Source organism: Theropithecus gelada, chromosome 11 (assembly GCF_003255815.1).
Source record: "Theropithecus gelada isolate Dixy chromosome 11, Tgel_1.0, whole genome shotgun sequence".
Taxonomy (NCBI): domain Eukaryota; kingdom Metazoa; phylum Chordata; class Mammalia; order Primates; family Cercopithecidae; genus Theropithecus; species Theropithecus gelada.
Genome location: NC_037679.1, coordinates 110238820 through 110382998, shown reverse-complemented (window position 1 = coordinate 110382998; position 144179 = coordinate 110238820). Strand labels below are relative to the sequence as shown.

Sequence of the window (144179 nt, the reverse complement as noted above, 5' to 3'; positions counted from 1 at the left end):
TGCACTAACCTCTTAAAAGTTGCCCCTGAGCTGGTGCCTTAACTGAGCCTATTCCTCATCTTATCAAGCTGTCTATATACAAGTTATGAGGAACACACATCAATTTCTTGTGAATGAGCCCAGTGGTGCACCTCCTTTGCCAAAAAATGGATCTCTGGGCCCAAAGCAATGTTGTGTGGGAAACCATGTCAATGGAAAAGGCTTTCTGTAAAGGCTTGGAATATAAGGCCAGGATTGCACTGCAGGCAGGAAAAACAAACTCACTATATTTGTTTTCTATTAAAGCTGTGACAAATTATCACAATTTACTGGCTTAAAACAACACAAATTAATTATCTCACAGTTCTATAGATCAGAAGTCCAATATGGATCTCACTGGTCTAGGATCAAGTCAATAGGATACATTCCTTTCTGCATTTCTCTACAAGAAGAATCTGTTTCCTTGCTGTTTCTGGCTTCTAGAAGCTTCCCACATTCTTTGACTCATGATCCCCTTATCTATCAAGGTTGAGCTGAGTCCTCACATTGGTATCTCTCTTCTGATTCTGTCTTCCAAGTTTAAGGACCCTAATAATTAGCTATTAAGCAACCTGAAAAATCCAGGATACTCTTCTCTCTCTCTCTTTTTTTTTTTTTTTTTTTTGAGATGAAGTCTTGCTCTGTCACCCAGGCTGGAGTGCAGTGGTGCTATCTTGGCTCACTGCAAGCTCCGCCTCCCAGGTTCCAGTCATTCTCCTGCCTCAGGAGTGAATCCAGTGAATCCCAGTCGAGTAGCTGGGATTACAGGCACACGCCACCATGCCCGGCTAGTTTTTGTATTTTTAGTAGAGATGGGGTTTCACCATGTTGGCCAGACTGGTCTTGAACTCCTGACCTCAGGTGATCCACCCATCTCAGCCTCCCAAAGTGCCGGGATTACGGGTTGAGCTACCACGCCTGGTCAACTGTTCTCATCTTAAGGTCAGCTGATTAGTAAGCTTAATTTCATCTGCAACCTTAATTCTCCTTTGCCACAGGACCTAACTTGTTCACAGGTTTTGGGGATTGGATGTAGATATGTTTGGGGAAGAGAGGAGCATTGTTCTGTCTGCCATATCCATGTCCGGAATAATGTTTTTGGTCTTAGTCACTAATACAGGCCAAAAATTGTCCAGTATTTACAAATTCACATTATTTGACCTATTATTGCTTCTGGTAAGGATGAACTGCCCCCTCCAAGAGAGAAGAGGATCAATGTAATTGACCTGGCACTATGTGGGCTGGCCATTCCCTCCAAAAAATGGTGCCAATTCAGGGCTAAGTATTACTCACTTCTGATAGCAAATTGTGCATTCCACACTGCCAGTAGCTAGATTAGCCTTCATTAAGAGAAAGGCCGTGTTGTTGAATTCATTTTTAGACTCCATCTCTGCCTCATAGCCACTCAGGTTACAGACCCACTAGAGAAGTACTGGGTACGAAGAGCAGTGCTGTATAACTACAGGACAGGGCCACTTGTTCACCTTGGTATTTACAGTCCGTGCTGAGGTGATGCTTTCTAGTGAGCACGAGAAACAAAGGTTTACTCACCTTATGCCCCTCCTCAAAGACCTACCTCCCAATGTGTTGTCCTTATTCTTTTAGGATTATTCCTCCGCAACCTCTGATCTGCTGGACAAGTCCAGGAACCAACCACTAGCCAGGAGTGTCTGAATGCCTGTAACTCAATTCACCTTGTCTCTAGACAAGGTGGACAACCAGGTGAACTGCTGATGTTTCTGCCCAATATGAGAAGTTTCTGTTAACACATTCTTCGAGGACCACTTCTAAGTGGTGCTGTAATGGAAAAGCAATTCATTTCTAGATTAGCGCCTATATAACTTGCCAACCCATCTGTGAAACAGGACAAAGTTATTCTTTCCTCCTTATTAATTGCTCATAAGGAAGCCCCATAAAGTCATAGATATAGATTACAGGAGAGGCATTGGTACATCGGGTGTAAGTGCCTTGGAAGTCTGAGCCCAATGTATTTCATGTGCTCAGGTCCAGTTCTGAAGGTACATCTTCCGTGCTACAACGGTTTGCTGCTGTGTCCACTTGACATTATGATGTCTGAGGTACACAGACACTCAATTCATGAAGGATAACTCTGGTCCCATCCTCATTTTTTATACCGTGATCAGCCACTCAGTCTCTCTCAAGGTTCTACAACGCACTGGGAGCTCCAGAGCCCTAGAGGCCTGCACCAAGACTCTCCTCCTGGACCATCCTTCTTTACAGTGATTGTTACTTCTAGGACTATTGGAACTGCTGGGTCATTTGGTCCAAATGGTAGGGTGGCTTGTGCTGCAGCCTGCACCTATGACAGAGGCCATTTTTATACTGTGCTCAATTATAAACTGGCAGTTTTCCAAATCACCCTGCTAAATAAGTAACATATACTGCCTTCCAAATGCAAATGGGTCTACTAGTACTGGGTCTTTTAATGACAAGAGATGCAAGATGCAGCCTTCTTAGTGATAAGAGGTACAAGTCCTTTATCAAGAGATTTCCCAACATGCTCCAGACCACTGGGCTCCTGAGCATTTCACTGAGGTATAAGGCCCTGAATCTTTCTGGGGTTTTTCTTTTCTCCCCTTTGTCATACATGTTTCATGAAAGCATCTGGGTTATTTGCCTCCTCTTACTCATGAGTTCCAGTTAGCATGATGTCATCAACATAGATGAACAATGTGACAATCTAAAGAATGTCAAAATTATATGGGTCCCTGTATTAGTACAAAAAGCAGTTGAGTTGTATAACCCTGTGCAAGAGAGTGAGGGGTACATACTGATGGGGATCTAACAGGAAACATTCACCAAATCAATAATTGCATAGCAAGCACCACAGGCTATGTTGATCTACTGCAGTAAAAAGTTATAACCCAGATACTGTGTTGGGGTTTCCAAGTTTATAGTGATTCTGTTTTTAAATAATTTGTCAAATACAAATATTTTTTTAAATAATTTGTATTGCAAAGGCCAGACAGGTAAATTGAGCAGAGATAGGAAAGAAACTGCTATTCCTCAGTGCTTCAAGTATTTAACAAAAATGCTAATCTCTACAATCCCCTCTGGAATGCAATATTGCTTCGAGATGCACTGTGTGGTCCAAGGGATGGGGGCAGGTACAGGAACTCCCATATGATCCTTCCTGTCATGATAGTCCTTACTCCACAAATCAGAGAACCACTGATAGAATTCTGTTGGCAGCTAAGTCCATCTATCCCAATTATACCTTATGGGAATGGGAAATGACCACAGGTTGGATCCGTGGACCCACAGGACCAGTTATGAGACAGTCTTGGACTGAAAATCCATTTATCAACCGCCTTCCATAAGCCCCCATTCTACCTGAGTGTCCATGATGGCATATCACATAAGATCACAAATCTAATATTTTTGAAAAATTTTTGTACTCCTTTTTTACTGTCCAGTTCAGAGGAGAATTTACTAGATGTACATGTGATGGTGCTATGGTGTGTTTCTTAAAGGGATTTGACCGCCCCTTCAATCAATGAGATAGAGATCTACAAATTGACTTGGATTTGTAAACTGAATGAGGGATGTCAATTTTCCATGGTAGCAACTAAGTTCTCCTTGCCACTGTCTATATTTTTATTTTTTATACACAAAATGAGCAATACATTACCTGTTCCTCTATCTCACTCTTAGGCATAGCATGACCTATTGACCACTGCCACAGAATCCTGCAGGTAAAGGAACCTCGATTGTCACAATGTGCTACCTTTACTTCCAATTCTGTAATAAAATTCATTTTGTCTCTGATGTTTAAGTACTATCATCTGACCCCTGGCATAATGAAATCCCAACCTCCCTACAGATAATATCGATCTTGGTTCCGTGGCATATCTGACTGTCAACCACAGCCTGCAGACAGCACACAACAACCAACAAGCATCTCAAAGATTTTGGTGTCTTGTTCTCAGGGCATTCCTTATTGCCTTCATGAAGGGAGAGTCCTCCCTGTTACTTCTCTGAAACCCTCCCAGGGACCATAGTCAAGTAGTGAGGCTTACCTAACAACACTAGTCTAACATTCCTACCTCCCTGAGTCTTCTTGGGGAAGTTCTAGCCTCTCTACTTTATTCATCATAGGTCATCATGACCAAGCTGCAATAAATCATTCCAACAAAATACCGAAACCAGTCCGCAAGTGAACCCACCACAACATTGAATCCTGAGTCACTTTTGAATGCCCACCATGTCAATGGGTTTTTTCAAATTCGGTTTTCATTGTACATTCCCATGCCAACACATAAAATCCACTCTCATATATATATTCTCCCAATTCCTATTGGCATATAACAAATTCTATAATTTCTTTCTATTGTAGGCTTTGTCTGTCTCAAATAGGGATTTCGATTCCCCACTGAGTCTGTGTTGAGACTCTATCCTGATATTGGGCTACAGGCGTTGAGTGGTGTTGGTGGCACATCTTGAGAAGAGCAGGCATCATCTCGCATGGCATCTTCTGAGCTGAGGCTATTGAGTGGTATTCAGGTGCTATGGTCTGAATATTTGTCTCCCCTCCATATTCATATGTTGAAATCTAATCACCAATGTGATTTCAGAAGCAGGGCTTCTGGGAGGTTACTAGGTCATGAGGTTAGAACCTTGGTAAGTGGGATTAGTGCCCTTATAGTAAAGGCCCCACAGATTGTCTTCTCTCTTCCATCATGTGAGGACACAGCTAGATGCCACCATTTTTGAACCAGAAAGAGGGCTCTCACCAGACCCCCAACTATGCTGTCACCTTGATCTTGGATTTCCCAGCCTCCTCAGAACTGTGAAAAATAAATTTCTAGTGTCTATAAGCCATCCAGTCTATTGTATTTTGTTATCACAGCCTGAACAGACTGAGACATCAGGTAAATGGAGGCTGTTCTCCTCTAACAAAGGGAGAAAGAGCTTCTTCTGCTACCCAGGAGCATTTGGAGGAATTTCAGGGCTTTCTATTCTTAGACTTGTCTACTCAAATGTCAAGGGTCCTACTTTCTCCCTATCAGGCATTCAGTGTTGACACAGGACACGTGGAATGGCTCTGCATTTAGTCTTCTTTGCAGCTCTACTTTGTAATGAGATCCCAGGCCTGATTTCTAGCACAGTCTGCCATATGGCTATATGAGATAAAAATCTCCTTTAAACCTGCCTGTGGCTTTAACAATATGCTTTAACTTGGCAAGGAGGGGCCCTAAGCCTTTTCCCAATTAACTATAAAAGTAAGCTTTTTAAAGCCATTTTATTGAAGTATTGATATGCATATTTATTGTGTACTAATTCAATGAGTTTGGAGACAAGCATACATCCATGAAACCATCACCACCATCAATGCCATAGACATATCCATCAACATGCAAAAGTAAACTTTAACAACTGTGATATTATTGCATGCTAGGGATCCTAATGCCTTGAAACCAGTGGCCAATTCAACTTCAAACTACTATTTGAGAGTCTGATTGCTAGAATCACTCCTCATAAAGTTATCTTAGCCTATCCCAGAGACTGAGGCAAAACATACATGTTGGTGTTTCATTTTGTTTTATGGCGGTAAGGCAGGATAGTCCTAGGAAAGTAGGACTGAAGGAAAATAAAAGTGAAGTAGGATATGAAACAAAGCAAAGATACGGTGAGCTGGTTACAATGTCTAACAAAACAAACAAACGAAAACTCACAGCTTATTGTCAGGACTAAATAGTCTCTGCTCAGAACTTGTCAAAAAGAGAAAGCTCTTCATCTGTTGTATTCCTCTCTGTCTCCCATCTTCAGCTAGCTACAATCCCATTGGTGTTAACTCCTCTCTACTTCTAGTTATGTTACCTGGACCCTCTGAGAAGCTGCTGGGAAAGCCAGTCTCCATGCACACTTGGTTCTTACTATTATACATGCTGTATTAGTCCATTTTACTGCTGCTGATAAAGACATACCCAAGACTGGGCAATTTACAAAAGAAAGTTTATTGTACTTACAGTTCCACATGGCTGGAGAGGCCTCAAAATCATGGCAGAAGGCAAGGAAGAGCAAGTCACGTCTTACATGGATGGCAGCAGGCAAAGAGAGAGCATGTGCAGAGAAATTCCCATTTTTAAAACCATCAGATCTCATGAGACACATTCACTATCACGAGACCAGTACAGGAAAGACCCACTCACATGATTCAATTGTTTCCCACCTGGGCCCTCCCACAACATGTGGGAATTATGGGAGCTACAAGATGAGATTTGGGTGGGGACACAGAGCCAAACCATACCATTCCACCCCTGCCCCTCTCAAATCTCATGTCCTCACATTTCAAAACAAATCATGCCATTCCAATAGTCCCCCAAAGTTTCAACTCATTTCAGCATTAACTCAAAAGTCCACAGTTGAAAGTCTCATCTGAGACAAAGCAAGTCACTTCCACCTATGAGCCCATAAAATCAAAAGCAAGCTAGTTACTTCCTAGATACAATGGGGTACAGGTATTGGGTAAATACAGCTGTTCCATAAGGGAAAAATTGGCCAAAACAAAGGGGTTACAGGCCCCACGTAAGTCTGAAATCCAGCAGAGCAGTCAAATATTAAAACTCCCAAATGGTCTCCTTTGACTCCATGTCTCACATCCAGGTCACACTGATGCAAGAGGTGGGCTCCTATGGCCCTGAGCAGCTCCACCCCTGTGGCTCTGCAAGGTATAGTGCCACTCCTGGTTGCCCACTGGTGTTGAATGTGTGTGGCTTTTCCAGGCACTTGGTGCAAGCTGTCAGTGGATCTACCATTCTAGGGTATGGAGTTCAGTGACCCTCTTCTCACAGCTCCACCAGGCAGTGCCCCAGTAGGGACTCTGTGTGGGGGTTCTGACCCCACTGTGGATTTCCCTTCTGCACTGCCCTAGCAGAGGTTCTCCATGAGAGCCCTACCCCTTGAGCAAACTTCTTCCTGGGAATCCAGGCATTTCCATACATCCTCTGAAATCTAGGTGGAGGTTCCTAAACCTCAATTCTTGACTTCTGTGCACCCACAGGCTTAAGCTGCCAAGGTTTGGGGCTTCTACCCGCTGAAGCAACAGCCCAAGCTATAACATGGCCTCTTTTTGTCACAGCTGGAGTGGCTGGGATGCAGGACACTAAGACCCTAGACTGCACACAGCAGAAGGACCCTGGACCCGGGTCACTAAACCATTTCTTCCTCCAAAACCTCTGGGCCTGTGATGGGAGAGGCTGCTGCAAAGGTCTCTGACATGCCCATTGTCTTGGTGATTAACATTTGGCTCCTCATTAGTTATACAAATTTCTACAGCTGGCTTGAATTTCTCTCAGAAAATGGGATTTTCCTTTCTATTGCATTGTCAGGCTGCAAATTTTCTAAACTTTTATATTCTGTTTCCCTTTTAAAACTAAATGCCTTTAGCAGCACCCAAGTCACCTCTTGAATGTTTTGCTGCTTAGAAATTTATTCTGCCAGATACCCTAAATCATCTCTCTTAAGTTCAAAGTTCCACAAATCTCTAGGGTGGGTGAAAAATGCCACCAGTCTCTTTGTTAAAATATAACAAGAGTCACCTTTGCTCCAGTTCCCAAAAAGTTCATCATTTCCATCTGAAACCACCTCAGCCTGGACTTTATTGTCCATATTGCTCTTAGCATTTTGGTCAAAGCCATTCAACAAGTCTCTAGGAAGTTCCAAACTTTCCCACACTTTCCTCTCTTCTTCCAAGCTCTCCAAACTGTTTCAACCTCTGCTTGTTACCCAGTTCCAAAGTTGCTTCCACATTTTTGGGTATCCTTTCAGCAGCACCCCACTCTACTGGTATCGATTTACTGTTTTAGTCCATTTTCATGCTGCTAATAAGGACACACCCAAGACTGAGAAATTTACAGAAGAAAGGGGTCTAATTGGACTTACAGTTCCACATGGCTGGGGAAGTCTCACAATCATGGTGGAAGGCAAGGAGGAGCAAGTTACATCTTACATGGATGACAGCAGGCAAAGAGAGTTTCCTCAGAGGAACTCCCATTTTTAAAACCATCAGATCTCGTGAGATCCATCCACTATCACAAGAACAGCACATGAAAGACCCACCTCTGTGATTCAATTATCTCCCACCTGGGACCTCCCACAACACGTTGGAATTATGGGAGCTACAAGATGATATTTGGGTAGCAACACAGAGTCAAACCATATCATGTGCTATGAAGTTTGGTACTATTAAAAGATGAGATGACTCTGGCTGTGATAGAGGATTCATGGTCCTGGTGAAGGATGTTGTTAGGGCCTCTCTGCCCAGTAAGACAGGCAAATAAGTGAGGTCTAGGTTGGGGTATCAGTGGAACTAAGTTGACCTGGGCTGATGCATAAGTTGGGTCTAGAATCATATCAATTATAACAGCTTCCTATGGCTTCTCTTCAAGTCTATCCTTGTGGTAAGAACTGTTCTTTTCTAAAAATATCAATCCTCTACAAATTTTTCTAAAATATCAAAACCTCTACATTCTTTACTGCCTACTCAGGACTTTTTCGTAATCTATCTACTGCTCCCAAATCATTATTTAATCGACTATGTCCCTCCTTTCTTATCTTTGGATGCAAGATATGGTATTTCTTCTACCTAGAATCCCTCACCTTAACCAATCTGCCTATATCTGGTAGACTCCAACTTATTGATCAAGGCCCCTAGCAAATGATGTCTTTTCAATAAAACTTTCTAGGACACCATGGTAGAAAAAAATCATTTTCACTTCTGTGGTTCCCACTAACTTTGCATTAAGGACTTAGGCCTTAAGACCCAAGTCCAAGAAATATCCATTCAGAAGATGAAGCTGTGATGTAGTGGAAAGAGCACAGGACTTGAGTGTTCTAGATCGGAATCTGTATTAGTTTGCCAAGGGTGCCATAACAGAGTGCCATAAATGGGGTGGGTTAAACAGCAGAAATTAATTGTCTCACAGTTCTGGAGGCTAGAAGTCCGAGATCAAGGTATCATCAGGGTTGGTTCCTTCCGAGGCTGTAAGGAGGGATCTGTCCCATGCCTCTTCCCTAGCTTCTGGTGGTTTTCTGAAGCTTTAGTGTCCCTTGGTGTGTAGAAGCATCACCCTGATCGCTGCCTTCATCTTCACATGGCGTTTTTTCCTGTGGTGTGTTTGTCTCCAAATTTCCCCTTTTTATAAGGATACCAGTCATATTGCATTAGGGGACTATTTTCCTCTAGTATGACCTCATCTTAACTAATTACTTCCACAATGTATTTCCCCATAAGATCCCATTCTGGGGTATTGCAGGTTAGGACTTTAATATATCAATTTAAAAAGGTGGGGGTAGGGAGTGGGGAAGTGGGAGGGGGGAACACAATTCAACCCATAACAGAATGTAACTTGGGGAAAATCTCATAAATTTTCTGAGCCTCTTTCCTCTAATCAGATAAACAGGAATAATAATACTGAAAAAAAAAAAACAAACCTAGATTAAATGAAGATCAATAGCAATGTTGTGTGAAGCTTGTCCAACCCACCTTATTTGGTTGCTGTTACTGTTCTGTTTGGTTTTGTTTTAGGCTTTTAGCAGCCTGAAGCCATAGTTTTTAGTTTCTGTCTCTAGCGATAAGTAGAAAAGAAGGATGAGGAAGGGGCTTTACTGGTCCAACCAGAAACAGAAACTAAGAACCCATGACTGTATTCTCTCCCTTGGACACCTCTGTCAGAATAGCAGAGGGAGAAGGGATCAGAACAAATGAAATTTGTGTAAATATTAGATAGGAATATCTTCATTTGGACAAGTTGCTGTTTTAGAGCAGGATCTAGGGATGAAAGGTTAGCCAAAAGTATAGAATACAGCAAGAGAACAGAAGTATAGACTATAGGAAGAATATAGAGTAATGAGTGCTTCAGGGGAGACAGCAAAAGCTATAGCAAGAAAGAAAATATGAGTAGATTACATGATCTTTCTGAACCTCAATTTCCACATATAAAAAAATACCTACCTTCTACAGGCATAAGGAAAGCACCTTGAGTAGTAAACTAGCTATAGCTGGAAATATATTAGCAAATGCAGATTCTCACCATTGATTTGAATGAATGCATTGTTTTATTTTATGCGCATCTTCCTTTCTACTTTTTCCTTTTTCTTATCTTTCATTATTCAAGTACTGAATTCAAGTTTTCTACCTGTATTCACAGATGCTTTACTCTACTCCAAAATAATTTTGTTTTCTTAAAAATAGTTTTTTGTAAAAAAAAAAAATTCTCATGCAAGTAGGGGACAAAAGTCTTTAGGATCAAATTCACTCTCAGAAAACACTGGCATTGAAAATACTTTATATCCATTAATTGAAACTGTTGAAAAATTGTATATTGAAATCCCCCCAAAAAGATTTTTTATTATTCAGTGTTTAAATGAAGCTGTCCATCTCATTACACAATAAATAAGGAGGTTATAGTGGTTTTGCCTACTCGCAGCTACTAGTATTTTTAGATTTCCTAGTCTCCATTTACATATTAAGAAGAACCCCCACCACACACACACACACACACACACACACACACACACACACACACTCTCTCTCTCTCTCTCTCTCTCTGAACAGAAAGCATGGGGAAAAGAGGAAAGGAGAAAGAGAGATTCTTCAATCAGCCCTCCAGTGGATCACAACTCAATATCTCTTCTTAATTTCTGCTTTGGATCTTCAAGTCTCTCAACTCCATCAAACACTCAATTTTGTTTATTTTAACTATAATTTATAGCCTTACATTGTATTAGTTGCTATGAGTAAGACGAGAGGAAAGTCAAAAGTAGATTATAGTAAGAATCTCTTATAATCAGAGGTTAAAAACATAGATGTACATAAATAATAATAATGTAAGACAGAATATGCCATAAAGAGAAATCAATTACAATGTATATTCAGCTGAGAAAGAAATCGCATATTGTGAGTGGGAGTCAAGGGGGACCTGGAGGAACTTCATGAAGGAACAGTATTAGAAAAGGGTTTTTAGCAATTAGGAATTTTTTTAAATGACACAGAGACAATAAAGAAGTCAAGCGTGACTAAAGTTGAGCATATTTGTGGAGGAGTAAAGAGAGACAAATTTATGTGGTTGAAATATATAAAAATGCTATTCTTGTAGGTCAAAATTGTATGTTGGCGCTAAATTGTAGATGATCTTGAATGTCAGAAAAAGTCTGGACTTATGCTCTTAACAACTGTGAGACCTTTGAGAGAACAGCATGTATGTGTCATATTTTAAAGAAGATTCACTTGCTAATTTTGAGCTTGGCCTGAAAATAAGAAGTGCAGTTGGGAAACTCTTGAAATACTGGATACCAACTAAGTCCCCAAACCTCTACTAGACTTCATGCCACTGAATGAAGATCTCTTTCCTGCATTTACTTCCTGTCCCTTGTACATTTCTATTCATCTAACATCCTTCACCAATTCCTTTGACCTCACTTGCTATCTCTGCCTAATCATCAGGATTCCTACCTCTGCACCTGGATGGGCAAAGCCTAGCTCAACAGGGTCATGGGGTCAGCCAGGCTAAATTTGCAGTAACAGCTGTCATGACCTTTATTTTATTTACCATAATATTTGTTTGTATGTCTTGCTCTCTCTCTTTCCTCCTTTGACCATGCTTTTCTGAAGGCCATGCTTAATGCCTTATCTATGTGCTGGGGCCTAGCAGGGCACCTGGCACCTACTAGGTGCTCAATAAATATTAATTCAGTAAAATTCCCACCATAGCAACTCAGGAAAAAAAAAAAGTGGTTGCTTTATTAAAATCTTCTCTGATCTCTTGCTTAACCTCCTGATAACATGTAGTTAGTAAGCCTATGGCCTAGGTTTTCTGGGATAGCCCCAATCTAAGACAGTTTATAATTACCTAAAATAATCTCTATTATGTTGTTTCAAAGAGCCACATTTAGCACATCTTTTTAATTTTCCTTAGGGCTTGTCATGCGCAATTCATTCTGGACACATATAAGTGCTCAAAAGATACATTTATTGATTGAGTAGATAAACATTTCAGAAATTTTAATTACCAATCAACTAAATAAGTACAGGTAAATCACATTTTACAAATCATGTGTCCAGCTTTGGTGACAAAACCAACTCCTATATTTATAGTTCATGCTAGATAAATGAGTACTTGAGTATATCCTGTTATGTTTCTTTCAATATTACTATAATTTGAATGTAACCAGTTCTTAAGACCAGTCTAAGTCCTATTTCCAAACCTCTCAACAAATCAGACTCCAAAAACTTCATAAAGAGGTATTTTTACTGAGGGTTTCCTGAAAAGACAAGGAAGTTGTTTACCTCACATATTACCAAGTAGGAATTTATTTAAAATTCACTAAATATTTCTCTTTGACTCTGTAGGAGTACTCTAAGATCTACTCCTTAGAGCAAATTCTTGCTCTCTTTTTTGCTCCATGCTCTGCCTTCTCATGCAAAGTTCATTGCCATTTTGACTTTTCTCACTCCATTCTCTGGCCACTTCTAGCTTCCTTGTGAGAAATGAGAAAGTTCTTCCACAAAGATTATAAAAAGTCACAATTTCTTACTGTAAGATTGCTAATATATACATATTTATATATACACTAATATATATAGTGCATGTCATTCCTTATTTGGAGATGCTTCCTTAACTATCCCTGGGCAACTTCCTTTTCTTTCTTTGTTCTGTTCCCCTTACCCAATTAAAACAGTTTTAAACTAATAGCCAATCGGGTAATGTGTAAAATGTGAGGTCCTATTCCAGCCAATGGAAATTGGACACAGCAGTAGGGTAGACACGTCAGATTATAAATAACTCTGTCTCCTTTGTTTGGTGTGCTCTCGTGGCTGGTCACCTATTGAGTAGCACCCTTTCTGCAGAAAGTAAAGCTCACCTTGCTGAGAGATCATTTGTTCCTGTGCTAATTTTTTCTTTTCTTTTTTTTTTTATGACACCAAAAACTTCATTCCCAACATCCTACTCTTCCATTAGAAATTTAGGAACAGCTTTCCCTGTTCTTAAGTAAGTTGGCCACTGTCAGTTTATCCAATATTCCTTTCCAAAACTATGAATAGCTGAGAAGCAAAGGATACTTCCCCCTGGGGTCAATGGGAGTAAATATAGGAATTTCAAATAAATATTTAATATTTTCCCTGTATTGTCTCCTACCAACAGATTTAATGCTTCTTTTGCATTTTCCTTAGAGCTGCTCATGCACAATCCTGGCCACATATGGGTGCTCAATAAATATGCATTTATTGACTTCTTAGGAAAATGTTTCAGAAATTTTCATCACTGGTCACCCAGAGTATTTAATAATTTTAATCTAACACATAACTCTCGGACCCCTACTATGTGTGACAGTGTACTAAGGGAGCCACACAGCTTTGGATGGAATGAGGGTGCGACCAGAATCCAAAAGAAGTTCTATTGAATCAGCCTGTTCATGCCGCCAACCAAATAAAACTTGAAAATTGACCTGATGAGGTGAGCCAAATGTCTCTTCAGGCTCATAATTTTCCAAGGCTCATTATACAATTTCACATTAGCATTTTCAGCTCTTTCGATCACAAAGTAATAGACCAAAAACAAACTAAGAATATAAGCAATATCTAGATCATGGTAGGAAGATTCATCCCCCTCTCAGCTAATTGACTAAACCAGAAAGCCTAATTAGTGTTACAATCACTTCCTACAGGAAAGCATTCACTGTACATTAGAACAACCTAATGTTAACTAACATTGTACATTAAACCTAGATCATGTTCACTTGCAAGGAAATCATTTTTTTAATAGAAAGGATTCAGTTTTAATGTTGTGTAATGGGCCATTTATTAGTATACAAGAAGGTCAGAAGAACTAATTAGAGACTATTTGAGCAAGTGTAAGTGATATGGTTTTCCCAGGTTGCCAATTGGGATTCTAAATCCCAGAGCAGTATACTGAGATGCAGATATAGTATCAGATTTTACATGCCTGTGGGATTATTTGAGTGCCCCAAAGCTCAATTTAAATACCAGGTTGTGAAAATGTGCTTCAGTAAAGCAAGTTTAAGTCACATTTGTCCTTTTGATTTTTATGGGATCTGAGCAGCTAAAAGCCTGTGTGGGTTAAAGAAAAAATTAGCTCTGTGGCATTCCTTTTTCATTTTATGTACTTCGGTATAAACACTGAAAAGCAGTATCTTTTCTCTTTTTCACACCATCCAACATTCATGACAGTAATTATCTGGATTGCTTAATTCCTGCACTCTTCCTGTTTGCATGTAACACACTTTACCAAAATTTCCTCAATGTGAGACCATCCTAATGGTTTCTTTTTTCAGCAGTTGTGAAGCAAGCTGTCTAAGGAGAGGGAGTAATTTTGGAATTTGATAGCAAGGCCCCTGAGGATATGAAAACTACTTCAAAATGCATTGTACAACTGCCTCAGGCAAGTAAGGTATACCCAAGCTATGAACATCTGGCTTGCAACTATTATTTACATAATGAATTCATTCTACCCCACCCTCACTATTTATCTCAAGATCCTCAGCTCTCTCCCTCAGGGATTGTTCCAGAATACAGCTGAGAGGTTCCTAAGCCAGTCTGAGCCAGCCGGGAGCCAGCCTGGTCTCCTCTTCCATACCTCACTCTTCAAGGAGGTCAGGCATAAGCTTTGACCCTCACTCTGTCTTTTATGATTCACACTTTCCTTGTTTCCATCTAAAGTTATTTTTTTCTCAATGTATAGATTTGTCTTTTAAGCAATAATATATAGATATCATTTAAGCAACAGCAAAAACTCCTTTTCTTCTCTTTTAAACAATTCCTTCCAGGTTACCTCTTAACTTTTCTTTGTTTACATTTGAACCAAAATTACAAATCATATCAACATAGAAAAACATTAAAGTCAGACTTAAATCATATAAAAACAGAAAATAATAAAAGTCAGACTTAAAGTCAAATTATATAAAAGAATTGTGTTTAAGTAAATTTTAAAACAAAGAACCGGAGCTAAAATTCTCCCTCCAATTAATCTATAAAGGCAATGAAATCTACAAATCTACGAAGGCAGTAGAACAGCACAATCGTCTGATTCTGAAGTTAAGATAGAGTTACAAAGAAAAAAAAATATCCAAGGTAATTGTCAATCAGAAGAACAAAGAGTGGGAGATTTGTCCGACCTGACACTCAACATTTTTATTAAATCTATAATAGTTAGGACAGTGTGGCATTTGCTTGAGAGTGGATAAGCCGAATAATGGAAAAGAATGCAGAATCCTAAAATAATCCCACACAAATAATTTGAAACAGAAATTAAAAGTCACTGGGGAGAATAACATTTATTCAGTGAGTGGGCCTGGGACAAATGGTTATCTATAAGGGAATAAATAAATTTGATTCTTAACCTATATCATACCCTAAAATCAGTTACCAGTTTTATAAATATATATTATTCTTTATATATATATACACTATATATATTACTATTATATATAATATATATACGTGTGGGTGTGTATATATATATTTTTTTAGACAGTGTCTTCCTCTGTCGCCCAGGCTGGAGTACAGTGATGTGATTGTAGCTATTGCAGCCTTGACTTCCCAGGCTCAAGTGATCCTCCTACCTCAGCCTCTCAAGTAGCTGGGACTACAGATGCACCTGGTTAATTTTTAAATTTTTTGCAGAGATAGAACTCTTACTATGTTGCCCAGGCTGGTCTTGAACTCCTGGGCTCAAGTGATTCTCCCACCTCATCTTGCAAAGTGTTGGGATTATAGGCGTGAGTCACCGTACCTGGCGACTAGTTGTATATTTAAGGCAAATATAAAAGGTAAAACTCTAGAAATTATAGAATAAAATATAGGATATCTTTACAACTGCAGAATGCAGAAAAATTTCCTAAACAATAGTAAAACCTGCACATGGTAAAGTAAAAGGTATATCAGTACATTAAAACTAAAACTTTGTGTTCATCACAAGACATGAGGAGTTAAAAAGACAAGCCTCAGAATGAAAAAAAAATTTGCTATACATATTTTTTGACACAGGATTCATATGTAGAATAAATAAAATAAGACAACCAAATAGAAAAATAAAAGTGTGAATGGACATTTTATAGCAAAGGCAAAAAATGGTCCTGTGTATATGAAAGGATACTTATCACAGATCAGAAAAACACAAATTGAAGCTACAGAGTAAAACAATTGACTTCCATAAAAATTAAAATGATGATTGCTAGCAAGGCTGTGGAGAAACAGGAACGCTTTTACCCTGTTGGTGGGAATGTCAATTAGTTCAACCATTGTGGAAGACAGTGTGGGGATTCCCCAAAGACCTAGAACCAGAAATAGCATTTGACCCAGCCATCCCATTACTGAGTATCTACCCAAAGGAGTATAAATCATTTTAGTATAAAGGTACATGCACACACATGTTCATTGCAGCACTACTCACAATAGCAAAGACATGGAATCAACCCAAATGCCCATCAACGATAGACTGGATAAAGCAAATGTGGTACATATACACCATGAAATACTATGCAGCCATAAAAAGGAATGAGATCATGTCCTTTACAGGGACATGGGTGGAACTGGAAGCCATTATTCTCAGCAAACTAATGCAGAAACAGAAAACCAAACACCACATGTTCTCACTTATAAGTGGGAGCTGAACAATGAGAACACATAAACACCGAGAGTAACAATACACACCGGGGCCTGTCAGGGCGGTGGGTGGTGCAGGGAGAGAGAGCATCAGGAAAAATAGCTAATGGATTCTGGGCTTAATACCTAGGTGATGGGTTGATAGGTGCAGCAAACCACCATGACACATATTTACCTATGAAACAAACCTGCACATCCTGCACATGTGCCCTGAAACTTAAACAACGTTTTAAAAAATTAAAATGATTACAAATTTTACTAAAACTCAATGAAAAACAAGGTGAAGGTCTCTATCACACTTCTGGTGATAATATAAATTGTTACAGCCACTTGAAAAAAAGTCTATCTTGGTATGACTAAGGAAAATTCAACATAGGCATATCCCATGTTTCAGCAATTTCATTTCTAAATGTATACCATAGGGAAACTCTAACTATGAGGGAAGATGTCCTGTGCAAAGTTGTTCTTGAGAGCCTAAACAGGAAATGATCTAATTTCCATCAACAGGTCAACAAACAAACTGTGGAGTATTTACATAATAAAATAAGACATAGGAGTGGAAGTTAGTGAGTGAAACGATTACACGCATCAACATATGCATGTCATGGGATATATTACTGAGGAAGTATACATTGCTTGGGAAGGTGAGGAACGAGCAGAATTCAATAAAGGTGGAGCGGCAGAGGCCTTCTAAGGCACTCACAGCATTTTATTTCTAATCCTATGTGATGGGGCTCATGGGTATTCATTTTATTATTCTTTAAACTATACAGATGGGTTGTACACACTTTTGTATGCATGATACAGTTTACAATAATCAAACACCTTTTTAAAGAATCAGAGTAGTAAAACTTCAAAACCCTTGAAAGTTCCCAGAGGTCCTCTTCAAAATCTTTGTTCAGACTCTTCTAGTAGAGGGTCATTTGAATAGCTACCTCTCTGCAGTATTCCTTCAACTGAAATGAGGTGTAGAGTAGAAACATAGAGGCTACTCATTGGCAAGATCAAATCCAGAGATTTTAGAAGCAAAAACATGCTCCTTCAAAGTCATTACCATGTAAATTTTGCTCACTAGTATATCTCTAACATCTGGCCTAGTAGATGACACATAGTAGGTGCTCAATAAATATTTGATGAATGAATGAATGAATGTACACACGATCTACTATAGCAGATTGGATCCATGAAGGACTCTTAAATTCTATTTAAGCATACCAAGGAGTACTGAGAATAATACTCTTCAATTATATTAGTTAATACTGATATGCCATCTAAGCTGATATAACAAAGAGATCCCCCCCCCCCCAAAAAAAACTGTAGTACTTCAAATAAGATAGAAATGTGTATTTCACACATGTACCAGTACAAAAATAGGAGTCAGGGGACCTAGAGTAGATATGCCACTCAGCTTTTGGAGGTCTCAGGGACTGAGGTCCGTTCTCTCTTGTTTCAACATCCTCCATAACAGGAGTTGGCAAATATCTGTAATATTTTAAAATAGTAAATATGTTAGGCTTTGCTGGCCACTTATGGTATCTGTGGTATGTTCTTCTTTTTTCACAACTCTTCAAAATTATTTTTAAAAATAATAGTAGCTCAAAGATCATATGAAATGGGACCTTTGGCCCAAGGACCATGCCCCCTGTCTCAGGGTACTACTGCCTGTGTCTTCAGGATTGAGGACTGAGACTGGATTACCAGCAGTTCGTCAGTATTTCAGCACGGGGGAAAGGGGAATGAGAGGAGGTAAAGACAAGCAATTTCCTCTAAGATCGTGAGTGGGAAGTCACACACATCACTTCTAATCACATTAAGTTGGCAAGGATTTAGTCATATGATCGTAAGCAACTGCAAGAGAGACTGGAAAACCTAATCTCTAGCTAGGCAGCCATACGCCCTGTTAAACTCAGGTTAAAGTTTCTATTCCTGTAGAAAATAGAGTAAAATAAGATCACAGATAGAGATGTAGCCTCCTCTAGACACATCTATTCAGTTTTGTTCCCTTCACTCTTTCCTTGAAGATAACCTCTATCCTGAATTTGCTATTTACCATGCCCATTCGTTTGTATTTTTCTATGACAATTATCGATTTTTTTTTAGTTTTAACCTTGAAATGCATGTTATCATACTAGATGTTATCATTTTACAAATTCTTTCTATTCAATCTTGTGTTTTTGAGATTCTTTTCCTTGTTAATACATGTAGCTCACTCAATTTGCCTGCTGCATAGTGTTCATTAGGTAAATGGAACACAGCTGCTTATCAGTTCTGTTTGTGAAAATTAGGTTACTTCCCACTTTTCTCCAAGGTCCAGAGCTCAGAGAAAAGGTAATAGCGAAACTCCAGGATGGAGATGATTATGCCCCGAGGAAAGGTCTAGATTATGAAAATTAAGAAAACAGCAGACTTGGACAAAGGAAAACTTGTTTTTAATTTCCTTCATTGGCAGGTCTTCTTCCTCTTAAATGTTTGTTTTCTGCAAAGTCTTGTCCTTTTTTTTTATTTTGTTTGACAGTCTCTCCTTATGTAATATCATCTGCTCCAATGAATCAAAGTAGATAGCCAGCTACTGAAGCAATTCAGGTTCAGGTCTGCCTTCCCTACTCAGACCTCCTTTGTTCCTCCTTTCCTCCCTTTTCTCAAAACCAACTCTCACCACCATTTGCCCGTGAAGAGAAATTCAGCTCTCTCCACACCTCAACTCCAACCTCTACTTTTAATTCTATGCCTTGTTTTTTTTAGAGTGAAGCATCTCTAAAACCTCAGCAAAAAATTTTTTTAAAAACTATACACGGAGGCTTAAGTTCTTGACAAAGGCTTTCTGTCCCACCGGTCTGCGTGTGTGTTGTTATTTGTGGCAGGATTTTGGTTTTGTGTCTTGTCTTTTTGTTCTTTACGGGGGTTGGGTGGTGAGAGAGGGAGAAGTTGGAAGAGAGTGGGCATGTTTCTAGTGATAAATGTGAAGAAGGTATCTATGGCATCATCCTGTGTGTGTGTCCGAATACTTCCTTTGTGTGTCTCCTCTAAGCATGAATAAGCACTGATGGATTTAAATATTTGTGCTTTTCAGCCACGTTCAACACATTGAATCTTGGACTTAAATATAGTTGACAGAGGTAGCACTAATTGTCTCAGATATTAATGCAGATTTATGTAAAAATAGCCAAATTAACACTGGTCTAGCACTTATTATTTTTAATTTGCACATAATTGTACATATTTATCGGGTACGGAGTGATATTTCAACATATGTATACAATGTGTAATGATCAAATCAGATTAATTAGCGTATCCATCACCTCAAACATTTATCATTTCTTTGTGTTGGGAACATTCAAAAACCACTCTCCTAATTACTTGAAAATATATAATCCATTGTTGTTAACTGTAAGTCTCCCTATAGTACTGTAGAACACTAGCCCTTATTCCTCCTATCTACTTGTACTTTTGTATCCATTAACGAACCTCTGGCTATTCCCTGAGCCCTTAACCTTCCCAGTTTTCTACTCTCTCATAAAAGTAGGAGGCTTCCCAGCCTTCCACTCTCTACTTCTATGAGAGTAGAAGCCACTTTTCTACTCTCTACCTGTATGAGATAACTTTTCTGACTTCCACATACAAGTGAGAACATGGGGTATTTATCTTTTCTGGCACTGATTTTAATGGGACAAGAGTCTAGTTCTAAAGAGAAACAAGTTAATGTAAACACCTGCCTTTAGGAACTGTTTTTCTTCAACCCCTTTCACAGACTGATCTGTCTCACAGAAAGTTGTTCCAAAAAAAGAAAAAAAGGAAGAAATGTCTTAAAATATAATGTGCAACTTAAATGCTAAGGCAACAAAAATCTTTTTTTTTTCCTGTTTTTGAAAAACAAATTAGAGAACAAAAAAAGGTTGGATTCTTCTCATTGAATCATAACTTAGCTTGTAAACAATCTAGAAGTCCTTGTCACCACCCCCATTTTTGTTTTTTTCTTTTTTTTTTCAGATCATCTGCATAAGACTGCAATCCACAAAGCACTTTATCCTCTCCTGGGTTTCCTACACCACCTTGGTCAAACGGACTTCCTGCAGGTTTGACTTGGAATTTGCCAGAAACCCATCAGAAAGCGTTAGGCTGGGACACTGCTGCCCATCCCACATACCACACCCACATCCTAAATCCAAAGACTCCACTGCTTTTATTATTTGGGAAACAAAGCGGGATACATAATAATACGAAACAAAGACTAATGCTTCAGGGACCTAAAAAATCAGCCCAGAGGATATAGAAATGTGAGACACTGGATCCAGTCAAATGGCATAATGCTTCTATCACTATCTCTCTCTCCCCAGCATACACACACACTTTGCTTGCTTTGAAAACTTAACGTTCTTAATTAATTGTAAACCAAAGGGGAAGAAAGGCCTCCAGAATGTCTGAAATAACTTTTTAGTATAATACATTTACACACTATTGACAAAAACAGGCAAGATTGAGATGCCCTGAATAATATTCAGCTATATAGACAGATACATTGGGAAAAAAAATGTTTACAGAGCTTTCTAGGTCAAGAGGGGGCTATTAAGTGGATGTGACTGATAGCTGATCACTAAGTAGATAATATTAGCAGTATGTTGAATTTATATGGAACTTCCTATTTAATATCATTTGTGGTAATTTATTAATAATTAAATATAAAGTGTACCTTGGTTTCCTTTCTCCATAAAATGCATGTTAAATTCATCCCAGATGTTCATCCACATTTGCCAACATACCTTCATCAATTCGCATAGCAGAATAGTTTTGTTAGCAAAAGGGAAAGGGAGAAAAATATTTAAATTTTATTGTCAACCCAGTGCCAAGACATACTACATACATTGCAACATTGAATCCCCTTCATACTCATATGAGTATTATATTACTATTTTCAATTTATAAATGAGAAGTCAGAGATTTAGAAAAGCCAAATAACATTTTTAATGTTTCACAACTAGGAAGTGGGAGAATCAGTACTTGAATTGTAGCCCATCTGGCTTCAAATCCCAGCAAGCTTTCTTTCCTCTGTGTTAAAACCCTCCCTAGTGAATGTCTTATGCAACTGTGAAGAGGTAGAACGGGAAAAATTTTTTCCTATTCCCCAAATCTAACTCTGAGGATTATTTTTAATGGAGAAAAGTGACATCAGGTGGGGCATGGTGGCTCACGCCTGTAATCCTAGCACTTTGGGAGGCCAAGACGGGTAACTCACCTGAGGTCAGGAGTTCGAGACCAGCGTGACCAACATGGTGAAACCCCATCTCTACTAAAAATACAAAATTAGCCAGACATGGCAGTGGGTGCCTGTAATCCCAGCTACTCAGGAGGCTGAGGCAGGAGAATCGCTTGAACCCGGGAGGTAGAGATTGCAGTGAGCTGAGATCGCATCATTGCACTCCAGCCTGGGCAACAAGAGTAAAACTCCGTCTCAAATAAAAAGTAAAAATAAAAATAAAACTGACATCAAGCCTCATACCAAAGGCTGCTAGTAGTGAAGGCCTTTGTGGAAACTTCTTGGAATACCAGTCCTTGTAGGTCATTAAGCAACATGGCTTTGCCTCCTACTACTAAGTCATTCGCAGGAAATGCCTTTCACTAAAACGCTGTTGATTGCAAGTGACTTCCAAATCCAAATCAGCATTTTAGGTCTGTTTAATAGATCAATACAGTAATTCAGCCCTGGGTCCCTGAAATCATTTGTTTGGACCTGATGTCTATGTAGTCAGATTGAAGTATATATATTAGCATGTGCAGGGAATTACACAAATAACTTGCAATGAAAAATGTTAAACCAATTTGTGTGAAGGAGGGAGTACTCAACTCATTTCCAAGTGACTGGGATTACATGGGTCATTATAAAGGCAACATCTTCAACAAGCATCAAAAAGAAAAATAAACCTTTTGGCCAAAAACAAACAAACAAAAACACTCCATCATGTAGAGATGCTTTGGAGTTCAACTGAGCAGAGGTTACAAAGAAACTAGTAAAGAAAACCTAATATAAGTTGAAAAGCTTTTTTATTTTTGTTTCTTTTTAAAAAATCACTTCCACTCGACAGTGAAAGACTTTCCCAAGGGAAATAGTAGAGGACCTGTTGCTTGATTCTCTTAAACTCAGTGGACAAAACACCAGAGGGGAACAATTTTGCCTTCACTCCCAGAGGCACAGGGTCTATGTGAAACTAATAATAATTTTCCATTTCTAATTTTGATGACACAAAAACCAGAGTTATGTGCTTATTTGATCGAGTGTTGGATTGGATTTGAGCAGCAACATTTCATAGCAACTGAAGTCTGCTCATTATGTTTGCTGGGACGCCAGCCAAAATATCGTTACAATAGTCCAAAGGGAGTAAAATAAAAAGTTTTAACATGGATCCTTCCATCAGGAACAGAGAATTGGCAGTAAAAGAAAAATTTCATTACAGTTGAGGTGTGACTCATTTGTCAGGTATTGAAGTAAAAGAGGATTCTCCATAAGAGACACAAAAAAGATACCTTTCAAAATAGCATAAAAGGAAGTTCTTTGCTGATCAATGAATGACGTGAATGTGTCCATTGATACAATGCTGTTTACAGTGAAGTCATGTACACACTCATTTATTCAATCACTCAACCAACAGTTGTTTTTTACCACAAAATACTTTTTAAGTTTTATTTTGTTTTTAATTGATGCCTAATAATCCTACATATCTATGGGGTACAATGCGATGTTTCAATTTATGTATACATTGCATAATCATCAAATCAGGATAATCAGCATATCTATCACCTCAGCATTTGTCATTTCTTTGTAGTAAGAACATTCAAAATTCTCTTTTCTAGCTATTTTTTATATATACAGTACATTACTGTTAACTATAGTCACCCCACTGTGCAATAGAATACCAGAACTGATTCCTTCTATCTAACCCTAACTTTGTACTTGTTGATCAACTTCTTCCAATCTCCCCTCTCCTTCACCCTTCCCAGTGATTACAGGGAACCACTGTCCTACTCTACTTCTATGAGATCAACTATTTTAGATTCCATGTATGAGTGACATTGTGTATATTTGTCTTTCCGTGTCTGGCTTATTTCACTTAACAAAATGGCCTCCAAGTTCATCTGTGTTTTCACAAATGATAGGATTTCATTCATTTTTATGTCTGAATAGCATTTCATTGTGTATATATACCACTTTTTAAAAATCCATTCATCCATTGTTGAACGCTTAGCTACAACTACCATGTGATCCAACAAGCCCACTTCTAGGTGTACATCCAAAGGAAATGAAATCAGTATGAGAGATATCTTCATTCCCATGTTTATTGCAGCACTATTCACAATAGCTAAGATATGAAATCAACCAAAGTGTCTATCACTAAGTACTCTGCCAGATGCTGCCAGTACAAAGAGGAGTAAGACTCAGTCCATGTATGAAAAACAGAAAGAGAAAGCAGGAAAAGGAGATGTATATTGATAATTATACTGTAATATTATGAAGCACAGAGTGTTAGGGCAACACGGAGGAACAATATCTTACCTGCCACCCACTGAGACGTGAGGACGTCCTCCTGGAGAACAAGACACCTGAAATAGATCTTGAAACATGAAAATAAAATTTGCCTGACTAGAGAGGGTAATATTTATGAAATCATAGAGAGCAGGAGTTAAAAGAAAGAAACGAACACCAGAGTTATATTAAGAACTACGGGTCACTGAGTGCGGATGAAGTAGAAAGAAAATTGAAGGATGAGGAACAGGCAGAGGCAGATTGTGGTGGGCAGTATGAGCCTTCTCAAGGGGTGTGGGCTTTATTCTGCAGACTGAGATGCTCATAGAAGACAATGACAGCTGAGTAGAGAAGAGATTATGATGACACAAAAGTGGAGACAAGGTGATCAGTAGAGAATCTCTTATTATAATCATAGCAAGAAATAATGATGACCTGAATGAGGAACAGTATGGGTAGCGTAAGGAAGGGACAAGGGAACACTTCCCCTTTGCCCTTTGAAGGGTCGCTGAAGATCAACCGACAAAAGACTGATTAATAGGAGAAAAGACATACACATTTACTTGATCACAGTTGTATGTGACACAGGAACCTTCAGAGTGAAGACCCAAAGACACAAAGGAAATTGTCCATTTTTATGCTTAGATTCAACCAAGTATGAGCAGTCATGTAGAAATATGACTGGACAAAAAGAGTACGACCTAGTGCAATAGACTGGATGGGAAACAGGCCTGTCTTTCTGGAATCTTCGTGGCCTCTCTGAGCATGCATTCCTTCCTTCTAGGTATGGGGCGGAATCTATCCTGAAATGAGAGTTTTAGACCTACAGTCAAACAAAGCTTGTCAGATAATTTCCTTTTGGCCAGTTTTTGCACAGAAAGGTGGGGAGGGGAGAAGAGGGAAGTTAGAGTGATATTTTGAAGTTTTATGGCTGGTTTTGGGGAAAAGACATTCTGGTTTCTATGGCCCACCTTGGGAAGAGGGATTCTAGTTTCTATGGCTGGCCTCAGGGGATAAAGAAGGGATAGAGACAGGAGGGCAGGAGAAGATCCGAGAGAAACTTGTGCTTTTTTTTTTTTTTTTTTTTGCTTCAGATGGAATCTTGCTCTGTCGCCAGACTGGAGTGCAGTGGTGTGATCTCGGCTCACTGCAACCTCTGCCTCCCGGGTTCAAGAGATTATCCTGCCTCGGCTTCCCAAGTAGCTGGGATTACAGGCATGCGCCACCACACCCAGCTAATTTTCGTATTTCTAGTAGAGCCGGGGTTTCACCATGTTGGCCAGGTAGTCTCGATCTCCTGGCCTCAGGATCTGCCCACCTCGGCCTCCCGAAATGCTGGGATTATAGGCCCAGCCCAAAACTTGTGCTTTTGAAGCTGCTTCTGAGGCCTTCATCTGGAGCTATCATTTTCTGATCCCCAAGGTAGAAAAGAGAAGGCAGTGTGAAAAATATTTAAAGATAAAGTGGGTAGAGCCTGATGATTGGATGTGGAGGATGGTGAGGGAGAAGGACAAGTATCTGAAACCTCAGACTTTTAAATGAGAAAGGGGAAGAGGGTAACAAAAGACAATAACACTTGGTCATAGGGCCAGAATGTAAGAAGCTCAAAGAAACAGTGATAAAGATGGCACTGAGAGACAGATCTGAGTAATCCTTGGTAAATTATGTCATTTCCCTGGGCAAATGACCTCATTTTTACTTGGAGTACTTGGTTAGATGCCTTCTAATAACATATCCAGGTCTATATTTGTTTTCTAGTTTTCATTTTTTACTAGATAACATATATCTCTATGCTATATATAAAAGTGCCTGAGTACATTTTGGTTGATTGAATTTCAATCTAAATCTGCTAGTACTGAACTGTACCATACCTACTTTAAAGTCAGTTTCCAAGTCTGTTCTATAATGCTCTTTTAGGCCCATCATTTACTTCTCTTCATTTTTCTATCAATGTCTTCTAAATAATGAGGCACAACTGAAAGTTTCTGTTTCATCTGATCATCCTGAAGCACAATTCTGATATGAATGAGCATCTTCATTATATAAATCTCAATTTTCAGTTCAAACCAATAGTTTATAAGGCATTCCATTTTCTGCTATTCGGAATCTCTGACTCAATCAGAGTTTACCTGTAAATATGAGTTAAGAAAATGATAAAAATCAAAACATAATTTTGATAGTTATTTGGACAGATAGAACAATGTCAACAGGGCCTTTCTATTCTAATTGTTAGTAATCTGCCCTGACATATATATATGTTTTTTCCTTTAACAAATATTCATTGAGCACTATTTTGGAGCCCTTGTAAATGCTTTTGTTGGGAAAAAAAATAGCAAGAATTTCTGCCATTATAGAACTTAATCCTAGTATGGGAAAATATTCAATTAAACGTGTGTGTGTGTGTGTGTGTGTGTGTGTAGAAAGATAGATTAGAAAGATAGGTTAAAACTTGGGCAGAGTAAAGGATATTGGACTGAGGGGTTTCCTGGGATGTGGGACTTTCAGTGTTAAAACTGGGAAAGTCTCAGGCAAACTAGGACAAGTTGGTCATCCTACAGTGTGGAGGAGGGAAGTGGCAAACAATTTTAAAGAGGAAGCTCAGTGTCAGCTTAATTGAGACTATATTATCTGAGCAAGTCATGATGGAGGTGAGGAAGCTGGACATGTGGCTATCTGGGAGAAAAGCATTCTAGCTAGGGAAGAGCCAGAGAAAACACCTAATGTGAGACAACACTTAGTGTGAATATGTTAGGTCAGTGCGAAAGTAATTGTGCAAAACCACAATTACTTTTGCACCAATTTAATACATAGAAAGTACATATTAAGAAGGATTATGTCTATAAGGCAGCAAAATAAAAAGAGTGAGGTATGAGTCAGAACAGCATTCAAATCTAGGCTCTTCTACTTCCCAAGACTCATATTGGATTTCTGCAAACTCCTTAAGGGCACAATTATGCATTGTGAGAAATAATAAAAATAACAAGTTTGGATAGTCAGTGAATGGAAAGGGATTTAATAAAATTATATTTGTACCAAATCAACGAACCAGAAGAACTTTGGAACTAAAATTCATCACACTTCTTCTTCAATATCCTTTGAGTCATTTAGACTTTGTCAATATAAATAAACCCAACAAGAAACCAATCAGTATAATTTTTTCATAAATATTTCTGGTACTTAGTTTCTGCCTTGTCTTAATGATAAAATATGTGCATGAAGAATCCTGAAACAATCAATAAATATTTGGCATGACCTTAATAACCCCAGTCTTAATCTGTACCAAGACAAAGTCAGCATTTCACAAGAAAAATATAATCTTGCATTTTCTCAACATTTTAATTCTTATTGACAGCTTCTCTGGATAATTCACACCACAGAAAATCCTGAGCTGAGAAGGACTTTCTTTGAATTGGTTAGAGCTATTTCAGTAAAGCATGCAATTGTATTAAATTTTAGATTCATTTTGCACGTTGTGGACAGAGTGTACCTGTTCAGCTAGAGTGAATACTTCAAATAAAACCAGATTTACAAAGTCCACATCTTTCCTCTTTGGTTATTTTCTACTCAAGGATACATTTTGGCCTAACATGTACCAATTCACAGCAGAAGTCCCTTTCTTTTCACTTTTTACCACATCCTAAGCAATTCCTCCAAGGACTTCCTCAGCATTATCTGCAGATGGGAAAAGCAATTCACAATGCAATAAAATTTATAGCTCATAAAATTATGAATAAGCCAAACGTTAAAAAAGAAAAGTTAAACTAGGTTTAAAATGATTTTTATAATATCAACCACATGAATTGACACAGAAAATGAATTGCAAATGTAAGGGAATGCAACAACTAAATGCTCTGTGCTCTCTCGGTGCTAAATGGAGACTGTTGGCAGAGCACAAAGAGATTCAGGAAACAGTCAATGATTTCTCTCAGTAGAGGTGGCCAAAGTAAGGCCCAAAGTATATTTTTTAAAGTACATTAACCAGGTATGACTACATGTACATAAGCCCCAAAGAAGGAGGTACCTGGAAACGAGATGATGAAATCATGTGTCAACTCAAATCATTACTGTGGTTTTTATGTAAGAAAAATAAAAATACGGCAAATAAAGAATTAAGCAAGCAAACCTTTTTTTTCTCTCAGTAGCAGAAGTTTCATTTTTAAAAGAAATATTAGAATACCTAGCAATGTTAGAACAGACTCGATTTTCCATTTCCTTTAGCTACTTATGAACACCTTTGGCCACAACGACATCGGAATCTAGAAGGGTAAGTAATGAAAACGTATTATAAATATCTAATCCAAAATGTGGGGGTCTCTCACAAGGTTTATTGTTGGTGGCCTTTCATTTCTTACTATACACATTTTTCCTGGATGACCTCACTTATTTCATTGGCTGTAATGATTATACATTCCCAAATGAACATTATTATCACTCACATTCTTTGCCCCAGGATGTATTTTTAACATGATCTGAATCTTTTTCAGTAACTTTAACCAGCATGCCTAAATTCAAGCTAAATATCCAACCCTAACCTGCTTTCTCCTCTGTATTCTCCATCCCAGTTAAACATTATTCACCCAAATGAGTGTGGGATGGCACAGGAGGCAGAGACAGGGGGAATGTGCAGTCACTGTCTATACATCCCTCTGGGTCCAGTATTCCCAGCCCGATCCACATAATTAGCATATTTAGACAATGATACCTATGACATGTTTGTTGAGTTCACCTTTTTCTCTCTATTTCCAGTATTACTTTCTCTCAGTTCTATTCCCAGCCTTTCCTCTACTTTGCTGTCTATAACTGGGAGGCTGTCCTCTGCAAACTGTTTCTGAAACTCTTACCACTTCCTTCTACTTAACTTTGATCAATGGGGTACACATGCAAAATTGGAGGCTTGGAGAAAGGGGTGGGGTCAGGTTATTTCAAGCCAAACTTTGACCCAAATATACCACGTTTCTTAGGTTCGGGTCATTTTTCTGAATGGAATTCACTTTTTTACCTTTTCCATATAACAAATTCCCACTTTCTTCATGTCCAGCTCAAGTATCACCTGATTGTCTCCTCATCTCAGGGGAATTAATCAACTTCTCCCTCTTCCTGAGCACTTTAAAAATACCTTGAGTGTAGTACTGAACATACCAATGAAATTTATCCCTCACCAAAGACATCGATGTCTTGGTTATTATTATATCAAATAAGTACATTTTAATTCTTGTCAACTTCATGTTTGACTATTCAGTTCTTCCTAAGTCTACCTGGCAATACCACTCCTGCCATTCTCATTTCTTCCTAGACTCCCACATAAGCATGCTTTTTCTGTCCTAAATATTGAAATCCTCCAAGAAGCCTTGCTTTCCCCTTATCTGATTCTTCCCACCCTCCTTGAGTGACCTCAACCACTCTTATGGCTCCCTCTACCATCAGTAAACAGATGATTCCTATTTAATCTGTATCTCTGGCCCAGGCTGGTCTCCCCAACTTCAGATATGAACAGTCTGGGCATCTCTTTCTCTGTGTCCCATAGACTTCCCAAAGCAATATAACAACACTTGGTTCATTTTTTCCCTCACCCCCCACCCAATCTCCTACCAGCCACCGTCTTCACTCATCTGTGTCTCAGGGAATGGCACTGTGAAATTTCTCCAGCCAGAAATCTGGGAATCAAGACTGATTTTCCCTTCCCTAGCACAGATACTAAATCAGTCAGAAATTTTTGTAAATCTTCCCTCCTTAATGACTCATTAATCTGTACCCTGTTTCCTATCTCCGTTATAATGCCTGCTAATAGGCTCCTATCACTTATCACTAAGATTAGTTCCATACTACCTGGTTACTATGACCTCCTGTCCATTCTTCTCATTGCTGCTAGAAAAATGTTCCCTTTGCTCTCTAGAATGTAGTTCTGACCCCATTAATCCTCAGCTGAAAACTTTTAATGGCTTCCCACTGAGCTGAGAATGAAATCTAAACTCTTCATCATGACCGGCAAGGCTCTCCACAATTTTGTCCCATCTAAATCATTTCTCACCACTCCTTCTCTTCACATTATGCTCTAGAACTAGCTAAAAGTATCTACAGTTCTCCATTTCTATTTGCTTTCACATATCATTGCCTTTGGCCCTTTCTCCCCTCTTCCTGGAATGTGCTTTACCTTCCTGTCCCAGACAACCCTTTGTTCTTCACTGAGATTTCATGCAGACATCAATTCCTCCAGAAAGTTTTTATCGTACAGTCTCATGAAGGTGCACCTCATTCGCTATCCCACAGTGCCCATGCATTCCTCTCTGAGAACAATTTTCACTATTTTCTAATTGTATTTATATGTACTTATTTCTCTTTCAACCCTAAGACTATGAATTCCTTGAAGGCAAAATCCATGTCTTTTTCTTTGGGACCCCCTATTTAGTACATTTTTTAGCATAGAGCAGGTGTAAAATAAGTATTTCCTGAATGAATGAAGTAATCTCGTCATACTTATATGTATACATATGGCATATCTAAAACATATAACATACTTACTTAAATAGAATGCAAGTTAATCAGGCCTTATTCACCTTAGAAACCAAACCATTGAGCAGAGTGTCTGACATAGCAGGTGCCCCAAATATGTTGAATTTTGTTGGCTACAAATGGTTTCCATCAAAATGATTTGGTGCCTGAGTTTATTGGATAATCATGGTAACCCTATGCTCTCTTGTCCTATGCCAAACTATTAAGACAGTCTGTGCCTTCTGAGGACCTAGACTGGGCTGAGTGAGCATGATGAAAAGCTTAAAAGTGGTACAAAGCTTGGTCTTTGTTCTCTTAGAATTTTACAATCTAAATATTTGCATTCATGCATATGTAAATTTGCTGTCAGAGTCCATCATATGGATGGAACAGACAGGACCTTACTAGACCTATAAAATGGTTCACCACTCTTCCTGGCCCCCATAGATCCAGAGCCAACGTTGTTCCCATTCATAGATGCTGTTTTACAATACACAAAGTTTTCTAAAATCCATGTCAAGAGCTGGGAAATGAGTCAGAAAAAGACATCTCACTCTATGAGATAACTTACTCTAATTTCCTCATTAGTGAAAACGACATCATAAAGAATATCTGCCAACAATCTGATATAAAAATGTACATGCATCACGGAAAATAATTGCTGTTCAATTACTACTGAATTATAAAGCCGTCGTCGTACAGGTGCAATAATGCAAGAGCCTTGAAAAGTATGAAAAATTGCTTAGCTCAGGTAATTACATGTGTGTGAATAAAGTCCCCAGAATAAAATGTGCAGAGTTTGAAGAAACAATGAAACCAGAACCAAAGAGCTATTTATAACTATATATTTTTAAATGTTCTGTTTTGTTTTCTTCTGTATACATTTTGAAACACCAGGGATAATTTTTGAACTATGGGGTGCAGGAAGAGAGAAAGATGGAGTAGCTCTTCCTTTGCTTTCCTCTGTGTTCATCTCTCAAACTGGATCCACAGGGAGGGTACTACGAAGATAGAAATCTAGCCATAACCATGGTAATTGCATATTTCAAAATGGTTAAATCTTGCTTATGCCCTGTGCATAGTTTACATATAATGAAAAGTAAAATTTATAGGAAGATGATTCTATTACTACTGTGAAAAAGATTTATTTCTTGTAAGTTTCCAGGGTCTTTAGAAAGGGAACTTAGACTCAGAGAACTAGAAAGTGTTTTAAATATCATTTAATCCAAAGCCCTTAGTCACTGTGTAAGAAACTGAGGTCCTAAGAAGTTAATTGTGCAAATTTGTGTAGATAGTGGAAGAACTAAGTCTAAAATCATTTCTATAGTATTATGGATTTGATTAGGCATACACTCTATTGGTCCAAGTCAATTTCTAATTTTTAAGATACTCAAACTTCAAAGCTCTAGGACAGATTTTTATCCAATTACAATGTTGAAGAAAAAAATGGGATTAGCCGCCAAGGGGCATGAATTTTATTGCAAGACAAGCTATTAATTAGTTAAGTTAGCTAATTTACCTCTCAGATCTTCAGCTGTATAACAATGTAACATAAAAGACTTGGCCAAAATGCCCTCTTTCGAGTCAAATGTTGTATAAGTTTGAAATTAGGGGAGAATTGGTCTAAAATGATGAACTATAAAAATCAGATATCACCATCCTAACTCTTTATCCACCTCACCAATCCTGCCCTTTCACAGTAAGATGCCTTCTGAAAGGTAGCCATTTCCTCAAAACATGTCTACTAACTCATATTCTAAGCAAATGATAGGTTTAAAAGTGGGGGCCTTAACATTCATTGACAATTTAATTTCCTCCTCCCCATCTTCCCTAAAGTTTTTGCAGTCAAAACTCAAATCTCAGATGAATGACAAAGAATTAGTTTTATCTTGACATTGACTAACAGTACGTGATCCATATGCTTATGTTTTACTTATAATGAAAATATAATCTTGCATTAAAATAGTAGCCAAATTCTTTAGTTCACTCCAAGAAATAAAAAAGACACTCAAATAAATTACATTTGATTTTAAATTTAAATTTAATTTAGTTTAATTCAATAGCTTCTCGGCCTTTGGGCTAAGAACAAGTGTAGAAATTAAAAGTAAATTTTGATAAGTATTTTGCAATGAATTTCAAAACAACTAAAACCTGTCCATTTTCCTATTTTAATAAAAACTTTAATTTTTTTCTCCAATTCATTGCTATTCTACAGTTTATGTTTAGCAGTCTATATTCTTTCCTAGGTACTTCACAAAGGAATAGCACAGTGCCCCAATACATTTTCATGAAATCCAAATGGTATTCAGGAGAGGGTGATTAAATAGTAATGTTCTAAGCTGCTTTTGGCTTGGGAATGTTTAACGTTGTTACATAAAATGTCATTGTGTTCTTTCTGCACAGTGGGGGATTTGTTTCACCTCCACTCAAAGGAAAAAGTGACTTCCTATGAAAAACAGAGATGGGGGGGGAGAGAGAGAGACAGAGAGAAAGAGAGACAGAAAGAGAGAGAAAATGAATTTGATTACCTTCTTTCATCAACTATTGGATATGCCCCAGGTGCCTCAAACTCAAAATGTCAAATGGTAAAGTCCTGTTCCTTTGTCCTGGTCTGTTCCCTTGCATGAATAGCACCACCGTCCACCAGGATGCCTACGCTAGAAACCTGCACAGCATTTTTGATGCTCTCGCTTCTGTCATTAAGATTCTACCTCGAGGCCGGGCGCGGTGGCTCACGCCTATAATCCCAGTACTCAGGGAGGTCGAGGCGGGCGGATCACGAGGTCAGGAGATCGAGACCATCCTGGCTAACACGGTGAAACCCCATCTCTACTAAAAACACAAAAAATTAGTCGGGCGTGGTGGCGGACGCCTGTAGTCCCAGCTACTCAGGAGGCTGAGGCAGGAGAATGGCGTAAACCCGGGAGGCGGAGCTTGCAGTGAGCCGAGATAGCGCCACTGCACTCCAGCCTGGGCGACAGAGGGAGACCCCGTCTCAAAAAAAAAAATTCTACCTCGATTTTTCTATCAAATTCTACCAAATTTTCTGCCAAATCCTGGTACTTCTGTTTCTGTACATGTTGCCTAGATGATGACAGCAGTAGAGTGGTGGTAGTAGTAAAATAAATAGCTAAGAATTATCAAATCTCACCAGTACCTCTTAATTGGCACCCAGACCCGAACAGGCAAAATGGCTTTGCATCAAAGACTTTAGCTCTTTATACCTTGCTTTATTGTAGAAATTCACTCTATGTAGACAGGTCCAGGAATGACTTCGAGAATGAGTTAAAATTCCATCTTATAAAGCTATGTATGATCTGGATTTTCTTGCTCTTCAGTCTTATTTCTCCCCCAACTCCTCCAGGTCCCTGACCCAGGACTTCCAAATCCGCTCCTGCCTTAAATCATAAAAAGCTTTTTTTCAGTAACAAGCTCATTATCACTGAGAGCATACCCTCTGTTAATAACAATCCTAGCCTTATATATATCTTCCCCCAGCTAAATTCTATTCCTCCTTTAGATCCCAAGCACAAGTATTATTTCCATGGAAAGGTTTATGTGGACTTTCTCAGGTTGAGATGCAAGCCTTGCTATATGCCTCCGTGACATTTCCTTCTTCCTTCTTCATAGCATATAGCTCACTGGACTGTAGTTCTTGCTAATTGTTGGTACCCCTCACAAGATTGTAAGATCCATAAAACCAAGATAGGTATTTTGTCATCATAGCATTTTGGTGCTTGGCTTCTATTAGGTGCTCAATAAATATTTTTTAGTAGTCAGATACAGTCTGCTTGCTGCGTAGTAATGCTTTTACTTCATTCATAACATCCTGACAATGTCTAAACCTATACTATTCATTCATTCATTCTTCAGAAAATCAACCAGGCATTCATTCATTCAAAATATTTTAATACATAGGTTGCAAGTGGATTTTACCCAGTTATTAGAGTCAAGATCCTGGTAGCCAATTGGGAGGAAAATATAGTAAGCAGTACTTCTTGTAGAACTCTGTCCGAATGAAAGTAATTTATGTCTGGGTATGTCACACGGCACAGCAATGTAAGCCACTGGACATGCACTGAAATAACTAGTACATTCCAGGCACTGTGCTAGGCTTATAAAGATAAATATGAAACTGCCCCCTGTTATCAAAAAAACTCATGGTAAGCAAGAAAAGGGTCATTCAAACTAATTAATATAATATATATGTATTAGAAGAGAGAAATATAAGCAGTGTTTTAAGAGCCCAGAGAGCCTATCTTTGAGAATCAAATAAACATTTACTGAGACGTGATATTTATGCTGAAGTTTAAAGAATGAAGAGAAGTTCCCAAAGTGAATGGAAAATGAAAGTGTCCCAAGAATGAGACATAGCATGTGAAAAAACAAGACAAGGTAAAAGAACATGGCATAGTCCTGGGACTGTGAGCATGTTATCCAGCTCCATGGCAGAACAGCAAGGGAAGACTCTTATCACAAGGCAGGAACTTGATCATAAAGGGCCTTTTGTGCCAGCAAAGAATTTCTAACTTGATCTCATAGTTTAAAGGGATTATTTACAGACTTTAAGCAAGGGAGCATATTGAACAAGTTTAGATTAAACAAACAAAAAAAAATCTCTGGAGGTTTAGTGAGGATTAAATAGAAAAGTGTTTCCCAATATCTTGAAAATTGAAATTATTTTAAGGGATATGTGGTTTGGGCATTAGATAATGTAGAATCCTGCTGTAAAAAAAGGTGGTTGTTTATGTACTATCTTTCAATCTTTTTATTATATAAAGGAAAAAGCATATGTTGAGTGGAGGTGGCGGCATCAGGTCACTTAAATTTAAGTCCCTGCTCTACTACTTGTAATTGATCTTGAATAAGTTATTCCTATTCTGTGCCTCAGTTTCCATAATGGTAAGATGGGGCTCATAAAAATGGTATCTTCCTCATAAGATAGTTTCAAAGATAAATTAATTCATTCTTAGAACAGCCTGGCCAAAAAAAAAAAAGTTAGTAAATGTTAATAATTATTTTTAAGTAGTATTATTATCTTTATCGTTACCTTCCATTTATGACAAGTAATTTCATTTATGGTAGTAACTTAAAGTTTCCTTGTTAAGGAGGTGAAAGATTTCTATAAGTAGAACTATAAAACACTGCTAAAAGGCATCACAGATGACACAAACAAATGAAAAATCATTCTATGCTCATGGTTTGAAAGAATCAACATTGTTAAAATAGCCATACTGCCCAAAGCAATCTACAGATGCAATGCTATTCCTATCAAACTATCAGCATCATTTTTCACAGACATAAAAAAAAAACTATTCTAAAATTCACATTGAACCAAAAAAGAGACCAAATATCCAAAGCAATCCTAAGCAAAAAGAACAAAGCTGGAGGCACCACATTACCTGACTTCAAACTATACTATAAGCCTGCAGTAACAAAAACAGCATGGCACTAGTTTTTATATCATGGTATTAGTATAAAAACAGATATATAGACCAATGGAACAGAATAAAGAGCCCAGAAATGAAGCTACACGGCTACATTCACCTTTGTTGATGTCCAATGAAGTCAACAAAAATAAGCAATTGGGAAACAACACCCTATTCAACAAATGGTGCTGGGATAACTGGCTGGCCATATGAAGAAGAATGAAACTAGACCCCTATAATTCACTATATTAAAAATTAACTCAAGATGGATTAAATATTTAAATTTAAGACCTCAAACTATAAGAATCTTGGAAGAAAACCTAGGAAACACTATTGTAGGCATCAGCCTTGGGAAATAATTTATGACTAAGTCCTCAAAAGCAATTGCAACAAAAATAAAAATTGACAGTTGGGACCCAATTAAACTAAAGAGCTTCTGCACAGCAAAATAAACTGTAAACAGACAACCTACAGAATAGGAGAAAATATTCTCAAACTACACATCTGACAAAGGTCTAGTATCCAGAATCTATAAGGAACTTAAGCAACAGAACAAGCAGAAAACAAACAACCCCATTAAAGATGGGCCAATATGGCCAGGTAGGCAAAAAGACATGAACAGATACTTCTCAAAAGAAAACATACAAGTACCCCCCCCAAAAAAAACATTAAAAATGCTCATCACTAATCATCAGATAAATGTAAATCAAAACCACAATGAGATATCTCACACGAGTCAGAATGGCTATTACTAAAACGTCAAAAAAACAACAGATGCTGATGAAGCTGTAGAGAAAAGGGAATGCTTATACACTGCTGGTGGGAATGTAAATTCATTCAGCCATTGTGGAGAGCAGTTTGGAGATTCTTCAAAGAATTTAGAACAACTATTCAATCCAGCAATCCCATTACCGGGCATATATCCAAAAGAAACCAAATCTCTCTACCAAAAAGACACATGCCCTCACATGTTCATCACAACACTATCCACAATAGTAAAGACATGGAATCAATCTAGGTGCCCATCAATAGTAGAGTGAATAAAGAAAATGTGGTACATATATACCATGGAATACTATGAAAACACGATAAAGAATGAGAGCTTGGGAGGCTGAGGCAGGTGGATCACTTGAGGTCAGGAGTTCGAGACCAGCCTGGCCAACATGGTGAAACCCTGTCTCTACTAAAAATACAAAAATTAGCCAGGCATCGTGGCGCATGCCTATAATCCAAGCTACTAGGGAGGCTGAGGCAGGAGAACTACTTGAGCCCAGGAGGCGGAGGTTGCAGTGAGCCGAGATCGCACCACTGCATTCCAGCCCCGGTGACAGAGTAAGACTCCGTCTGGGGAGAGAGGGGGGAAGAATGAGAGCATGTCCTTTGCAATAACATGGATATAGCTAGGGGCCATTATCCCAAGCAAATTAACACAGAAACAGAAAACCATATACTGTGTGTTCTCACTTGTAAGTGGGAGCTAAACACTAGGTACTCATGGATATAAAGATAGCAATGATAGAAACTGGGGACTACTGGGGAGTGGGAGGGAGAAGGCAAGTATTGAAAAACTATTGGGTACTAAGCTCACTGCCAGGGTGATGGGCTCATTTGTACCACAAACCTCAGCATCATGCAATATGGCCAGATAGCAAAGTTGTAGATTGTCCCCTGCATCTAAAATAAAAGTTGAAAATAAAAGTTTCCTTGTTAAATAAAATTACTTGATTTTTCAAAGTAAGCCATTTTACATAACACTATTAAGAAAATAATAAGAAATAAGTCAAAAAAAAGAAAACAATATAACATATGGCAAAAATCAGGCAAGTCAGAGGGACAAGAAGTAGGCAGCTAGGGCAAACTGATGAAAATGATGTACAAGTGACTAAGGTACGAGAGAGACGGAAGCAATGCCTGAGACAGCAGTGCAAAGGAGACATGCTATAGGACTCAAACTACAGCAGAGCAGAAGGCAAAGATAAAGGATGGATTTGTAAAATATTAAGAATGTTGAATTGAGAGCACTGCCCCTCCCCACCACCACCAAGTATAAAATAGCCTAGCACATGTTAGGGACCCAATAAATATTTTCCTAAAAAGGTAAATATAATAGGTAAAGAAGTGAAGAAAGAGCCTAGGACATCTCAGTGTTTTTACCTTGAATATGTGGATAAGTGGTGATGCCATGAACCATTAAGAGAAGGAAAAAGAGGAGTAGAATCTGGCAAGAAGAAGATGAGTTAAGCTTGGAACATGATGAGTTTGAATTTTCAATTAGAAAGCTAGATGGAAGTGTGTACCCATCTACCAAAAACTCAAGAAGAGGTCTCAGTTCCACACATCAATATGAAAGCTACCGGTGTTGTATCTAAATCCTTCTTTTTCCTTTACGATCAAATGGGGAAAAAAGAAAGAATGAACAGAATGAACAATAGGGATGGTATGAACAGTGTCAATATTCGTGTTCTCCAGAGAAACAACCAATAGAATATGCTTGTACGTATATATCAATGGATTTTAAGGAATTGGCTCATGTGATTGTGGAGGCTTGGCAAGTCCAAAATCTGACGTGAGTGTGATAGCATGGAGATTCAGGGAAGAATGGCAGTTGAGTCCAAAGGCAGTCTGCTAGGAAACCAGGTAGAACCGATGTTGCAAAGGAAGTTCGCAGTCTGCTGGATAACTCCCTCTTGCTGAAAGCGGGGGTATGGTCAGCCTCAGCCTCTTGTTCTGTTTCGGCCTTCAATCAATTAGATGACGTAATCTAGTTTACTCAAAGTCCACTCACTTAAATGCAAATTTCATCCAAAAACACACAGAATCATCCAGAATAATATTTGATCAAATACTTGGGGCCTACTGCCCAGCCAGGTTGATACATAAAATTAACCATTATGGTGTCCATGTAATGACTCATTCCCACTTTACTCACTTTATACTGATTTATCTTGCATGTAGAATTCAACAAAATAGCAAGGTTTGTAATGGTCATTGTATAGTGTGGAGGGAAAAACAGCAGAAAAATACCCTTCATTCTTAGTTATCCCAAGAAAAAGGAAAAAACACAGTATATTAGAGAAGAATTGAATATCTTATATATTCTTGGGACTATATGAGTTATTTTCTGCTAGGGGCTTGCATTAGTCCATTTTCACACTGCTACAAAAAACTACCTGAGACTGGGTAATTTATGGAGAAAAGAGATTTAATTGACCCACAGGTCTGCAGGCTTAACAGGAAGCATGAATGGGAGGCCTCAGGAAACTTACAATCATGGCAGAAGGTGAAGGGGAAGCAAGCACATCTTCCCATCACAGAGGAGGAGAGAGAGAGAGAGAGAAGGGGGAAGTGCCACACACTTTTAAAGCCTCAGATCTCATAGGAACTCACACACTGTCACAAGAAAGCCACGGGGAAACCACCTCCTTGATCCAATCACCTCCCAGCAGGTCCCTCCCCAAGCACTGGGGATTACAATTCAACATAAAATTTGGATGGGAACAAAGAGCCAAACCATATCAGGGCTAAAGTAATTCTCTTTCACACTGGACAGAAGCATCAAGGTATAGATATCATACAACTGCCAGAGCCTCTTTATAATGGAAGAGTAGAGGTTTACACAGAGAATGTCTTTTTTTAGAAAGCAAAAAGTAAAGCCCAATATGTTATCTTTTCATTTCTGCTTTACACCTGGAACAATGAAGCAAAAATTTCACTCCAAGTCTTTGATGTGCCATTTTTAACAATTAAATTATAGGGAATCCAATCCTCATGTTCTTGACAATGCTTTCAAACCAGGTACCAAACCCCATAGTCAATGGAATTAAATGAAATCGATAGGCCTAAAAGAATAAATATCTTCAAATGACCTTTGTGTATACCATTTACAGAGAATTATTGAGCTAGAAAAGCTCTTCCCTACTGTTTAGAAGACCTATGAAAAGTTACTCTGAAAATACATACACAAATGGAAAAGCATTGCAGCAACCCACTGTACAAACATTTTAAAAGGCACCACCATTTTCTCAGAACTTATCATCATATTGGAGGTAGCTTATAGAGATTCTTTCTAATCCTGAATATTTAAAAATAGCCTCCTTAGAAGCAGGGTTTGCATTCCTAGTGTGTTCCCTAAACAATCCTCACAAGATCTGATTTACACATGCTCTGGGTCCTCAGAAAAAAACATGGGTGTCATCAATTCATGAAATGAGCATCTGACTCATTTTCTCTATTAAATAAGACGCATTTGCCAACACGTACAAGTGTGGTCAACATTATTACTCCCTCTGTTTCATTTGTGACTTTGTCTTTCCAATGAAGGATTCTAGTGATAAGTATAGTCTTTGCCTTCCAAAAACAATATAGGCTTTCCAATTTAAAAAATTTCTGAAGTTTATATTGTAATTTTGCTTTATATGTCAAGAAACTGAAACACTTTCTCATACTTTTAGCCAGTGATATTGCTTCAGAAAAATCAGCCTAGGGATATAATCAGGGAATGGGGAAAGCTTTATGCACAAATATTCATTTCAGCACTATTTATAAAGGTTTTTTTTTCTTTCAACTGTGGGTTCATGGTCAAATGTTTGACAAAGGCTGGCTTATAACTGATCTGAAACAAATATAACTAACGAACGATGGAAGAATAGTTAAGCAAACTATGTCTCCATTAATGTAACCATAAAAACTATGTTTACAAAGAGTTCATAATGGCATGTTAAAATGCTTTTTAACAGTACCTACAAATGGGGTAGAAAATGTATTGTACAATAATTGTACACAATTATACAATTTAAATATTTTAAATCTACTAATAAAGAAAACGAGCCATGGGGAGAAAACATCCAACAAAATGCTCCAAAAACTTCCATGGTTTTTCTTCTATTTTTAGATATTTTCCAAATTGTATCCACTTTACGTTACATACATTACCTCTGTAAAGGAGAAAAATATTACTTTATACCAGAGAGAAGAAGCAGGGACAGAGAACAAGCCTGGGTTGGAGTGGGGGAGGGGGTTGCATAAAACTAAAGTATGCATAAGTCTTACTCAAGGGCCCAAGTTTATTGATAAAGACGATGACATTCAATATTCCCTGCCAAGTATTATTCTCAAGTGGAATTACTACTTGTCCTTTGAGCTCACTCTGAACTTTGTACTGAGAACTAGTAGGGATGTGACAAATAAAAAGGGGGTGGTTTCCCATTGCTTCAACTCTATTCCGCATAATCCAGGCCTTCTAACGTCTGTCTCTTGTGCAAACTGGAATTTGGAAGTGGTTCCATGACATTTCTTTATGGCTCATTGCTTAGAGTAGCTAGAAAATGCAGGAATGTAGAAGCAAGTAATAACAAAGGCATTTCCATGTGCAATTCTTGACATTTCATAAGCCCTTTTTTATACCAAGCCTCAGAAATGATCTTCTGAGACAGACTTTACTGTTTGTATTTTGCAGTTAATGTAATAGGCTCATAGACAGGAAGAAATTTGCCTTAAGTGATAAAGGGGCAGGAGTATAACTTAGTTCTCCTAACTCCCACTTAAATGAATATCCTATTTGCACACTATTATGTCCCTATTGAAGTCAGATTTTTCCCCCTTACAGATAATTAAAATAAACTTTATTTCTGAGTAGGTGGCTCTCTTGGAGGTTTACCAAATATCCCCTCCAAAGAAGGCAAATGCTGTTGCTCTTACTGACTCAAGTGTCCCCAGACCACAGGTTACCACCACCTGGAGCCTGATCTTGAGCCAGTAGACAGAGAGGAGCCAAACAATTCAGATGGGATCATCATCAGGCCGTGGGAAACAGCAGTGCTACTCTGCTTAGGAAGGAGCCCTTTGTCAGGGGCTAAAGAAATCAGTCAGTGGCTAGAGAACAGCTTGCCCTTGCATCTAGGGGTAAACAAAAAAGTAAAGTATCATTTAGGGTTCTTTGTAAGCCACAGAAGCCAAATAGGCCTAACTAAATCAAACCAAAATTAATGGGAATCCTTTGAGCCTTCTACAGAAGGAAAAAGTAACCATGCTTCCAGAAGGAAAAAGTAACCATGCTTCCAGAAGAAAAAGAACCATGGAGGTGCTGAGTTCTCCATCAGGGCCTCACGGGCAGTCCCTTTTGGGTACTGCTGATATGAGGTGACTGTGTCCCCACCAAAGTCTCATCTTGAATTGTAACTCCCATAATTCCCAAGTATTGTGGGAGGGGCCTGGTGGGAGGTATTTTAACCATGGAGGCAGTTTCCCCCATACTGTTCGCATGCTAGTGAATAAGTCTTACAAGAGCTGACGGTTTTATAAGCGGTTTCCCTTTTTGCTTGGCTGTGATTTTTCTCTCTTGCCTGCTGCCATGTAAGATATGCCTTTTGCCTTCCCTCATGATTGTGAGGCCACCTCAGCCATGTGGAACAGTGAGTCCATTAAACCTCTTTCCTTTATAATTACCCAATCTTGGATATGTCTTTATTAGCAGCGTGAAAACAGACTAATACACTGCCATCTGAATAACTCAGCTGCCACCATGCCCACTCTGGAGTCATTCTGCTCAGGATTAAAATTCCACAGGAGAAAAGTAAAAGGACTATCTTAGATCGTGTGTTGACCCCCTTGGCCAGAAGAAAAGGGATATCCTGATCAACAGTCCCACCACGATCTCAGGTAATAGATAGGAGTCATTCTCCAAAGGAAGGTGAACACATGTCAGAGTGTTGCCCTGGACAGTCCCAGTTTATAACTGTTTTAGGAGTAACTATAAATAGCATCACTTTTCACCTGCACAAAACTGTTTTGTCCAAGTTTGGATCATAAATTGCATGATCAATTCACACAAAGGAAATTTGGGGCATTGTTACCAAGGTAGCAATGCTGAGCAGAGACAAATAGCTACCATTACTATGAGGCTCTTAGGAGGGGTCAAAACAGAGTATTTTTCTCCCAGTCTCTCAGAACCAAAAGATGAGAACCAGAGTCAAAAGTCCCTATTGGTCTTTAGGTTTTGACTCCAGCATGAAAATAACATTCCTATACTCAAGTGTTGAATTATTACGACTTTGACCCAATAATTCTGGTCCCTTGTCTTTGTATGTCCTTGCAGCTAAACCACTAAATGTTAAGGTGTTCTCCTTCACTGCTGCTTTTTTAGCTTAATTGGCCCTCCTGCTTTCCAAAATAGAATGCTAACACTCATTCACCCAGTTGGAGGGTCAGGGTGATACCAGATCCAATATTCCCCAAAGCCTGCGTAGGCTGGTTGCTGTATCCCTGACTACTGATTAATAATAAAGGAGTCAAATAGCACCTTTTGATTCTGATTTCCTCTGAGAGGCTGTCCTACAAGCATGGGGTCAACTTAAAGGAAGCGGGGTTTTGTTTAATATTTTCTCCTTTCATTAGTGCACTTAAATTACTTTCTTGTAAACTCTGCTTGTTACCTAAATGTACTAGCACTTTTGTTACCTAATTAAGTTTCTTATCAGAATTCCAACCAAAAATAACAAGAAATGTAATAATGATAAGATATCGTGCTCCCTCAAAACAGATTTCCTTTTGTGCTTTATCTCTTGGTACTGTTCTGGCTTGTTTAATTAAAGTATCAGAAATTATTAGACTCAAATTATTTCTTGATCTAGTGCTCAAATTCTCCTGAAAAACTGCTTCTTCTGCCTCAATATTTAAACCTTTATCAGTATGAGGCAGATGAGTTTCCACATGTTTGCAAATGGATTCATGTAATTCAATATAATTTTGGAGGACGATCCTAATTTAGCCGCTAAGTAATTAAGCAAACAAATCAGATTTGGCTACACTGAGCTACCGTGAACGTTTAAATACTCATGTCTCCTCTCCTGTGCTCTTGGATCATCAAAATGAAAAATGTTCATGTGCAAAAAACAAATCTTATGAAATTCTAGCGTGGAGATGTGAAATTCAAAGCAACCTTCTTATTTTTTCATCGGAGGGATAGGGCTCAAAATATCACGAAGTTCAAATCACTAATATAAGTTGTGTTCAAGGAGGGTAGTCATGTCTGTTACAGACTTTATCATAACTGATGAGAAAGTACGCTTACATCACAGCATTGAGAAGGAGAAAACTGTAAGACATATTGGCGATTTCTGTTCCTCATACTCTGTGAAAAAAATTCAGGTTGGAATCTGCTTGCTTCTGGTGGAGCTGTGTGAGAGGTTCACATTCTTTGAAGTCGTCTGCAACATGATCCCCTTTTGCACTATCAAGCTTGGCTATCACAATTGCCAGGCAGCCATCTTAAACTTGTGTTTTATTGGAACTTCAATACTTACCCCTGTGTTTGTTGGATGGCTCACTGATGTCTATTTAGGAAGAAACAAACTGGTGTATATTTGCTTGTTTCTACATTTTCTAGGTGAGTGTCCTCTGCTGACTGGAATGTTTTGTGACTTAATTGAGTAGATTTTTGTTAGAATTTTTAGTTTATATTATTTTCACTCTGCTCTTAGCACAAAATGTGATAAATGAAGTAAGAATGTGGTTTCAATGTATTTCATTCTCTGTACTATTTGAAGAATGCTAGTAAGTCTGTGTGTGTGTGTGTGTGTGTGTGTGTGTTAGAGAATGCTTTGATGCCTACATCATTGCACTTATATTTTACAGTAATTACTCCTTTACATATATATCCTACTCCTTAGAATGCCCTCCCTTCCCAAAACCTTTTTACCTCAAGTCCAAATTCATGACAAATTCCCTCAGAAATGTGAAATTTATTTGCTTCACAACCAAGATGAAATGTGCTAAAAAAAGGTTTTTGAAGTTCATGTAAAATAATTGAGAAATGTTTTTATCCAAAGGTGGTCTTTTAATTAGTCATATACTAATTAAGATTGCATATGATGGTATGATTTCTATATTATTAATTATGATTATATGCTTTAAAAATGAGTAAATTAGACACCACAGTGTGCGTCTTTACATATATATTAATATGTATCTGCAAAGGTTTGGGACCGATTGCGAGAAATGCTGGGAAAATATCAAGTTAGTTTAATAAGGAATAGAGAGCAATTTGAAGAACAGACTAGAATTTTAGACTGAAAAGTTCAAGTTATTCTTCTTAAACAACAAGAAGTCTCTGAAAATATCATGAAAACAACATTTGAGAAATGCTATTCTGCAATACAGGATGGTCAACCACAGTAAGAGATTAAATAGACAGAGATCAGAAAATCTCAGGATGATGGTTTAAGCAATAAAGTGCCAATTCAGGAGAGAACAAGTGAAAAGCTATAAAAACTTGGCAACTAAATAAAGGTACAAATGTGAGGGGGGTCAAAAATTAGCTCCAAGTTTCTGATCTGAGCAACTTGGGAATATAGCATGCTGTTCACCAATAATGAGAGGTGCAGCCGAAATGAGTGTTGGTAGGAGGACAGATGAGAAAGAGATGGATAGATATCAGGTACTCAACATATCACACAATCTCAGGCAGGTGGTAAATTACCATTCAGAGAATCCATTGGAGTGTAAGTCAAACCTGGAAAGTCCGCAGCTGAAGTTCTGTGGAATAAAAACTAAGGCACTGCATGACAAATAATCACTCAACATTCAACAAATATTTCTTATTGACTACTCTGTACCAGACATTATTCCAGGTCTGGAAATGCAATAGAGAAGAAAGTCATGTGTTCCTGCTAAAGTTGACTTTTTGGTGCAGGGAGAGAGAAAATAAATGAGGAAATAGATGTGATGTCATGTGGCAATGAGTTAGGATGAAAAATAAAGCTGGGTATGGGGACAGGATGGAATGAGTAGTGATGAGGCTGCCACTTGGTACCAAGAAAAAGTTTTCTGATAAGAAGACATTTAAGCAAATCCAAGACTAATTTACTCTGCTTACCTTGGTAACAGGCCACACCAGTAGCATTTGCTGACTTCTTGTTTAACATGGTAATTTCTATCAGTCTAGATTCTGAGGTTAGTCATCAGACAGGATGGAAATCCCAAGTTTGGAATTTGGCAAACAAAAGACTTAAGTCAACTCTACATCCATTCATTTTTTTACTAAAAGTTATTTCTTTGTTGCCCTCTGCTTACAGCTGCCATCAAATTCCAACCAGTCACTAAATATTAGAGGTTATATAAAAATAGTCTCTCCTGTCTGAACGGCTACAACCCTGGCTGAAAAAAATGCAGCTTTCTTCTTTCTGACCATTCCAATGGCCTACTTACTCGGCTGCCAGTTGTCAATCAGTCTCCAGTTCATACTCCATTCTACCAACAACACTGACTTCCTGAACAAATAAATCTCTCTATTGGCTCTATTATCTAAAAAATCAAATCCAAATTTATTAATTTAGCATACAAGAACCTTACCAAGTTCACCTCTCTAGATTTCTCATTCAACATGCAACCCCAACCTTGCTAATTTCTCCTGGCCTCCTTCCCTAGTTTTCTAATCTTATACATGCTCTTCTCTCTTCCTGAAATTGTCACCTTCCCTTATCTTTCCATCCCTTATCCATGATTGGAAAATTCCTGCTATTGTTTCAAGAACCAAATAGCATTGTTGCTAGCTTCTCTGTGTTCAACCACACCCATATAATACTTATATGATTGCATCCATCACTTTATAACATAATAGTCCACCTGCATGGCTGACTTCTCTGATGGGCTCAGCAGTTCCTGGAGAGAAGAGCCAGTGGACCCCCACCACCTAGCAGGGGGTATGACACATCATGGTGCTTCTACAGCTACTAAATGCGGGCATACTGATGATGAGATACACAATTGCACACATCACAGAGGAGACTTTTCTTCATATATGTCATAGATTTGTCTTTTTGCTGCCCCATTTTACAACAGATAGAGATAAAGTTTTGATTTAATACAATCAGCCTATTATGACATTTTCTCAAAAGACAGAAGGAAAGTGCCTTTCTAAATTACACAAATATACCATTCAAACTAAAAGTGCCTTGTTCCTAAGTAAATAGTTGCTGCATGAAATAGTTGCCCTGTTCATCGTCTTTGGACATCCCTTTGTCTAGCCAGACCTCACATCACACCTACAGAAGAGAAGACTGAGTGAGTGGTAGAAAGAGAGAAGTTAGTTTCATATCCGGCTAACCTTAAAAGGGAACATTTCAAACTCAATAATTTAAAGGGCTCACCTCACGGTAAATGAATCTGTTGCCAAATAGCTCTTCAGTGCATATATCTTTACATTGTGAAAGCCTCTGTAGGAGAGATGGAAGCATTAGACCAAATTTTTATCTATATAGAATTTATAATCTAATTGAGAAAACAAACCACATGAAATAACTCTATAAAAATTTATACCAAATAACACTAATGCCAAATTGATAAAATGAAGAGCAAAACGAAGATGGAGGAGTCATTTTTCACTAATCAAATCATCAAAAAAATTAATGATGCTAACTACCATGAATGAAGGTCTTCTCATACAATGATGGTAGGAGATTAACTTGTTGCATTGTTAAAGAACATTTGCCAGTGGTATTAAGAAGCAATAAAAATAGGAATGCCTTTGACTGAGAACTTAGGCTAATAAAGATGTGCACAAAAATTATGTGTCAGGGTATTTTATGGTATTCATTTAAAATAACTGAAAAGGTCTTTTAAAATACATTATGATTAGAATATCACATCATCACTAGAAATCATGTTGGAAAAGTATAAAGGTATTTTAAAAATTGTTCATATTATTTGGTTACATTAAAAAATCAACAGTGTAATCTCAATTTATTTAAGTAAAATATATTTATATATATTTAAGTAAAATATTTTTAAGTAAAATATAAATATTTATAAAATATTTTATTTTATAAAAGTAAAGATGATCTCTGAGTCATGAGATTATGGGCCTTTTGTATTATTCTGAGTGCTTTCCTCTATTTTTCAAATTTTCTGAAATAAGAACGTATTACTTTTGTAATCTGATGGGGGGGAAATGCTATTTCCAAAAAAAAAAAGTATTTGACTACTTGATGGTAGGAGGTCCAAGAAGAGGGAGATTACAACTGGGTTACTTTATAACATTGGGCAAGCCACTTAACCTCACTGAACCTGTTTCTTTAAAAAAATAAATAACAAAATCTATCCACTCACATCACAAAGTTTTTTCAAGATGAAACATATAGTTCATGAGCATGCTTTGTAAAATATAAAGAGCTTAGCAAAAGCATGGAATTGTATCGTAATTTTTATTATACAAGGAAAGACATCAAATGTGGTCCCTGCAAGGTGGAAGAGAGAAGGATACTCAACCTTATTTTGTCACTTTATGTCCCCTCTCCTTCCAGCTCACACTCCTCTGTCCCCAGCCTTCTCACCCCTGTATGTGGCAAAGAAGGCTCCATCCAGCTGTGTGAGAAATAAGATAAATAAGAAAGACATTACAAGGAGAAAGAGAAGTAGGAAAGAAAAAAAAAGACTGTGTTCTCTTTAACGATAATAATGTTCTTCTTAAAAGCTTTTATGTAATAGGCTTCCAAGATGTCTGAGATCATGGTGTTTTCTGTCACTCGATTGATTAGGAACAAATAACCTTTGTTAACAGTGGTTTTCTCTGGGGGTGGGAATACTAACAGCTTCATTTTGTATACAATGCTTTTCTGAGTTATTTTAATTTTGGCAAAATAAACACGATTTGCTTATACATTCTGGGAGAAAATACAGTTCAAGCTTGAGGAAGAAAAATAACCTAAAACTCTGGATTAGTTAAGACACATATTGAAGGAAATTCTTACAATTAGAAAACATCAGGCTATCCCTGAAATTGCAGTGACTAGCATAAACGTTTGGATAAGACAATCACAAAATGATGCCACTGTCAGAGGAAAAACCCTGTTTATTATGTGATCTGGTGATCCAATGGTTCTATGTTACATTTATTCTTTTTTTTCTCCACTTACAGGCACTGCTTTTTTATCTGTGGTGGCTTTTCCCTTGGAAGATTTCTATCTGGGCACTTACCATGCAGTTAACAACATACCAAAAACAGAGCAGCACAGGCTGTTTTACGTAGCACTGTTGACCATTTGCCTTGGCATCGGAGGCATAAGAGCCATCGTCTGTCCACTGGGTGCTTTTGGCCTTCAGGAGTATGGATCACAAAAAACAATGTCTTTTTTTAACTGGTAAGTAGCACTGGCTAGGAGACAAAAGAGGCTTATGACCGTCTTCACTGTTTACTTTCTGATTCCATTTGGGTAGTAGTTGTTCAGTCTTTGTGATGAATTGGGCTAAGTGACGATGGAATGAATCTGTGATGATGATTCAGTCAGTAATCACAGGAGCTTCTAAGTCTCATGCAGACCAGTACAGCTTACCAGCACCTTCCCAACACATGCGGATACATTTATCCTCCAGGTAAAAAGATTTGAAGTGCCTTGTCCTGCAGAATAGAAGGTGGCTTTGGAACCAAAGAGACCTGGGTGGAAGTCTGGACTCTGCTTAACACAAGCTGACTGACCTTGACCTAGTCATGTATTCTCTACTTCAGTTTATTCATTTCTGAAGGGGGATAATACCTCTTCTCCAGTTTTATTAGAGGTAACACCATGTGTATTGCTGGCAAAGAACTTGGCACATAGTAAGTGATCAAAAAAAGGTAGCTGTTAGCATGTCTGTATTGTAGTAGACTAATTTGGGAGAAATTATAAATTTCTAGGCCAATGCAGAGAGAAGATGCAAAGATGAAAGAAGTATTTAACAATTTGTTAAAACATCACCCAGCATCTCTGTTTCTCACCCAGTTCGCTCCCAACACCTAAAAGAGTTTATATTCCATGAAAATCAAACAGTCTTCCTGTGAATCTTTGCCTCTCCCAGTGAGTTCTTATGGAGTTCGTCAGTTTTTGTGTTTTTTAAGGAAACAATTTATATTACCAAATACAAATTCAAGATAAAAAATTAATATATGGATCTTAAGGGACGGTAGTTAAGCATTTAGTATAAAACTTCTTTGTTATTGTTGTTATCTATCAGTGGATGTCAAACAGATGTGAGCTACATTGTCCATTTTTAGAGTAAATAGTGTCTATATGTATATGTATAGGCATATGTAGCTCTCCGAGGCCGTTCCTCTTTTCTCTTTCTTTTTCTTTCTCTTGCTCCCCTTTTTTCTTTCTCTAATGATATTAATATTATAAAGCACTCAGCCCTATTTTGGATTAAGTCCTAATGTCAGAGAACAATGCAGTCTTACCAAAGGTAGAAGGGACTCTTTACTTCCTTGCAGCAAATTCTGCCTCCTTGACCTGCCCAAAGGAGAAAGAAAAATCCTTCTTTTTTATTCTATTCGGAGGTTTTAATCCTTAATTAGCAACATCATTTTGATTAAATAAGACTCTGGAGGATTAAGACTGGAGAGCAATCAGTTGTTCTGAAAGATAGCTCTGGAGAATTTATTGTACTGTGGTCTTAGTCATTCAGAGTTGTGTTTAATCAAAGTGACATTTCTCAGTGTTGATTACAAAGGAGACATTATATGAATGAAATATTTCCTTTGGGAAACAGAGGGGACTCCCACTGGGTCAGTGCTTTAGGGCTTCAGGAAGGGGGATGGGGAATGGGGAGAAAATGAATTTCTGCAGCTGTAAGGAACCAGGCCAAATTGAGGATGAGCACATTTAGATTTTTAAAAATTATTTTCCAATTTCACTAAATAGCTCAGTATTTTAAAAATTTAAAGTTAAAGCATCCAGAAATGTGTATAAAGAATCAGGGTGTTATTCTTTAATGTGATAAAAGAACTGGATGATAAGCTCCTTGAAGGCTGAATCTGGTTGTTTTACCTTTTTTTATTTTTCCAGTTTAAATACTAAACTACAGGCCAACTTTTATGAATGTTCACTTACCTTACTGTAGTTTATAGCAACGAATGCTGATTCCATTCCTGTACACAGTGCAGGGGCTGGTGACAAGATGGACAGAGACCCCACTGGGCAACCAGACAGCTGGCAGAATCCTGGCTCTATCACTTAGGAGTTTTGTGGTCTTTGGCAAGTTCCTTAATTCCTCAGAGCCCCAGGCTCCTCATCCACCAAGTGGGAATATCTTGGAAAGCTATTGTATCACTTATACATAAAGTATCCTAGCATATTCTAGGTATTCAAATTATGATCACTATTGTTATGATTATTGCTAAATCATGGATAAGCCATCAGCTGAAACCATTGTCTAAATGCTAGGAAAGAGGGGACCCATTTAGGAGGTCATCTTGGAAAGGCGTAGTTTATTAATGCATAATCTATGTCTTCCAGTCAATGCCTCTAGAAATTAGCCTGGTAAATATAATGAATTTCAGCCGTGCCTTTAGAAAACAACATACCCCTTGAATCTGTAACTACTTGAAGGCTGCATTCAGTTCTATTTGCAGCACAGATGTCAGATGTTCATAGTTACAGGACCTTTAATGAGATGTGTCATTGCTTCTGTACCACCTAAAGCTTCCCAGTGAGCATGTTAAGTAGCATAGACTGGAAGTCTCAGGCACTGAAAACACCACTTCCGAGTAAAGCTGCCAAATATAGGTGAGAAAACCACTCCCAGCCAACATTACCATCTGGTACTGGATCTTCCTCAACTAATGCACCTCACTGCAAAAATAAAGCTAAACTCCCTGAAATCAAGAGACATAATAATCTGCCAACATCCTTGTGCCATTATCCAGATCAGAACCTGGCTTTCCACATATTCCAAAAGCTGAGATGGCCAATTAAGAATAGCCAGACTGGAGATCACCTAGGTAAATACACTTGTGCAGATTCTTTTCTGGAAGCAAAAAGAAGGAGAATAATGAAGTCTGTTCCTGGCCACAATTTTAAATTCTACCACAATTAACCTCAAATCTTGCTTCTGCATTTCTCTACTTTCTTCACCTGATAATTTGCATCCTATCTGCATATCACAGTCTGTTGCTAAGGGGTTACTAGGGTGAATTATATACATGATTAAAAGCCCAAGTAGAATATTGGTAAAGTTCTTGAAAAAAGTCTGGAGACTGACTTATTTCACCCCAGAAATGTTGACTATCTGGTACTCAAATTGACTCTACGTGGTATCCGTCTCAAACTGAAATATTCTGATTTTAACACTTCCTCAAATTAAATATATTTTATCTTAGAGAAGCACTAGAGGTAAAAATATATGATCCCACAGCATTTTTCCAGAATCTATTTTAATATTCACAAGAACACTGAGAACAATGATTGTTAATCCTAGGTGCACATTAAAGCCACCTGAGGATTCTTTTTTAAAAAGTACAAATGCCTGGGTCCTGCCACCAAAGATTCTGACTACATTGGTTAGAGGCAGGACCCAGGGACCAGGATTTTTTTTAAGCTGCCCAAGTAGAGTTGAGAACCACTGTTCTAACGCAGTGTTGCTGATTTTAATTATCACTTGAGAACCTTGTTGAAAATGTTTCCCAGGTCCCACCTCGAACCTCCTGGATCAGAATTTCCTGGGAGGACAGGTGGGAAATGCATATTTTAAACAAGTACTGTCTTACTCGATTCAGGTTGCAATAACAAATCAGCATAGATTGGCTGGCTTATAAACAATAGAAATTTATTTTTCACAGCTCTGGAGGCCAGAATTCTGAGATCAGGGTTCTGGTGAGTGTTGCCTTCCTGGCTGGAAGACTGCTGGCTTCTTACTGTGTCTTCACATAGTGGAAGCGGCAAAGGAGCTCTAGGAGGTCTCTTTTACAAGGGAACTAATCCCATTCAGAAGGTCGCCACCTCTCTGATCAAAAGCCCCACCTCCCAAATACACCGCTCCCTAATACCACTGTTACAGGAGGTATATAACACCTAATACCAAGTTACGATTTCAACATATGAAATTTGAGGGGACACAAATATTCCTACCATATCAAGTACTTCAGGTGATTCAGAAGATCAAAGTTTGAGAACAATTCCAGAGCCATAAGGAAAGTCTAGTGATGCCTTTGAAAAGAAATGAAACTAACCATTGATTGAACCCACTACTGTGTTTCAGACTGCTTTGGAACTTTTTGACAATTTTATAGCAATTATCATCACATTTAGAAATCTACCTGATTAAGAAATTCAACATAATTCTGAAAAGAGAGAGGAAAAAATATAAATCTACCTATATTCTTCAATCGTAAAATCATAATTTATAAGGTACATTTCAGCGAACAAAATCAAAGCAGTTCATGAAATAATCTTATTAATACTCAAAATGTCCTTTGAGTTGCATGCTGAGGAGTAGTAGCTTGTAAATAGCTTTGAAAAAATCACAGACCTTCCCAAATTCTATTTGCACTGGTTCTAGCCAAGTTTAACAAATGCTACCCTCTCACCCTAATAACAACAAGCACTTCCTTCTTTTCCTTTGTGATCTGAGCTCACTGCAACCTCCATCTCCCAGGTTCAAGCAATTCTCCTGCCTCAGCTTCCCAAGTAGCTGGGATTACAGGCGCATACCACCACGCCCGGCTAGTTTTTTGTATTTTAGTAGAGATGGGGTTTCACCATGTTGCCCAGGCTGTTCTCGAATCCCTGAGCTCAGGCAATCCGCCCGCCTTGGCCTCCACAGTGCCGGGATTACAGGCGTGAGCCACTGCGCCGGGCGCATGTTCTCTTTTAAGCTTGAAAGATACATGAGTCAGGACAATTGTTAAAATTAGGGTGTTGGCCAGGCACACACCTGAATCCCTAGGCTCTGGGAGGCCTAGGAAGGAGGATCACTCAAGGCCAGGGGTTTGAGACAAGCCTGAGTAACCCCATCTCTACCAAAAAAAATTTTTTTTAAATTAGCCAGGCATGGCGGGGTGAGCCTGTAGTTGCATGTGCTTGAGAGACTGAGACTCAGAAAGTGAGGAGCTTAAGCTCAGGAGGCTGAGATTACAGTGAGCTATGAACACCCTGCACCAGTCCAGCCTGGGTGACAGAGTGAGACCCTATCTCAAAAAAAATAAAAATAAAAAGACGGGGGGTGGGTGGGGGTTGTTGGCAAAAGAATGAGGGAATGGGAAAGGAGGGAAAGGGAATGAAACAGGTTAAAGAGTAAGAGAGGTAGGAAGAGCTTGGGAGAGAGAGTAAAGCAGTCCCCCAAATTTTTAAATTAAAAACTCAACTTCTTCAATCCTAATGTCTAGTTACCCAAATCAATATTTTATTGTCTTTAATAGCTCTGCTGGAAAAAAAATATGTATTCACAGATAAAAAGGAACTCTAAAGTTTCTGTTTTTCCTCTTCTGTCTCCAAATATTTGGCTACCAGAGTATTCTTTGAAGTACCTCAGTGGCCAATGGCTATGCTAAAAGAAGCAATGATTGACAACAGCCATCCACCATGAAATCGGTGCCCAAGTATTTTATTTCACTGACTCCTCTAAACAGTTCAGTTTTATCCCATTGAAGAGTCACAAATCCCCTGGAAAATTATCTGAATATTGATCAATGTAGAATAAAATACTTTCTCCGGAATATTTAAATGGTCCACTAATGCTATGAAGACCTGAAACTTACAGAAAATTTGCCTCCCTTCTTTGATACTGCCTCAGGTTAGGAAAGACCATTTTGAATAATTTCTCTTCAAATCACCAAAAGTAAACACGAAGCACATCAAAACTGGCCAGTCTAAGAAATGACAAAATATTTGAGTAATTTAAATGTATTACTAAATTAATTAAGTGAATGTTTAAAATAATCTCATAAGGATTGCTGAGTTTTGCAGCCACGATTTTTCTCATTTGTATTCAATACCATACAATCATGAAGACAAAAAAATTACCACTTATATATACTCCCAATTATTTGCAGTTCCCAGTCTGTATTTAAAAGTAGACTAAAGAAACATATTTTTACTGCTGCTTTCAATTTTCCTTAATCACTAGTATTTGTTTTGCTTTAGTGCTTTGCTCTCTGACTTTTTGTGTGAGAGGTGCTTTATAAATTCAATTTGCTAGTGAGCTATGAGATGAAAGGAGTCTTAATGGTAAGTTTGAAGACTGTGGGTTTTCATTTCTTTTTTTTTTTTTGTAGATGATACATATACAATTTCACCCTTAATTATCTGTAGCTTGTCCTGTCCATGGATCAACAAAGATATATATAAAACATGCCTGTACTAGGTAATTCTTTCAGAAAATTACACAATCAAATATGTTGGGTGACATTTGTTAAAATACGTTTAGTACTTCATGTAAAATCTCTTCCTACACATAAATATTCAGCACTATAATTTTTTGGTTTCTAACTACTTTTCACAAGATTTAAGTCTTGGAATAATTGTAATTTTCCTTGACCCTCTTTAGAGCAATGCAGTTTACATCACCATGTGGTACACTGAAGAGTCACACAGTGTTCTCTTAGATTTTCTCAACAATGCTTAACATTTTAAAAAGAGTTTCCTAAAGACTGAAAGCACTTTGGCTCCAGATTCTCTGTGTTGCTACAGCCACAAGTCAAGTGTACGGCTTGCAGCAGCATGAAAGGATAACCTGTGGCTGAGCCTAGGGACTCCATCCAGTTGTCCTAGAAAATTATAACTTTTTGTACCTCACCTACCTTGTGATAAATACATTTCCATTAGTGGATCACAGTAAATCAGTTTGCTCAATGTGGTCATGTTTGATGTTCTATTACTTTTCTAGGCCAATTATTGAGAGGTTTTAGTTTTTTTTTTTTATATTGTGTTTGTTTGATTAATTGATTTTTATGAGATGCTGTATTATTAATCTGTTATTTAATCTCCATTTATTTTCAACCTAGTACTGTGCTAGGTCTCATGGAGATAAAGAAATGAAGAATAAAATCTTACCATCAGGGAGCTTCACAATCTATGTATGAAAAGCAAAACTGACAAAAATGAAATAATTGAATAATGAGTATTTGCTTTAGAAGTTCAGAAAAGAAGCTGGGTGTAGTGGCTCATGTTTCTAGTCCAGCACTTTGGGAGGCCAAAGAAAGTGGATTGCTTGAGCTCAGGAGTTCAAGACCAGCCTGGGCAAAATGGCAAAACCCCATCTCTACAAGAAATACAAAAAAATTAGCTAGGCATGGTGGTGTGCACCTGTGGTCCCAGATACTTGGGAGGCTGAGGCAATAGGATCACTTGAGCCCAAGAGATCAAGGCTGCAGTGAGTCAAGGTCATGCTACTGCACTCCAGCTTGGTCAACAGAGTGAGAGAATGTCTCAAAAAAATTTTACAGAAGAGAAGAAGCAGAATATTCAAGAAAGTATTTAATGAAGGAAAAGAGACTGAATATAGGACTTTAAAAGTGAGACAGGGCAAGCCAAGAAATAGGACAAGTTAAGGAGACAAACATGGGTAGGTCTGTTTCTCAGACAGTGAGGAGACTAGCTCAACTTGACACATGTTCTTTCCAAACACATATCACATATCTATCCACTTCTATCTCTTTCCTTTGCTACCACCATGGCCCAGTTTGCTCTTAGCTCTCATCCAGACTTACAATAGCTGCGATTTTCTCCCTACCTTGCACCATCTGCAATTCATGGAACTGACACAATAATCTTTCCACTGAAAACAAGATCTATATGAGCCCCCTGCTCAATTCCCTTCAAATGGCTTCCCAATGCACTGAAAATAAAATCCAGACTTCTTGCCATGAACTTCAAGGCCCTAAATGACCTGGACCACATTTCCTGCTTTATCTTTTCTTCTAATATTTTATTCCTTAATCACTGTATTAGTCCATTTTCATGCTGCTGATAAAGACATACCCAAGACTGGGAAATTTACAAAAGAAAGAGGTTTAATTTGACTTGCAGTTCCATGTGGCTGGAGAAGCCTCATAATAATGGTGGAAGGCAAGAAGGAGCAAGTCATGTCTTACATAGTTGGCAGCAAGCAAAGAGAGAGCTTGTGCAGAGAAACACCCATTTTTAAAACCACCAGATCTTGTAAGACCTATTCACTATCATGAGAACAGCATGAGAAAGACCTGCCCCCATGATTCTATCATCTCCCACCTGGTCCCTCCCACAACATGTGGCAAATATGGGAGCTACAAGATGAAATTTGGGTGGGGACACAAAGCCAAACCATACCATTCTGCCCCCAGCCCCTCCCAAATCTCACATCTTCATATTTCAAAACCAATCATGCCTTTCCAACAGTCCCCCAAAGTATCAACTCATTTCAGCATTAACTCAAAAGTCCACAGTCCAAAGTCTCATCTGAGACAGAGCAAGTCTCTTCCACCTATGAGCCTGTAAAATCAAAAGCAAGTTAGTTACTTCCTAGATACAATGGGGGTACAGGTATTGGGTAAATATAGCCATTCCAAATGGGAGAAATTAGCCAAAACAAAGGGGCTACAGGCCCAATGGAAGTCCAAAATCCAGCAAGGCAGTCAAATCTCAAACCTCCAAAATGATCTCCTTTGACTCCATGTCTCATATTTAGGTCATGCTAATGCAAGAGGTGGGTTCCCATGGTCTTCAGCAGCTCTGCCCCTGTGGCTTTGCAGGGTGCAGCTTCCCTTCTAGCTGCCTTCATGGACTGGCATTGAATGTCTGTGACTTTTCCAGGCACACGGTGCAAGCTGTCAATGGATCTATTATTCTGGGATCTGGAGGACGGTGGTTCTCTTCTCACAGCTCCACTAGGCATTGCCCCAGTAGGAACTCTGTGTGGGGGCTCTGACCCCACATTTCTGTTCCACACTGCCCCAGCAGAGGTTGTCCACAACGGCCCTGCCCCTGCAGCAAACTTCTGCATCCAGGTGTTTCCATACATCTTCTGAAATCTAGGTAGAGGTTCCCAAACCTCAGTTCTTGACCTCTGTGCATCCACAGGCTCAACACCACATGGAAGCTGCCAAGGCTTCGGGTTTCCAACCTCTGAAACAGAAGCCCAAGCTGTATCTTGGCCCCTTTTAGTTATGGCTGGAGCAGCTGGGACACAGGGCACCAAGTCCCTAAACTACACACAGCACAGGACCCTGGACCTGGCCCACAAAACCATTTTTGCCTCTAAGGACTCTGGGCCTGTGATGGGAGAGGCTGCCATGAAGACCTCTGACATGCCCTGGAGACATTTTCCCCATTGTCTTGGGGATTAACATTTGGTTCCCTGTTACTTATGCAAATTTCTGCAGCAGGCTTGAATTTCTCCTCGGAAAATGGGATTTTCTTTTCTATTGCATTGTCAAGCTGCAAATTTTCCAAACTTTTATGCTCTGCTTCCCTTATAAAACTGAATGCCTTTAACAGCACCCAAGTCACCGCTTGAAAGCTTTGCTGCTTATAAGTTTTTTCTGCCAGATGCCCTAAATCTTCTCTCTCAGGTTCAAAGTTCCACAAATCTCTAGGGCAGGGGCAAAATGCTGCCAGTCTCTGTTAAAACATAACAGGAGTCACCTTTGCTCCAGTTCCAAAGTTTCTCATCTCCATCTGAGACCACCTCAACCTGGATTTCAGTGTCCGTGTCATTGTCAGCATTTTGGTCAAAGCCATTCAACAAGTCTCCAGGGCGTTCCAGACTTTCCTACATTTTCCTGTCTTCTGAGCCCTCCAAACTGTTCCAACCTCTGCCTGTTACCGAGTTCCAAAGTCACTTCCACATTTGCAGGTATCTTTTCAGCAGTGCCCCACTCTACTGGTACCAATTTACTGTATTAGTCTGCTTTCACACTGCTGATAAAGACATACCTGAGAATCAGCAACTTACAAAAGAAAGAGGTTTAACTGGACTTACAGTTACACATGGCTGGAGAGGCCTCACAATCATGGGGGAAGGCAAGGAGGAGCAAATCACATCTTACATAGATGACAGCAGGCAAAGAGGGAGCTGTGCAGAGAAACTCCCATTTTTAAAACCATCATATCTTGTTAGACCCATTTGCTATCATGAGAGCATCACAGGAAAGACCGGCCCCCATGATTCAATCATTTCCAGTTGGGTCCCTCCCACAACATGTGGGAATTATGGGAGCTGCAAGCTGAGATTTGGATGGGGACACAGAGCCAAACCATATCATTCACTATGCTCCAACTTCACTGCTTTTTTTGTTCCTGAAATCAGGGTTGGAGAAAAACGAACATTTGATATGATGACATTTGCTTAGCACCATGTAGTTATAATCCATGTTCTTCATTTAATGTTCTTCATTAAAATTCTTACCAAAAAACCTTATTTAGAGGGTGTGATTCCAATTTTTAAAATTCCAGAAAGTAGAAGATCACAGACCATGTGATTTTCAGATTTTGTGACTCTAACTCATGTCTTTGGACTACCATTCTGAAGAGGAAGGACAACATTTATAGTTAATGATTGATATATAAAATGTGATGAGAGGAATGAAAGGTAATTTCAATTGTTAAAGGCTAGATTCACAAGAAAATGAAAGTGTCATGAAATTGATAACCGCAAAGATGCAGAAAGAAGTATTAACAGGATATTTAGCCCGATTAGCCCTGTACCAGGATGATGACTTCTGCTCATGGCTCTACAAGCAACACAGCTGTGTGAATGTGGATGAGTCATTTCAGTGTTCCAAGTTCAGATTTCTTCTCTGAAAGAGAGGGAGAAAAGTTTCTGACCTCAGTTTAGGCAATGGTTTCTGAGAAACAATTCTAAAAGGACGATCCATGGAAAAAAATTAGAATAGGACTTCATCACAATTAAGAATTTCTGCTTTTCAAAAGATACTTTTTATAGAATAAAAAGACAAGCCACAGGTTGGGAGAAAATACTTACAAATCACATAATTGAGAAAGGACTTGTAGCCAGAATACATAAGGACAGAAACTTCACCAAAGAAGATATGCAGATGATCAATAAGCACATGAAAAGATGCTCAATATCATTAGCCATTAGGGAAATGCAAAATAAAACCACCATCATATATCAGTACACATGTACTATACCAAGTTTTGGCAGGGATATGAAGAGATGAGAACTCTCATACACATGTGGTGATAATGTAAAATATTACAACTACTTAAAAACTATTTGAAATTTTCTTAAAATATTAAATATACATCTATCATATATCACCCAGCCATTACACTCCTAGGTTTTACCCAAGAGAAATTAATGTCTATGTCTGTTCAAAGGCTTGTACATGAATGTTCTTAACAGCATTATTTGCAATAGCAATAAGCTGAAAAATGTCTATTAACAGTAAATGCATAAACAAACACTGGTACATTTACATAATGGAATAGTACTTGGCAATAAAGAGGAATGGATACAGATAAATACATTAACATGGATGAATCTCAAAATAATTATGCCAAGTGAAAGAAGCCAGATTTGAAAATACAGATAATTTAATATTTAAAAAAGAATCTATGAATTGCAAACTAATTTATAGTGGCAGAAAAAAGATCGGTGGTTGCCTAGAGACGAGGAAGGGGAAATGAGAAGGGGCAGGGTTCGGAAGGGTGACAAGGGACATGACGGAGCTTTAGAGGCAATGGATATGTTTGCTATGTTGAATGTGGTAATTATTTTGTGTGTGCATATATATTCAAACCTTATAAAATTGCACACTTCAAATATATGCAGTTTATTGCATCTCAATTATATCTCAATAAAGCTCTTTAAAAAAAAAAGCAGGAGAAAAGAAAGTAACAGTAACCAAGACACTGGTATTGACATAAGGACAGATCAGTGGAACAGAACTGAGAGTCAGAAAATACACCTACATTTGTACGGTCAATTGATTTTCAACAAAAGTGTCAAAAAATCATTGAGGAAAAGATCATGTTCTCAATAACTTATACTGTAAAAACTGAATATCCATATAGGAAATAATTACCCCATGACACCCTACTGAAAAATTAATTCAAATTAGATTAACTTTATATGAGATCAAAACCCATAACAGTGATTTTTTTGAAAAAACACAGGGGAAAATACTTGTGACTAAGGCTTAGAAACTATTCTTTACATAGGATACAAAAAGTATGAACCAATAAAGATAAAAAACGATAGAATGAAATTTACTAAACTTTTAAACTTTTGCTTATCAAAAGACATCATTGAGAAAAGGAAAAGGAAAATCCCATATTATAAGAAAGCATTTGTAGAGCATGTATCTGATAGATGACATGCATCCAAAATATATGAAGACCTTTGACAAATCAATGATAGGAAAAGAAACTATCCAATTAAAAAAAAAAATAGAGGATCTCCAATATTAGCCAATACAAGAAGAGCCCTATTTCTCCCAGGTACTTCCTCTTACATCAAAAAAAAACCCAAACCTAACACAACAAATGGACATAGGGAGATCTCAAAAGGTAGAAAGAAGACAATCTCTTCCTAGGGGCCTTGGAACTTGAGGAAGGACTACAATGAGTTTCCTGGGTTTTCTTTTTGTTATCAGTGGGGCTATAGAGAAACCTAGAACCTGGAACCAGGTACAGATGGGTGAGAGCAAAGGTGTGGCAAGGAATGGGCAGCTCCAAAAAAGTCCTGCTCCCCTTACTCAAAGTTCTAGGAAAAAGGTAGACTAATATAGGTGAAAATATTTTTGACAACATCTGTCCTTCTCTAGCCAAACACTATTAAAAACACTGCCTCCCCTGCATACTGCTGGTCCAATAGTGTCAGCAGACATGAGCGAGAATCTAATATTTTACATAAACACTCGGAGAATCAGACCGGAACACTGATTCCCAAGTTGGGTGGTGTTGCTGAGGCCAAGTGAGGAGCCTGTCTTTCATCTCCTGCCCAGCAGAAACTGGAAGTGCTCTAATTTACCCTCCTGGGCAGTGTCAGCTGGGTACAGCAGAGAGCTGAGCCTCCACTCCCAACCAGAAAGTATGCAGCAAGGCTAGTCTCCAATTAATTAGCAGTAATATTCCATGTCTTCAATTATTCTTCCCTCCCCCTCCCCCCAGCTTACTTTGTCATAGTCTCCTGTGTGATGGAGGAAATAATCTTAGTTAAAATTCAACTCTCCACATATTCCATTATTGTACTCACACAACAAGAAGTCTGGAGAAAAATGCAAAATTATACTATATCCACATTAAGTTCATGACCACCAAACTTGTTCCTTATCACTGCCTAGCAAGTATATGATGTCCAATTTCTCTCCTCCTTTAAAGTACTATTTCTAAACATTTTCTTTCTTCTCAAAACTTCAATATTCCCTTTCCATAGCCAGTTTTACCTGTTGTCTTTACTTCTTTTACGTAGAAGAAATAGAGGGAAATAAGGGAAAGAAGGAGGGAGGAAGGCGGGAAGGGAGGGAGGAAGGCAGGGAGGGAGGGAGGGAGGAAAGAAAGGAAGGGAGGAAAGAAAGAAGGAAGGGAGGAAGGAAGAAAGGAAGGAAGAAAGGAAGGAAGGAACGGAAGGAAGGGAGGGAGGGAAGGAGGGAGGGAAAGAATGAAGGAAAGGAAAAAGGAAATGAGAGGGGAGGCGAGGCGGGGCGGGGCGGGGAGGGCGGGGCGAGGTGAGGAATCATTTAGAAGATTTGCAGCCTGGGCAACACGGTGAGATCTCATCTCTACTAAAAATAAATTAGCAGGTATGGTAGTGCGTGCTTGTGCTCCCAGGTACTAGACAGAAGTTGAGGCAGTAGGACTGCTTCAGCCTGGGAGGTCAAAGCTGCAGTGAGCCATGACTGCATCACTGCGTTCCAGCCTGGGTGACAGAGTAAGACCTTGTGGGAAAAAAAAGAAGTGGGGGGGGTGGGGGGAGAGAGGGAGGAGGGGGGAGAGGGAGGCGGGAGAGAGAGAGAGAGAGAGAGAGAGAGAGAGAGAGAGATCGATCGTGGGAAGGGAAAACACAAAGAAGATGTGGTGGACATGCCTCAGGATGACCCCCAGTGGACCACATTCTTGTTTGGACCCATCCCCCTGAGTGTGGGCAGAACCTGTAACCTGATTCTAAACAGTAGAATATCGGAAAGATTTTGGAATATCACTCCCCTAATTATGTTATATGGCAAAGGTGAAAGAATTTTGCAGCGATAATTGAGGTTTCTCATCAGCTGATTTCAGTTATCAGAGCCCAGATTATACGGAGTGGGTCTCATCTAATCACATAAACCCTTTAAATTTTAATGATAGTGTAAGTGTACTAAGACTTATCTGATGGTGCTTGCACAACTGAAACACTTAAAAAAGCTAATATGTATATGTTATGTATGTAAATGAGTAAATTTTATTGTATTTAATTTTACCTCAATCTTTAAAGTAAAAGTTAAGATCCCTTCTTTGCAATGGGATTCTAATGGCAAGATTTAGACCCAGTGAACAGTTGAGAGGTAGAGAAGATGTTCCCAGAACTTGCAAACCAGACTACTAGGGTAGGTACCTCTCTGTGATACTAATCATTGGGAAGAAAAATGGAAAGTTTTATTCAAATGTCACTCATTTCTTCAGTTACATGCCTATTCTAAGTGTAACCCAGATATTCCTGAGTATTCTGTTTTCCTATACTTTGAAAACTGGAATATACAGGAAGAATTAACTTTTTAATCTTTCCAGTTTCATTAGGGGTATTTGAATGATTAAGTGTTGTCTATAGCTTCTTTAGTACCACAATGCTACAGAGACCATATGGCCTGCAAAGCCTAAAATATTTACTGTCTATCCAGCCCTTTATAGAAAAACTTTGCCAACCTCTGATTTAGACGAAAGAGAGCACATTCTTTCTATGTCGATTCTAAACAAGGATAAAACAAAGATAATGAAACTGGTTAAGTCAGGGCTGATGTTTACACACTTGTTAAGAAATCTGATAAACAATATTTGCAAAATTGGGTTCAGTTAACATGTCATCGTTTCGTAGTTTACATTTGAATAGAAGCATTAAAATTAGCAATAGTTGTCTAAAGCGATTCAATGGTATTTTTATTTTTGTCTGTCTGTATACCCCAGGTTTTATTGGCTCATGAACCTAAATGCAACCATTGTGTTTCTGGGAATATCTTACATCCAGCACTCACAGGCCTGGGCCCTTGTTTTACTTATTCCTTTTATGTCTACACTTATGGCTCTGATAACGCTTCATATGATATACTACAACCTAATTTATCAGTCAGAAAAACGTAAGTAAATTATACTTTACATTAATTTCTGGGTTTATATTGTTTTCTTGACAGATCTTCTTTCTCTTTGATTCTTTATAACTTCTCTTTCAACTCGGAATTTGAAAATTGTGTCTGTCATTACCCTTGATAAAGCAATGGTCTCCAAGAATATTTTTAAGTAAATATTAAGACTGCTTCTTTGCAATGGGATTCTAATGGCAAGATTTAGATCCAATGAAAAGTTTAGAGGTAGAGATTCCTCTTCTCCCCATCTTCCTTTCTTTCCATGGTTAAAAAAGTTTTAATAATGGAATATCTTAGGCATAAACAAAAGTAGTTAAAGATTATACCTGAACCTCACTTGGGTAGCTCTGAGCTTCAGCAATTATCAACTCATCTTCACTCATTTTTTCTTCTTCTTACCCAGGTAATTTTCAAGCAAAAACTAAGTATTATAGCATTTCTTATTCGTGTATTTTGTTATATTTATTTATATGTAATATATTATGTAGGTGTATACATAAAAGTTAAATTCCGTTTGAAAAACATAACCACAATGTCATTATCAATCTCTGTCTCTGTCACACACACCCACATATGTGTTTGTGGAGGAAGAAGATTTCTTAACACCATCAAATATCTGGTCACTGTTAAAATCTCCCTGATTGTTTCCTTTTTGAAATTTTTTTTTTTTTTTTTATAATTTGTTCAAATCAAATCCAAAAAAGGTTTAAACATTCCAAATGCCAGATATGTCCCATAAACTATACATTTTATATATATATATATTCCCCATGCATCTGTATCTCTATTTATTATTATTATTTATATATATATTTTTTTGAGACGGAGTCTTGCTCTGTTGCCCAGGGTGGAGTGCAGTGGCTCGATCTCGGCTCACTGCAAGCTCCACCTCCCGGGTTCACACCATTCTCTTGCCTCAGCCTCCTGAGTAGCTGGGACTACAGGTGCCCACCACACGCCCGACTAATTTCTTGTATTTTTAGTAGACATGGGGTTTCACTGTGTTAGCCATGATGGTCTCAATCTCCTGACCTCCTGATCCCCTGACCTCGTGATCCACCTGCCTCGGCCTCCAAAGTACTGGGATTACAGGCATGAGCCACCACGCCTGGCCCCTAATTTATCAGTTTTAAAAAGAAATCGTAACATTTCTTAGAGTATTTCCCGTAGTCTGGATTTTGTGAATTGCATCCGCATAGAGCTTTCCCTCTGTATTTCCTGTAAATTTTTTTTTTATTATTATTATACTTTAAATTCTAGGGTACATGTGCACAATGTGCAGGTTTGTTACATATGTATACATGTGCCATGTTGGTGTGCTGCACCCATTAACTCATCATTTACATTAGGTATATCTCCTAATACTATCCCTCCCCCCTCCCCCCACCCCACGACAGGCCCTGGTGTGTCGTGTTCCCCTTCCTGTGTCCAAGTGTTCTCATTGATCAATGCCCATCTATGAGTGAGAACATGCGGTGTTTGGTTTTTTGTCCTTGCGATAGTTTGCTGAGAATGATAGTTTCCAGCTGCATCCATGTCCCTACAAAGGACATGAACTCATCCTTTTTTTTTTTTTTTTGAGACGGAGTCTCGCTCTGTTGCCCAGGCTGGAGTGCAGTGGCCGGATCTCAGCTCACTGCAAGCTCCGCCTCCCGGGTTTACGCCATTCTCCTGCCTCAGCCTCCCAAGTAGCTGGGACTACAGGCGCCCGCCACCTCGCCCGGCTAGTTTTTTTGTATTTTTAGTAGAGACGGGGTTTCACCATGTTAGCCAGGATGGTCTCGATCTCCTGACCTTGTGATCCGCCCGTCTCGGCCTCCCAAAGTGCTGGGATTACAGGCTTGAGCCACCGCGCCCGGCCGCCGAACTCATCCTTTTTTATGGCTGCATAGTATTTCATGGTGTATATGTGCCACATTTTCTTAATCCAGTCTATCACTGATGGACATTTGGGTTGGTTCCAAGTCTTTGTTTTTGGGAATAGTGCCGCAATAAACATATGTGTGCATGTGTCTTTATAGCAGCATGATTTATAATCCTTTGGGTATATACCCAGTAATGGGATGGCTGGGTCAAATGGTATTTCTAGTTCTAGATCCTGAAGGAATCACCACACTGTCTTCCACAATGCTAGAACTAGTTTACAGTCCCACCAACAGTGTAAAAGTGTTCCTACTTCTTCACATCCTCTCCAGCACCTGTTGTTTCTTGACTTTTTAATGATTGCCATTCTAACTGGTGTCAGATGCTATCTCATTATGGTTTTGATTTGCGTTTCTCTGATGGCCAGTGATGATGAGCATTTTTTCATGTGTGTGTTGGCTGCACAAATATCTTCTTTTGAGAAGTGTCTGCTCATATCCTTCACTCACTTTTTGAGGGGGTGTTTTTTCTTGTAACTTTGTTTGAGTTCTTTGTAGATTCTGGATATTAGCCCTTTGTCAGATAAGCAGATTGCAAAAATTTTTTCCCATTCTGTAGGTTGCCTGTTCACTCGGATGGTAGTTTCTTTTGCTGTGCAGAAGCTCTTTAGTTTAATTAGATCCCATTTGTCAATTCTGGCTTTTGTTGCCATTGCTTTTGGTGTTTCAGTCATGAAGTCCTTGCCCATGCCTATGTCCTGAATGGTATTGCCTAGGTTTTCTTCTAGGGTTGTTTATGGTTTTAGGTCTAACATTTATGTCTTTAATCCATCTTGAATTAATTTTTGTATAAGGTGTAAGTAAGGGATCAAGTTTCAGGTTTCTGCATATGGCTAGCCAATTTTCCCAGCACCATTTATTTTTTATTTTTTTATTTTTTTTTTATTTTTTTTTTTTTGAGACGGAGTCTCGCTCTGTAGCCCGGGCTGGAGTGCAGTGGCCGGATCTCAGCTCACTGCAAGCTCCGCCTCCCAGGTTTACGCCATTCTCCTGCCTCAGCCTCCCGAGTAGCTGGGACTACAGGCACCCGCCACCTCGCCCGGCTAGTTTTTTTTTGTATTTTTTAGTAGAGACGGGGTTTCACGGTGTTCGCCAGGATGGTCTCGATCTCCTGACCTCGTGATCCGCCCGTCTCGGCCTCCCAAAGTGCTGGGATTACAGGCTTGAGCCACCGCACCCGGCCCCCAGCACCATTTATTAAATAAGGAATCCTTTCCCCATTTCTTGTTTTTGTCATATTTGTCAAATGTCACATGGTTGTAGACGTGTGTTATTATTTCTGAGGGTTCTGTTCTGTTCCATTGGTCTATATCTCTGTTTTGGTATGAGTACCATGCTGTTTTGATTACTATAGCCTTGCAGTATAGTTTGAACTCAGGTAGCGTGATGCCTCCAGCTTTGTTCTTTTAGCTTAGAATTGTCTTGGCAATGCAGGCTCTCTTTTGGTTCCATATTAACTTTAAAGTGTTTTTTTCCAGTTCTGTGAAGAAAGTCATTGGTAGCTTGATGGGAGTGGCATTGAATCTATAAATTACCTTGGGCAGTATGGCCATTTGCACGATACTGATTCTTCCTATCCATGAGCATGGTATGTTCTTCCATTTGTTTGTGTCCTCTTTTATTTCACTGAGCAGTGGTTTGTAGTTCTCCTTGAAGAGGTCCTTCATATCCCTTGTAAGTTGGATTCCTAAGTATTTTATTCTCTTTGAAGCAATTGTGAATGGGAGTTCACTCATGATTTGGCTCTCTGTCTGTCTGTTACTGGTGTATAAGAATGCTTGTGATTTTTGCACATTAATTTTGTATCCTGAGACTTTGCTGAAGTTGCTTATCAGCTTAAGGAGATTTTGGGCTGAGACGATGGGGTTTTCTAAATATACAATCATGTCAACTGCAAACAGGGACAATTTGACTTCTTCTTTTCCTAACTGAATACACTTTATTTCTTTCTCTTGCCTGATTGCCCTAGCCAGAACTTCCAACACTATGTTGAATAGGAGTGGTGAGAGAGGGCATCCCTGTCTTGTGCCAGATTTCAAAGGGAATTTTTCCAGTTTTTGCCCATTCAGTATGATATTGGCTGTGGGTTTGTCATAAATAGCTCTTATTATTTTGAGATACATTCCATCAATACCGAATTTATTGAGCGTTTTTAGCATGAAGGGCTGTTGAATTTTGTCAAAGGCCTTTTCTGCATCTATTGAGATAATCATGTGGTTTTTGTCTTTGGTTCTGTTTATATGCTGGATTACGTTTATTGATTTGTGTATGTTGAACCAGTCTTGCATCCCAGGGATGAAGCCCACTTGATCATGGTCGATAAGCTTTTAGATGTGCTGCTGGATCCGGTTTGCCAGTATTTTATTGAGGATTTTTGCACCGATGTTCATCAGGGATATTGGTCTAAAGTTCTCTTTTTTGTGTGTGTCTCTGCCAGGCTTTGGTATCAGGATGTTGGCCTCATAAAATGAGTTAGGGAGGATTCCCTCTTTTTCTATTGATTGGAATAGTTTCAGAAGGAATGGTACCAGCTCCTCCTTGTACCTCTGGTAGAATTCGGCTGTGAATCCATCTGGTCCTCGAATTTTTTTGGTTGGTAGGCTATTAATTATTGCCTCAATTTCAGAGCCTGCTATTGGTCTATTCAGGGATTCAACTCCTTCCTGGTTTAGTCTTGGGAGAGTTTGTGTGTCCAGGAATTTATCCATTTCTCCTAGGTTTTCTAGTTTATTTGTGTAGAGGTGTTTATAGTATTCTCTGATGGTAGTTTGTATTTCTGTGTGATCGGTGGTGATATCCCCTTTATCATTTTTTATTGCATCTATTTGATTCTTCTCTCTTTTCTTCTTTATTAGTCTTGCTAGCGGTCTATCAATTTTGTTGATCTTTTCAAAAAACCAGCTCCTGGACTCACTGATTTTTTGAAGGGTTTTTTTGTGTCTCTGTCTCCTTCAGTTCTGCTCTGATCTCTGTCATTTCTTGCCTTCTGCTAGCTTTTGAATGTGTTTGCTCTTGCTTCTCTAGTTCTTTTAATTGTGATGTTAGCATGTCAATTTTAGATCTTTCCTGCTTTCTCTTGTGTGCATTTAGTGTTATAAATTTGCCTCTACACACTGCTTTAAATGTGTCCCAGAAATTCTGGTATGTTGTGTATTTGTTCTTATTGGTTTCAAAGAACATCTTTATTTATGCCTTCATTTCGTTATGTACCCAGTCATCATTCAGGAGCAGGTTGTTCATTTTCCATGTAGTTGAGCGGTTTTTAGTGAGTTTCTTAATCCTGAGTTCTAGTTTGATTGCACTGTGGTCTGAGAGACAGTTTGTTATAATTTCTGTTCTTTTACATTTGCCGAAGAGTGCTTTACTTCCAACTATGTGGTCAATTTTGGAATAAGTGCGATGTGGTGCTGAGAAGAATGTATATTCTGTTGATTTGGGGTGGAGAGTTCTGTAGATGTCACTGTCAACAGATCAACAGAGACAGAAAGTTAACAAGGATATCCAGGAATTGAACTCAGCTCTGCACTAAGCGGTCCTGTAAATTTTCTAATAGACCTAGATACTTGCAGATTCAGATTTCATTTTGGCCAAATTTCTTCATAGGTGGCATTATGTACTTTAATTAAGAAGCATAATGTCTGTTTTTGCAGAGTTAGCATTCATTGATTATTTTTCCCAAATCCAACATTTTATTGAGGATTGCAAGGTGATTACATTCTATATTTCTTCCTCTTTTACTAACTGAAATAATTTCATAAAGACAAATATCTCCTCATCAACTAGTTACATTGAGGTATAGTTTATGTAATAAAAAGAAGATAAACATTTAAGTATTTCCTTCTATCTATAGATTTTCAAATTATTGAGTTGAATTTCAACATTCTGCAAAAGTAATTATTAGGATTTCTTTTTTAAAAAAACTATAATTATGAATTTATGCTCTTAAGCATTTTTGATGTGTTTCAGTCTACTACAGCTAGTGATTCTCAAATTTGTTTCCATATTTGGACAGTGAAGTCCCCTTCATGTTGGTACCTTAGTCGTTCAGATAAACCTCTTGCTGTTTTTCATTGCTTCCTCGGTTTTCTGGATTACCCTTCCATTTTTTAAATAAATGCAAATATTAAAATATGTGTGTGTGCATGTAGGCATAGATACTGTCTGCCCTTTTGATGGAAGAAGTAACATATAATGCACACTTTTCTCACTTGCTTTTTTTTTAGTTAGTATAGTTTAGGGATCATTTTATAATTGTATATTTATTGTGTAACAAACTATCATTTATTTTACCAGTCCCATATGGATAGACATTTGGGTTGCTTTTTTACATTTGCTGTATTAAGTAGATTCTGATAAATAGCTTGGTGCATGTTTCTCTTTGCTTTTTTTTTTTTTTTTTTTTTTGCCAGTATATCTTTAGGATAGATTCAAATCAAAAGTAAGTCCAAATATAATTTTTCTATATGTTGCCAAATTCCTTTCTATAGTGGTTGTGGCACTATTTTGTATTTCTACCAAAAATGGACAAGAATGCCTGTTTCCCCACAGCCTCTCAAAGTATATTGTCAAACTTTGGGATTTTTGCTAAGTCGAGGGTGGAAAATGGTATCTTGCTGTGGTTTAAATTTGTATTATTCTTATTTTGAGAAGAGTTGAGAATCTTTTCATTGCCTTAGAGCATTTTGAATTTCTTTTTCAGTGAATTACCTGTTCATGTTTCTAGTTCAACTTTTCTATAGGGTTGTAGTATTTATTGCGGTAAAAAAACAAAAAAACAAAAAAACACACACACACATAATATAAAATTTACCACCTTTATCACTTTTTTTCTGAGTGTATAAGATGAACATGTAATTTTCAGCTTAGGCATTCGGGTATCAGGACTATTTATTGTAGCTTTTAATTGATAATAATAATTGTACATATTTATGAGGTACCTAGTGATGTTTCAATACATATAATGTATAGTAATCACATCAGGGTAACTGGCAGATCCATCATCTCAAACATCATTTCTTTGTGTTGGGAAAATTCAATATCCTTCTTCTAACTATCTAAAACTACATAATATTTTATTGTTAACTATAGTCATCCTACAGTGGTATGGAACACTACTACATATTCCTCCTACCTAGCTATAATTTTGTGTCACTTAATAAATCTCTCCCTTTCCTCTATGCTTCCCAGCCTCTAATATCCTCTGTTCTATGTTTTACTTCTTTGAGATCAGCTTTTTTTTAGCTTCCACATGTAAATGAGAACATGCAATGTTTAAATTTCTCTGGGCTTATTTCACTTAACATAATGTCTTCCAGTTTCATTCATTTATGCAAAGGAAGGGAAGTCAATATATCAGAGACATTTGCACCCTCATATTTATTGCAGCACTACTCACAATAGCTGAGATATGGAATCAGTCTAGGCGTCCAACAACAAATGAATGGATAAAGAAAATGTGGTATCTATACACAATGGAATACTATTCAGCCATAAAAAGGAATAAAATCCTGTCATTTGCAGCAACACGAGTAGAACTGGAAGACACGGTGTTAAGTGAAATAAGCCACCTTAATCATTTTAAGTGTACCGTTCAGTAGTGTTAAGTATATTCACATTGTTATGCAACGGATTTCTAGAACTTTTTCATCTTGCCGCAACACTAAAGCTGTATATCCACTAAACACTAATTCCTCCCCCCCACTGCTCCTAGCCCTTGGTAAATGCCTTTCTACTTTCTGTTTCTATTTTTTGACTGCTTTAGATACTTCATATGAGTGGAATCATACAGTATTTGTCCTTTTATTGCAACTCACTTAGCCTAATATCCTCAAGGTTTATCCATGTTGTAGCATCCTGTCACATGCTACAACATGGATATACCTTGAGAATATTAGGATATTAGTGCCACATAACATTCCATTGTATATATATGCCACATTTTCTTTATTCACTTGTGTAACAATGGACATGTGGGATGTGCCTAGCTCTTGGCAAATATAAATAATGCTGAGATGAATGTGGGTATGTAAATGTTTCCTCACAATCTGACTTTGAATTCTTGTGGATATATACTCAGAAGTGGGATTGCTGGATCATATAGTAGTAATTCTACTTTAAAGTTTTTGAGAACTCTGTTTACTGCTTTCCATAAAGGCTGCATCATTTTACATTTCCGCCAACAGTGCACAAGGGTTACCCACAATTTCTCCACATCTTTGTCAATGCAGTAATTTTCTGATATTTTAATATTACCCATTTTGAATGATGGTTATGAAGTGATATCCTGTTTATTATTATTATTATTTCAAAGGCAGAGTCTCCCTATGTTGCCTAGGCTGATCTCAAACTCCTGAGCTCAAAGGATTTTGCCACCTCGTCCTCCCAAAGTGCTGGGATTAGAGGTGTGAACCATGACACTCAGCCTCATTATGGTTTTGGTTTGCATTTCCCTAGTAATTAGTGATGTTCAGCATCTTTTCATGTGTGTATCGGCCATCTGTAAATCTCATTTGAAGAAACGTCTATTCAAGTCCTTTGGTCATTTTTAAACAGGTTATTTGAGGTTGGGGGGGTTGTTATTAAGTTGTAGAAATTCATTATACATTCTGGATATTAACCCCATATCAGACATACGTTATGCAATTATTTTCTCCCATTCCATACGTTGCCTTTTCACCCTGTGGATTGTTTTCTTTGAAATGCAGAAGTTTTCATGTTTGATGCCGTCCCATTTGTCTGTTTTTAAATTTTTTTGTTGCCTGTGTTTTATTGTCATGTCCAAGAAATGATTGCTAAATCCAGTCTACTGAAGCTGTTGCCCTGTAGTTTCTTCCTGTAGGAGTTTAATAGTTTTAGCTCTTACTTTTAGGTCTTTAATTTATTTTGAGTTAATTTTTGTATATGGTGTAAAGCAAGGATCCAACTTCATTCTTTTGCATGTGGATATCCAATTTTCCCCACCCTATTTGTTAAAGAGACTGTCCTTTCCCCCTTATGTAGTCTTGGCACCCTTGTTGAAAATTATTTGGCAACATATGCAAGGGTGTATTTCTGGGTTTTCTACTCTGTTCCATTGGTCTATATACCTATCATCATATCAGAACCTTGCACTCTTAATTACTGTTACTTTGTAGTATGTTTTAAAATCAAGACGTGTGGGACATCCAACTTCAATTTTCTTTTTTCAAGTTTGTTTTAACTATTAATATTCCATATGAATTTCAGGAATTTTTTTCTATTTCTGCAAAAATGCTATTGAGATTTTGACAGGGATTGCATTGAATCCATAGATCACTTTGGCTAGTATGGACATTTTAACAATATTAAGTCTTCCAATTCACAAGCACAGGATATCTTTCCATTTATTTGTATATTCTTCAATTTTTTTTTGGTAAAGTTTTATAGTTTCCACTATACAAGTCTTTCATCTTCTTGGTTAAGTTTATTTCTAAGTATTTATCTTTTCAATGCTATGTTTCCTTAATTTACTTTCAGATCAGTCATCGTTCATTATAGAAATGCAACTGACTTTTGAGTGCTGATCTTGTATACTGAAACTACTGAATTCCTTTATTAATTCCAATGACTTTTGTGTCGAATTCCTAGCATTTGGTACATATAAGATTATGCCGTCTGTGAACAGAGGCACTTTTCCTTCTTCTATTCTGATTTGTATGCTTTTTAGTTCTTTTTCTCTTGTTATTTCTCTGTCTGAAACTTCCAGCACTATGTTCAATAATAGCAGCAAGAGTGGGCATCTTTGCCTTGTTCCTAATCTTAGAGGAAAAGCATTCAGTCTTTCCCATTGAGTATGATGTGAGCTGTGGGATATTCATATGTAACTTTTATTATGTTAAGGTAGTTTCCTGCTATTCTTACTTTGTCTAATGTTTTTATCATGAAAGGGTGTTGAATTTTGTCAAATGTTTTTTCTGCATCCATTGAGATGATCATGTGGTTTTTGTCCTTCATTTTGTTAGTGTGATGTATTACACTGATTGATTTTTGTATGTTGAACTATTTTTGAATTCCAGGTATAAATTCCACTTGTCTGTGGTCTATGACCCCTTTAATGTGCTATTCAACTTGGTTTGTTACTATTTTGTATCAATATTCATCAGAACTATTGGTCTCTACTTTTCTTTTCTTGTTATGTCTTTGTCTGGTTTTGGTATCAAAGTAATGCTGGCCTCAGAATAGTTGGGAATGTTTTCTCTTTTTAGAGTCTTTGCAAGAGTTCAAGAAAAACTGGTGTTAATTCTTCTTTAAATGTTTGGTAGAATTCTCCAGTGGATCCATCTGGTCTTGGGCATTTCTTCTAGGGGGTTTTTGATTACTGTTTAAGTTTTTCCACTAGTTTTAGGTCTTTTCAGATTTTCTATTTTGTCATGATTCAGTCTTAATAGGTTGTATGTTTATAGAAAGCTATCCATTTCTTCTAGGTTATATAATTTGTTGGTGTATAATTGTTCCTCTATAAGCCTTTTTATTTCTGTGACACCATTCGTAATGTCTCCTTTCATTTCTATTTTTAATTATTAGAGTCTTTCCTCTATTTTTCTTAGTCTAGATAGGGTTTGTTAATTTTTTGAATCTTTCCAAAAACCAACATGTTTTCATTGAGTTTTTTCTATTGTTTTCCATTCTCTATTTTATCTCTGCTCTAATCTTTATTATTTCCTTCCTTCTTCTGACTTTGTATTGTTCATTCTTCTTTCTCTAGCTCCTTGAGGTGTAAGGTTATTGATTTGAGATCATTCTTCATTAATATAAACATTTGCCATTAAAAACTTTCATGTTAGTATTTACCACTCTTGCTGCATCTCATAAGTTTTGGTATAGTGTGTTTTTGTTTTGATCTGTGTCCAGATATTTTCTAAATTCCCTTGTGATTGCTTCTTTGTTCAATTTGTTAAGAGTAGGTTGTTTGGTTGTTCCTTTCTTGTCAATTTTAGAGTATTTTTATATTTTGGGAGTATTAACATTTTATCTATGATAAAAGTTGCAAATATTATTTCCTATTTATCATACATATTTTTAACTTGCTTCTTGTGTTATTTTTTATGCACAAGTTTTTCCATGTGTTTGTTTTGTCTTTCATTGGGGTTTATGTTTGTAATAAAATTCATCAATATTCTCCCTTACTGCTTCTAAATTTTGAGTCGTGGTAAAAAGTTTTACTCACTTTCAGGTTATAAAAGAATTAATCCACATTTTATTTTAGTATTCATTTTATTGCCTCTTTTCTTTACCTCTCTGACCCCTTCATAAATTATGTCAGAATATCTTTTAAGAATAAACCCAACTGTATCTTTTTTCCATATTATTACCAACTTATCCTAACCTTACTTATTAAAAAGCTTATGTTTTTCAAACTGATTTTAGATGCCATCTTCATTGCGTACTTTCACTTGCACTTTTGGAGTTTCTATTCTGTTCCATTGTTAAGTCTCTCTATTCATCTTGTTTAACTCAGACCTTAGTTCGTAACATATTTTTCTTTTCCTTTTATTTCTCTATACAGCTACTACCAATAGTAATGCAATGAGTTACATTTTTAAAAATGAGGCACATTCACCAATGTTATTTTATTTTTATCCTACACCTACAAGGTAGGTAGGAAGGGCACCTTTTGCAGATGCTTCTGGATGCTTCTAGCTTCTGGATGCTTTGCCCCTCCTCCTGTAGCACTCTGAACACACCTTTATCATTTTATTTACCACACATGTTGAAATGATCTATTTATAAAAACAATTAGAAATTCCTGTGTCTTATAAATACTTGAATATGGTAAGTGTTCAATCAGTGTTTGTTATTGTTAAACTGAGCACAGAAACTGAGACATAATATAATTAAATGACTTGCTTAAGATGTCACAGAAAAGAGCTGCAGTGAAACCAGAACCCACGTCTTCTTTTTCTTAGACTGGAGTTCATTCTATTACACCACATACTGAGGCAGTGAAGCATTGAAAATATTATACACTGTCCTGTTTCTGAGAGCTCTGTGGTCTGTGGACCACACTTAGCAGTACATGTCCTCCTGATAGACCCCATTCTTGGGGTCAATATGCAAAAAGTCCCAAATAGCAAAAAAAAAAGAAGAAAATGTAAAGTATATGATTTTTCCTAAAAACCACTTTGGCACTTTCTCAAGTGTCTAATTATCAAATAATTTGGGGTTTTGTGAATACACACACACATATGCACACATAGGTATACATACATTCATATATACTATTTTTGGATTCAAATTTTCTAAATAACTATTCAGCATCCATTCATTTGCTTCTTAATCTACTATTTGAATATATATTCATCTGAATAAAGAAATACAATTCTCCTTCAACTAATACAGATCTACATAATCAACTCTGTTTACTACCAGCCTATTGCAGTCCATATATTACATATTTTAACATGTGATAAGGTAACCTGTTTTTGGATGTTAACAAGGTAAAACTTTATTAGCTACAGGAACAATTAGCATAGAAAATGTTCTCCAGTGGCTGACTTTACACAAGCCTCTATAAAATGAATATTTGAGGGTTGTGCTTTGTTTTCCTTGTTTTGTTTACTATTTCTAAGATCACCCAACTATGATGAAGTAGAACTCTGTCTTTCCTCTAGTGAAGTATATAATCTTTATTTTGGCTTCTTTCTCTCTGATGACTAAATTGGAAATTCCTCAAAGCTGTAATTCAAAGCCATAGGTGACCTTAAAGAAATGATTTTTTATATGCTACCTTTTATTTTAAGGTAACTTTTCAAATGTGGACCATGCATTCCATTATGTTTAGCTGTCAAGCACAGCTTTCATTTGCATTTCTTCCCAGTGCTATAATTTTGAGAACTGGCAGGTGACCAAAGAAAAAAAAAGTGTGCATCTACCATCTAGAGTGCAATGTAGGCTTTTTCTTATTATAATTAAGTAGCATAGATATTCATGACTAGATCAAGGTCAGAAGAGTAGAACATTAAAGCCAAGGACTTAAAGGTCCAAAGAATAGGAAAATTGCTTTCTAAAAGTTTTTTTTTTTAAATAGTAATAACTACAATCTTTAAGTTTTGCAATAAAACACTTAAAATAGTTCATCTGTTTTATTTTAAAATGTGCACACCTGGTGTGTTTGCCCTGCACATTTAAACCAGAACTTGAAGTCTCAGTTGAATTTTTCATTTCAGTATTTTCGTCAACTTCCCATTTCTGCTCCTGGTACAGAAAATCAATTTGAGAACTACAATGATAATGGAGTTTTTTAAAGGCTGAGCCTACATGACATCCAAAATTATTTGCATAGAAGGCATGAGTTTTCTATTAAGTCTAATGGATTAATCCAAGGAAGTGGTATGATGTTTACATGTAAATGTTTTCAACAGGGTATCCATCCTAACATTTAGTGGTAACTACAGTTTCATGGGACAAGGGCCACTCCCTTTGGGTAGACAGATTATTGTATAGTATCTTTTCTTGGACTTTCTTGCTGACTTACTGGGTCTCTCTCAGTCTAGTTGATTGACTTAGGTTTATTATTTCACTCCTTTCCTTCCCTCTTACAACTCATCTAGCACATTGTCTACCTCTTCTCAATCTCCTTAACCAACATTTCTCCTGTGATAATTTCCTACCCGATGTGCAGCCCTAGGATTCATTCCAGGGACCCTGAATCTTCTCTTCCTGCCTCTTTCCTCAACTAATCTCTAGACTCATGACTTTTAATGCATCTAATATACCAAACACTCAATGTCCTATTGACCTCTCTCCTGACCTTGAAAAGCATATATTCTACTTCTTATTTGACATGTTGACTTGGTTATCTAATAATTCCTCAAACTTAATTTGACCAAAACACAACTCCTGATTCAGCTAACTACAGACTGGCTTCTTTTTTTCTCCCTCTCAATAAAGTCACCAACATCCAGTTGTTTAAGGGGAAAAAAAGCAGACATCTTCAAATTTTCTCACTTCTTCACCCCTTTCCCACATCAGAAAATTTTACTGATTGTTCAAAAACCATCCCATTCTCTTCATGGCTACTACTGTACTAGTCTGGGTCACCACTATCTCCTGCCTGTTCCCCAGGCCCCTAAAATTCATTATCCATGCATCTACCAGGGTTCCAGAGTAACTATTTTAAAATATACATCATAAGATCTCTCTAGTCTACTTAAAACTTCTTAATGGTTTTCTATACTATTGTAGATAAACGTCAAGTTCCTTACTTTGACCTATATAATCTGACCCCCCTGACAACCTCCTAGACCTCATCTCCCCACAATCCTCCCTCTAACTCAGCTACTGCCTTATTGGCCTTTATGATTTCTGAACCCCTCCTGGCTAATTTCTACTTCGTGATAAGTCTGGCATATGTTTCCTAGGTCTCTTTGCCTATTTCTAGTCATTTAACCCTCAGTTCATATGTCAACTCTCTAGGAGGTCTCCTCTACCCCACAATAGGTCTCTTACCATATCAGCCCACTGTGTTTTCATCATAGAACTTGCCTAGTATTTTCCTGCTTTTAGGGTCTCCCCCACCACAAAGAAGAATCAGGAGTTTGTAGGTACTATTCACTGCTATATTTTCGGGGCCTAAAACAGTTTCCTGACTCCTGGTAGATTCTCAGTAAATATGTGGAATAAATCAATGATCGTGATGACATTTCTTTGGCATCAATTATATGCCCTTGCTGTGTTAGCTAGAGTTTTAGACCTCATTCATATGTTATCATTTCTTGTTTCTTGGCCATTTTGTTTTTGTTGCTTCATATCACTATATCTGATATAATTTTATTTGTTTAAACAAGTTCATTTTTCAAAGTACATATTCAACTGAAGCCAGTGCTACACAAAGCCTGGTTCATGGAGCAGGGCTGGTGTCTGAACTGTTTGTTGCCAGTATACAACAAAATAAATACAGACATTAAGAGAAAACATACAGAGATATTTATGGACAGTGACATCTTATGTCTGTTGAATCTAATAATAAAAATATCAGGGCTTATATTTTGTATGTCTTTATTTTGTGTTTAGATATTTCATTTTTATTGGATTTCACAAATGAATTGACCATGATAGTTGAGAAATTTTTTTAAAACTCGCTTTTAACACAGGTTGAGAAGCGCTAATCTGAACTACCACTACCTCTCGTTAGAAATAAAATGATGGCAATATTTAATTGTTTAATAAGATTGCAGGTATCAATTTGTCATGTATTAGAAGAAGATCCAAGTTTATCTTGCAACAAATAGTGGTTGTTTATACAAAAAAAGGGTTAGTGAGTTTAAAATATATTATATTTAATACAAATTCCTGAATTTTAAAAATTGGGGGGAAACTGGAGAAAATATCTTAGGAAATAATCTTTCATCCTACAAATACTTATCATTTAATAATAAAACCTACCTGAAAGCAAAAAGTAATTTGGATCAGTGTTCATAATAACCCTACTATCTACACAGCACCATTTTGCAAGAGTTTAGCAGAGAATAGGTTGATGAGTAACAGAGACAAGATTGCAAGGAAATGTCAGGAAGTTAAGCCCCCAGCCCAGGCCTGTTCAAATTCAGTTTCCAGACTGTTCATCAACACATTCTCAGTTCTCATCTTACTTAAACCTTAAGTAAACTAATTGAAATAGCTAGGAAAGTCTCATAATAGAGCAGTTCATTCTCTTAATAATAAAGAGCAGTCCCTATTACTTCTTTCCTAAGAGAAACAAATCTTGGCATCTCACAGGGGCTTCTATTTTCTTGGCCTTACCAGTACGTGGGCCTTCATCTACTTCAGGCAACAGTGACTAAGAAGAGGCAAAAGTGACTGTAGATATAAGCCTATCTCCTGTTAGCAAGTATCCCAACATACTCCCAGAAGACCTAAGCACACTTCACAAAGGCCACCAAAGAGCCACAGCTATAATCATTCTTGGTCACTACCAATTTGGGCTGGATTTGATTCAGTGACTTAGAGGTGAAAGGCTCCATATTCAATTACGAGGCCCCCAGCTACCTCAATTAATCAAAGGCTGACATAATGGGTCTATTACAACTCTTGAAGAAAAGACCAGATCAAATCAATATAACCACTTTATAGCTATAAAAATATATTAATACATATTCTTTATTTAAATATAAAAACCAAGACTCTATGGCATATAAATGAATTTCATTAGAATGCACTTTATCTAGAATTTTATTATAGGAAACTTGAACATAATCAAAATGACTTTCAAACTATACTTTGAGTTTCTATAGCAGCCTTCTTTTGAGAAACACAAACATTTTCACATGTATTATGCTATTTACCTGGCAACAGTAGTTTGGTGTCTACATAATTTCTGGGGGGATTTATCTGGTCAAAGGGAGTGCTATGAAAAATTGTAACCATCATGATGGCACAGCTGAACTGCTACTTAAATGGGGGTCTCGTATCTGTCATTGTATCAGGAAATCCTAATGGAGTCAAAGAAAAGGTAGGAACTGAAAGATCATAAAGAAGCAACAGCAGGGCGCCATGGCTCACGCCTGTAATCCCAGCACTTTGGGAAGCCTAGGTGGGTGGATCATGATGTCAGGAGATTGAGACCATCCTGGCTAACACAGTGAAACCCCGTCTCTACCATAAATACAAAAAGTTAGCCGGGCGAGGTGGCGGGCACCTGTAGTCCCAGCTACTCCGGAGGTTGAGGCAGGAGAATGGCATGAACCCGGGAGGCAGAGCTTGCAGTGAGTCGAGATCACACCACTGCTCTCCAGCCTGGGCAACAGAGTGAGACTCCGTCTCAAAGAAAAATAAAAGAAGCAACAAGGAGGTTGCAAATCACTAGCAGTAAGTGCTGCCATCTGAAGCAATAAAGCACTTCTGATCTTAGAGCAACAGCCATGTAAACCTAAAAGAAACTACTGGAAAAGTCAAAAGCTAACTAATCTAATCTGAACTCTTAATGACACTATGAACATGCATAAAATCATTTAGAGAGTTCAAAGTTTAACCTTATTTCTGAAATCCAAGGCTAAAGTTAAAGCAGAGATTACATTTCCCTTCATCTCCATGTCACAATAAGAAGCCACCCTCTATCTGCTAAGTAAAATGAGGATTATTTATATAACAATTTATATGAAAAGATAGTACTAGTTCTTTGTGTTAAGGATGTTAAAGAAAGTTCAGTTTATTGTATTCATTAATGCATTAAAGTTAGAGACTTCTGAGAGATTCTGAAGTCCTTAACTTTGCAATATTATTTTGTCATCTTTCTTTCCCTTTTAATATGTTTTCATTGATCTTACCTTTTTCACTTTTTACATCAACTGCTAGCTGCCACCCTGGACTGGTCATCAGGATGCCAGAATCACTGTCAGAAGTGTGGTCCTTTGAATCCAACCATTTGGGTGCTAAAAACTTTCTCACTTCACTGCCCTGCATCCTTGAATCATTATCTTTCTGATCAGCATCTTGAAAAACTGGAGACCAATTCCTATACTAATACATAATATCTCCAATTACTTGCAGGTTGTTCTCTCCTGACAAGCGTTGGGGTGTTGGTTCGTGCGCTGAAAACATGCCACCTGCAATACTGCCCTCTTGGCAGAGACGCGACAAGCCAGTTAGACCATGCCAAAGAAAAAAATGGTGGCTGCTGCAGTGAGCTCCATGTAGAAGACACAACATTTTCCCTCACCCTTCTCCCTCTCTTCATTTTTCAGCTCCTCTACAGAATGTGCATTATGCAGGTAAGGACAGGCGATGAGTACTGCCCCAACAACAAGAAAGTGATTGCATGTCAACAGTACAAGGCAAGGTGAATTTTCTCCCCAACGAGTGCTTTCCATATACGTTGGCAGGCAGTTATCCCACAGAAGCTTCTCATCATTACAGGCTCTGATTTCCAGAGCTAAGCGGGGTCAGGCAGAGGCATACCTGAGGAGACCCGGGATGTGTTTCCTTTGTGGAGCTATAAATGTCTGTCAGTAGGTGCAGACAGTACTTCAGACTGCATAGTTGTAAGGCATAAGAGCAGTGCACGAACATATCAGATCTGTAAGCAATTACCAAACTTCCCTTTAGCCAAAGGTTTTGCCTTCCTCCCTCATTAAACCTTTAGAAAGTGGTACTAACAAGTAGCTAAATTGACTGATTTGAGTACCACCTCCACTGTACTCTTAAATATAAGTACTAATGAGCAAGTGATTCTCTCCCCACCCACTCTATTAGTTCCTTGGGGAATCTGTTCCTGTGCTGTGAGAAAATCAAGGGAAAACACTAAGCCCAAAGTATCTTTTATAGATATATGTGATTGAAAAAATTTTTACATGTGGTTATAGTTAAAGACTAACTTATTTACTGCGAAAAATAAATGATTACAAATGCCTTTGAATAAATCTGGGACTTTGTTCATTGCTAACCCCCAAATTGGAATTTAGAAGGCTCATGAATGAGTTACATTTAGAAATCACAGAATAATACAGCTGCAACAAAAGTTAGAGATTAACTTCATCAACTACTTTATTTGTTAAAGAGTAACCTTTGGCTCAGAAAAATTAAGTGACTTTCTTTTGGTAGAGGCGAGGCACCGCAGGTCACAGTTAACGGTAGTGCAAGGGAAAGTGCAATCCGTCCTCTGTCTCTCAGTACAGTGCCTGCCCCTCTAAGCCAGCGGTTAGCAACCCACTATCTGCAGGCCAAATCCAGTCCACTACTTATTTTTGTACATCCTGTAAGCTAAGAAGATTTTTACATTTTTGTATGTTTAAAAAAATATTTTAAAAGAATAGCATTTTCTGGCACATGAAAATTGTATAAAATTTAGCCTGGCGTGGCGGCTCACGCCTATAATCTCAGCACTTTGGGAGGCCGAGGCAGGCAGATTACCTGAGATCAGGAGTTTGAAACCAGGCTTACCAAAATGGAGAAAACCTGTCTCTACTAAAATACAAAATGAGCGAGCTTGGTGGCGCACGCCTGTAATCCCAGCTGCTTGGGTGACTGAGGCAGGAGAATCGCTTGAACCCGGGAGGTGGAGGTTGTGATGAGCAGAGATCATGCCATTTTACTCCAGCCTGGGCAACAAGAGCGAAACTCCATCTCAAAAAAAAGAAAAAAGAAAAAAAAAAGAAAAAAGAAAAAAAGAAAGAAAAAAAAGAAAATTGTATAACATTTAAATTTTAGTGTCCATAAATGAAGTTTTATCAGAACATAGCCATGCTCTTTGTTTTGTAATATCTATGTCTTCTTATGCACAAAAATAGCAGAGTTGAGTAACTGCCACGGAACCCATATGTGGACATATTTACTATCTGGCCCTTTACAGAAAGTTTCTTGACCTCTAGACTAAATAATGCATGAAAACTAGTCTGATTTACGAGATTCAAACTCCCTCTTGACTTTACAATAGCAGTAGGCACAAAAACAGAATACAGCAGAAATATTACCCATATATGTAAACATTAATATAATTAAACCTCTTAGAATGGAAGAACTGATAAACAGTACAAAATTACTCCATGGTCCATAGCTAACCTGAAACCCTTATGTGCAAGTAGCACAGAATACCAGTTGCTTAACTTCATAATGCAATGACACCTGATATTTCTTTCCACCAACTTTGAGCCTTCTTTGCACACTGTCATATATTTTTTAATTTAACATAAATTACAATAAATTTTGATAAACTAGTTTTTAAGCATATCACCAACTCTACATGCCCAATTTACTGCAAAGCATAGAAATTAATACTTATTGATCACCTATTATGTGTCATAGCTTCTAAAAGATAGCTTCACAGTATGGAATTTAATCCCCATAGCAAGGCTACATGGCTATCACTTTCCTAAATCTGAGGTTCAGAAATGAACTTGCAACTTGTTCCCAGTCACCTTGCTAGTGTGTGGCACAGCAACATCCCAACTCAGGATTAGTGTCAAGGGCCATGCTTTATTACCCTCAATATCATTCTTGCACTCGGTTAAAAATCCCTGATACTACATAGATTCTAAAATTATATGCAGTAATGTTATGCTAGAAACTTCGAAGAAAATGCTTAGATCATACTTCGCCAGGGAGGCAGAGGAATTTCCAATAGGATAGGCTGGGATTAGATTTTTGCCCCCCAATGGAATAATCACCAATACAAAGGCAATCAAAGTACCAAGAATAAAACATCATAGAATTTCATACATATTTTAAATTTAGTAGCCATTATTGACCTTCAGTTGCAAGACATACATCTAAAATATGTTGATATTACGGCTGATGAGGTTGCCATTTGACATTACTGGCCACAGAAAGGTGAGAATGAATCTCTATTGACAGCAATTATTTCTGAATACTCACAGGCTTGGATGAAATAAAAGTATTTAAAATTTTACAGGGGGATGATTTCAGAACTTGAGGCAGAGGCAGAAATGATTTCAAGCTTTCAAGACACTGGAGCCTTTTCTAAGATTAGGCAATATATTAATATTGCTTCACTAAAGATTAATAGTACATTTGCCACATTATTAAGTTAACAGATTTCCATGTCTGTGATTCATGCCGATAATAACTTTATTCCTATTAACAATAATTCTCATTTGAAATCAGTAACAGAAACTTCCAAGTTGTGCTGGGAGCCTTTCAGTCTTAGAGTTGTTCTGCTGCCAGCACTTTTTGTTAAAACACATCATTCATTTTCCTCCGATGGGGGATCCATGCCTAATAATTTTATTGAAGTAGGGCAGAACGAACTAATGTTCCTTTAATTCTTGCCATCTGTACCCAGCCAAAACAATCCTTGTTTACTATGCTAAGGGTCAAATTAAAGATCGGAAGATAAATGATCACCAGGACACATTTTCTATAGAAAGAATCTCAGTGAAAATGTGGTTTTGTTCTGTGTTTGGGCAGTTAACATGGCAATAGGCTCATTTTATAACTGGTGGACTTGGCAACAGCTGTACTGACACCATAACACTGATTCTCCATATATACCCTCTTGAACTGTACATTTGAGTCTAGAGAAGGGGTTAGCAAAGGTTTCAAATGAGAAGTTATCATCTGGATATTTGAGCGAGACTGCTCTCCCAGGATGGTGGTGAAGCAGGGATCCTAATGCAGCTCTTGTACTATAAGAGTTTGGAGGATCCATTCCTCAAGAAGACTTGGTTGACTTTCTCTCCATGCCACTCAATAGCTTTGTGTACCATTGGGAATTAAAGAAATACTATACGCTACTAAAGATCATTATGGGCTGGTTGTGGTGGCTCATGCCTGTAATCCCAGCACTTTGAGAGGCCGAGGCAGGCAGATCACAAGGTCAGGAGATCAGGAACATCCTGGCTAACACGGTGAAACCCCATCTCTACTAAAAATACAAAAACATTAGCCGGGAGTGGTGGCGGGCACCCGTAGTCCCAGCTACTCAGGAGGCTGAGGCAGGAGAACGGCGTGAACCCAGGAGGCGGAGCTTACAGTGAGCCAAGATTGCGCCACTGCACTCCAGCCTGGGCGACAGAGCAAGACTCCATCTCAAACAAACAAACAAACAAAAAATCATGATGAAGCTGTAACAAAGCTCATGAACTAGAAAAGTGAAGAGACACCTTTTTCATGTGACATCATCCCTTGGTACTGATATCACACCTGGTTGCCGAGAGGATTGGAATATACTAAGAGACTTCAAATTAGTGTTAGAGTTTTAGTTAGGGTTGGGGTTATTTTTAAAATGAAGGAATTCTAACAATACATTGAGGATTTGGGGTGGAGCACAGGGTTTTTTGTTTTGTTTTGTTTTAAATCTATATCTTTCACTTTATCATGCAAACCTTTTTCATGTTGTTTCCTTTATAGAATTCTAGTATTATGTAATTAGTTTGAAGGGAGGGCAAAGACACAAGAAGGTTTATTTTTCCTCCCCATGTTACTTAGTTCACATTGGAAACAAAGCCTCTCTAAATAGCCCCCTCAAGGACAGCCTACAGCAATTAACATGTGTCCACATTGGGCCCCTCTTCTTAAGAAAAAAGTTATTTCTATATTGCCACCAAACTAGATGCTTTTTAAAGAATCTATTCTAGTCTCATTTTTTTCATCAGGGTAAAAACAGACATCTTTAGTATTTTTTACTGGTTTTGTATTAGTGTTCATGAAGAAAAGTCACTTTGCTTATCTGCAGAATTTAAGTTATTAGGTTTTTATGTGTCATCTTAAGCACAAAATTGGGGCCATCATTACTTTTCATAGAAAAATTGAGAGAGACTAAATGACGAAAGAGTCTTCCATGAGGAATAAGTACTATTGTCAATAGACGAGACAGAGCTCCTGCCACCACAGATGAAGACCCTTTATCAGCTCATAACTGGACTTGAAAAACTAGGGAACATCCAGCTCAGCCATCTCAGAGTACATGCAAGAGGGAAGGCCTCTGGTGGACGATGCTTTCTTCAATGTTAAACCACTGTCTTAATGCATGGCTGTTTCCCTCTCGAATGCAGATTCCTTCAGGATATTATCTGCAAACCATGAATTCCAACCTGAGTTTAGATGGATTTCTTCTGCCGATTGCAGTAATGAATGCCATCAGCATCCTACCACTACTAATTCTGTCTCCTTTTCTGGAGTATTTCAGCACCTGCCTGTTTCCCTCTAAGAGAGTTGGATCATTTCTGTCAACATGCATCAGTAAGTACAACTTAACCATTTCATGTGAATCGTTTGAAACTTTTTAAAACAACATTCTGCTAAGATCCGAACTAGCTATATGCTCCTGAGTAGTGTCAGATTTTGACAAATTGGAAAAAAGGTGAATTTGTGACTGATAACATCCATTTTCCCAAATCTCTAGCAAGACATGTGTCCCATCTTCTTCCCATCCTTTTATGTTTATGTCTCCTCAGAAGACACACCTGATATAAAGAGATGGTGAAATTTCCAGCACTACCAAATGACCAATCCTTAAAGTCAGGCAGTCCTTACCCCTTAAGTCTATGTCAAATATGTTCTTAAAAATAAACACAGTTAATGAATTTCAAAAGACCATTTTAATTTCTGAATCAGTAACAAAATTGATTAAGGATTAGTATTGTAAGTTATAGCTTTGATACAGTACTTTATCAAATAGTAAGTGGTATAGAAATAACGCTTTTTAATCATTTTTTAAAGTGAAACAATTTAGGATATCATTCTCAGAACATAATCAATAGGCCATAAAATGAAATGTATCTGATTGAAATGGCAGAGAAGCATGGAAGTCCATTCTGCTCATACTCTCCCCTGCCTGTCTTCCTTCGACAGCGTCAGGGAACAAGAGAACAGTGAAGGTGCAGTAAAACAAGTTTCAATCTAAGAATCAGAGAACTCTGCCATTGAACTGCTCCTGGTGACTTTGAAAAAGCCACCGAAACTTTCTTGTTTTAGTTTGCTTATTTTTTTCATTGAGGGACATACCCTAGATAAATTTTGGATCGTTTTGTTCTGTAAAACTTTTGACATCACTTAGGATGACATCAGTGCCCAGAACGTAGTCCAGACACATAGCAAAAGCTCTATAAATGTTAGCTATTATTATGAGTCATCATGTGCAGGGGACACATTTAATTGTTTAGTGAGCATAAACAGAAAGCAAAGGAAGTTTGAAATTCTTAAGTAATATCCTGCAATGGTAACCTAATGTCTTATCCTCTACTTGAGAAACAATTCTATTGAAATAGTCAAGGTCAGATTCTCTTCTCTCAGTTAACCTCTTCTTGTTCTTAAGCTCTTCTTTTGAAATAATCTGCGGAGACTATGCAGTCTTCTAGTCACAGACAGTTCTTGTTGCTTCTCCGTTTACAGAAGTTACATTTCACTGTGTGTGTTTCCTGTTCTTTTATTTTTATTTTTTATTTTTTTTTTGAGACGGAGTCTTGCTCTGTCGCCCAGGCTGGAGTGCAGTGGCCGGATCTCAGCTCACTGCAAGCTCCACCTCCCGGGTTCACGCCATTCTCCTGCCTCAGCCTCCCGAGTAGCTGGGACCACAGGCGCCCGCCACCTCGCCCGGCTAGTTTTTTTGTATTTTTTAGTAGAGACGGGGTTTCACTGTGTTCGCCAGGATGGTCTTGATCTCCTGACCTCGTGATCCGCCCGTCTCGGCCTCCCAAAGTGCTGGGATTACAGGCTTGAGCCACCGCGCCCGGCCGTTTCCTGTTCTTTATCTACCAGATCAATCAACATCAATCACATCATGGAGTGGGTTTATTTTTGGTTAGAACTACAAGTGACTAAACTCACCTTAGTTTCTTTTATCATCTTCAATTATAGAGGAGGACTTTAGTACATAACCTTTTGTGATGTATTTCTTAAGCCAGTAACCCCATCTTTATTTATTGTAATAGGCTTTAGCAAACTATAAATCTTTAGGTTTTGACAATCCTTAAGTCTTAAAAAGTGCTTTTCTGTCTGCCAACGTAGAAATCCAAAAGTCACCACATATTTGGTGAATGTCCAGGATTAGCATGGGTACAATGAAGATAAAAAAGAAAAAGTAAGACATGGTTTGTATACACTTTCAACAAGTCCATGATTGAAACGTAATGCATGCAGGACAAAATAAGAGTAAAATCATACTGTGAAGTGCCAAAAATCTCGGCAGTTTTGTACAGTATCATGAAACATCCCAATCTGAGCTTCCAAATCATGCTTAATTACTATTTTAAAATTTTGAAAACCTTAGAAAAATATTCTATACAGCATGGCTAAAATAAATTCTTCCTGAGAATGAGAAATCTTAAATTCACTTTAAAGTTAAGCAACTTTCTTTTGGACAGTTCTCTACTCCCGCGTATTTGAAATCATATCTATTCCTAAAGAAGAGTATTTTTTTCTGGATTTAGAAAAGTTACAGAGTTATTTAGTACATTGTTTGATGTTGTTAATGAATTAAATATTCCGCTTCAAGACTGGTAACAAGACCTATTGCACAGGAAAAAGGAAAAACTAGACCCACTTCAAAAGAAACTAAGCTATGTTCCACTGGGTACAGAATTCTGACTTCAGTTGTTTCTGAACCCCACTCCATTCATTCATTCATTTGCATACTTGTATGTTTATTTGCATAATGTTTTGCTATGGGAATATAAAAGTGCGATGATATGCATCTTTTAAACTAGATATTTGCTTAAGTTTTCCATATTCTGGTTATGATTATGAAAGATTAACAAGTTTTATCAGGACATAAAAGTACCAATCTGGGGTACTTTTTTGATACTAATTTACATAATTGAATTAGTCTAATATTAAAGTTACCTTTCACTTTGAACTCAAATGCCTGAAAATGTGGGTGAAGTATATAAGTATGTGAATTACGAATGAACATATATTTATAAGTTCCTAATTTGAATTCAGGTACCTTCATATATATATTACATTTAATCTCAGGATAAACCACCATTTAATAGATCAGAGTCACAAAGATAGTGTCATTTGAACAGGTTTTCTAATTTTAAGGGCATAACTTTATTATTATTATTACTATTACTATTCTGCTTAGCAGCTAAACATAGCTGTTAGATTACAGAAGTTAATGTACTAATATTAGCTTGGCATCCTTACTGATATTTCCAATTAGCACCATGAAGTAACCGAAAAACTCCTTTTGTCATCACAATGGGCAGTTACTCCTTATACTCTCACACTCCCTTCCACATTCAGGCATTCTCCTTCCAGGGACTGTCATGTTTAAGGAGGCAGATGGTAAAGTCAATGACAATGCCTAATGTTTGACATGCAAAATCACAGCCCAAACCAAGAGTGAGAGATGGGGAAATCTTACCCAGCTGGTCAAACTAGAAATTTATAAAGAAAAAATAAACTTACTTTTTTATCTAGCTCATAAGCAATGCAATGACAAAGGTGTTTCCGATTCAAGATACAACATTCCTGAGTTCATCACCTATGGAGGTCAAGAAGTATGTTGGGGTTTCCAACTATTTAAAAAAAAAAAAAAAACCTCTAGGTCTTCCAAGACCGTGAAAGGCAGAGACTTCACAGGCTCACAGTGTTTTATTCATGGCTGCATTTTCTTAATATAACACTTGTGTGGATTTATCTATTTAAGTCAACCTTGATTCACTAAAAATCCAGAACTAATGATATTGTTGTAATTTATCCTGCCATAATTGGGTTTACTTCATTTTATCTTTTTTTTAATTCAAAAATGTTTACACTATGAGTATTTCCTTTCCTTAGCATTAATTAAAATCCTGCAATATGGAGCATTCAGTAGTTAGTGCTGACACACACAAGTATTAATCTGACTAAAATTAGCCTAATTAAGATTGTTATTAAGGTTTACACAAAGCAGAAGTGTACAACACAGTAGGTAGCAATTATCTTGGCTTTTAAATAACATTTAAATTGAAATGTAGATGAAATATATTCACATAACTGCAATACCTTTTTCCTTAAAATAAAAACATGAAAATTCAAGTTCCAGCTAAAAGTCTTTTATGATAGACACAGTCAGTGTAGGTCCCAGTCACTTCAACTAGTTCTCATAATTGGCAGTTATATAAAGTTCTTTTTGTGGTTGAAACCAAAGTGGTTGCTAAGCTAAAAACCAAGTAAGGGATCCAGTTGTTTTCATTGCAAGTTCAATTATCTCAGGGAAAATTATTTTTTGATATAGCTTTCAAACTGATACATTTTCCCAAGAAACATCACGGTATGTACCCATTGTAAAATACTTGATAGGAGGAACTGTGTAGACACCAAAAGAAGTAAACCATGAATTGTAAACATCTAGCCTGAATAAGTCATTCATTCGGTTGCACATTTGTTTGATATAGGCATGTTAGTGTTCTCAATTCTTAAATGTAACATCAAGTTGGAATTAAATCAGAGGTGAAGTAGATCATCTAATACGTAATCTGAAGCAAATAATTGATGTCTTATAGCAATACATTTGTGTATTTTATCTCTATGTAAATGATTACCTGTTCTACATTCAGAAATAAAACATAAACGGAAGCTGGGTCTTCTGAAATGAATTCCAATGGTTTACAGAGAAACAAAAGATAGAAGGTCATATATATATATATGAACATGTCACATTTTATGTATCTATTATATTTAGAAACATGCCACAAATAGGGGAAAACAATAAAAATAAAAAACATATGCCACCCTAAAAAGTGAGTGACAAATATCTTCCCCAAAGGCAGCAGATACATAAGACAATAAAATTATAGCTGACTTTATGAGAGTAGTTCATGAACACTGAGTGATATATTAACACTGAGCAAATTTCTCATTCTGGGAATTTGCCAAAATCATGGATCCAAGGGGAATTTCTCAAGGACTCAATAGAATTTCATACTTAAAGTTGTGAGCTTACATATCAGAAACTCAAACATCACACTATCCATAGAAACCCATAGTTTTCCCAGTGAATAAATTTATACCTAAAGAATCTTATACCAATATCTAAAGAATCTTAACATGCCCACTTTTTTAGTATGAAGTTCAGCTTCACTATGAAATCACAAGTGCAACCCTAATGTTTGAATAAATTCTGAATGTCTTTTATTTCATTGTAGACTAATTTGGAAAATTATTACATGGTTCAATAATAGCATAAATTATAAGAGCTTCAAGACTCTTATGGACTTGTCTGCAACCGCACAGGCAATATTGAAACACACATTATATATCTGAATATAATATCTCCTATGCAACCATTGTGCTTTAACTTGTAAGTACAGATCTGCTAGAGGTTTAAAATGTGTGCATTCTGATAAACTGCACTCTGCTTTGGGTGTGTTATTATCTCATATGAGTTACGAATTTAAAATGGAGTGGATTAAATTTAGGTTGGAATCAAACTTTGCTTTAAATTTTAAGAAAGTTAGTTTTTATTGGCACCAGAGTCCAGTAGCAAATAAAAAGCAAACATAGATCCTTAAATATCCTAAAATATGCTTTGCCCTAAAATACCTAGGTAACTGAGTGCTACGGTTTGAATGTGTTCGTTCCCTCCAAAATTCATGTTGAAATTTATCCCCAGTACAACAGTATTGGGAGGTGTTGGTTTTGGGAGGTGAGTGAGTCATCAGTGCTCCACTCTCATAAATGGGATTAGGTGCTCTTATAAAAGGGTTTGATAGAGTTCATTCCATTTGCTCTTCTACCTTCTGCCATGTGGAAGGTGCCATTTCGGAAGCAGAAAGCAGCACCCCCCAGACAGTCAAGCCTACCAGCACCTTGTCCTTGAATTTTCCAGCTTTTAGAACTGTGAGAAAAGAAATTTCTGTTCTTTATAAATTACTCAGTCTCAGACTTCTTTTGAATAACAGCACAAGCAAACTAAGACAATAAACTCAATATGTGTGCTTTGCTTGAAATTTTCTGGAGAACTGTCTTTCATGGGATTTTGCTAGATCAGGCCCGATAGTGTTATATGCTTGAGCAGTGCTTCTCGTAGTTTAATTTGTGTAAGAATCATCTAGAGACCTAGTTTACAATGCAGATTCTAAGTCAGTGGTTCTGGAGCAGAGCCTGAGATTCTGTATGTCTAACAAGTTCCCAGGTGATACCTATACTACTGGTCAAGGAGGACACTTTCAGTATCAAAGACAAAGAAAGTGGCCAAAAGACTGCTGTCTCAAGTTCCGTGCATGTGTATAGGCAGCAGTGGTCCAGATAAAATGCCACAATTTCTCACTAGGCCAGAATGAAAGTTTGGTAACAGGCAATAAAAGCTGATGACTAAACCAGGGGTTAGCCAATCACTACAGCTCATGGGCCAAATCTGGCCCACCATCTGTTTTTGTATGACCTGCATGGTAAGAATGGTTTACACAGATGAACATTTGCAACTGATTTGATAATAGAAAACACCTTTGAACCCCAGTTAAGTAAAATTGAGTCACCCTTCCAAAAGAAATAATTTTAAATTTTATCAATTTTTAAAATCGTAGAAATTTGTTTTCTCTCATTACATAAGTACCTACTTATCCTCAATTTTGTTGTTTTTCTCAAAAGTCTGAAATATTTATTACTGGCCTTTTACACAGAAAAAAAATAGTGACCCTTGTCTACACTTTGGCTGACAACGCCACAAACTTTCCTTCATAAAATATAAGCATTTTTACATAGCACAAGTAACAATTAAAAAAAAGTGCATGATAGTTTTAAAATCTAAATTACCTCAAATTAGTTAGGATAAGGGGTGTCTTAGAAGATACCTATAGAATTCAAATTCTAAAAGAAAACCAAAGAAAGCAACTTGAATTACTGTTAAGAAGTCTAGTGCTTTTCTTCCTCTTTCTTTTCTTTCCTTTCCTTTTCTTTCTTTCCTTCTTTCTTTCTTTCTTTTTCTTTCTTTCTTTCTCTCTTTCTTTCTTTCTTTCTTTCTTTTCTTTCTTCTTTCTTTCTTCCCTTCTTTCTCTTTCTTCCTTTCTCTTTCTCTTTCTTTTTCTTTCTTTCTCTCTCTCTTTCTCGCTTTCTTCTTCTTTCTCTCTTTCTTTTTTCTTTTTTAGACAGAGTCTAGCTCTGTAGCTCAGGCTAAAGTGCAGTAGCGTGATCTTGGCTCACTGCAACCTCCACCTCCTCGGTTCAAGCAATTCTTGTGCTTCAGCCTCCTGAGTAGCTGGGATTACAGTTAGGTGCCACCACATCCAGCTAATTTTGGTATTTTTGGTAGAGATGGGGTTTTGTCATGTTGCCCAGGCTGGTGTTGAACTCCTGGCCTCAAATGATCCTCCCACCTTGGCCTCCCAAAGTGCTGGGATTACAGCTACAAACTGCTGCACCTGGCCAGAAGTCCATTGCTTTTCTGATGCTCATTCTTGTGTTACAATTGCTTTTCCTAAATGGAAAGCTCTTCTCTCTTTCCATGCTGTTCTAAAATTTCATGTTATTGTACCTTGATAAACCATTGTACTTTTGACCCAAGTGGGTTCTTTCAATTAGAAAAATTTTATTTAAAAAAAAAAGTTTTCTTTCTTCCATTTTCTTTGTATTTCCTTTTGAACTCCTATTGATCAGATGTTGGATCTTCCTAAAATAACTCAATAAGTCTCAATATTTTCTCTTCAAATGTCTATGTGTTTGGTTGATTTTTATTGTTATTGCCTTTTTTGCTTTGTTGTTTCTCTATTTTTTTTTTTTTTTTTTTTGAAATTTTTTTTTCTTTATCCTGCAAATTTTCTGTGAGTTTTTTATTTCAGCAGTCATATTTGGTTTCTAAGATTTCTTATTATTCTTTTTTCATAGCTACTTATTATTGATTGCATTAACTACAGATTACCCCCACTTCCTGTTTGTGTGTCTCCTTGTTTTTCACATGGGAAGCTTTTCTCGAATGTCTGGTGATCTTTGGATATCTATTCTTATAGACTGTAAAATAATAGTATTACTGAGGATGATATGACTTTGTACATAAGTGAGACTTACGGGGTTTCTCTGTAGAATCATTTGGCAAGGAACCAGTCATATTATTATGAGGATCTTCCCCCAGCTATTATATGCACCAATCTTCTAATGGAGTTATTCAGCTTATTGAGAGAAGATTTCTTCAGCCTCCTACTTTGAGGCATACTTCCTAGTGCTGAAAGTAAAGTGTGGCTGTGTGCAGATACGAATGGAGGATGTCTCATCATTCAAAATCCTAGTTTTTACTCATTTTCCATTTTCAGCCTCAGCCTTCTCTGAATCCAAAGTCACACCTATTTAAGTTCTGCAAAGTCATCTCCAGTCTCTTATCGGAGAAGGAGATGGAACATGTACTTACTTGGTTTCATGGGGATAGAAATGGAGACTTGACAATTTCACTGTTCAGTGCGCAGACTTTCAACCAGTCCTTGCAGTTTTCCTTCTCAGTCTTACCCCACCTTCTGAAATACCTGGTGCCTTCAAGTCATGAGCGTCTAAATGATTCCTCAGGGGATTAGGGGGATTAGGGTCATGCTTCTTCAGTCTCTCACTCGGCTGTCAGTTTAGATTGTAGCTCCCTCATTTATTTTTCTAAATCAGTTATCACTTCTCTTTCCAATTTCTAAATTTTTTTCAGTTTTTGTCCACCAATGTTTTCTCTTCCTCCAACATTATACCTTTTCCAAATTTCTTTGCTATCATTTAATTAGAATCATGAGAAAGAAAAATAAAATTGTGTGGTCAATCAGCCATCTTAACTGGAAGTCCCTAAACTGCTCTAGATATTGAAATGTAGATAAAAATCTTTTTGTAGAATAGGATCTTAAAAGTATTCCAAATCTGTATAATTCTTTCCAACTTTCTTTTCCAGCTTGCAAAGAATTTTCACCATTATGCATTATCTAATACCAAATTTTGTAAGATACTTGAGAATTTTTAAGGTAAAGTGACTGGTTACATAACTAATAAGAATCATATTCATCCCACTGGTGGAGACTATTTAATTAGAAAAATACTTGGCCATTATCTAGGTCCTAAACCTTGAAGAATATAATTATGTAAAGTTTTTTGTCTTTTTTTTTTTTTTTTTTTTTTTTTGAGACAGTCTCACTCTGTAGCCCAGGCTGGAGTGAAGTGGCACGATCTCGGCTCGCTACAAGCTCCATCTCCCGGGTTCAGGCCATTCTCCTGCCTCAGCCTCCTAAGTAGCTGGGACTACAGGTGCCCGCCACCATGTCAGGCTAATTTTTTTTTTTTTTTTTGTACTTTTAGTAGAGACGGGGTTTCACCGTGTTAGACAGGATGATCTCAATCTCCTGACCTTGTGATCCGCCCACCTCAGCCTCCCAAAGTGTTGGGATTACAGGCGTGAGCCACTGCGCCCCGCCTTGTCTTTTTTAAGAATTAAAAAATAAAAAATACTCAAGTGTCTTATTCTCTTGGTGTAAATATTTTAAAATTCATCTAAATTTTGTAAACAAATTGAATAATTTAACATCATTCTAATTGTTTACTGTAATGTCAAAAGCAAAGCCTATGGGACAAGCATTAAATTGTGCTTCCATTGTCTGGGATAGTTCAGCTCTTGCACTATTAGGACAAAAAAAAAAAAAAAGAGCTCAGTAAAATAAGCTGCAAACCTCAGCAACCAGCTCTATTGTAGACTCTATCTTTAGTTTAAACTCATCAACAGTGGTTGTTGAAACTTACCTCTCTATCCTCTCAATTTCATTCCCATCTACTCACTCTCACCAAGTGACTAGCCTCTCTAAATTGCAAGAATAAGATTATATGGTAAATATGTCCTCAAATTCACTTTTCTATTTGTCAATATTCTCTGCATTCTAATCATTCTATACATTACTTTTCCTTTAGAGGATAACTTTATTCTTTCCTTGCTGGGATTAAACTTGGGCCTCTAATCCTTTTCTCTCTCTCACCTACTTCAGGATGTTTCTATATTATTTTTTTTCTCATATATCTTTAGTTTTTCCCATCTCCATTGACTCCTCTTCCATCTATACAAACATGACTAAGCCTTTCATATCTTATAAAAGAGCTTCCCGTGATCCTGCTAACTTCTTAAGCAATTTGTGTAGCTTTCTCCTTTTCTGCACACCAAACTTCTTAGAAGATCAGATGACACGACTTGCACATACTCACCACCCACTCATTGTTCAACCCCTTGCTTTCTGATTTCATCATGGGAGTCCTGTTGAGTGTAAAAAGGTAACTGATAATCCATTCTTCAATAGAGTTGACTTGTCACATGTTTTATTATCCTCTATCTCTTAAAATATTCAGTGTGGTCATTTATTTATTTATTTATTTTGTGTGTGTGTGTGTGTGTGTGTGTGTGTGTGTGTGTGTCTTACTGTGAACCTGGGCACTTTTCTTGGTAGTAAAGACTAATAAACAAAACAAACTTAGATCCAATTCTTGTGAATCTTCCAATTAAGTAATTGAAACACATGGTACAAATGAACACACTAAAAATATTTCATTTCAAATTGTAGTAAGTATAGTGAAAAAATGGATGTTACAGGATCTAATTTAGATTATAAAGTACATATTTAAAAGAAAAAGAGGCATTAGACAGGTAAAAAGCAGGGGACAGTTTCAGACAGCGTGAAGAGCAAATCAAAGTCCCTAAGGTAGAAAATAAAGAGTTCAAGATATTCAAGAAAGACAAAGATTACTGTGGCTGAAACCTGGTCAGACAGTAGAAAGCAGCAGGCAATTAGACTGGAGTAACAAGCACGGGCAAGATCACACGGGCCATGTTAAAAATTATGGATTTCTTCTTAACTGTGTGGATACCCATAGAAGGAATTAAGCTGAAGAGTAATATTCAATTTACATTTACATAAGTTCAACCTGGCTGCCGGGTGCTTAATAGGTTAGAGGTGGACAAGAGTGGAAACAGGAAGACCAGCTAATATGCTACTGCACATCATCTGAGTTAAAAATGAGAATGGCTTGGTTTGGAATGATGGCAGTGGCTATGGATAGAAGCAAACTGATTTATAATACACAGTTGACCCTTGAACAATGCAGGGGTTGGAAGCATCAAGCCCCACACAGTAAAAAAATTACGTGTAACTTTTGACCCCCGGTGAACTTAACTACTAATATCCTACTGTTGATGGAAAGCCATATTAATAACTTAAACAATATATATTTTTGTTATATGTATTACATAGTGTATTCTTTATAATAAAGTCAGCTACAGAGAAGAAAATGTTATTAAGAAAATCATATAGAAGAGAAAATATATTTACTCTGTATTAAGTGGAAGTGGATCATCACAGAGGTCTTTAACCTCACTGTCTTCACACTGAGTAGGCTGAGGAGGAGGAGCAGGAGGAGAGGTTGGTCTTGCTGTCTCAGAGGTGGCAGAAGTAGAAGAAAACCTGCATATAAGTGTACCTGAGCAGTTCAAACCCATGTTGTTCAAGGGTCAAGTGTATTTTGGAAACAAAATCTACAGAACTTAATGATGTATTTGGAGATAGGGCGAAGAGAGGGGACCACAGATGAGAAAGAGATCAGAAGAGTGAAGGAGAAGAATTAGAGAGAAAGATAAAAAGTTCTACTTTGTATATCCTCCTCCTTGAAACCTTTTCTTACACATGACCTATCTTTCTGACCTTGCTTTCAGCCGTTTTACTTCATTGTCTTGCTCCAAATGCAAACATGCTTGAAGGCACTGCTTAGATATTCTCTACTGTCCCTCCCCAGTCCTCTTTCAGTTTCACCTGGTCCTAAACTCTGACTCTAATCCGATGACTCATTAGTTTTTCTCTCTTGATTCACCCAATTTTCTGGGCTATGACACATTTTCAATTGTTTTCTGATCGTTTCTCTTTAGATGACCCCTTTGTACCTCCAACTCAATTCAAAATTAAATTCATGTTTTTCCCATATCTACTATGGTTCTTGCTTATATTACCACTACCATCTTTCCGGTCACCTGGATTCATATTCATCACTAACTTCTGCTTCCTCCTTGCTCTTTGCTTCAGTTGCTATGGTTTTATCAGTGTACTCTATTGCATTTTATGTTTCTACCTTCCTTATATTTTCCTGAAGTGAAAGCCCTGATTGTAACTTAAGCCCCCACTATGCTTTACCCGATTATTTTTATCACTTCTATCTTCCTACCTCCAATATCTTTCCTATTCCACGAACCAGCACATGACCTTTAGAGTAATCATCCTAAATAACAATTGTAATCATTTCACTTGTGTCTAAAATCTTCAATGATTCTATTATCTTCATTCTCTTATCTTCAGAGTAATTTTCAAATTTCTTAAAAGTGTATTAAATGCTTCTTATGATCTGACCCCAATCTATTGTCTACCTTGATTCCCAAATAACTTGAGCATATCGTCATCCTGAAAATCTGTCTGATGCTCTCGCAACACTGTCCCCTTGCTCATGCCACGTGTACTGCCTTCACCTTTTCATACTGAAACTCTTCTTTCTTAAAAACATAAAATGATGTCTCTCACTTCTCCAACTAGCAATAAGTTCTTCTCCTGATGTTCCCCAATAGAATATGAGTCTGCAATGGAACGGACCTTTTTCATCTTTTATCCCCCATGGTGCTGAGCATACTATCTTGCATATAACAGGAACAGAGCAAATATTAAATTGAATTGACATATTAGCATGCTTTCTGATGAGTTTGTAATGTGTGCAATAATCTTGATAAATGTGATTATATAATGAATTTGGCCTTAACGTCAGGTAATATGTGAAATGCATATTTTTTATGTGAGCTGTTTACAGAACCAAAATCTCTACTTTGCTATGAATAAGCCTGTATAGGCCTTAATTTAAAATAGTAATAAATTAAAAATTCCTCAAATTTTTGAACTGAAGTTTATTGAGGTTTCCTCCTTTGTTACACCTTTGATTTCTTGGGGACCCTGGAAAGAACAGTCTTTATGAATATATTTAAATTCTGAGATATAATCAAAAAAATTACCTACCAGTTTCTCTATCAACCAAAACAAACACTAAGCTATTTAAACATTAGATTGATTTTTCTGAATTGAAAGCTTTGCCTTATCTAAAATTTTATGCAAGTTAGCAAAATGTGACTATCTGTAAATTTCAAATAAATTCCATCAAGTTAAAGTTTGCCTCCACTCTAACGACAGGATTAAGTCCAGTAATATGAATGCTAAATGGAGAAATGGAATGGTTAGAGTAGATATAGACTCTGTAACAAATTCCCTACTCAATTTCAACAAAAAACTTCTAGATAATTCCTTAAAAGTAAAAGGAAGAGTTTGACCACTATAATTGTTTGCATTTACACTCTTCACTTAGCTAATTTACCTCTTTAAGAATTTTTTTCTAAATGAAAGTTTCTAGTCCATAATTCTCTAATAGCTGTTTTACCTTCTCTGTGAAAATTAGAGAAATGACAGACAACTGAGGATCAATAATACCTTAAGTTTATGTCAAAAACATGTTTAAAATAATAATTAAAACTATATATAAAGATAATTTTATATTTGAACTTCCTCCAAATCATTTTTGACTAATCTTTTTTATGAAAGTTATCTAGGATGATATCTCTTATCTGGGAATAAAGGTTTTGAAACATTGCTTTATCTTCAATAATAATTGCTACTAATTCAAGGGATCTGTATCTGTAGATTCAACCAACCTTGAATAAAAAATAGATGGTTGCATCTGTATTGAACATGTATGGACTTTTTTTCTTGTCATTATTCCCTAAACAGTATAGTGTAACAACTATTTACATACTATTTGCATTGTATTAGGGATTATAAGTAACCTAGAAATGATTTAAAGAATAGGGGAAGAGGAGCGTAGGTTGTGTGCAAATAAATATAAAGCTGTTTTATATAATGGACTTGAGCAGCAGGAATTTTGGTGTCTTTGGGGTCTTGGAACCAATCCCCAGCAGGTATCAGTTGTCTTATTTAAATGTCACAAGCACCCTACAAAGTAAGCGTCATTAACCCCACCTTAGAGTTGAGAAAGTGATAATGAGGTTACATTACTGACCTGAGGTCCTAAAAGCCGGAAGTCAGGGAATAGGAAGTCAACTCAGTCGTTTCCGAGGCCAGAGCCTAAGCACTGGATGGCCGGACAGCACAGTTCACTGGAGTCTGGATATCCCGAGGGCAAACAAATGCTGAGGAAACATCTAATGTCAATGGGTAAGAAATGTTACGGCCTATTACATGAATCTCTAGCTCTTCGTTTAACTTTTTTTTCTTTTGCATTATTTTCCTTCAGTTGCTGGAAATCTTTTTGCTGCATTGTCTGTGATGATAGCTGGCTTCTTTGAAATACACAGAAAACATTTCCCTCCAGTGGAGCAGCTCCTTTCAGGAAAAGTTCTCACTGTTTCCTCCATGCCCTGTTTCTACCTGATTCTTCAGTATGTTTTACTTGGAGTGGCGGAAACACTGGTAAACCCAGCTCGTGAGTAAACACTTTTTCAACTGCTGTTAGAATGCACTGAACCTTTACACAGAACACATCACCTCAACCAGAACAATTAAAGTGGTAGGTCATCTATTCACCCCCTAGAGAGTTCCCACAACACTTCAAGCAAATTTATCTATTACTTTCATTTTCACAAACATTTCATTTCTCCTCATTCCTCTACCATGCACAGAACAACTATCAATTCTGCCTGGATGCAGATGGAACAAAAGGTTTTTAACCTGGTAAAGGCAATAACCATTTTGTCAGACACACCACAGGAGGAAAACCTCTGCTAAAACCCAGAAGACAACTCCAGAACACTAAGATGAAAACTCTCTTCTCTTCTCCCTTCCCTCTTCTCACCTCCCCCATTCTCACTCATAGATAAACTCACAGGCCGGGCCCGGTGGCTCATACCTGTAATCCCAGCACTTTGGGAGGCCGAGGCGGGTGGATCACGAAGTCAAGAGATTGAGACCATCCTGGCCAACATGGTGAAACCCCGTCTCTACAAAGAATACAAAAAATTAGCCGGGCGTGGTGGCAGGCGCCTATAGTCCCAGCTACTCGGGAGGCTGAGGCAGGAGAATCACTTGAACCCGGGAGGCGGAGGTTGCAATGAGCCGAGATTGCGCCACTGCACTCTAGCCTGGCGACAGAGTGAGACTCCGTCTCAAAAAAAAAAAAAAACAACTCACATATATACCCCTCCAAAAATGACACTTAATGTTCTTTGAGAGTATATAAACATGCAAATGAAATGAAAATTTAAGCCAATTTTCCAGATAACTTGATGTCTTTGAATTAAATTACACTAGATTAAATGAGATCACTAATGTTTCATAAGACAGGTTCAAAATAAGTTTATTAAATATCAAGGGTTTCTGAATTATCTAGATTGCTTATATTAATTAAACTAGCCACTTTACAATTTATCACAGTATTTCAGTGACTTCTTGCAATACAGTAATGTGTGTGTACATATATTTAGCAGTGTAATTGATTACATCTGTTTCTATCCTCCTTACATTTTCATGTAGTAGGAGTCCTGATTGTAACTCAAGCCCCCATTATACTTTAGGGATAATATTTTTATAACTTCTAACTATCTTCTGACCTCCAATATCTCTCCCATTCTATCAACTGGCACATGGATTTTAGAGTAAACATCCTAAATAACAATTCTAACCATTCCATCTGTGTCTACAATCTTCAATGATTCTATTATCTTCAAAGTTATTTCCAAACTCCTCAAAGATAAATATTTAATAAATATGTATTTATACACATACATACTTACGATACCAAGGCAATTCATTAAACAATGAAAATAAAATTAAGTTGGAGGATATTCATATATATGTGTGTCTCAGACTTCTTTTGATAATTTTATATCATTTCATTCCATATATTTTGCATACATAAATTACTTTATGTGATTTTATACTGGGGACCTCACTGTTCAACACTGCAAGGAAGACAAAAGAAGTGTAAAGCAATGCTACTACACAAAAATTTGTGATGTTCTCTGATGTTATTCCCAAAATTGTGTTGGAAGTAGTCAGCCACAATTTTCTGGGCTGGATTAGAGTAAATAATGAGTAAAGGTAATTAGTGACTATGTGGAGGAAATTGTTAGCCAGCTTAGCAATAGTGGTTCAACCTACAGAAGCCAGAGAGGTACAGAAAAACCAATGACTGTGAAAAAGGCAGATCATGTACTATACATCACTTACTCCACCACTCCTTGATTTACTCTGCAGGAAATCAGGTCTAACTGAGGTCTAAGTCACTTGACTCATCTGCTGTTGGGGTCATGGGCCAGGGACTGAAAGAATCTGATCTGCTATCTAGCTTTTCCATTACTGCCTACATAAACTTGGGAACTCATTTAACCTCCAATCCTCATTTTTCTGATATTTAAAATAGAAATAATTTTATTCTTCTTTATATCACAGCATTGATAGGGTAAGAATCAATGGGAATGAGAGACTACTCCTTGAAAATCAGATGACGTAAAATATGAAAGGGTATTTCGAACTATAAAATCAAGTATTACCCTTCTGGGAGACAGTACAGCATAGAGGTTAGGCGCTATGGTCTTAAAGTCAGACAGACCTGAATTCAAACCCAGTTCTGTCACTGACTAACTCTGTTTGGGAAAATCATTCCTCATTTCTGGGCTTTTCTCATCATCTATAAAACAGGGAGTGGTTCAAAGGACTAAGTGGAAGATTTTATGTAAAGCAAAAACCATAGTGCCCCATGTATAGACAGCATTCAATAATTAGCAGTTATAATGTGTTGTTATCATTACTAAAAGTAATGGCAAAAACCACAATTACTTTTTCACGGACCTAATATTATTATCATGTTTCACATGAATTAACAGTGTCAGACTTAGAACAGAAGTACAGGTGTCCTGCTCCCAGCTCTTTCTGCCATAAACCACCTGGCAGCGTAAGCAGAACTGTCTCTCACTTGAGTCATCCTAGATCCGTCTCTTTCCTCTCACCTCTCCTCTCCAATCCAACAGCAAGTCCTCGTTTTTACTCTGAAATAGAACTTAAATCTGGCCACATCTCACTATCCCCTTTGTTCTCCTCCTGGCCTACACCACCATCATCTCCAGCCCCAATTTGACCAGAGCCTCTGAACTTTTCTCCCTGTTCCTCTCCTGCCCCGTGAGTCCATTCTCTTCAAAACAGCTGTGGTGTTCTCAAAACATAGGTTCTGTTGTTTCCCTGCTTGAAATTCCACAGTAGGGTTTTAGAGATAAATTATTCACAATGGTGAATAATGTTCCACACTATTTGGTCTCCGCAGGTTGTTCCATCTACATTTGGTTACATTCTGTCCCTTGACCACATCCCAGAAATGTGTATGTTTCTAAGTTGCCAGATTTCTGTCTACCCCAAGGCCTTTCTACTTTCTTTTTCCTTTATTGACAATTCCCTTTCCTCTGTTTTCAAATGACTGGCTTCTTCTCATTATTGAGCTTTCTCAAAGGTCATCTCTTTGGAGGGGCTTCTTTGACCATTCCATCACTTACCATTTAATTACCCTGGTTTTTTTAAATAGCTCTTTTCAGAATCTGAAATTACTTTATTTATATTTGTATTGCCTGCCTCTCACTGTAAGAATATGCACTCCCGATATCAATGTATGTTTCTCCTTCCCAAAAAGTGCATGTACAAAATAGGTGATCAATAAATACATTTTGTTTGAAGAAACAAATCAATGAAGTCTATGGCTATTTATATATGGTACAATAAAAATACATTATTCAAAATTTTGACAATGTCCTACATTGATGGCATTGAGCAAGGAAACACAGTGAATTACTCCATAAATGACAGTAGACATAGTCTACCCTACTAAGACATGTTATACATTGGAGATGAGCTAGAAAAAAAAAAGCAGTAGAAAACATTTCAAATTATGTTTTAATTGTAGTAGTGCACACCTCATCTGTCTCATATCCTGTGTTTGTTTATTCAAAAAATACTGTGTAGGTGTCTACAATGTGCCTAATACTGCTCTCGAAGCTTTAGACACAGCAGTTAAAAAAAAAAAAGACAAAAATTTCTGCCATTGTAGAGCTTACAGCATTTCTGTGGTTGAGTAGTAGAGAGTAAGTTGGGAAGAATAGAAGGCTCTAATCAGAGAAGGGTGCACAAAATTGTGATTATGGAGTGGGTACAGTTATTGATCCAAGACATGGCTTTGCAGGCCAGTCTCTGTTAAAATTACTCAACTATGTCATTGTGGTACGAAAGCAGCCATAGACAACATCTAATAAATGAGTGTGGCTGTGTTCCAATAAAACTTTATTAAAATAGGTGACAAGCTGAATATTACCTGACCATAGTTGGCCAACCACTGGCTGAGGTACAAGGCATAGGTCATGACCTTGGGTATGAGTGGAGTGGAAGTTAAGGTAGACTGGAGATCAAGGACATTGGAGGTCAAGGAACTGGACAACCAAGATTGAAAGGATGGAAGGTGGGAAGAATGATCTATATGTACAGTAAAATTGCCAAGCATTGAGGCAGGAGTAGTACCAGAGAGTATGACAATGAGAGAGGAACTGACAACTTTGAGAAAAAGAGGAAAATGTCCTATAGATTGGCAGATGACAGCATGAAAGAGAAGTAGATGATATAATCTGATAATATAAGGTTCAAAGCTGAAGTTTTTTTAGAGTTAAGGGAGATATAATGGTCTAAAAATGGCAACAGGATAAAGTTCCGTTTTCTGGGACTGTGGTACTTCTTCTCCACATGTTCAAAATAACTTTTCACCAAACAAAATAAACACGTTTCAACTGCTTAAGAACAACTAGAGTAAAATAAATTTCCAGCAATAAGTCCCCAGTACCAGGTGCCTTAGGAAAGTGGTTATGGCCCTACATTTTGAAGATTCTGCATATGCTGTGATGTGGCATCTTTGCAAGCACTAACCAGCTACTACCTAGAGGCACATTTTTAGCACTCATTGGCAAGAAGACCAGCTTTCACATACACATTGAATATTTTTTATTGTGTTTTCATAGTAAAATAAGAACTTTAGAATAGTGACAGACTTGTTGATATTATCTACATTGTAATGGGCTAAAAGGAATATCTCGGAGCCTAAAAAAAAATCAAATTGATGATCACTAAAGTTTCAAAAGATCAGAACATGCAAGTAGATGCCTAAAAATGAAGATTCGAGGACTTGAAAAGCTAAGTCCTATAAAAGGGAACTGGAGGCTTTCAAAAACAACTAAAATGACACCAAAGAGAGATTAACCAGCAGGCAGAGAGCTGGCAAAGTGTGTTCATGAATTATATACCATACCAGAAGTTCTAGCAAGAGAAAAGCATAGGATTAATAATTAACTAGCAAGGTAATAATGGGCTTGTATGTTCTGCTTTTTCTTAGTGAAAGAAATAGGCCTATTTACTCTTTCTGCTCATTACTTGTCTCCTTGTACTTATGGAAAGGAAAGTTTACAAGCCAAATCCTTTTTATAACTGTGAATCATTTATTCCCAAAGCCTATTCAGACTTCCTCTTGTACTCCTATTTGGACCTTTCTGAAAATACTCCAAAGCTCCTGCTGGTGATGGGTACTACACAAAGAGCTGTGTTACCTTGCCACCAATATTTGAAGCCCTTCTCCACAGTATTTTACCTATCACCATTATTATCTTCATCTCCAATCAGCATCTGTGGGAAAAGTGCACATTTAGCACTGCCCTTTGTATTAAATCATGTGCTGTTTCTGCTGCAGAGTTTAAAGTCCAGGAAAGATTAAACTGATGCCTTTTCCCACCTATCAGTTCCAGCACTCACCACTTTCCTGAAGCACAAAGCGGGACTCCTTTAAATGTTGATGGGATAAATAAATCAAAACATAGGGGGGACACACGGAAAGTAAAACAGAAATTTTACATTAACGAAGGAAGAAGCATTAATACATTTACATCATGTGTTAGTAAGATCATGGAAAAGTTCTGGTAAATGCAGAGTTTTGCTGTGGCAAAGTATTAAAAACAAAAAACACAGGGGTAAGTGGAGCAGGAGGAGATAATAAGATCTCTTACTTCTCATAGAGAAGGAAACTAAAGGTTTAGTGTTTACAGTACAGTCATGCAACATGTAACAACATTTTGATCAATGATGGATCAGGTGTATGACAGCGGTTTCATAAGATATAATATCATATTTTACTGTACTATTTCTGTGTTTAGATATGTTAAGATTCACAAATACTTACCATTGTCCTCTAATTGCCAACAGTATTCAGTACAGTCACATGCTGTACAGATTCATTGCCTAGGAGTGATAGGCTACCCATATAGCACAGGTGTGTAGTAGGCTAGACCACATAGGTTTGTGTAAGTACACTCGACGATGTTTGCACAACAAAATCACCTAATGACACATTTCTCTGGACATATCTCCATTATTAAGCCACGCATGACTGCACATCTGTTTTCTATCATCACTTTTCTTTTTAAAATGAGCTGTAATATTTATTTATGATTTCATTGTGGAAAGATTTGCAAAGCACAAAAGAGTAAGAGGAATATTAGAAATGCAGTAATTCAACCACTCAAAGCTAAGACTGTTAATATTATTTGGTATATTTCCTTACAAATTTTTTGGCACACATTATATTAGAGATTAGTATAATAAACTCTCCTGTATCCATCTTCTAGAATCAATAATTTTCAACTCATAGCCAAAACTTGTTTCATCTCTACCCTCATTCACATCTTTTTTCCTTCTTGTTGTATAATTTTGAAGCAATCCCAAATCTCATATTGTAATAAACATCAAATATTTTAAGACATATCCCTAAGATTGTCATGCATTTTAATATATTATGTTTATATGGCGTGTACAAAACCTCATATACTTATTTTCATCTATTTCTGATTTCAAAAGAAAGCTATTTTTTCAACTGAAAATTTAAAAAAAAATTTTTCGTGGTTTTTTTAACCTCTTGTTACCATCACTACTGGCACCCAAAAAATGACTTGGGAAGGAAAGATAACCACTTTGGAGACCCAATGCTTAAGCTATTGTCTCTCTCTCTGAGCACCTCTCCTGAAGTGAGAATGCATATTAAGGGCTTTGTAGAGTAGGAGCTACTCAGTTTGATAAGATTAATACTGTCAAAAATGCCTAACCCTTATTCAGGACCTACAAGTCAGCATTGGACTAAGCACTTTACATGTAGTATTGCAGGTCAGTGTCCCAGCACCTCTGCAAGTGAATAATGATATTATTCCCATTTCATAGAGGAGGACATTGAGGCTTGGAAAGTTTAAGTCATTTACCTAAAATCACAGAGATAGTAGATGGCTGACATGGTATTTTAATACTATCTTGTCCAACTCCAGAGCCCATGCTCTTAACCTTGATGCAAATTTTATACAAGTTTTCTATAAGGAACCTAATGAATTACACAGAATCACAGAATTGATAGATTGTCATATTATCTAACAGAGGCCACACCTCAATCCAAAATTTATCAGAAATATTCAATTTGGAGTGAAATTAGGGTGAATACATTAGGACACTCAACTACTAAGTAATCAAATTCTCCTTGTAGCTGGGTCAAGGTATATTTTGTCATATTTTATTCCTTGAAGACATCTGTAAATTGTATCACAGTATATCTTACTATAATAACCTTAACAAAGTCCAACCCAAATTTTTACTGTATCAGTAAATTTTCTTTGATATATGATCAACATCAATTTGAACAGTCTCTATGAAAGAGTTTTCAGGAGGAAGTTCTAAATTCTGACCTCTCTTTTTCTCTCAGTCTCTGTAATATCATACAGATTTGTTCCAAGCACCGTCAGAGGAACCTCCATGAATTTTCTGACACTGTTCAATGGATTTGGCTGTTTCACAGGCGCACTGCTGGTGGAGTTGGTATATCTCATCTCAGAAGGTAAAAATAGGTTCGTGGCATGCTTATATACATTGAGTTGATGACTAGGGAACGGGGAGACCAAACCTTAAGAGAGGGGCTTTGCCAGTGCAGTCTTTTTTTAATTGATCCACTTTTGCAATTAAGATAGAATTAAGATAGGAAATACACTCTTGCTGTATTCATTAATTTCTGGGAATTGTTTTTCTTTTGATAGGAGGAGGTAATTACAGAATGTCATGCTGTCCTTAGTGTATTTTAAAACAAACTGGTCATTATATTCTTATTAGATCTTTCAATGAGGCCATATGCAATAATGCCTCACAGCTGGCATAGACAGTCTTCAGAAAAAGTAAGACCTGTGTAAATATAGGGGATAGGGTACCTGAATGATCTTTTTTTTTCTCATGATTTGCCACAATTCTCGTTTATGCAATCAAAGAGAAATTGTGAATTGAATAATAAATGATATTTTAAAATTTTCCCAGTAGAGATTTTGGTCAGGAGAAACAACTAATCTGAAAAATTCAAACATTATTTGAAACATTAAAGTATCTACTAAAGCAAATATTTGATTAAAGCAAATTTTAAAGAACTACTCTTTGGTTGCATGTGTTGAAAAAATAACAGCCAGACAGGATGACAATAATGATCAGCCATCACAGTGAAATGACTTTGGCTCTATTTTAAATCTGGACTTTTGAAATTTTGTTCTAAAATGTTAATATAGCTTTAATTTAATTTTAATGTATGTTTGCTTATTTTGTGGAAATGATCACAAATGTATTCTCTACTTTCAAAAATACTTATAGTTGTGCACTGAAAATGATGTAAAGAAAGTGTTAGTTTCTATTCTCTTATAACAAACAAATCTAATTTACCTGCTTTCAAACCATGGAAAAAATCAACTTCTATGAATGAGACACTCCTTTTAACACTAAATCTCCATTCAAAAAATATTTATCAAGGACCCGCTCTGTTCCAGGCACCATATTGGGCACTGGTGATACCATGGCAAGCAAAATAAACACTTGCAAGCCCTTAGGAAATTTCCAGGGGTACAAGTAAGAATGAAATTAAAAGTGAGAAAGTCAATGATAGATATAATAGCAGAGTTCTTGGGGAGAAACCTACTAATCCTTGATTGATGACTGACAAGGTCAAACTCTGCCCTTTCCTCAGTTATCTGAGAAAATTAAGATGAACTGTGTGTTGAGTATTTACTACGTACTAGGTCGTGTGCTACATGGAATTGTGTGAGATATGGTCCAGTTCTCAAAGAACTCAAATTCAAACTGCGATAGCTAACTGTGTGAACGGCGGCAGGTTGCTGACTTTTCTAGTACTCAGATTCTTTGTACATAAGCTACAGACAAAGCACTGACATTAAGATTTTGTAAGATAATCTTGCAAACTCTTAACATATATTCACACCTGAAACATCTTCAGTGTTGAATGTATTTCCTTTCTTTACGTTACACAGCAAAGATATTTCCAAAAATTTGCTAAAACAAAATTTCTAGAATCAAATCACATTTGACATATACATGAAGAACTGCAAAGTCAAATATTACTACTAGTTTATCTTTTATATAAATTTCAATGTTTCATATGCATGCTTAAGCAACTTACCCAGAGTTAGACCAAACATCCTTGGCTAAGTTCTCTCCAAGGCTACCTTCACTTTTTTTTTTTTTTTTTGACATAAAGAGTCTCACTCCAGAGGCTGGAGTGCAGTGGCACGATCTTGGCTCACTGCAACCTCCACCTCCCAGGTTCAAGCAATTCTTCTGCCTCAGCTTCCTGAGTAGCTGGGACTACAGGCGCCCGCCACCACACCCAGCTAATAGTAGAGATGGGGTTTCACCATATCGGCCAGGATGGTCTCGATCTCTTGACCTCGTGATCTGCCCGCCTCGGCCTCCCAAAGTGCTGGAATTACAGGTGTGAGCCACCACCCTTGGCCACTACCCTCACTTTAGATACTAGCCACAAGTTTGGAGATTCCTGGGGCTGTCATCACCTCTGACAAGCTGTCTATAAATGTGGGGATCCCCACAGACTCCCTCAGTATGATAATTTGCTAGAATGATTCATAGAAGTTAGAAAAGTACAATACTTACAATTACAGTTTATTATGGCAAAAGAATACGAATCAGAATGAGCTAAAGAGAGAGGCACATGGAACAAGGTCTGGGAGGGTTCCAAAAGTGGAGCTTCCTTCATCCTCAGGTATGCACTACCTGCATCAATATAAGAATAATGCCAACTAGGTGAGCTCCCCTGAGCTTCACTGCCCAGCGTTTCTATTGAGACTTTATCACATAGGCAACATTGATTGAATCACTGTGAGCTCAATCTCCATCCTCCTTCTGCTACCCAGAAGTTGGGCTGGTATATGTGGCTCAAAGCTCGAAACCTGATTACGTGGTTGGTCTTCCTGGCTGCCCACTCTCCATTCCGGGTCATCTGATTAGCATAAATTATCTATGGGCCCTCTCCATTCTGAGTTGCCTCATTAGCATAAACTATCAGGTGGGGCTGAGGGTCCCACCATAAAAAACAGATATTCCAACCACTCAAGAAGTTGAAAGGATTTAAATTACCTCCCAGAAATCAATCCAGGCAAATGTTTTAATCACACAACTATTCTTACAAAAGCATTTCACTGAAAATCTAAATTTTTACTGGCAATCTGTATAGTATAGTAGGAGCTGTTACATGCATTATTGCATTTATTACAACAACCTTATATTATTATTCTCGTTTTTTAAATGTAATGATTCAGGCAGAAAAAAAATGAAGTCAAGTTCTCTAGTCATCACAACCGGTAGCTGACAGAGATCTAATCCTCTTGGCATTCTGAAACCAGTTCCAACATTGATTTCAATACACCAAGGAACTTGTAGGAATCCCCAGATGTAAAGGTTTTTAAAGACTTTTGTTACTTTTGCAATATAACCTCCGTGGATGGACGTCTGTATAATATTGATAATATTCTAGATACAGTACAAAGGTGCAGAAACAAAAGTTTATATAATTTTGGCACAATTTGGTGCCCATGACAGGAAATTTACCAGGGACACATGGTGAGGACATCTTAGCAAGATGGGTTGTGGGGTGGAGCACTTTCTAAACTGTGCTCAAGAGAACACCATTTAAATTACCACTAATCAATTTAAGCTACATCTTCTTTTAAGTGTATTCTTTCCAGTTAATAATAATAGTGTGTTATATCAAATTATAATCCCAATAAATTACAATCATAGAGTTGAATGTTGCCTTAGATCTCAACTAGTCTAACATTGTACCAAACACAGAAAACGTAGTAGGATAATCTAGTGCTGAGAAAAATTCTCTACTTTGAGATATAACCTGAGTGTGCCCATCTAGTGATCACTATGTTCTACAGAGTAAGTCCGATTCTCCATTCACATAGCAGCTTTTCAAACATTTGATAAATACTTGGAGAAATAATATCATACAGTGGTTAAGAGAATAGGTTCTGGAGTCATACCACCTGAATTTGAATACAGGTAGTCTAGCTATGTGTTCTCAGTTTCTATTTCAGTAATGACAATAAATAATTCATTATGTTGTTCTGAAGATTAAGCAATTAATATGCATAGTATTCAATAAAGATGGCAATCATGACCCTTTCTATTTTATAGACAAACCACCCCTGTCTTTTCATATTGCATGATTCCTTGATTTTTCACTATCAAGGCCCCTCCATCCATTAAACAAACAACAGCTTATCAGTATCTTTCTTAAAATATGGCTTCCAAAACTGAAGATAATATGAGTACAACCAGGGTACAAAATGGGTACAATCAAGATAAGTATGTTACTTTTATCAACCTGGACTCTCTCTCTCTCTCTGAATGTCAACAGCGATTTTGTTGACTTTTTCACAGTTGCATCCTGCTTATGGTCAATTAAAACTTGAAACTTTTTTTAATTTTCAGGAGTTGCTTTCAGCTCAGTTCTACTCATCACAGTTCTTTTTTCTAATTAGATGCAGCACTTTATTTTTATCTTTAATAAATGTCAACCCATCATCCTAAGTAATAGACATTTTTGAAAATTGATTCTGTGTTATCCAGGGAATTACTAATCTTTACTTGCTTTGTGTCATCTGCAAATTTGGTAAGCAAGTTCCTAGACTTCTTCCAGGTAATTGATAAAATTTTTGAATTGGACAGGACCAAAAAAGAGTCTTACAGAAAATTCCTAGACCCCATTGCAAGTTAATGACAATCCATTAATCCTCTCCTTTTGGATATAATCAGTTCCCAATTCACCTAATTACTATCATTCAGCCCACATACTTCTCCATCATTCACTAAATGACATCACAGGAGACTTTTCATAGGTTTTTCTGGAAATAGGATAAGTCTCTTTGTGACAATCCCTTTAGCCATCAGGATAGTATTCCTCAATGAAAGAAATGAGGTTCATTTAGATGATGTGGTTATAGTAATCCTATACTAGTGTAACAAATAAAGGCCCTAAAAGAGAGTGGCCATAAGCATGACTTTGGGTAGGTCAGTATTATACCCTCTAAAACTGGGTTTTCTTAATTAAAAAAGGAAATTTTACTTCACTTTTCTCAGAGAGGATGAGAGAATAAAATTAAATAAGATATTTGAAACTTTTCTCTGCCAGAGATTATTTTTAAATACAAAATTGTCATACATTATAATGGCTCATTTGGCCAAAAACAAGATCAGTCCACTCAAACAAACAGACCAATTTTTTTGACAGAAGTGACCATAATGAAACAAACACTATAATTATATATTTAGGCACCCTATATCCTTCAGCATTTCTTTTAGTATATAGGATATTTTCAACCTTTAAGGATTCATGTCAGCTGAGCATGTGTGCGTGTGAGTGTGTGAGAGTGTTAGGATACGATTGGAAAAGAAGATCAGCTATCACAGTCTTCCAGTCTCCAAGCTGCATTAGTCATTTTTAGCACCATGATGGAGAATGGTGTGAATGCGGTAAATTCAAAAGATTTCTCAAAACTTGACTGTGCAGACAGATAACTGTTAGAGTGACATTTTCAGTATAAGTGAGAAAACTGATCCTTCTGGGATCTCTAACTCTGAGTGCTTTAAAGGAGAAGATACAAGACTAAACTCATCCTCCTACACTAATCATTTCAGGAATAGTTTATCTAAAAGTAGCAATGCTAATATAAGGGAATGAAGAAGTCAGTCAAACTGCTTATTTCGACTCTATCCCATTAGCAACAAGATCAATTTCCTCACACTCCTGAATTTGAACTTACCTTTTCATAAAAAAAAAAAAAACAGAATTCAGTAAAAAATGACATCTTAGTTATGGACATGCAGGTGATTGAAAGATCCAAAGCAAAATATTTAAGACAAAAAGGGATAACTGGGCAGAATCAAGAGGTCATGTGGTATATCTTCTTGTCCCTACAAGTTCTTTCTCCTCAAAATTCAGGAAAGGGGCAAATAATGTAGCTGTCTAATTTCCATCAAGAGTATTTTAAATTAAAAATGAGATCACCTGAAAGACTCATTTAAATATCTATGATTATTGAGGCCACTGGCAGTTATGTCAGCATGAATCACTGAGTCACTCTTGAAACAGGAATTTGCAGTTGCAGCAAACTTGAAAGAAGAAAATATGCATCTGGAAAAGTATTCCAATTCCATTTCATGGGCTCATGCCTATTATCTAAGAGATACGCTTCTTCAAATTCAGATCTATGCCTCAGGTCCAACTTCATATGGGATTTGGGCTTATAGATTTTTAGATTCAGAGGGGAAAATCAGTGGCCTACTGCCATAATTCACCCTTAGCCAGGCCCATACTCTACTTGTCAACTGGTTTAGTGCCAGTGTTCCTGTGGCTAAGTCAGCAGGGCCCCAACAACTCCCATAGGCAAACCCTGCTCTTGGTCCTCAGTCAGAATTTGAAGCAAAGCCCCCCTCATACAATGGTTTTATGTATTTCAGATACAATTTATTCTACATCCTTAACTTTTTACTTCACAGAAACCCCCAATGCTGCACAGAGGACTTTGAGTTTATAACAGCATCAGGAAAGAGCCAGCTTTAGACTGTGGAAAGCAACAGTCATTGCTGTTGGCTCACGAGAGGTAGAAAAGGCAGACATCTGAGTCAGATGAACCTGAATTCAAATGCAACTCAGCTCTCAATGAGCTCCTAGATCTTGAGCTCATCACTTAACCATACCGAGTCTCAGTTTCTCCTTCTCTAGAATGGAGTCTGTTTCTCTTTCTAGTCTTCACTAGTAACTTACCTTTCAAGCTTTTTATGAGGACTAGAAGAAATAGATAAAAATCACCAGCTAAATGCAGATGCACAAAAAAGAATGATTTTGTTGTTATCTTAATTTGAGTGGTACCTCAACATCTTCCAAGTGGGCTAGATGTATTATAGATATGATGTTTTGGTATGGCACTTAATTCTCCAGAAAAGAATAGATTCCATATTTGCAGAGTTCAGTTGTCCTGTTCAACTTCAATTCCAGGTAGAGACTGGGAGGCGATGAAATTAGAAAGTGCTCTGAGATTCTTCTTGGCCTCATGTACCCATGTAATTAATGGACCCTCCTACGCATGGCAAATTTGTAAGTCTAGGTGGAGTTACAGACACATGAACATGCACATTAGGAGTACCTGGAAATGGTATTGAAGCTGAAACTAGAAAGATGAGTGCAATTTAGCTTGGTAAGCACAGGAATGAAGGATTTCTGGTACACAGCACATATATCAAGGCCCATAAATAAATAAATGATAGGTGCATAAGAGGAACCCAGAGAAGGCCAGTAAGCTGAAAATATTCAAAAAAGGAGGAAATGGCCTGAAGTCACATTGGAGAGTTAGGTAGGGGCAAAACCACGTGGGACCTTTTAATACAGGGATTATATGTTTACTTGAATGTTATAAGAACGATAACATTCAAAACACCAATGACCTCCTGGTGTTTGGGGAAGATCATTATGGATGCAGTATGATTTTGAGGAAAGAAAGAATAATTTGGGAAAAACAAGGAAGTACAATTGAAGTAATCCAGATAAGTCTGAAATAGTAATGAACTAGAGAGGAAGTAGGTAGATGGAGCGAAGAGAATGGATATAAGCTATATTTTAGACGTAGAATCAAAGTCTTAGCAATGGCTTTGAGAAAGTCAGGAGACAGTAGGATGCAAGAGGGAGGAGGTAGTATCAGGAAAGCATCCCAGGTTCTGCCCATGAGCTCCTGGGTGGGCAAAGATTCCATTTACTAAATGGAAAAAACTGGAAGAAGAACAGACTTTAAAAGTTGCCATCCATTTGCTTTTTAACACATTGTTTGACACACTTGTGAGACATCCAAATAGAAATATCTGGAGGCCAGAAAAAAAGGTCTTTGTTAGATATATAACTATGAAACTCTATGGCACAAAAATAACGTTTGAAACCATGGTAGTGAATGAAATTACCTAGTGTGAGTATTAAGAATGAGGAGAAAAAGAAGCCCCAACATTAGAGGTTGAATGGAAAGGAACTAGTTTGCCACAGAAAATACATAGCAGTCAGAAAGCTGGGAGAAGAGAATTATATATGTATATATACACACATATAGGTGTGTATATGTATGTAAATATGTATATGCATATATGTATATTCACTGAAGATAAAGAAGATGATTTCAAGAAGAGAATGGTAAATTGTGTCAAATGCTACTATAAAATCAAGTACGATGAAGAATGGAAGGTATTCCTAAAATTTAGCAACACTATGATACCTTTAATAAGAGCCATTTCAGTGGTGAAATGAAAACTAGATTGAATTAGGGTGATGAATATCCAGTAAATGGAAAAAAAAAAGCCTCATGTTTAAAGAACTCTTTTGAAGAACATGAAACTGAAGAAGATTTAAGAGACAGAGTAATGGCTAGAAGGGGATGTGGGTGGAGTTGCCAGATTTAGTGAATAAAAATACGAGATACATAGTTAAATTTGAATTTCAGGTTAACAAATAACTTTTTGGTCTTTAAGAATATCCTATGCAATATTGAGGACATACCTCCTTATACTAAAAAATACATACACCTTCTTATACTAAAAAATAATTCCTCATTCTGAAATGAAAATTTAAGTGGGAACCCTGTATTTAAAACCTAAGGTGTGGGTTCAAGATACTTTTTTATTATTTTATTTATTTGGGGGGGGGGTTTAGAGATGGGATCTTGCCCTCTCATCCAGGCTGGAGTGCAGTAGCAAGATCATAGCTCACTGCAGCCTTAAATTCCTGGGCTCAAAAGATCTCCTGCCTCAGTCTCCAGAGTAGGACCATAGGCACACACCACAGCGTGGCTAATATTTTTTTCATTGTTTTAGAGATGTGGGTCTCACTAGGTTGCCCAAGCTGGTCTTGAACTCCTTGCCTCAAATGATCCTCCCACCTCAGTCTCTCCAGTAGATGGGAATATAGCAAAAGCCACCACACCTAATACTTTATTTCTGAGAGACATTTGAGTGTATTTTTCTGATAAGAATACCTGGGGTAAATGGAGAAGTTAAAAATGCAAGAGAAAGAAGAGAGAATTGATGGAGCTAAAGACTTAAGGAAAGGAATGGAGGACTCGGTCAATGACAACCCAGAGAGGGTGACTTCTTATTGGAAAGTGGATACTCCTTTCCTGCACTGAAACAGAAGAGAGAAAGGAGAAGATAGGCACAGGTGCACACAGATGCATAGTTCTGATATTGGGAAGATCCTGGAGCCTTCCTTTGGAACTCTCCATTTTTTTATGAGGTATGCAGTGAGCCAACTGTGAGAGCAAAGGGAATAGGATGAGAATGGGGAGTTGGAAGAGCAAGGATTACCAACTTATTATGAAGGTATGAAAAGATGATTTAGAAGACAAATGTTAAGATCGCTGATGGTGGCCGGGCACAGTGGCTCACACCTGTAATCCAGCAGTTTGGGAGGCCGAGGTGGGCAGATCACCTGAGGTCAGGAGTTCGAGATCAGCCTGGGCAACATGGTGAAACCTGTCTCTACTAAAAATACAAAGATTAGCTGGGAGTGGTGGCGTGCACCTGTAATCCCTGCTACTCAGGAGGATAAGAGAGAAGAATCACTTGAACCCTGGAGGCAGAGGTTGCAGTGAGCCAAGATTGCACCACTGCACTCCAGCCTGGAGACCAGGCAATCAGAGCAAAACTCCATCTCAAAAAAAAAAAAAAAATCGTTGGTGGTGTTGAAGGCCCCAATCGTGTTGGTGATCATGAAGAGTGATCCCAAACTACCTAAAGCATGAATTTGCCCAGTGATATTCAGAAGCTCAATGCAGGCATAAAGATGTCTCATAGATTTTTAAATAGCCTAAAGAGCACAAGACACAGGATGAAAGGCACAAACTCTACTCTTAAAGTAATTTGGGGTAAAGGTTTATTTTCCTCCAAATATGCAAAAGATAAGAAAGGCTTTCTTCTAAAATTATGAAATTAATATATCTACACTATTAGTAGAGTTGCAAATGAAGAACCGACTGTATAAATAAGCAGGTTCTGGGCAAAAATCAGTGTTGTTATATCCATGAAATTATTTAAATTCAATATTTTACTATTTTAAATAACCCCACTTATAGACTGATTAATTCAGTCACAAATACATATTAGGTTCCTACTATGTGCAAGCACTGCTAGATGCTGAATTAATAATACCAAGTCTGATGTTTAATTAATAAGAAGAACCTTATAGAAATATTTGACACTCAAATTAATATCAGATATATTCATTTGACTAATGCTATTACAATTACAGTTCATAGCTAATGGCATTATCGGGCTATTATCACAAAGCATTACCTCTCTTCTAAAACTCATTTCCATGATAATTCATTGAAATCATCATGAGAACACACTATCTTGATGGGTTTTTACCTCCCAATGCTCTTCAAGAGAATGAACTCACCCTTATAAGAAAGCTGGTTATGCCAAATATCACTCATGCCTGTTCTCTCTGCAGTTCAGGTGAACAATGCCCAGCAATTTCCCTACAATTTTGAAAGACACAGTGTTCCTTCCTGGAAACAGCAGCCTGACTTAATTTTTATCCACAATTCCCAAGATCTGGAAATGCAAATTAAAGTCGTGATGCAGGCATTATTATCTGGAGCAAAGTATTGAGCATGTTCAGATCTGAGGCCCAATCTCAGTTCATCCAGTCACTCAACAAATATTTATTCTGTCCCTTTTCCATGACTTTAGGCAAACGGTTCAGCTGCTCTGCCTTTGTTTCCTTGTTTATAAATTGAGGGTAATAAAAATTTGAGTCCTTATTAGATAAATATGAAAAACTGGTAGAAAAGTCAAAGTTAGAATACAGTGGTTAGGTATTATTTCCTTCAGGTATCATGAAAATTAATGTGTTTTAAAAATTAACTCAGGTAGGAGAGCTATGAATCTCAAATGAAGCATTTAAATCAGGTTACTGAAAGGAGGAAGGAAAGAAATTAACATTTATTAAGTGTCAGTTATATGCAGACCTTGCTATATGCATTTCATGAAGATATTATTTCATTAAATCTTCACAACATTTCTTTGGAGGTAGATATTTGTAGCCCCATCATATATAAGAGGAAATGAGCTCAGAAAGTTGCATAAGTTGTCCAAATCACATAGTAATGGTGGATTCCTGATTCCAAAGCTCTTTTTACTACACTAGTTTTATTTCCTGTGGTACAGAGGCACATCCACCCTGGAGACAGACTGCAACATCTTTTTAATTGCACCCTTTTTCGCTCCCAAGCAAAAAGCACATAGTGAAGTAGAAGGCGTGCCTCAAATAAAGCAGAATATAAAATCCATTTCAGTTTTGTCTCCACAATTTTGGACTTTTGCTAGAACACCAGCACTACAAAATAACTTTAAAAAATCTAATGAAGTCTGAGGGAAATAATTGCTCACTGTCTCTAACTATCTTTTGAAGAGATTCCAAAAGGCACATTTTAAGATTTTCATAGTTCCATTACATTCAAAATAAAACAGTAGTTTGTAAAGAGGGGAAATATTGCATCTTTCTCCAAAGAGAGATAACAGAAATCTGCCTTGAATCCAAAGCAATATGCTATGGCACTTAATGCCACATATACTTGAAGTATCCAGTAAAGCTCTGATTTTGGTGGAAGATGGACTGACATATTGCTGAAGTGAGGAAAGGTGTTTATATATGTATACACATATACATATATATGCACATATATATGTGTGTGTGTGTGTATATATATGCACCTTTCCTTTCTTATGGTATATTTAGGTTATTTCTAATTTTTCGTGCTATAAATATTACTAAGGTAAGCATCCTTTTCTATAATCATTAAGTACATAACTTATTCCCTCCTTAGACTAGAATCCTGGAAATGGGATTATTCCTTCAATGAGGATAAATATTTTAAATATTTTAAAGACTATTGAGAATTAAAGCAAAACTGACTTCTAAAAGACTGCAATTATGTGCCATTGTGAAATGATAACACTTGCCTCAAGATATGAATTTCAGTCCTTAGCATAATATTTTGATCTTTGTCTATTTGATTGGAAAAAGTTATATTCCACTTTAAATACTTTAATTTGTATTTTTTTAGAGTGTAAAATTGAAATACTTAATATTTACAGAACATTTTAATCTTTTTTATGATGTGCTTAGTTTTGGCCTATTTTTCTTTGGGTCTTTTTTTGTCCGTTTACATATGCTCATTATACTTTAAGAACATTGTGATTTATGTCATATTTATTGCTAGTATTTTCCCAGTTTTAACTCAACATTTTATTTCATAAATTTATTTTACACAAGTTTTGCTGCTATATGTAATCAAATCTGTCCACCATTTTCATTATGATTAATTTCATTGCATTTATGGTTGTAGAATTTTAATGGTTTCACATTTTGGATTAATTTTATTATTCATGTGGATTTCATTTTGGTTTCATTAAAGAAAATACTTATTTGCTTCAAATAACCAACATTCACAACAGTATTTAATATAAGTTGTGAAAAGTTGGTTAAACTTTAAATATTTCCCAACGATACAGTAAGTGAAATGAAACTAATCAGTTTTACATATTTTAACATATTTTTAGGTGATCTTGGGACTGTTTCAGGGCTTTCTGGCCTGTTCCCTTCAGCTGCCTCTTTATTTTAGCTTAGTATCACTCTCCTTTTAATTAGTATAATAATTTTATGATATATAGTTTATATCAGTTATTACTCATACTTATCTTTTTGGTTATTTTTTATTTATGAAAACCATATTCTCCATGGCTTATACTTCTAGATGAATTTCACATTTTTATTATTTTTTTCTCCATTTTTTTTTTTGAGACAGTGTCTCGCTCTGTTGCCTAGGTTGGAGTGCTACAACCTCTGCCTCCTGGGTTCAAGCAATTCTTGTGCCTCAGCCTCCTAACTAGCTGGGATTACAGGCATCTGCCACCATGCCAGGCTAATTTTTGTATTTTTTTAATAGAGACGGGGTTTCACCATGCCAGCCAGGCTAGTCTCGAACTCCTGACCTCAAAGGATTGGCCCACTTCGGCTTCCCAAAGTGCCGGGATTACAGGTTTGAGCCACTGTACCCGGCCCCCCAGTCCTATTTTTATTTTAATAAAATGAGTAAAACTTGTAAGTTAATTTTAGAAAAACTAAAGTTTTTGCAATAGGTAGTGGTCCATCCAAGTATATAACATACTTTTTAAATTTAATATTTCAAAGTTGAGTTTAGGAAGGTTTTTTCTTCATATATATCCTGATCATTTCTTGTTGAAATTATCATAGACATTTTATACATTTTTCCTTTTTGCTATTTGAACTGAATCATTTTCCCTCATTACAACTCACTGAGGTGATCACTGTTATACAGGGAGATTATTACTGTTTATTAATGTGTATGTCTTCATCTGCATCCAATTTCATAAACTTAGTAAATTTATAAGAGTATTTCAGTTGATCCTTTTACTTTTTCAGCAAAATTAATCTTCAAATACATATAATTTTTATCCATATTTCCAATATTTACTCCTATGCTTTGCATCTTTCTCAGGACCCAGAACTTACAGGGCAATGGTAATACCAGAAGACAGTCACATTATATCTTGCTCATGACCTTAATGAGGACATCTTTTATTTTATTAAGTATATTTGCAGGATTATAAAGGATATTCCTTAAAGAATATTCCTTATTATATAAAAACTTTATTCTTGTTTTCTAAGAGGTAAACAAATCAGTTTAAATTTTATCGAATATTTAAGCAACTATTAAGATCACCTTATGATATTTCTTAATCATAAGAAACTGGACCTATCATTAGGGTGCATTTAATTAATAAATTTTTCAATATTAAATCATCTTTATATATATGCAATAAACAATACTTGTTGGCAATTATGATTCTTTCACTATGTTCTGGAAAGATCCAGAGAAAAGATCTATTTTTTCTGTGAAAATTAAAAAATGCCTAGTATCTCCCTTTTGTTCTTAAATTGCATGTTATGTTTAATTGACAAATAGTAATTGTATGTATCTATGGGGTACAATGTAATGTTTCAATACCTGCATACATTGTGGAATGCTCAAATCAGTCTAATTAACATATCCATCACCTCAAATAATTACCATTTCTTAGTGGTGAGAACATTTACAATCCACTCTTTTAGCAATTTTGATATATACAATACATTATTATTGACTATAGTCACCATGCTGTATAATAGATCACCAGAACTAATTCCTCCTGTCTAACTCAAACTTTGCACCTGTTGGCCAACATTTCCCCTTCCCCCATCCACTTCCCTTCCCCACCTCAGCCTTTGGTAACCACCATTCTACTCTCTGCTTCTATGAGTTTGACTTTCCTACATTCCACATATAAGTGAGATGATATGGTATTTGTCTTTCTGTGTCTTGCTTATTTCACTTAGCATATTGTACTCTAGATTCATCCATATTGTCACAAATGACAGAATTTGTTCTTTTTTAAGGCTGAATATTCCATTGTGTATATATACCACTTTTTAAAATGTATTAATCCATTGATAGGCACTTCAATTGTGTTCATATCTTAGCCATTGTGAACAGTACTGTAACAAACTGAGTACAAACATTTCTTCGATATACTGATTTCAACTCCTTTGGATATATATCCAGTAGTAGCATTGCTGGATCATGTGGTAATGCTATTTTTAGTTTATCAAGATTCCACCATACTGCTTTCCATAATAGCTGTACTAATTTGCATGCTCACCAATAGTGTACTAAAGTTTCGTTTTCTCCACATCCTCATCAACACTTATCTTTCATCTTCATCCTTTTTATAAAATTCTAACTGGTGTGAGGTGATATCTCATGGTGGTTTTAATTTGCATTTCCCTGATGATCAGTGATATTGAACAGTTTTTTATACACCTGTTGGCCATTTGTATGTCTGCTTCTAAGAAATGTATATTCAGGTCATTTGCCCATTTTCAATTAGCTATTTGGGCTTTTTTCTTATTGAGTAGCTTGAATTCTTTACATGTTTTGGATATTAGGCCCTTACCTGATATATAATTTGCAAATATTTTTCCCAATTTATGGGTTATCTCTTTCACTCTGTTATTTCCTTTGCTGTGCAGAAACATTTTAGTCTGACACATTCTCATTTGTCTATTTTTCCTTTTATTGTCGATGCTTCTGTTGTCAAATTCAAGAAATCATTACCTAGACCAATGTCATGAAGCTTTTCCCCTGTTCTAGTAGTTTTACAGTTTCATGTCTTACACTGAGGCCCTTAATCTATTTTGAGTTTATTTTTCATATCTGCTATAAGTGTCCAATTTCATTCTTCTGCATGTAGATATACAGTTTTCCCAGCACCACTTATTGAAGAGACTGTACTTTCTCCTTTGTTTGGGTATTAGTCTGTTTTCATACTGCTATAAACAGCTGCCCAAGACTGGGTAATTTATAAAGGAAAGAGGTTTAATTGACTTACAGTTCAGCATGGCTGGGGAGGCCTCAGAAAGCTTACAATCATGGTGGAAGGTGAAGGGGAAGCAAAGCACCTTCTTCAAAGGCGGTAGGAAAGAGAATACTGAGTGAAGGGGGAAGAGCCCCTTATAAAACCATCAAATCTCCTGAGAATTCACTCACTCTCATGAGAACAGCATGGGGGAAACCACCCCCATGATTCAATTACCTCCACCTGCTCTCTCCCTTGACACATGGGGATTATGGGGATTACAATTCAAGATGAGATTTGGGTGGGGACACAAAGCCTAATCATATCAGTTTGTTCTTGACACCTTTGTCCAAAATCAGTTGTCTGTAAATGCACAGATTTATTTCTGGACTCTATTCTGGTCCATTGGTCTATGTGTCTCTTTTTATGCCATGCTGTTTTGATCCTATAGCTTTGTAGTATATTTTGAAGTCAGGTAGTGTGATGCCTCCATCTTTGCTTTTTGCTCACAATTACTTTGTCTATTTGTGGTGTTTTGTGGTTCCATATAAATTTTAGGATTGTTTTTTCTATTTCTGTGAAAAGTGTCATTGGAATTTTGGTAGGGATCTTAATGTCTCTTTTTAAAAAAATCATTCTTTGTAACTTTTTCCTACTATTATTGGTCTTTAATAGATTTCCATTTCTTCTTGATTCAACTTTGGTAATTAATGTTTATCTAAATACCTCATTTCCATAAGAGTTTTTACTCTAAAGTAGCATACTCATAACTAAACATTGTTATCTCCTCTGTATCTGTTGTGACATATTCTGATTGGATTTGTCAGTTTTATTTATTTTGTTATATTTTCTCCAATGAATCATCTCTTAGAACTATTAGATCTAAAAAAGTTTAATATATTGATTTCCTGTTCTCATCTCTATTTCCTTACTCCTACTTTCCTTAGATTTGTTTTATGCATTTCCTAACTTCTTTGTCTTGAATGTTTATTTCATTTATTTTAATTCTGACTTTAAAAATGAAAGCCTATGTGCCTTTAAATGTGCCTCTGGGTAGAGTTTATATCTGTATCTCTAAATGTGTAAATGCAACTTCCTTATTCTCTTCATTTTCTAAATACCTTGATATTGTGGTTTTCATTTCTTTGTTGACCAGTTAGTTATTCAAGAGGCATAACTTCAATTTCTTGGAGGTCTGGTTTGTTACTAATGTTATTGAAACTTCTGTAAGAGGGTGAAATATTCTTTCTTCATACTAAACAATGTTGTGATCTTTATTAAACACTTGTCAATCACATTAATTCTTTACATCCCTTCTTTGCCAATTTGATCAAAAACTGACAAGAATGTGTTATAGTCATTGATAAGAATTACTTATATATCGTTATTTCCAAAAGACAACAGATTTTGTTATGATTTCATTACTTAAGGGAAATCCACTGGCATATCTTCAATTTGAATTGTGTTTTTTATCAATATAAAAAAATTCTCAATGTCCCTTTAAAATGGTTTTTCCTTTGAATTCAACTTTGCGGAGATTAGTATTTTACAGTATTTTTTGTCTTTGTCTTACGAGTTTCTCGTTCATTATATTATTATTATTATTATTATTAGCTTTGTCATTCTGTGTTCAGGGTGTTTCGTGTAAGCAACAAATATGTATAGTAGTCACTTTTCCTTACCCATATTGGCCCTTTTTATGTTTACTCATCCTCAAAAGAACAGATTTGCTGAGAGGTAGGGTTTACTAACTCAGAGTATATGTGAATATTTTTGCTAAAGTCTGCATTTAAAGTGCCCCACTAAACCCAAGACTGCTAGGCTACAGTGAGAACTTTACACCATTTTTAGGTTTTCTAACACTCTGACTAGCTGGAGTGATTACAGACTGCAGTGTCAAGCATACATGGCTATCTGGCACTCCCCAGAACTCATACTCACCTATAATGTTTTATTTTTGGTCAGGCCAATACTTCTTGGATGCAGTGCAACTTGACTGCATCTTGTTCCCATTACTTCTTTTATTTGATTATTATTTTTTAAATTTTTTTATTGATACATATTAGGTGTACTTGTTTTCAGCATACATGTGATCATTTGATAAATTGATATAGTCAAATCAAGGTAATTTGGATATCTTTTACCTTAAATATCTGTTCCCTTTACTTCTTGTCCTGTGATTCTATGGGAGTTGCACTCCCTGATGTAGTTTAGAAGCAGGGGTACTTGGTTCTGAGTAATGGTACGGAAGGATGAATGGGAGGGTTCCTTTCTCTTTTCTTCACCTTCCAAAAGAAAATTTAACAGTAATTATGCATTAAAGCAAAAGCTATTACTATTTTCTCTAGAACTGACCTTGATTTCTGTGGTGAGGGCATGTTCTGATCATCTCCTATTCACCACATTGGTGACCTAGGGGTGCCTCTTACTCTAGATAGTATGAGATCATGGAAAACACGCATCCTTTTTTTTTGAGACAGAGTCTACACATGAGACTGACAGTAGTTTATTAGTCACATACATTCACAGTCTGGGAAAGGAAAATACCCGGATATGTGTAGGGTCACCTGGGGTTGCACTCAGGCATACAGTGAACAAGCAGGGTCTGTGGGGGGGCAGGCTTTGTAATAACAAAGGGTTGTGGTGACAGGCAGGTTCCTGTAGGCTGGATGTGATTGGCTGGTTCCTGTAGGCTGGATGTGATTGGTTGGTTTGAATAATGTTGAGGGCTAGCAGGGAAGTGAAACCTCTCAGGTTGAGAGCTGGGTGGAGTGCAGCTGGTCTGACTAATAGGGGAACTAGCCAGGTGGGGAGCTCTTCCAGCTGGGTGAGGAGCCTATCTAATGAAAACAGGGAAACACGTGGTTAGACCTTTGGGGCCTGTGAGGCTCAAAGGCATCAAGACAGCAAATGAAATTTTGAGCCTTACAATGTATGGCATTAAGGAGAAGAGAAATAAACTGTATTTCTTTTTCATATTAGCAAATTTGTGTAGTTTATGGTGTTATAGCATGTGTGCATCACCATATATGTTTGTCAATCCACTTTCAAAAGCTTTAAATGTAGTGTAAATTGCTCTAAGAATCTCACAGTAGGTTGAATGCCAGTCTCAAGACCGGAGTAGAAATGTCGTTAGGTATTTTAGAAAGAATTTGGGGTAAGTGATTTCAAAGACTGAAATCCAGACATTTTAAAACTGTTGAGAAGATGTTAAAGAAAGGCATAAAAGTGGTAGTTGCATTAAACACCAAGAGGTGGACTACAGCCGTACATTTGATGTAACAGCAGGAAGATGAGGGTTCTGCTGAGTGATGTTTCACTTGACCTCTCTGTTCCTTCACTCCTTAATATATAAAATAAAGAATGAGTCTAGATGATTCTACAATTCTTTGTCTCTAAAATGACTGTGATAATTTCAGATAAATATAAACACTTTACTTATTGTCTACAAGGCCTAATGCTCCAGAATAATTACCCTACTAATTTATGAATCCCTTTTCTTAAGCAACATGGAATGCACATTTCCTGGTACACAAAAAAATTCTAAAAAATGACTTTCAAATGAACAAATACATCTAGCTAAGTAAGAGATATTTGGGGAAATTCTGAACAATGCTAAATATTTTGAGTCCTTTACTTTTTCAGCAGTTGAACACTATTACTAACTAGCTGGTTATATTATGAAAGTAGTAACTAGGGTGCACTGTGGGCATTACGAATGGCAGTGAGTGAATGACTCATCAGACTCTATGTGGCACACTGTTTCTCATGCTCCTGTTCAGCTATCCTGTGATCTGGAGAAGTTTAGTTAGTCTCATTCTGGACCTCAAGTCTTCACTATGTCTCCTTTGCAAGGATGCTCCTGATTTCAATCAGCTACTGGAAATGTCAGATGAAAAATGGCACAAATGTGAATTACGACAATAAAAGTTTATAAGCTACTAAAATAAAGTTATAGTACCTAAGAGCTGAGTCAACTGACAATGTTAAATGGAACATTTTACAACCAGTCCTGGGATAATGATAAAAAAAAAAAAAAAAAGGCACACAGAACATGAAGAAATATCTGACAGGAGACAGACCAAGATGAAGCTCAGGCTACATGACAGTGTGTGAGCTACCTGGAAAGGGGGCAGGAGGAGGTGATAATCTGAGGTTTGTGGAGTGCCTCCTCTGTGTCCGGCCCTTGACAGCCATTATCTCTTTAACTTCTCATTACAACTCAGTAAGGGAGATTCTGTTATCATCATTTCATAGAAGAGAAACTGAGGCTTAAGTGGTCCAGTTATTTGCCCAACGACTACACTGTTAAGGCAAGATTTAAAAGTCTACCTGACTCCAAAGCCCATGATCTTTCTATTTTTATACCCAGTTCTGTCTCTTCACATACATAGATAATCTCCATATAAATAAAGCAAATTTTAGGTATCCTGAAGAATCTTTCTGTCTGACTTGATACAAGTGTTTGTCCCATGCTATCAATTCAGGTGATGCTTCTCTTTACCATGTAAATTAGCTATACAGAGAATGTTAAATCATATCTAAATATGGCAAAAATATGGGACTAGAATGAAGATAAGTGTTAGAAAGCCACGTGCTAAAAATGATATTTAAGAATGAATACAGGAGCATTCTAGAAAGTTTGAATATGTGATAGGGGAATCTTTGGTTTGGGGTTTTCTTTTCTTTTTTTTTTTTAAGATAATCCCACTCACAAAATGTTTTGTCCATATCCACAGATTTATACTATCTTTCTCTAACTTTTCTAGTACAAATGTCTTTCTCTCCTGTCACCCCAAACTCCCAAATACCACGTCACAGTACTTCTCATTTCTGTTTTCCACAGCTTCCCCAGTGACGAGAATGCTCTGGTGTGCCCAGGGGGATCTAGTGGTATCTCCCCAAAGGCTGGCATTTGCCATAATGACACAATTTCTTTAAAATATTATATTTTACCTTCAAAGATCTTAGGAAATTTATATTCTTCTTCCTCATCTGACTCTCTCATAATATAAAGAGAGTCTTTTCATTACTTATTATGGACCAGAATTCATGCTCCAAGAATTAATGTCATGTTAATTCTGAGGCTTCACATACTCTGTGCAAACTCCTCTTATACTAGCCAGAGAAACACGGTGATAAAAAGGTATAATCACATGACATGCAAAGTGCTGATGTGAAATGAAAAGGTCGGAAATACGATTGGGACATTAATTCAAGAGGGGAAAAAACAGCACTGTTTAAATAGGCTTAGAAGGATGGTTTAGTTCTTCCTGAAAATACGTAGGATGTTATTACACCTTATCTTGACCTCCATCTCAACTCTCCCCATTCAAGTACAATCAAATGTTTAGTTCCTGTGTGCACCCACACACGGGCACACACACACATGCGCACACACAAAAGCACACGTATACACATCAAAAAGGCTACACAATATCCAATAGGCAGACTTATAGAGAAACATTTAGCGAACTTCATTTACTCATCTAAACACCAGATAAAGGCATCATGTCACTGTAGCAATAAAACCATAAATTTTCATTATAATAGAACCCAAATGAAATGGTGAAGTGAAACTTATGAAATAGGTATGGTAATGCTTATTTATACCTATCATAATACCTATTTTGGTATTATTTTGCCAAATAATCCCCATTTATCAGGCACTGATCTAAATACTAAAAATATAAGGATAAATAAGACACACACAGCTCCTGCAAATTAATAGCATAATCAGGATTGCCTTTACAACCCAGTTCTTTTGACAAAATAATACTTATTTTGTGAGTTGCACTTCACCATTTTATTTATTTGTCCTATAATTTATTTAGGCTAGCTTTCAGACATAGGTCCCAGAATATAATAGACACAGCTAATTTTCATTGTTGATCCATAGTAATAGTCACTGAGTAGGTAAAAGACAGAAGACAAACAGCTTTAAATGTGAAGTGGCACAATTAATCACAATTGTCATACTTATGCACTTGCTGACTGTGATCAGAATATTTCAGTTAAATCCCATTTAAAAGTATGCATTGTCAAGGGAGAGGCCAAGAACCACTTTCTACTGCAGGAAGCAACCCTACAACCCGTGTGCCAAAGATGGTACTGAAGCCCAGTCCTACTGGGTCACAGACTGATTGCTCTGGTCCCACACCCTCTTCACCTCCCGCTCTAGGAGTTGTTCCTACAAAAACGCAAGAAAATGACGAAACCTTGGCATTTGTGTGTTCAAAGATGATCATTTCCTGTTCTCATAATGCGTCACATTAAAAAAATTCAGCCCATTCAGAGAGACAGTTAAATTCTCTCTGTTAAGTTAGATTTTTCCCTTTGAAGCATTCTGTAATGCTATGTAAATACATTTGGTAATAACAGCTCTCCCTTGCTGTTTTTAATGTATTGCCTAAAAATAAGTATCACATATATAATATGTATAATATAATGCATTTTATTGTATACATTAAACAATACCCCAAAATTTACTGAAGAAATAAAAAGTATGTGTGTGGATAGAGACAGAGACAGAGGCAGAGACAGAGACAGAGACAGAGACAGAGACGGAGACAGAGATAGAGAGATAGAGTTATAGCACAGATCCAAAGCAAAAGTCAAAACTTAGAAGCAAATTAAAGTAATTACCTTGAATCTTGAATAGTTTCATATATACCCAGTATGACATCATAAGGAAGTAGAGATCCTTTATTTGGTGGTATTAAATTGAAGAATTTACTTTTAGGTGAAAAGAAAATCTCCATGTTAACCAGAGACTGCAAGTAATTTGACCAATAAGGTCTGTGATATTATCATAAGGGAGCCCTGGATTTATCAAAGTTGTGAAAATAATTTAACATCTATCACCTACATACATTATCTCACTATCCTTACAATTAGCAAATGAAACAGACTATCTGGTCATAAAAATAGTTTTCATTCATTCACTATATATTTGTCAAATAATCCCTACATGCCAGGCACTGTTCTAAATACTAGAAATATAAGGAGAAATAAGATACACACATGGCTCCTGCAAGTTAATGGAATAGTCAGGATTACCTTTACGAACCAGTTCTTCTGACACCTATATTGTGTGATGCAAATTAAGAGTGTTTTGTGACCTTCAAAATATTTGGGGTGCTTTGCTTATTTTACTATTAATTACAGAATTAAATAAATTTTGACAATCAAGTTTCATATGAACGTTTTTGCTTTGTGGATATTACTGAAGCGAATAAAGCTCTATGAATTGTGGAATGATAAAATATTCACGGAAACTTACAACTCTGCAGTTGAATAACAATTACATTTGTTCCAAACAGGCAATTGGTTTCCAAACACATTAAACAAAGGCAATTTAGAAAGCTTCTTCTTCTTCCTGGCATCATTAACATTGTTGAACGTCCTGGGATTCTGGAGTGTTTCACAAAGGTAAGTAAGTGTATGGTAAGATGAAAAATTTCTGAGTCCATGAAATATTGGTCTGGGAACCATCACTGAGCCAGCGGGAACTCTGTACACCATGACCGGACAAATTAGCATATGAGAGAAATTCAGCAGATTATTCAGAGCAAGAAATTTCAATTTAGACTTCACTTTTTCCATCGATCCTCATAATAAAATAGTGCTTTACAAATTCTAAAATACGTTCCAACACAAGATTTTTCTCTCCACTATGTAGCATCACTTTAGAATTAGAAATAAGCATATTGATAATAAGAACCAGTGCATCATTACCATTAAAAGCAAATATCATTAAACAAATAGCTAGAAATCTAATGATGCTTGAGATTTGGATCCTATTCAGGTCTTTAAATCAGCAGTGACCATTTCAAGGCCAATAAAAAAACTGTACAAAATCCCTTAGCTTGTTGCCTGAGACCACCTGAGAGTGGCTTAATAGGTACCATCTACCATCCATCCACCCATCCATTGCCAGCCTCTCTCTCTCTCCCTCTTTCTCTCTCTCTCTCTCCCCCCTTGACATATTCTTGGACAACTGTGTACTTTTGAGAAAATTCTCTAACCTCTCTGGGCCTCTGTTTTTACACCTGTAAAATAAAAACCTCTTGTCGGTTTTAGGGGGACGAATATTGATAAAAGACTAATCACAATGTCTGTCATGAAGCAGAAACTAAACAGATTTTCATTTTCCTTACTTCCTTCCATCCATTTATCTCTTTAGTCATTTAGTCATATATTACCTCATTCATTGTCACTTCACCCTTGCCTAGGTCATTATTTTATTAACCTAACAAATCTCTTTTTGAATATCAGCCATGTGATAGGTGGTGTCATAAACTAGAAAGATACAAAGTCAGTAAGTCAATAAAGGTTTATTTTCACCAATGTTCTGCTCTCATCAGGCTTATGGTCTGGTATAAGAAAGAATCAAACCTCATGCAAGGCAGAACTGATGACAAAATTAAAAGCCTTAATGGCTCCCTGAATTTTTATATTTCTTACACTCCAAAGTGTATAAAATATCAAACTGGTCCTTCACAGTGTATACTTTTCCTGAATGCTGATCTCATTCTTAGATTGAAAATCAAATTAGAGAACCAGAAAGTTTTGCAGAAAGGTCCAACAGGAATGTTCTTAGCATTATAGCAAAACAGATTTCACAATGGAAATGGAAACTGGAGGCATGGCCTCTTTCCCCTCCATCCACTGGCTCCAGACACGTAAGTGGTGCCCACTCAGCAATTTTCAAAAACCTGCACCGTCTCTCAATTTTTACTTTGTATCCTGTAGTAAGGTTTGATCCTTGTCTTTCATGAAGTAATTTAGTTACCCCAGTTGAGTCCAGTTTCACAATTTATATGCTATACAAACTTCAGCAAGCTGTTTAACCTTGCTAAACCTCAGTTACTTCATTTGAAAAATGGAAATGATAAAAATACTAACTGTGTCATAAGGCTTTTGTGAGGATGAGTAAATGCTCCAAAGTGTTAGCAATTATAATTAGAATGGTCTCATACCTAGCCATATGCTGTCTTCTTCCTCCTTTTTATGCTTCTCCTACACTTACATTGAGGTATGAGCAAGATGACCGCAGTCATGGACAGAGTGTAGGTAGAACTAGCACTGGACCCAGAATCCATTAGCCCAGGGATTGACTCATTAATATATCCACCCAACCAACATGCTAAGCATTGTTCCAGGCAATAGAGAAATAGAGTTGAATAGGCAAACTCGTAGTCTACATGGAGCTAACATCTAGGGCCCAAATTAAAATATTAAAGTGTGATTCTTTCTCTCTGATTGTGGAACTAGTGAGTTCCTGTAAAGAAGCGAGAAATAGAGGTGTGGAGTGCAGAGGAGGAGGTAAGAATAAAAACATACAACACACCAGAGATTGGAGGAACCAAAGATGAGAAGGGACTAAGTACAAATGTAAAGTTCACTCAGAGATAAATCTGATTCTTACCAAATCTTCTCCATCACCTATCTACTTTCTCTTCTCCTGCATACTTTTTTAGGGAGGGAATGACGATAGAGAGAGAGGAACAAACAAAGCAAGAAGGAAAGAAATTAATTTTCTATGTGTTGAGCAGCCTGTGTATCTTGGGTGGCATGCTATACACACACAAACAACTGCCCTTACTCCCCACCATCTTCTTGGCATATAGATCTTATCATTCTACGTTATAAATAAAAAAACTAAAGTGCAAAGCTAGTTAAATAAATTGACCAAGTTCACACAACTAGGATTCAACTCCAAATTTGTCTCTAAAGCCCACGCTTCTATACTCCTATACTATGCTGCCTCCAAGTGCCATAGAAGAGCCGTCTTCTTGGTCTCTGACAATTCCTAACTCGGTTTGGGAGAAAACGATTTCCTTCAGTTAAAGTAACTCTACCCACTACTACCTGTTGACCAGCACCCCACAGGAAAAGAATGAATGTCACATGTCAGAAGTAAGGAGAGTCTGGAACATTTGCCTCCAGAGATTAAGCAGCTAGAACCACTGACATCAACGCCAAGACACATGTTGCCTTGGGAACCTATTGGCCATTGGGATTGGACAGTCCAAGTCAGAAGAATTAAGCAAGACACAGTATGAAACCTGAGAGAGAAAGACCAGTGCCTGCAGTGAGGAGTGCATGATTCTGATTTTTTTTCTATACTGATTGTTTTTGTCAAACACTAATGAACAATAAGCATGCAAATAAATGGGGGAAAGTACCAATGTCGCAGGGACAGCATTATTGAAACATATTACGTATAAGTCAAATCATATCTAATCTCAGCACATATGTAATCACATTCCCATTTTTTATCAAACCCAAAGGTGTATCTGTTCAGAGCCAGGTAATAGTGGAAATCTATCAAGAACAAGGCAGTCTCAACTTATTCTTGTCCTCAAGATCTTGAGGACAGTGGATTAATTATGAAATAACCTCCTCACCAAAATATAGGTAGGATGAGGTCTGTTTTAGCACCCTAGACACCTCCACAGCCAAGTTCATATTAGTCTGATACAATCTTATTGTTAAGTCCTAGAGCCAAACCAATCTTATGAGGGTTACTGGGACATTATCTCAAATCCCCAGCTGCATAAAGCTAGGAATTATCCATAAATATAAGGCCAGACTTACCTGTCACATGTACCAAATCAAAGAAACTGAAAACAATCCCTCCACAATCAAATTTGAAATACTGCACTGATGACATGTCATACTCGAGGCTTTCCAGTTTAGGGGTGAAGGAAGTAGGTAGATGAAAGTAAATATGTCTACAGTGCTTTATATAAATATGTATCCTATGCCACATTGGGTGCCAAAATAAAAAGAAATTTCAGGTGTTTTGAGAGGGAGGGACAGAGAGTGCTTTTATAACTAACACCACTGTCCTTCCAGTGTTGTGAAACATAGAAGTTGATATTGTACTTGTTTTGTCAAATATTCCAGTAATCTTTTGTGTCTATGCTGTAGGAATTATTGAAAGTGAAATAAATCAGAGACAAATGACCAGAGCTGTTCAGGCAGTATTCATTCTCTTACAGCTACAGTTATTTTTACTAATGTATTGAAAAGGAAAAGAAGGTAAAATTAACTTTTGAAACCTTCACAGATTAAAAATAGATGACTGACCCCATCTATATTTGAAACTTATGTGTATGTGATAAAATTAAACTTATAGCCGATATTCATTTGTTCATTTGACAAATATTTATTGAACATCTACTGTGTATCAATCACTGGGAATAAAGCAGTGAATAAAGCAATTTGAAGTTCCTAATTTCCTGGAACTTACCCAATAGTGTTTAAGAAAGTAATTTGTCTTTAGAGGCAGTATGCCATAGAGGACCCGGATTCAGAATAATCAAGTTCTGGCTCCAAATCCAAACTCTGCCAACTACCACTGCTGTGAACCTCAAGTGAGTTATTTAACCTCTTGGAAACTTCAATTTCTCAATCTGCGAAATGGGATGATTCTATCCCACCCTTGCATGGGACTGGTACTTAGAAGACACTGGAAAGGCAGGTGTTTTCTGGAGGTCGGGGATGGAGAGTGCACATTCTAGAAATACATTCATGGATTCTTCTTTGACAATGGTGCTTTACACATAATCTCAGCACTGAATTTACAAATCCCCAGTAAACCTCTTACGCAGCCTGACCGCCATGAAATCTGTCAAGTCAATATGCTTTCAGCCTTCTCACCATCTCTCTGGCAGCATTGAAGACAGCACAGCAAGTTGTAAAAAAGTGCCACCTAAAGGTCCTTATGAGACACTTTACTAAGTCACAAAACTCCTTTTGTACTTTTAAAAAGACTGTTTTGGTGAGCAGCGCTCTTAAATAATCGTCACTGTTGTGCCAGTATCTATGAGCCCATCATAAAAGGTAGACAAGCACAGGAGGGAAGCAAGTGATTTATCAATTCATCTACATCTGGTCCTAAGAAAAGCTTTCTTTCTTTCTTTTTTAGATATTGTAATCTAAATCATTTTAATGCCCAGAACATCCGTGGAAGTAATCTTGAAGAAACACTTCTCCTCCACGAAAAGTCTCTGAAATTTTATGGCAGTATACAGGAATTTTCTTCAAGTATTGATCTTTGGGAGACAGCCCTATGAAACTGTATTTGAGTCTACCTGTCTTATGAGAACAGTATTCATTGTTTTCTTCTTCAGTTGAGCATTTTATGTGTTTTAGTGTAAGAGCCACATATATGGAGGTGATTTTATAAATATCATCTGTATACTTTATTTACAAAAACTAATTATGACCTTTCTAGTAAACTGTCATGCTTTTGCATTAACAAGCTATAGCATTAAAATTAATAAAATAATTTCAAAGCCTAGGTGATTACTCTATGACCAAAAAAATGGCAGTTTTCTATATACCAATACCTTACCACTTTCTACAATGGTTCAGCCATTGAAAGCATATGACCTTTTTTTGGAGTTTTAATGAGTCATTAGAAGCAAAATGGCAGTATTTTAATATACTCTCTTTCAATATACCTATTGAGCCCCTATTACATGCCAAGCATTGTGACCATATACTATATACAGCTGAGTAAATAATAAACATATACATGATTTTCTATATTTGCTCTTAATATTATGCTATCAAGATACGACTTCATTAAGGAAATTTTCTCTGAATTTAAAAGCAGTATTACTAAAATAGATGTCCTTAACAAAGAGAATGTCCACATACTAAAAAAGTTGAAAAATAAATGTAAGTTATGGAACAGTTGGAATTAAAGGAAAGAAGGAAACTCAGGAAGATAAAATGAGGGCTGAGAGGAGGGTAAGTGACCAAACCAAATAGAGATGCTTAAAGGAATTATATGAATAACATCTTTTGGTCTCCACTGCCAATTCAGATGCATTCAGAAAATTATCTTCTAAGAGTTTCTTCTTTTATAAGCAAAAATATGTGGAAACTCATGTTTTAAGAAATCAAGTAAAATTAATGTCTGTTTCTTAGTAGCAGTATTTGTCAAAATCTGGTTGAGGACAATTTGCTACAGGTGAATCTTTCTGGCCCCTACACAGACTGCCTTAACCCAAATCTTTTTTCAGATTGGGGTCCAGGAATTGGTGGTTTTAATAAGCACACCCAAATCATTCTCATGTTCCCTAAAGTTTAAAAGCCATTGCTTTCCAGGACAATTCGTGCTGGATAGGACAGGTGAGTGTATCAGGTGACCGCAAATTATTCTGCAATTATGCACCTCGCTTGTGTATACATACAATATTTTAGGTCTGTAGAATAAAAGACTTATTCAACCTGATTAGGTACGCTATGCATTTTTAATTGCAAAAGAGCTGTAAAGCACCAGGTGTTTCTGTTACTCAAACTATTTTTTGTTTGAGGACAACTGAAAAGACTTGCTGGTACAGGCATAAATTCTTTTCCTGCAACTTTTTCAAATCCTTTCTGTTTAGCAATTGTTTCCTAGCAAAACAGTGAGGCAGACCCCTGATATTCCTTAGAAGCTTTCCTTGCTGCAAAAGGTTAAATGCCAAGTTTGCAATTTGGGTTTAATGAACACCCAAAAGAGCCAGACGTCTTTAAATACTTCACCTCAGTACAAATGGGAAGCTCTAGTCTCTCTTACTGTTAGAAAAGGGGCCTGCTTTATTTTGTTCTCCCCCTCCCCACAAATTTGCCTTCATCTCCTTAATTTCTACATCATAATAGAAAAAGACGCTCATTATGCTTTCACTTGTCCTTAGAGCTGAAAGATCTACAGAATTATAAAGTTGACCCAAAGCAAACACCGAAAGAGCTTAGAATCCTCACGTTGGCGTTGACACTCATGATTAGCTAAATTGCAGTAACTACACAGGCTTCCATTTGGAACAGGATGCATTCACACAGCAGTTTCTTCTCTACTGCCTAGCAACATTATCATTGAGCACCTGGAATAGTTTAGGCATTAAGTGTAATTGGTTTTGCTTTACATAAATCTGTAGCTTTGTAAATAAGCGGAGCATTTCAGCTTCTATATAACACCAATTAACTTAAAGGGATGCGTTGTTTGCAGAAGCCTGCTGGGTTTCGTACTGTATTTCTCCAGTAATATGCTCAGTGGCGGGCGAAGTTCTGTGTCCCTGCAGTGTTCCATTTACTCCAGCCACTTGGTGCCAAGGGTCTGTACCCAGCCACTCATTTGCTCCATTTTTCACGTGCGGCAAAAGGTTGGAAAAGTGAAGACTTCCTTAAGAAGCACCTTCTGTGCTCTATTTCTGTCCATGATCAAGGCCTGAAATGCAAGGTATTTGAAAATGTTTTCTGTGACCCGCAGAGCACAGGTCTGACCCCATCTGATTCTGTTCACAACTGACAGTAACATCTCTTTTCTCTTCCTTTTTCTCTTGTAACACTTCAATCCACTGTAGCCAAAAGTCACTACATTGACCCTGTATACAAAATTAAGAAAACCATACTCTTATTACATAAATGTATAAGTGAAAATGGTTTTCATCAGAGTGATTTCATCATTTCTTTAATAGCACAAAATAACACGCAGAGATCTGCTCCTGAAAGTAGGTAAATGTTCCCAAGCTCCGTGGGTATTTCTCCTTATTTCCTCTTTATTCAGTTTAATCCCTTATCTCTCATACATATCCCCTTCAGGCAATCTTGATTTATAGCATTCATTCCACCCTAACCAACCTTTAATTCTCTTGGTTTCTGAAAGTGTTTTATCAACTATCTGAGTAACAATATCGCCAAATAACAGCTCATAATTCCAAAAAGTTTTCTATTATAATATTGCACGATTTACAAATTGAAGGAGAGAAAATAATCCCTTCTGAAAACTGTCAGGATCCCTTGTTTTATGAAAACAAAGCTTCCACACCGGTACTCTGAGCCAGTCAGATGATAGGCATCTACCATCTACCATTCTCTCACTACAAGAGAAGCCAGCGTACAATTATTGGTCCCAGACTTATAAGTAAAGCCCTCAAATAAAATCAGCAGCCAAGTGATGACAGCACACAGGTGCTGCTAGAATTCAGGTCTGCTTGTAGAGAGCAGGGAAATTAAAAGAACCACTAATAGTAACAACTCACATCTATGTCACCTTTTACAGTTTACAAGTTGCTCTCACACATATTATCACATTTGATTAGCACCACCACTCTGGGAGGTTTAGGCATACTTTAGCATGTTCATTTTGTAAATGAGAAATTGCAACTCTTGACACCTTAAGTGATTTATCAAGAGTCACAGAGATAGTAGGTGGCACAGACAGGACTTGAACCTTGGTCTGTCTGTCGCTAAAGTGCTAGCTCCTTGTACAACAATACTCATAATGTCACCAACAACGGATCATTCCCCAGCCACTTAGGTGAAACACTCTCTACATCATTCAAAAGGGAACAAGAATGGGAGGAAAGATTATGTCAAGGTTATAGACTCTGACAAAACGGGTAACAAAAAGCAAACATCTTTTTAGCATCTCTTCTCCCTCACTCAGCTCTCCCTGAGGAGCCATACAGTGTCCCGACATGGATCTCAGGATGTCAGAAACGGTCCCTGAAAAGACCTACCCAGACTGAACACCATGGCAGGGGAGGGGTTCTCAATGTCAAAACCATCCTTTATTTCTCTTTTCATCAAACTGACTTGGCTGTGCTACAGTCAATTGCAAACTGCCTTAGAAAAGGCAATTTGAGGGCCAGATGCGGTGGCTCATGCCTGTAATCCCAGCACTTTGGGAGGCTGAGGTGGGCGGATCATGAAGTCAGGAGTTCAAGACCAGCCTGGCCAATATGGTAAAATGCCATCTCTACTAAAAATACAAAACTTAGCTGGGCGTGGTGGCACATGCCTGTAGTCCCAACTACTCTGGAGGCTGAGGCAAGAGAATCACTTGAACCTGGGAGGCGGAGGTTGCAGTGAGCCAAAATCGCGTCACTGCACTCCAGCCTGGGAGACACAGCAAGCCTCTGTGTCAGGAAAAAAAAAAAAAAAAAGAAAGAAAAGAAAAGGCAATTTGAGAAAAACAAATGTACCCTGAAAAGCAGTATTAATATTTATGAAGACTTTTGTAGTACTTGTTAAGTTCGAGATACTGTTCTAAGTGTATTCAATGCATTTGCTCGTTTAATCACAGTAATCCCATGAGTTAAATACAATGGTTAATTCTATTTTATAGACAAGAAATATGAAAGATGTAGGAGCTAATAACTTTCCAAGGGTTATGCAGACAGTATGGGCAGAGTCAAGGTTTGGACCCAGGACATTTGTCTACAAAATCTGGGGGCCATTCCTCTCTATATAACTGCCTCTCAGTATAGCTGTTATCTACAGGAGGTGTTTCTATTCTCCCAGGGGAACTGAATTCCAGGGAGGACAGTGCCTAAGCTTAATCGATCTCAGTAATTTTCTGTCTCAACACATAAGAATATGACCTCTTCCATTGGTTATTACCAGGTTGAAACAACACTGATTCTCAACATTCCTATATTGTCCCCCTTCCTCCCCTTTCAAAAATAATTACTATCTCCTGCTTACATGTGAAAGTAGACAGATATTCTGAGAAGAAATATTTTACCAGCAACATTCAGTAAGATAAGAGAAGACACATGGTTGGGTGATCTGCAGTGGGAATTGTTATTGTAAGGCAAGGAAAAGAGTTTGTTAAATGGTGTGTACAGTGAGGAAGTTCAAGAAGGAAACCTTGGGGTAAAATGTCAGGTTCTGTAGCAGTGAGTGGGCACATCTGTTTAAGAATTGTTGTAGGCATGCTTTTCTAGTGTTCCTCAAATCACAATGTAAGCCCTGTGTTTCTCATCTGAAACAGTCACAGTTAGATCAAGAGGTTAACTAGGTTCTCTGCTTCCATAACATCTATGCAGACGTTCCTGACATTTCCTGGCTTCCTCCAGACCTGTCCTCCAGCCCTGTTCTCCAGGGATATTCAAAGATAGTGATGATAAGACTTTCTCTTTCTCTCTCCCTCTCTCTCTCTCATACCCTCTCTTTCCCCCTCTCTCTGGCTGTGTGCTCCACTAATGTTGTCTATAGTAGAATAGATGCTGTGTGACAGCCAGGACCATTTCCCCAGGTGATGCATTCTCCCTAGTCCACTCAGAGGCTTTACTAACTATTAAATAATAATAGCACCCAAATCCTAATCTATCATTCATCACAGACAGGTTTGAATCCATTTCTTGGCTGACAGTCAGTTTGTTTCTTAAGCTTGCTAAACCACAAGTGACCAAATCTCATATAAATACAGTAATGAGTCAATAGCCTATGACAAGCGCCTATTACCATGGTAGCAGCAAATCAGGAGCACATTTAATGACGTTTATGCAAAGAGAAAGGCAGTGGTTCTATGAGGGAAACAAAATGGAGAAGAATGAGATCAATGGGAGAAAGAGATTTGGCAAAAATTGGGGGGGAAGACACCAGAACATTAAAGATATTACCAGGAAAACCTACATCTCCTCATCATGGTCAGTTTTTATATTCCCCAAGCAATCAACAGAAGCAAAATGAGGAGAGAGGAGAAGACATGCCGAATTTTAAAATAAGTGAAAGAGCTCTCTGTCAGAAATGCCACAGGGGAAATGAGAACTTCAAAAGTAAGAGCAGTGAGTAGCCATCTGGAAATACTGATTTCCCATTTTGGCATAAGGCATAGCACACAGTAGGTGTCTTGCTTCGTCTGAGTTGACTATGACTGGCTCCACCTTGAGCATGCCATATTGCTTTGACCATTTTCCCAAGCATCTCTTACACGAGCTAACCCTGCGTGACCAGTTTCCACTGTGTCTCCAGAAATACAGACTTTTGTTTCTAGTGCAGCTTGTGCAGTTCTGCCTTATTTCATTGCAGCCAACCGTGCCTGAAAGACAGGAACAAACAAGATGGACAAGCATGGCAGTGAAAAAACCATTTTACTGCAATTAGAAGTTCACGGAGAATAAATTATCCTCCATTTCAAGCTGTCCAGCAGTAATTCTCATTAATAATAACACTTCAACAACAGTCTGCTTCCCACATCAACAGTGAGTGCTAGAAACTTTTTCATTGCTCTTGAAGCAGGAGTCACATCCCAGACGGCTAGCCCAGATTGCCATATGCAACACACAAGAGAACGTTTAAATTACAAAGAAGCTTGAATGTAGAACTGGCTGTGAAGTTCACTGGCTAGATAAGCAGGTGGAACAACTCAAAGGGACCCTCTCGTTCAAGCTTTCTCTTCTAATTCATGCTAAATAGTAAATGGATTTTCACATTAGTGAGTAAGTCTACCTAACAGTACAGTTTCCTGAGGTCTGTCCTCTTGCCTCATCAGATATGTCTCTTTCACTACCTTTCCAATACATGGCCACAAGGCTACAGAGAATGTAGGGTCCATGAAGGCAGAGATTTTTGTGAAGATACACACACACACACACACGTACGTGTATATACATATATCCATATATATACACAAATACAGATACACACACATAGATAAATATGAAGTCCCAGTCAGCAGTTGATGCTGGCTATCATCTAGAAGACTCTCCACATGGGAGCTGCATCCCAGATGGTCTCTTCATGTTGTCTCCCTAGATGGGCTACTTTGAGCTTCTTCCAAGCTTGGTGGTTGGTATGCAAGGGCAAGCATCCCAATAAAGAAAGCAAGCCAGGCTGAAATCCCATTGCCTCTTATGTCCTAGCCTCAGGGGCTAAACAGTATCACTACCACTGCATTCTATTTGCTGAGGCAATCTGAAAGCTCTATCTAGATTTAAAAGGAGAGAAAATAGGTTCCGTCTCTTCAGAGAAGCAGCAAGATTCTAGAAATTCATCTGGGACCAGAAACATTATTTAAGTTGAAAGATGAATAGATATCTGCTAGCCAAACTAAGGGCAGTGGCAAGAGCACTCCGGATCACCTTAGGAAGTAACAAAGCAAAATACCAAAGTGTGCAGTGACACAGCTTCTTCTGGGAACTTCGAGTCATTTGCTGTCACTGGACCACAAGACTCAAGGGCAGAGTAATATGACAGAATTTGTTTCAAAAAGATCACCCAGCCAAAAATGCAAAGGATAAAGTGGGAGGGACTAGACAAGAGTTAGAGAGCCCGATTAGGTGACTATTGCAGTATCAGTAAGAGACAATGAGGTCCGGGTTAGTATGGTATTACTCTGGATGGAGAAGAGGGGAAGAGCCTAAGAGGTTTAAAGATAGAATAACAGGAAGGAACCATTTATTGAATTTCCTTTCTGCATGTAATAATCTCTTGTATAATTTTCACAATACATTTATATCTTGGCATTATCATAGGCATTTTATGTATAAAGAAATTGAGGCACAGAGAAGTCAAGCTGCTTTCCCATTTTCCTACAAGTAGAGCCACGGTTTGTAGACTCCAGTACTGAAGCCCACACATTTAATTACTAAGCTGTACCGATTGGATGGTGACAAAGGAAAAAGGAGTCCAGGATCACTACTAGGTCTCTAGATTAAACAACTTAAGTGACTGGTAATGTGACAGAGATAAAGAAATGTAGGAGGATGGGGAACTGGAATGGATAAGAACATGTTTGTACATAATGAATTTGAGATGTCTGTAGGAAATTGAGTGGAGATTTCGGGTATCTTGTTGGTAATCTAAACAAAGCATAATGGGTTTTGTTCATATGGAAATGGGTTGGAGTCATCAAGCATTTATACTCAAGAAGGATCTTAGAAAACATCTATCCAGAGTTTTATTTTAGAAATGTTGAATTCTAGGCCCAGAGAGGTAATGTGACTTATCCACAGGTAAACAGTTTTACCTACTTAGCTGGTAAAGCTTCCAGGACCACTGATTCTCAGTCCAACTCAGTAAAGTATGTATTTCCCAAAGAATTATAAGGAAAAAAGAAAAGTTTTCATAATCCAATGCTGGATTTAACAAACTTAATTTAGTTTAATTTCTACAGGACTTCTCAGAAACTTTATTATATGCATTGGGAATTTGCTAAGAAAGGGGTTTGCTATTCACAGTCTTCCAAATTCATAGGGCGACATAATCCTTTACTCAGGGAGCATTTCTCAGCACTGGCCTTCTCTAGACACTTTGGAAAAGCTGGTAGGGTGGAAAGTGCATCGGCTTGGGAATCAGATAGCTTCAGATTTCAACTAAGTCTTTACCAGGTAATAGCTGCGAAGACTTTGGCATGTTATTTAATCTCTGAACTGTAGTCTCCCTATCTGCAAAAGACAAGTAAGAATCTAGCCATCACAGCACTTTGTACATTAACATACATAACACATGTGGCAAAGACCCTCAGACATAGAGACTGGCAATATAAATTAGTCACTTACTATTTTTTCCTTCTCCTAAATCAGTAAATATTTATTTGATATTTTCTATGCTTCCAACCCATTCATGGATATATGTTAACTTTTAACATATTTCTTACTACTATTTAAGAAAAACTAAAAGCATCTGTCTTTTCTATTTATTTTACTCCAAACAAAATTTTTATCCATCAATACCAATCACTTTGACACCAGACCCTAAGTGCATCCAATTGTGGGGCTAAAAGAGATGAAGCAGCAGAAATCTTATTTATCAGAACAAAATGTCCTGGTCAATTCATCACAACAAGTCTTCAGTTCATGGAATCTGGAATTGCTCCAAATACACAAATAACAGGTCTCTTCTTCATTGGCACTGATTATTAAATTTAAAATGGAGTTAGAGCATCATACAATCACCACATACAGATGCAAAGAAGCAAATAAGTTCTCGATTGCACATTGAATGCTTGTAGAAGAGTTGTTCTTTAAAAGAGTGCAAGTTTTGGTAGCATTCACTTTGTTCCTCTTTAGTGAACAGCAGATGTTGAATTCATCTGTCTTCCCGCTTAAGCCTCTTAATAATGAGTGAAATTA

General features: G+C 37.3%; 1 protein-coding gene across 1 annotated transcript; it reads left to right on the top strand.

Annotated features, from left to right (window-relative positions):
• The first annotated feature begins 44116 nt into the window (after window positions 1-44116).
• On the top strand, window positions 44117-136570 carry SLC15A5 (solute carrier family 15 member 5). The gene is made up of 9 exons (XM_025403405.1): window positions 44117-44477; window positions 49005-49227; window positions 63937-64106; window positions 81539-81759; window positions 86497-86683; window positions 100694-100882; window positions 108212-108343; window positions 130638-130746; window positions 135254-136570. The coding sequence occupies exons 1-9, from the start codon at window positions 44117-44119 to the stop codon at window positions 135399-135401; spliced, it is 1740 nt and encodes a 579-aa protein (XP_025259190.1). The 3' UTR covers window positions 135402-136570.
• The last annotated feature ends 7609 nt before the right edge of the window (window positions 136571-144179 follow it).

Excerpts from the sequence above, each read along its gene's own strand:
- SLC15A5 (XM_025403405.1), top strand. The coding sequence starts at position 44,117 with ATGTCTGTTACAGACTTTATCATAACTGATGAGAAAGTACGCTTACAT. Across the intron at positions 49,228-63,936 it reads ACAATGTCTTTTTTTAACTG|GTTTTATTGGCTCATGAACC; the intron begins GTAAGTAGCACT and ends TGTATACCCCAG. Across the intron at positions 130,747-135,253 it reads TTCTGGAGTGTTTCACAAAG|ATATTGTAATCTAAATCATT; the intron begins GTAAGTAAGTGT and ends TTTCTTTTTTAG.